At 39.2% G+C, this 124,957-nt stretch overlaps 11 protein-coding genes and 1 long non-coding RNA gene across 18 annotated transcripts in view; 4 read left to right on the plus strand and 8 right to left on the minus strand.

Annotated features, from left to right (window-relative positions):
* LOC145480701 (uncharacterized) overlaps positions 1-42 on the minus strand; it is a 3,732-nt gene extending 3,690 nt beyond the window's left edge. The window contains exon 1 of the long non-coding RNA XR_014048533.1: positions 1-42. This exon is cut by the window's left edge and continues 521 nt beyond it. This is a non-coding gene — a long non-coding RNA (uncharacterized LOC145480701).
* LOC145480727 (uncharacterized) overlaps positions 1-31,307 on the minus strand; it is a 317,856-nt gene extending 286,549 nt beyond the window's left edge. Inside the window, exon 1 of the mRNA XM_081459043.1 lies at positions 29,366-31,307. Within this exon, the coding sequence (XP_081315169.1) occupies positions 29,777-30,523 (747 nt within the window). The 5' untranslated portion in view covers positions 30,524-31,307 and the 3' untranslated portion in view covers positions 29,366-29,776. The remainder of the gene's footprint in view (positions 1-29,365) is intronic.
* LOC145480697 (calponin-1-like) lies at positions 3,562-9,826 on the plus strand. The gene is made up of 6 exons (XM_081459003.1): positions 3,562-3,830; positions 5,862-6,010; positions 6,648-6,732; positions 7,065-7,163; positions 8,104-8,136; positions 8,543-9,826. The coding sequence occupies exons 1-6, from the start codon at positions 3,777-3,779 to the stop codon at positions 8,741-8,743; spliced, it is 621 nt and encodes a 206-aa protein (XP_081315129.1). The 5' UTR covers positions 3,562-3,776; the 3' UTR covers positions 8,744-9,826.
* LOC145480702 (protein OSCP1-like) lies at positions 10,297-22,335 on the plus strand. The gene is made up of 13 exons (XM_081459007.1): positions 10,297-10,466; positions 13,201-13,355; positions 13,812-13,847; positions 14,940-15,071; positions 15,540-15,620; positions 15,977-16,080; positions 16,635-16,763; positions 17,103-17,223; positions 18,153-18,240; positions 18,454-18,496; positions 20,444-20,507; positions 21,098-21,161; positions 21,972-22,335. Exons 1-13 carry the CDS (start codon positions 10,355-10,357, stop codon positions 22,013-22,015), a joined length of 1,173 nt encoding a protein of 390 aa, XP_081315133.1. The 5' UTR covers positions 10,297-10,354; the 3' UTR covers positions 22,016-22,335.
* LOC145480703 (globin-2-like) lies at positions 22,440-27,837 on the minus strand. Its single transcript, XM_081459008.1, has 3 exons — positions 27,598-27,837; positions 24,379-24,595; positions 22,440-23,201 (listed from the first exon to the last, which is right to left on the minus strand). The coding sequence occupies exons 1-3, from the start codon at positions 27,765-27,767 to the stop codon at positions 23,058-23,060; spliced, it is 531 nt and encodes a 176-aa protein (XP_081315134.1). The 5' UTR covers positions 27,768-27,837; the 3' UTR covers positions 22,440-23,057.
* LOC145480728 (cytoglobin-2-like) lies at positions 28,191-34,296 on the minus strand. The gene is made up of 3 exons (XM_081459044.1): positions 34,127-34,296; positions 32,467-32,683; positions 28,191-29,048 (listed from the first exon to the last, which is right to left on the minus strand). Exons 1-3 carry the CDS (start codon positions 34,294-34,296, stop codon positions 28,905-28,907), a joined length of 531 nt encoding a protein of 176 aa, XP_081315170.1. The 3' UTR covers positions 28,191-28,904.
* A 2,871-nt stretch (positions 34,297-37,167) lies between these two features.
* On the minus strand, positions 37,168-54,418 carry LOC145480705 (uncharacterized). 4 transcript variants are annotated; one of them, XM_081459010.1, is made up of 5 exons: positions 54,350-54,384; positions 50,606-52,421; positions 42,403-43,537; positions 42,190-42,244; positions 37,168-41,278 (listed from the first exon to the last, which is right to left on the minus strand). In XM_081459010.1, exons 3-5 carry the CDS (start codon positions 43,486-43,488, stop codon positions 38,586-38,588), a joined length of 3,834 nt encoding a protein of 1,277 aa, XP_081315136.1. In that variant the 5' UTR covers positions 43,489-43,537; positions 50,606-52,421; positions 54,350-54,384; the 3' UTR covers positions 37,168-38,585. The 4 variants fall into 4 exon arrangements, with proteins under 4 accessions (XP_081315136.1, XP_081315138.1, XP_081315137.1 ...); XM_081459012.1 differs by lacking the exon at positions 50,606-52,421 and having other exon boundaries at positions 54,350-54,418; XM_081459011.1 differs by lacking the exon at positions 54,350-54,384 and having other exon boundaries at positions 52,233-53,286.
* A 90-nt stretch (positions 54,419-54,508) lies between these two features.
* Positions 54,509-70,027, plus strand: LOC145480721 (uncharacterized). 2 transcript variants are annotated; one of them, XM_081459034.1, is made up of 9 exons: positions 54,509-55,258; positions 56,886-57,107; positions 63,168-63,337; positions 64,059-64,220; positions 64,992-65,145; positions 66,199-66,301; positions 66,766-66,844; positions 67,623-67,821; positions 68,707-70,027. In XM_081459034.1, exons 2-9 carry the CDS (start codon positions 56,930-56,932, stop codon positions 68,820-68,822), a joined length of 1,161 nt encoding a protein of 386 aa, XP_081315160.1. In that variant the 5' UTR covers positions 54,509-55,258; positions 56,886-56,929; the 3' UTR covers positions 68,823-70,027. The 2 variants fall into 2 exon arrangements, with proteins under 2 accessions (XP_081315160.1, XP_081315161.1); XM_081459035.1 differs by lacking the exons at positions 54,509-55,258; positions 56,886-57,107 and adding an exon at positions 59,765-60,454 and having other exon boundaries at positions 60,979-63,337.
* Positions 70,028-70,348: 321 nt separating this feature from the next.
* On the minus strand, positions 70,349-84,065 carry LOC145480713 (U3 small nucleolar RNA-associated protein 14 homolog A-like). The gene is made up of 15 exons (XM_081459025.1): positions 83,893-84,065; positions 83,702-83,783; positions 82,442-82,518; positions 81,704-81,774; positions 80,915-80,997; positions 78,930-78,992; positions 78,546-78,623; positions 78,330-78,407; positions 76,509-76,634; positions 75,762-75,856; positions 74,677-74,791; positions 74,323-74,400; positions 73,763-73,991; positions 72,216-73,057; positions 70,349-71,310 (listed from the first exon to the last, which is right to left on the minus strand). The coding sequence occupies exons 1-15, from the start codon at positions 84,063-84,065 to the stop codon at positions 71,065-71,067; spliced, it is 2,436 nt and encodes an 811-aa protein (XP_081315151.1). The 3' UTR covers positions 70,349-71,064.
* LOC145480715 (uncharacterized) lies at positions 84,064-106,900 on the plus strand. Of its 3 annotated transcripts, XR_014048536.1 has the most exons (13): positions 84,064-84,510; positions 85,057-85,358; positions 85,694-85,789; positions 86,625-86,821; positions 87,458-87,539; positions 87,854-87,983; positions 88,852-88,902; positions 89,364-89,717; positions 99,728-99,767; positions 100,253-100,310; positions 100,901-100,948; positions 103,622-103,684; positions 104,798-106,900. XR_014048536.1 is itself a non-coding variant. In XM_081459029.1 (9 exons), the coding sequence occupies exons 1-9, from the start codon at positions 84,064-84,066 to the stop codon at positions 91,317-91,319; spliced, it is 1,782 nt and encodes a 593-aa protein (XP_081315155.1). In that variant the 3' UTR covers positions 91,320-92,280. The 3 variants fall into 3 exon arrangements, 1 of the variants encoding a protein (XP_081315155.1); XR_014048535.1 differs by lacking the exon at positions 100,901-100,948; XM_081459029.1 differs by lacking the exons at positions 99,728-99,767; positions 100,253-100,310; positions 100,901-100,948; positions 103,622-103,684; positions 104,798-106,900 and adding an exon at positions 91,197-92,280.
* Positions 106,901-107,005: 105 nt separating this feature from the next.
* LOC145480723 (uncharacterized) lies at positions 107,006-109,124 on the minus strand. The gene has a single exon (XM_081459038.1). The coding sequence runs from the start codon at positions 108,946-108,948 to the stop codon at positions 108,091-108,093; it is 858 nt and encodes a 285-aa protein (XP_081315164.1). The 5' UTR covers positions 108,949-109,124; the 3' UTR covers positions 107,006-108,090.
* Positions 109,125-110,217: 1,093 nt separating this feature from the next.
* Positions 110,218-113,273, minus strand: LOC145480722 (uncharacterized). The gene is made up of 2 exons (XM_081459037.1): positions 111,631-113,273; positions 110,218-110,298 (listed from the first exon to the last, which is right to left on the minus strand). The coding sequence occupies exon 1, from the start codon at positions 112,786-112,788 to the stop codon at positions 111,922-111,924; it is 867 nt and encodes a 288-aa protein (XP_081315163.1). The 5' UTR covers positions 112,789-113,273; the 3' UTR covers positions 110,218-110,298; positions 111,631-111,921.
* Positions 113,274-124,957: the final 11,684 nt, after the last annotated feature.

Below are 124,957 nucleotides of genomic sequence, written 5' to 3' on the forward strand. Positions count from 1 at the left end.
CGCTTTTACTTTAACAGTTTCTTTTATTATAGATTCTGTCTTAACCAGCCAGTCTGTCACATTCTTTCTTAATAATTTCTTGTTTGTTGGTATTTACGTCTTCAAGCCACAAAAGTGACAAGCAGGTAACTGTATCGCCTGGTATTATTATTTCACGGCGGTATTCTAATGAACAGTGGTCGTACCACAGGCGGCCCAGACGTTGAATACGATTAATACGTGACATTATGCTGTTGGCGATTGCGTTACAATTTTCGACGTTTATAAGACAATGTATGAGAATGCTTCGAAAATTACTCTAAATGCTACGTGTAGAAAATAATTTGAATAAAATGGCTTACCCTGTGTTTGCATTGCGTTATTTTGATGTCTCTGGGTTCCTGGAGGTGGTTTAGAGCCATTTAGGCGAGTTTTACTTTCTGGCGGTTTGCTTCCCCTAAAGAGAAACGAAAGGCGGACGACCCATTGGCCCGACGGCCCGCACTCAAAGCTCCGTAAATTCCACAAAAATGGTCTAATCTCGTCAAAATTGCCTCACGGCAGCCATCGATAACTCTTCTTCCCATTCGCTTTCTCCCAAGGTTCCAAAGTTTATCTTAACTGCCCGAGAATCGCTGGTTTTCAAGCTCTTGCTTTCCATTTCTGCTCCGTCTCGATCCGTAACCGATTATCTTGGGCACAGAATTTGAATTTCTAGCTTAACGACCTCGCCATCGTGACAAAGTCGCCTCCAACCGTCGAGAGGCACGGGGCATTGGTCAGTTACTCGTTGCCACCTCTCGCTGCAGTTAACAGTGCTTTTAGGCGCTAAATTCAGCTGAACATTGTTTGCTCCTTGTATTTTTGCAGTTAACAGTGCTTTTAGGCGCTAATTTCAGTTAACACCGCGGCACGGTACAATTTGCATGATGAAAAAATGCCCCGTGCCTCTCGACGGTCGGAGGCGACTTTGTCACGATGGCGAGGTCGTTAAGCTAGAATTTCAAATCCCGTGCCCAAGACAATTGGTTACGGATCGAGACGGAGCAGAAATGGAAAGCAAGAGCTTGAAAACCAGCGATTCTCGGGCAGTTAAGATAAACTTTGGAACCTTGGGAGAAAGCGAATGGGAAGAAGAGTTATCGATGGCTGCCGTGAGGCAATTTTGACGAGATTAGACCATTTTTGTGGAATTTACGGAGCTTTGAGTGCGGGCCGTCGGGCCAATGGGTCGTCCGCCTTTCGTTTCTCTTTAGGGGAAGCAAACCGCCAGAAAGTAAAACTCGGCTAAATGGCTCTAAACCACCTCCAGGAACCCAGAGACATCAAAATAACGCAATGCAAACACAAGGTAAGCCATTTTATTCAAATTATTTTCTATACGTAGCATTTAGAGTAATTTTCGAAGCATTCTCATACATTGTCTTATAAACGTCGAAAATTGTAACGCAATCGCCAACAGCATAATGTCACGTATTAATCGTATTCAACGTCTGGGCCGCCTGTGGTCGTAGGCGGCAAAATTTAACTGAAGTCAAAATTTTCACCTATAGTCAATCATAACTCGAAATGAACCAATCATAAAGGGGAAAATAAAGAAGACCCGATCACGGGAAAACTGGTAATCGATGCGACACGCGGGAAAACTTGCAATTAGTGCTAAGAACGGGAAAACATGCAACTAGCGCTAAGAGCGGGAAAACAGGCAACAGGCGAAAGCTATAAAGTCACTACTGCTGTAAGCTCTGCTCTTGATTAATTGAAAACAAGTATGTTTGCGCTGGTGGATTAGAGCACAGGTCTTGGATAACACCACTCTGATTGCTTAGGGAAGGTACGTGGCGACACAAAAATCCATCCACTACAAAGTTACCGTTACGAAAGGTCTCCTCCAAAACCTTGCCATAGCCGCCTGGCTGTTAACCGTGTTGACGCAGATTACAGCTTTTACCATGGCAGTGGTTGGGGTGGACCGCGAGATTTTGCAAATCAGGCACACTGGAGAAACTACCGTGGGACTCAGTTGTTCAATAGCTATTGTTTGCTTCTACATCATGGTGTACCGTTGAAGTGTGCAAACGTCAAATGAACGAAATCAGCCAAGTCAAAGCTGTGATAAAAACAAAACTTGAATCTAAGGTTGCCAAGACGACTCAGACTTTGCTAACAGCTTAGTTTGAACCAAATCACATGGAAATGTCAGCGATTTTCAGGCAAAGTGTAAACTGCTTGTAAAATAAGTTATCATAATTTATGCCTTAGGCTTGGTACATGAAAAGTTCGACGTCGATCCAAATAACATCTGTCGAAAGAATTTAAACGTCGATCGATGTACTTAATTGGGGCTATTAGGTTCGGCTCATCGTGAAAAGTTCGACGTTTGCACCGGGCCTTAAACTCTGTAATAAGCCCGGCGATGTTGTACTGGTACACTAACAGAGACCGCCAATTACGAAAGGCTGTGCCTTCGTCCATCTAAAGTGCAATGATCCATGTGCAGTTGTATGTTACGTAAGGCGAGGAAAACTAACTGCTGAGTTGGGGGGCGGGGGCAACTGATACCTCCGGGCACTAGACAGGCAACTCTTTTCCAACTTGACAAGCAAGGCCTACTCCAAAGCATCATTTAATACCTGAGTACAGGGTCGAGACCTTGTACCCGGGCACGGGCACTGTGCCCCAATTCTGGTGTGAATACTTGGAAAAAAAAGGTGTGTTCACATTAGTTTCCAGCCAGAATTCTACTCTGGTACCGTGCTTGGTCACCAAGTATGAAAATAACCTGCCTGTCAACCCCCACATCGTGCTCTTTTGACGCTGCTTGTGAATTTACGTACAGCAATAGTGTCTGGAACTGTTCAAACAGCAAGAGATCAAATAGACTGTTCACAGCCTCTCAATTTTCAACGCACTCGAAAGAAAAAGCGAGCGAAGCGAGCGCGAAGCACGAGGAGGGGGGGGTGGGGGCAGGGAGGCTTCCGTTTTGAGTTGGCATCCATTTTTCTCGCGATTCTATCCACGCGTTCAACGATCGAATAAAAATACGATAAAATAGAAGGCTGTAAACAGTTTAAAGAGCAAAGATTGGCAGTTATTCAGTGAGATAAAGTTAAGAATTTGATATAAACCAGTTAAAACTTGTCAAAAACCAGTATTTAAAATTATTCGTCGCTGGTCGTGGGCGGCGGCTGTTCAAACGATCGATCGTAAAAGCTAGCGAGCAGAGTTTCCCTCTCGTCTCTCACCGAGCAGACAGAGAAGGGAATCTCTGTCTCTCAGGATATTGGGCTTCAGGTTTCGCGAAAAAAAAGAGGGGGGTTCGTACTGCTATTATATACTATGAAGTTAATTGAAGATCAGACATTTCTGTCATTAAAAATATAGATCACTCAAGAGTTCTATTCACATTTCCTTCATTTCCATATAAGGTTGAAAACTATTATGGCCGACAATCAATTTCTCGGGGCATATTTACGCAGATAGCCTACCTGAAATAGATTACCGAAGGACACCACAGCAAAAATATCACTACAGTTTGCTTTGAAAACGAACGTTGGCAACTATTTTTGAACAATCTAGTCGCTGCTTGTCCGTAGGAACGAGTAATAAAAGACAGATTCGTACCTTTAATTTTGCGCCAGCTGGAGCGAAACGAATGAATTTATCTATTTACGTTTTGCGCAATTTCCATTCTTGGCATTTCTGTCTCCCGCGCCCGACTGTCAAGAACTGTACAGTCAGCAAGTGAAACAACTGTTCATCACAGAAGTCGCACTGCTTCAACTACATTGGCAAACATGGCGGAAAGCAAAGGAAGAGCTTATGGCATGTCTGCAGATGTCCAACGAAGGGTAAAACTGAAACTCTATTCCACACTTATTTGTTTTGATCGGTTTTGTAAGCGAGATTGAACTCACAAGGGGTTATTGAATGGTTTACAATTTGCCGTTCTAGAGAAGATAATCGAGGCGAAAATTCTTCGCCGCGTAGCCTGGAAAGCTTTCTGATTCACTGGTTTGCAAGATCAAAGGCACCCCTCTTTTTGAAAATGCTACAAAAAAAAATGCCATTTTAAAAAAATTATTGCTGGTTGGTGCAAATCAGTAATGGTTTTGAAGATACCTTGCTTTTGCGGATATGTACCTTCGAACTTAAAGGGGATTTAAAAAGGTCGTTTCACCCTTCCAACAACGAAGTCTGCAAATTTGGTATCGTGCACGCGAAGTAAACAACTTTGCAACCACAGAAAGCCCCTGTCTCCGTTATCTTTTAATTTGAGGTGTGTTTGTTAGTTAAAGTGACTTAATGGATTTCAATTTCAATTTGTTTTACTTGTTTGCTTCTACAGTCACGAAATTTTTAAACCAAGTCTTTCTCAGCAAAAATTGTTTTTCTTCAGTTTTGATCTAGCTTTTAATTGCCGGTTACCCGAACAGGGTCCATCAGCAAACACGCGCATTAATTAAATTTTTAATCAAGCTTTGTTAACGAAGAGAAGTGACAGGCTAAGCAAATTATAAAATGTGTTTCTTGGTTAGGTCAGTCATTGATTAGGATTGATACTGGCAAGGAGCTTTGATTAGTTAGTCCCGGTTGGCTTGCCCATGGTTCAATTATTTACAATTTTCATTACATTTAACTCGTACAGAATGATTTCAATGTGGAAGGGGGGGGATCGATAACGTTCAGCCGCGGAAACAGGGGTATGGTGGTGTTGCTGAGATAATCAAACCATTTAAGGTACTTTACTTGGTAACCCTGTTTTAAGGTCAGCTCATATAACACATCGTGTTTGGTTACAACTGCAATAGAGTATGAGTACTGAACATAATGCCACGGACGGTTAAATTGTTATTTTCTTGTCTAAAATAGCATGTTACAACTTTAAATAATTGTACTCATCACTGGCGAAAACGAAATCGAACTTGAATCCCTTTTCACAAGAGCAAAGATAAACGTTTTCGCTGACAGGCGCTTGGTACACACTTACTGCTTTTCCGGCGAAAACCCCCAGACAGCTCAAAATTGATCAAATAAACACCTTCGACAAAGAAGGCAGTCCTCTCCCTCCCTCCTCCTCCCCCCCCCCCCCGACACACGCGCACTCATAAAAGAGATCAAGGACTCCATTGTAAATGTTTCTTTGGAGAAAGATCTATTCAAAGAAACGCTATCACCGCAATTTTGGTGCATTGTCAGACGAAATTTCAGAAATTTCAGAAAGTCAGCTCACAGACTATTTCAATTTGACATCACAACACAGAGTATGCGTGACACCCCCTTGATAACCTCAATGCACTCACACAGTATTGTTTCACAGGAGGTTTAACAGCACTAGCACATTTCGTGAAGATAGACCTTTAAGGTTTTGACTTTCCCAAGTCATGCTCATCATAGAGCTCCAAATTAAACGATTGAAGAGAACTTCTAGACACGAATAAATCTAATATAGCCTAACGCTGGTATTAAATCTTTTGGCTTTGTTTTCGTACTTTTTTCTGTTTGGGTTAATTAACCTACGTCCCATGTTTTGGCAAGATTGTTTAGGATTGTCTAAATGTTTTGATACCACCTACAGAGTGGATTGTATTCCAGTTACGTGCGCTCAGGTGAGGCAGGAACAGATATCAGAAAATTTAATTTGCATTCGGAACAATCTCGTTCCCAGAGCCCACGTGTCTTTTGGTCAGCGCCAAGACACGGAGTTCTGGAATAATCAATTTCCAGACTCCAAGTTTTAGGAGTTCCGGTTTCACGGCGCATGCATGCCTTGGTTTAAAACATGGCAATCTCGTTCCCAGAGCCCACGTGTCTTTTGGTTGGCGCTGACCAAATAGCACTCGTCCCAGGCTCTTACCCACAACAATGTTGTTGATATACAGTTAGATGCCAAGTACGATAAGGGTGTGGAGATGGACGCGAGGAAATGGATCGAGGACGTACTTGGGGAGAAAGTGGCATGGGGATCAGATGACGATGGTCCCGGAAGTGGATTTGCTCACGGATTGAAGAGCGGGGAAGTTCTCTGCAAGTATGTTATAATAATAATAATGATAGTAATAACAATAATAATAATAATAATAATAATGGTTTATCGACAGAGTATCCATACAAAAACTGGTTCTACATCTGTTACTGACTAATAAATTACAAAACCCACTAAAACTAAATCCGACTAACGAATAAATAGAAGAAAAGGCGATTACGTGTAGACACTAAATGTATGTACAAAGTTATACTCTAAAGTTATATTCAGTGTTTGATGGTTGATATGTTTCTAAATGCTTCTTTTTTTTCTCTGAGCATTTCGCGTCGAAGTAATTTTTCATAATTATCTCTTGACACTGACAATACATGACTTAAACTTTTTTCAAGCTTCTAAATCATTTTATCTCGAGAAGCGCTTTCGGATCGAGAAATAATTATTACGTGTTGAGAATGGAGATTTTTTCAAACCAAAAACAAACGGAAGCAAAGTATGTACAATGTCTTCCTCCACCTGCCTGGTCCAAAGCATAATTGATACGCACTGAGGTTTTCAGTTAATTTTGAGCGTCAGTGAAAAACAGTTTATACATGAAATAATCTCTGGGAATAGACAATCCTATGACTAGGATTGTCCTCGATTTTGAAACAGAGCACAAAACAATTTCGTTCTTTGTCTCCAGACTCGCCAACAAGCTGCAGCCTGGAGCCGTCAAGGTGAATGATACATCGAAAGTCTCAAATCCTGCGATGAAAACGAACAAAGAGGTACGAATACAGCGTGTTGTCGCTAAAGAAAATTCGTTCCCAGATCCCTTGACGGAGCGTCAAAAAGTAATGTGTGTGTACGTGGCCGTTCTGGGCACGAGATTGCACTCGGCTAGCCTGCCTGGTTGATTATTATTGAATTTTGTTGTTGTTGTTGTTGTTTCACACCACTCCAGTCAAAGGAAGGTCCTGCTCCGTGGGCATAGGAAACGAGTCACAAACAGGCGTGATAAAATGTTCATTAATTCTGCGTAACGTTTTGTTGGGGAAGAAGGTAAGTTATTTTTTATCCCAATTAGCTAACAGTAACCTCGTGACTTTTTATTTAACAGAAAGAAAACATTGAGAAGTTTTTGAAATTCTGCGAGAGTTATGGCGTGGTTGACCGCTTTTCGACCCCTTATCTGTACCAGAAGCAAAACGTCATGGCGGTAAGGATATATTTATGTTTTCATATAAACTACGTTTTCGCCGCCCCACTTTCCGTTTTAAGGCCATTCCACTGAAATAGAACCTGCACTGAGATTTCTGTGAAACTTTACCTATTGATTGGTTATAGTATAGGAAATTAAATTTTGAAATAAAAATGAGGGGTCCCCATGTTCGTTTAGGAGCAAAAGCACCTTGTTTATACCCAATAAATCCTATGATAACAGCACCATGATTGTAGTTACGATTGCTTGCTAAATTCACGTTTCCGACGATTTTTTTTGTTCTACACTGAGAATTGGTCCATATTTATTTTACACAGAGAAATTTATTACTCAATACAAAACACCATACTCGTTTGCGAGAAAATGACGATTTACCTCTATGGCGAGGTCCAGCCGTAAAGAAAAAGCCGCCATTCTTTAATGCGCGCGCGCTAATCACCCGTGAAATAATACGCAGTAGGGATGTGCAATGCACTACTGGGAATGACCTTAAGCCCAGCTTGAAATATACAAGACACTGAAACGGCACGCACAGAAGAAAGATAGACAGACATACACAGTCAGTCAGTCAGTCTGACAGACAGACAGACAGACAGACATTCATTCAGGCAGGGAACTGACATGCAACTAAAAGACGTATTTTCAAAGGAGTTATACATTTCTATGAGTGATAACGCAAGTGTTACGTACCTCTAATATCTTAACCTCACGCTCCTCGCACCAAGCCCCTCTCTCCTTTTATGGCTCACCGATTTTCGCGGCACGGTCTAACTAACTGAACGCCTGAAGAGGCTTCCACATTATCATTAATTCACAACTAGACTTAACTAGTTACTCATAGATCCAATCAGTGAACCACCCAGACGTAACCGACAGCGCTGGATCGAGCTTTGTATTCTGTACAAGGGCGTTTAAGTGTTTTTTCTTTTCGTTGCAGGTTGTTAACACCCTCTGCCAGTTAGGAAGCACGGTGAGCGTTTATTGTCTGCAACCTCTTCGCAATCAATCATCGCCTCGTTTTTCACCACTTGTAATTTTAAGTTGGGGGGTTTAAATTTAGCGACATAATGGCCGGTAATTGTGCCGAAGTGATGTCTCAAGACAGTAAGTTATTTCACCTTGTTGGTCGATAAACTTCAGACCACTAGACCCTGAAGAGTTTTTACGATCCTTATTTATCGGCTGACAGTGAAACTGATTTTCGTTCATTTGACGGTCGATGAGAACAATCTCCATTATTTGTTTGTCACAAATAAAACTGCTCTATTTGGTATTTGACGCTCCGTATAAGATCGTACATCAATGTGAACCTTCAACTGTTTCCCGTGGCTTCGTTGTAAAATCATTCACCATTTTCTTCTTTGGCCATTTTGCAGGCTCAGAGCAAAGGCTTCTGCGGCCCCACCCTGGGACCAAAGATAGCTGAAAAAAATGAACGAGGCTTCACCGAGGAGGACATAAAGGCGGGCAGGGAAGGTCATATTAGTATGCAGGCTGGTACTAACAAATTAGCCTCACAAGCAGGAGACCATTATGGCCGTCCAAGGCAGACTGCTGGAGACACTGCTTACAACTAACAGACCAGCAACAACAAACCTTGAAATGAAACCAAGAAATTACTCAACACTGATGGATATCAATATCTGTTTTTGATTGGTGGTAGTTATCATAACTAACATCTAGTGACCTATTGATGGTAACAATGAATTTAAAGCACAAGATATACAGACAAAGTATTTTTGTTTAATGTTAACACTGCTGCTCTTAGTTTTCATAGCTAAACATGGTGCAAATGGATGCATTTTGTGTTAAATAAATTTTGTCAGTTTTATCACCATTTGAACTCGACTGTTTCTGAAATTATGAAAAGAACCCCTAAGAGGCACCAAAATCCTGTTTTGTTGGCGTGGTTTGAAATTGGTTTCACCCCTGAGGGATTCCAATTCTAAAACAACTCATAATCTGTTCTGTCATTTTTGTTTCGGCTCGACACCCTAAAGGCACCGCAGAAGCTGCCGGTGTGGACCTTTTAAGGCTGATCACCCTAAGAGGCACCAAAGCTGCTCTTAACTCCTAAAAGGTTCGACGGGAGCACCCCCTTCTTTTCATATTGGAGTAATGAGTTGTTGATGTCTTGAGCTTGTCCACCATGATTTGGAGGCAACCTAACGGTTAAAAGTTCAAGTTTACCATGCAGCAGAAACATGACGCGCTAGGGATATCTAAGATGGCACAGATAATGTAACCCAATTCAGTAGCGTTTGAACGAAGGAGAACGCAAACATAGTGTTGTGTTGGTGTCCTCTGTATATATGCTGGGTGTCCTGCGTGTTTAGCCGCCCCGAAGATTTTTTCAGGGGCTATGACCTCGCTTTCATTATTTCGTCCTCCTCATTTCAAGTACTCACGCGGAAACTTCTCAGTGGAGATGGCCCGTCCATCTGGACCCTTGAGATTGGCAAAAACTTCTCCTTCTTCCAGTGTAGCGCGCCAAGTCAAGTGGACAAGTAAGTTTCTGCGTTTGAACGCAGGCGTTAGCTTTTTTTACAATTATTTACATGCATTGTAGATCAATGACAACTATTACTTTACTCCCTATACGTTCAAATCACTCTGTTTTACTTTTCTGAAATTTCAAAATTTGAGACCTTTAATGGGATCACTCCAAAAGATAGTGTTATCACGCCAAAAACCGCCCTCACACCACTCCATCTCAGCACAAAGAACTTCTGAAAGTTCTACTTATTTTTTACTAGCCAAAAGCCCAAAATGTACTTAAGTTTCACCGTGTGGTTTGTAAGTTCCTTAAGCTTCTTGTTTACTTTAAAAATCGTCGCTCTAAAATTGTTTATTGAGGTGTACATACTTAGGGTAACCGCCTACTGCGGTATGGAAGAAAATTTACTTGAAAAGTTAGTAGAAAATTTACGGCTCGGTCTTTCAGCCCTCTCCAGACTAACGTTTCAATGATATTGTTCAGTGTAAACGAAAAAAAGAAGTGTTTTGGGTCCCCTGAGCGGTATGAGTGTGGTCTACCTAGTCTTCCATCCCTCCCACCCTCCCTCCCACAGTTCTCTTTACCAAGCGGATTAATAACGTTTCAATAATCTATTGATCTTCCCTGGCGAGCAGTTGCTACCAAGCTATCGACGTCTCGTCAGGTTTGTGTTGCTGGATGTTCTGACAGGATGTCTCTGCGAACTTTACCAATTCTATTTCTCAACCTCGGGGGAGAGATGCTTTATATCTTGGATCAAAGATTGAGAGCACAGTCTATTCCCGACGAGAAAGCGAGAAAAGGTAAGCTTCAGTGGAGCGTATGAATTCTCGCCCTGCTCGTAATGGCGTCGTCCTCACTACTAGACTTTACAAACCAATACTCGATCTCTTTTCTGACAGAAGTTTGAATTGTACAATGTGAATCGAGTCTTTTTCATTCTTTAGAGCAACTCAGCTTGGAGTCGCCATTGTTTTTAAACTAAGGATCTCGTATTCTGTTTGCCTTGGGCGACAACCAAATGAAATTTGCGATGTCAGCTTCATCTCTGAGAAGTTGGTTCTTTTAAGATAGCGACAAGGTTGGATGTTTCTCAAATTTTTTTCAGCTGTCGTGGATAGATTTTTTTATGGCTGCTTGTGCTAAAATATTTTGCTTGTGCTGAAATTTTTTGTGTGAAAGCCTCTTTTAATCGTATTTTGTAGGCTAGCTTAATTAGTCAGCGAGAAATTGTTACCAACATCGTAAATAACATTTATTTCCTGCCTTTTCTTATCCTCGAGGCTGGTCCTCTATGAAAGGTGTTTACTTACAACAACATATATGCAAAAACTCCCCGGACTCATGTCAATCGAATCAGGTTAACAGGATGCAATTATGGGAGAAAGTTTTGCCTATAATTTGTCAGTGCCAGGAAAATTGAAGGTAGATAAAAATGGCCGATTCCCAAACAGAGTTATTTGATATTAGCTTTTGCTATTTGCATTGAGGGTTTTTTTTTGCCGATCATTAGATTTAATATTAGAGCGTAAGCAAACAAGAGCAAACTTTTAAAATCACCCGTGCGAGGATTATTAGGTACAAAGAACTTTTACAGTTTATTATTGATATTTTTGCTAACTTTTGGTCTCGAATTTGCCTTCACGTAGTGTTCTAGTGAGAGGCCTGAGCAAGGTCATTTAAATCTTGAAATTAAATGAACAAATCTCTGTAGGACTAGAAATAAATATTATTGAAGATGCCATTTTAATTAGTTTTCTAAGACTGAAGCTATCAAAGCAAAGACTTGAATTTCTCAGTGTTTTTTGGAACATTTAACAGTACTATTTTTAAGGTCCTTCAACCTGGCAGATGTAAATTCTCAATGGGTGCAATTTAGATGGGTAGTAAAAATTGTGGACTAGTGATTAGGGGTAAACAATGCCATTCAGATGTACCAAATTTAATCAGTATGCATTCTCTGTTGGAAACCTTGGCTACACTTTCAGGTTGTTAATTTTCACTAAAAGGCTATTTATTGTAGCTGTCTTTTGTTTGAAAGCCAAAAGTAGCTGCTTTGTCAGTTTTAGTACTGTAGCTCCTCCATGTCTATTCTACCTTACTGTTACGAATTATTATGATTAATAACACCAAGCTTAAATAGAACACAGTTGCAAATGATAGAGAAGCCAACCTAAAACGAATCAAAATGCAGAAGATTTCCAATTTACCTTCTTGACTCTGAAAAAAAGTTTTTTTAAAAAAAGTGACATCTGAACATTGTAGAGTCTAGTAAACATCTTGCGCTCGCATTTAAAACACTTTGAAGTCTCAATCTCACAAATAATAAAGTCAAAACATCTTGGGCTTGCAAAGGAAAAGGCTAGTCTTGTCTTCTCACATGTGAAGCAGCAGTTTCGAGAGTTTTTGTTCATAATGAGATTTTGAGGATTGACAGTGACTCAGACCATGCATGATATGATACCAGAGCAAAAAAATGTTGGCAGCTGGCTGCATAAAACCCCAAAAAGTTCCAAATTGGCAACCCTTTCATGAAAGAAGCGATAAAATTTCATGGTTGTTAGTAAAGCCTTACATGTAACATAGCAACTGATCTGCAAAAGTAATGATGCTCTGGTGGTAACAACTTGGAATATAACTTGATGTTTTGGCCAGACAATATATATATAAACGGTTGGGAATATTTTGTACCAGCTGATATTAATAGATATGTCTTACGCATTAATGAATGCATTACACACTCAAAATTTACCCTTTGCACAAAATTTGCCAAAACATCTGGGACTTTCAGGTTATTTTCATTTGGGTCTTCTTTTCATCTTTGCTGCTTGAGGAATTTGTCCATGATAAAATTTACACATTTACAAAGCAAGGCTTGGTGGTGAAATTTGGTAGGCTGATGTCAACATGTGTACAGTAGGAGCTATTCATGTTGAACTTTTTTTCCTTTTGGTCCCTAGATCACTAATTAAAACAAATTTATATAAACAAAACTAGTCGTGCTTATGCTTAAATTTTATGTGCTGTGTATGTGCATGTCTGTTTACATATTTAACACAATTAGACTATCCCAAAGTAGACGTAAACTAAATAGCAATCTTCCAAAAGTAGTGACTGACGAAAGGTTGCTAAATCTGAAAGTAATCAGAGTGCTTACTTTTGGGTCTTTACGGTGATGAATGTACTGTACTAAGGGCATGTTTCTTTGGGATGACCTGGATCAGGATCAATGATGCAAGATCACTCAGATCATGGTGCATCAAAAGAACTGATGAATCCACTCTGCGCAAGGGATTCATTGGTTCCTTTGATGCACCATGATTGGAATGATCTTTCATCATTGATTCTAATTGGTGCATCAAACGAAGCAGTGAATCTGTGACCAGAGTGGATTCATTGCTTCCTTTGATGCACCATGATCAGATTGATCTTGCATCATTGATCCTGATCTACATCATCCCAGAGAAACCCACTCTAAGTTCATGTATATTAGGCAGATCTTTGTTTTGTACTCTTATGTTTCTTCTTTTCTTTTAGTGATGCACGATATCGTCGGAACAATGTTTAACAAACGGTTCATGGAGGAGCTTTTTAAACCACAGGATACTTATTCCAAGAAAGCTATGAGAACCGTGTTTGACAGACTGGCTCATGCATCAATTATGAGACTGAATTCGGCAAGCATGGACAAGGTGAGAGGATTAGTGCTATGTGCAGTCAATTCTATTTCACAGAGCATTCTTTGTTTAAACTGATACTCAGAGTCTTCTTGTTCAAGTTCAGGTTGTCCCTTACAGTGTGACCCAGGTTTAGAACTACTAGGAGTAGTTTGCCTATAGGCCTGATTTCTGCCAGTCACTCTGAGTCCGGTCTACGTTCTGTTCAGGGGAGGAGCTTGGTATCCTTTCTCTAACACCGGCTGGTAACCAAGCCTAAGTGGCTAGATGGTTGAGCAAAACATTCCAATAACTGACAAATGAACTATTCTCGGAACATCAATTTGACAAAAATTTGACAAAGTGTTTAAATTATTAGAAGTTGAACCATGCACTTTGCTACTGAAGAACTTTGTTTTTAAACATAAAAAGTAAGAATGGCTGGTTGTGGAGTAACCAAAATTGACCATGTTTGTTTATCCCTTTTGGCAGCTCTATGACTTGATGACGATGGCTTTTAAGTATCAGGTAAAACTGCGAGTGTCATTGTTTGAAAACAATATTCTGTAGTTGTATCAGTATTTTTTTATCAGCTAGGGGTTATTCAGAGATCATGTTACGAAAAATTGTCGAAGTCTAGTTCTAGAACAATCTAGAACCCGAAGTCATTCAGCCGTGACCAATTTGTATAAGGACATTCCAGAACATTCTAATCCTTATGTAATTACTCAGATTAGAAACTGTGTCAAACTACTTAATTTAGCTCCTAATAGAAGTTTCTAGAACTTTAAGCCTCATGTATATTGGAGTGAGAGGTTCTGCTGTAAAAGAGATTGATTCAAATTTGAAGACGCTTAGTGCTGTAAATTCCTGAAGTTATCTTACAAAAACAAATTAGTTTGTTACTGTTACCGGCGATCCTGAGTTCTGCCTAGAAACAACCCTGCTCTAAAACGATACTCATAACATTGGGGGCCTGTCCAGGAGAGCAGAGAAATTTGTGACTAGAAAACTGTGTGAATTTATCTTGTTAGTTAAGTTGTTATCATGAGTTTCTGCATGCCATTAAAATGATTTTGTAACCTGGAGAACATGTTTTTGTTGCCTGTTGCTGTGAATTCATTTTTCAGATTTAAGCAGATCATGTAATCTAACAAGTCTCTCCATTATTGCTACTTGTGCAGGGAAAATCACAATTGAACGTGAAAAGTATTAGACAATGACAAGCATTAGTGGCAGATGTTTTGAACATGGATCATAACCATAATGGACATTGTCAGCTTCACAAATGTCTGATACAGCTGTTGATTGAAGATGCTGTCTGTTTTCACTGATCAGCCTAGCTCTCTTTTTTGAAATCCATGATATTAAATCTGTGAATGTGTTCCTGGAAAAATCTATCCCCCTTCCACATAAGGTTTTTCTGTGTGAACTTCCCCACCCCTCTGGAAATTTGAGTTTAGCTTCATTCTTTCCTTTAAAAGAAATGTGCTTTTGAACCCCCCACCCCCTCCCCCTTGGAATTCCTGTCAACCTTCCTCGGGATGGGTATGGATATTTTCTGGAACTGCACAATCCTCATTGTGTCAACTCTTTTACTTTTTTTTTTTTTTTTGTAAGGTTTCTTTGTGCCTCAGACCTTCTGATGTCCTCTTGGTCACATACAATCACATGGATGCAATAAGAAGTTTTGCTTGTGATAATCCTGCCATAAGCAACCAAGTAGAAAATGTTTACAAACTACTGTATGAGGTAATGTAGTCTAATTACACATTCAATCATTATTCAATGTGAATTTTCAGTCTTTACCTTTTTTTGTGGGAGTGGGCAGGAGATTCTGCTATATAATTTCAGAGTGCAAAGAAAACCAATTTTCAGGCTTGTCCTTTGGCCAAGCTGTAAGTATGATGCACTAGCCCAAAAGTCATTCTCACTGGCCCCCCAAAATTTCATCTCTAACAATGCTATTTTTCCAAGAGCTGTCACATCCCACAGTCAGGCAAGTGAAGCACAGAATTCATTAGCTCAGCTGCAAAATCCATGAGCCCTGGGTTATTGGACATACTGAATTTGTAACATGAGAGCTGGAAATTATAACCAGGGCCAGAACTGTTTAATGTTTATTATAACTTTTACACTCTACACATAGAAGTTTGTTGTGTTCGTTTGAGTTGGTGATTGATACAACTGACGTGCTTCTTGATTTTCTTTCATTTTTAGAGTTACGCCAATTTGACGGCAGGACAGTTTCAAATCATACGCCAGACTCTTCTTTCATTCTTCCAGGATATGCATATTAGGGTGGGTGCATATGTGTGTAAATTGAAATATTAAGGACATGTTCACAAACAGAGAAACTGGCCAACTTTTCAGGTCCCAACTGTGATTTGTCTTGTGTGATTTTGCATGTACATGATTCTGTAGGCCCGCTGCTTTTATTTGAAAAGTTATGAGAACATCTTGTCTGTTCATATTTTCTAAATCACCTATCAGAAATAGTGACAGACATTCCAATGACAAATGCCACTATAGTTAATAAAATAAACACCCTCCCTCGGCCACTCTTGACTGTTAATCTTGTGGGTTGATTACCATCTTGTATTCTGATCCTTATTCATGCTGTCTTCACTCTTGTTATTCTTGTTATCTTGTTGTAGGTTTCTATATTTCTAAAAGACAAAGTTCAAAATACCAATGGCAAGTTTGTTTTAGCTGCTGATGGCCCTGTTCCATGGGATACTGAAGTACCTGGATCAATCAGGTGATGAAACAGAATGTGCATTTTACATCACGTCCTTACAAGTCATGAATGAGGGCTGTACGCAGACATTAGTTTAGGTTGAGCACAGCAAAGAAAAGGAAATACCAGGGACTGATATCCCCCCAGTATGGTCTAAAGCAAGCTTGATTATTTAGGCTGGAGATTTTTTACACAACTTTATCAATGAGAATTTCAAAGTGCTTTTAAACTTTTAAAAGGCAAAAAATATCAGATTAGTTTTTAACTATACGTGTAAAACTTTTTGAATAGGTTAATTTAGCCATTGGTCCTCTTTTCTAGTGATGCCACCAATAATCTTATCCTGCAAGAGTATAATTTATTCTTAATGGCCAGTACAGAAATGGTTTATTATAACTTTACCCAAAAGTTGTTACTTATTATCATAAGAATTCATTGACTATTCACAAACAGTGGACTTGCATTTGACTTTTTGATAAGTGCTTCTTCAGCAATTAACCCGTGTGATTCCCATCAGAAATGCAATTTAAATCTATTTCAAAATAAAACTCCCTGATGGTATGATTTTATTACAGATATTTTAATGCCCAGGGTCAGGTTTCGAGAACAAGTCATTTTGTGACAGGATGCCGTTATCAGCTAGCAGACAAGCCAGGATCATTTGAACTTCTTGGCGACCGAGTCATAAAGCTTGGAACCAACATGTATGTTGATAATTTATAGGAAAATTTTTCTTAACCCCTTGAGTGGCTGACCACTGTGTAAATTGGTGTCTAGTTAAAAAACATCAGTGGAACCCTGTTAATCTGGTCACCAACGGGCTGCAAAAATATGGCCGTATTAATGGGGTGGTTGCATTAAAGGGGTTCTTTAAATAAGAAAATGACTGACTGAAATGTTTTTGGGCGAGAATAAAGCAGCCGTAGTAACGAGGTAGCTGCATTAACAGGTTGGCTGTAAGGCGGAGCTCCACTGTATAGTGATGTGAAAGTTCATACATGTATACCCTGAAACTTGCTACTTGATGTGTTCTGTTTAACCAGGTACACTTCCTCTAGAGCAGTGGAAACAGTAACCAGCCCTCCTACAGCTGCTGCTTCTACTACTTCTACCACTGCCATTAAGAAAGGCCCTGGAAGCTCTGTGTCAGTAGCATCAGAGGTGGTAGGTATTTGTATCTTTATAGGTCTTATTGTTATTCATCCTCGAGGTCCCATCATCGTTTTCAACAGGAAGGTAATTGGCTTTCTTAAGAAGGCAAAACCATTTGAATTGAACTTCTTTATAAAAAAAAAAAAAACTTTCCTCCAGATTGTCAAACCATAAAGGCAAAATCAGCCTCACAGCCAGTTAATTTGCCTGGTGCCTTGCTTTAAATGAAATTCCTGCATCCTTGCGTTATTGTACCAGAACTGATTTACATGTAAGAATGAGAATTAAATATGTTGGATTTAGTGAGGTGCGCTAACTTAGCCAGATGTTATGTTTCCCCTTAGTTTCAAAGTTTAAGCAAAGCAAAAAATAGTACAATTTACAAGGACAAAAACATTTACTTACATGGTTTTGCAGACACAGCTCCCCTCTTGCACACACTAACCCTGCCAAAAAGGTTGTTTCATTACAAGTAGTTTTCCTTTGTCCATTGGTCTTGGAAGAAATAACCTGGTTATTAGAGTAGTTTTCAATTGATTGTTATAAAACCATAACCAAGTTATCACTCTAGCTAATCACAGTTGGCACAGACAATTCAATCAGCCAATGAGAACTCAAAGAAGATGCCTGTAGCATGGGAAAATGTGTGAAAGCAAGTCACGATTGGTTTTGGTTTTACTCATGGTCAGATGACAAAGTGCTGCAAGTTTTTTAAACCAATTGTGTTGCATAAAAATGAAAAACCAATGATTATTACTTTTGGACACTTGAGTGAAAAATGCTGTAGAATTTTTCATGTTGTTTCTGTTTTGTTAAATGAATGTGATGACATTCCATCCACTGTTAGCAAATTTGTATCTGCTCTATCCATAGTTTCTTGTTCTGTTGTCATGGAGGTATTTTTTTAATGTTCAGACATTTTACTTGCCATATTTTTCCAGGAAACATCAGATAACCCAAATCCCCTTGCTAAGGCTGAGCTGAACCTCCTAGCTCATCTGGTTGGAGGATCAAATAAGAAACAGGAAAGTAAGTTATTGTGATTGCTTGTGAGAACATGTACACTCCAGATATCATGCATGATTTCTAGGATTAGGAATATAAAGTATATGAAAATTATTATCCCCATATTTTTTCTGTTATTTTAACATTACAGTTGTTTAGTTAATCCTCTTTTTTTCCATCACTGCTTTGTAATTGAAATGAATAATGGAATGTACTTCCTGGTTTTTTTTTCTGTAGATCAGTTTAGATTAAACCTCTTCAGCACGGATGAAGAAGAAGAGTGAGTCTTTTTGCTTATAAATAAACCTTGAAAGAACAGAAAAATTAGAACCTTAGAAATTAGCTATAGTAAATATTTAAACTCATCACAAATAGATGAGCTTGGGAACTGGTGCCTGAAAGGTTAGCGGGGAGCAGAAGCCGCATGCAGAAGGGGAGGTATCCATGGCAACCCTGGAAGTGGGAACCACCCCCAAAGGCAGCCGCTAACTGGCACCATCACACTGATTGAATCAGTGGAAACAACTTACCTGACCCGTACTTACCTAGAGACCAGCAACCAAGAGGGAGGGACGGGAAGGGGCGAGAATCCGCAAAGATTCGCCAAAGTACAAGCAAATGATCCGCAACGATCAGCTGGCAGCACAATACGTGCAATTCAATGTGAAACAACAGCCCTGCAAATCTCCAAAGGGCCGCCCCGCAAGTCACGTACCGTAAAAGGGGAAACCGCTGACTGCATTTGTTTGAGTCTAACTTTGCCTAAATCATATTTAGCCACATTTAATTATTATTTAATGAGTTGCACTTGACAGAAAATGCAAAGATTATTGCAGATGGTGATTACAGGTAGAGTTAGTTGCGGTAAAAATCTGCATGTAAGGTCCTAGTGGTTTAATAATTTGCCCTTTTAATACCCAAAGATATAAAAACCTGTTTAAGCAAGCAAGATCAAGCAGGTTCTCATATGTGGGCTGCAGTTCGATTATGATAAACATTTTAACCTAGGAGAGTGACTTTGAGATTGCAAATTTATATTACAAGAAAATACATGGTTGAATTGTGAAGAAATACTGTATATATAGGGATCAAACCCAAGTTTATTTATTTTTCTGGTTACTTATATAAACATACATAAACTTTATTTGAGTGTCGGAGTATTTAGCTAAAGATAACTAATTGGGGACACTAACATAAATACAAATATAAAATATAAAATACTAATATTATATAAAATATATAGGTAACAACTATATCTCCTTCATTGAATTTAAGGTTACTTTAAACCTTCGCGGGGCTATGTTGGTCGATTTTTTTTTGGTCAAGAAAATTAATGTCCGCGAAGCACAAGTATGCATACTGTGAATGCTAGGGGTTCTGTTCATTGGCTTGTGGCTTTCAAGTTGACACATTCCTCTGTGAAGGTGTGATATGTTTATAAATCTTTCGAAGGTGAAAACTCACACTCGTTTTTCGAGAGAATCCCTTCTCTTTAAATGAATTAATAGGGTATGCAGATTTGACAGTTTTCCATGAAATTTGGTCAGAACATTCACCGATAGATATGGAACAAAAGCGTATCGGCGAATTCCTTTATTTTAAATACTTTCCTCGTGGCGGCCTTTAACGTAACAGGTTACGCAAATTTTTCGATAGTCAAACTTGACAGATCTATAAAAAGATAACCAATAGAAATAAAAGAAAATGCTGACAGGTTTTTGGAGATTGAGGCTTTGTGATTAACCTTGCACAGTTATTTTGCATCAACGATTGCATTTGATACCCGATTAATTCGCTGGAACATCAGTCGGTCATTTTGGAGTTGACGGCCTCTGCCGCCTTTGAAAAGTAAAATCCAAAACAAAACATAAGTTTATCGAATTCTACATTTTATAACCTTTCTGTTGATATATAGTTTGTGGGGGTTTCCTTGAAAACAGCACGTGTACAAATTGTTTTCTGGAGGACTCCCACGAAGGTTTGAAGTAACCTTAAGAACCTAATTAAGAACCTACTTTGCTTAAATTGCCAATAAGTACCGCAAAATACAAGAACCTACTTTGCCAGGCTTCAAGAAATGTAGGTTCTTACATGCTAGTTTTTACTGTAGTTGCTTGGTGCTGACATACATTCTCAAATTGGAGACAACCCCAACACGAAGGCTTATGAGGTCATCGAGGTGAGAACAGAATTTTCTGTTCATCTTACAAATGCTTTTTTCTTACAGGCAAGCAGCCATCCAAACCCGCAAAGAGGCTCCCCACAGAGTTATCAAAATAGATGCCACAAAGGTAACTGTAGCTGAGAAACTTGAAATATATTTACTTATTTTCTTTTACCACGTGATAATATGTCATATTTTGTATTTCACAATATTTTTACAAGGTAACTGTACATATATGGTAAAGAAGCTTTCTTTCAACAGTAACATGTACAAACAAGCAATGAAGAACTCTGATTTAGCTAATGGAAAGTCAAATATTTTTCACTGTAAATGTGATATGTAATCTCTGTTGATAGGCACAGGTGTGCAACACCAGTAGCTTCTATGGTCAAACACTTAACCTGATTATTGCAAGGAAATGTTACAATTAAATTCTCCTAAACTCAACTGAGTAAAATGTATAAGATCAGCTAAGAGAATCCTTTCTTTTTATCTTGAGAATGTGCAAAGGTTAAAATAAGTGTATAGAGCTTTTTCACATGAGGTTACGGCAGTCATATTGGTGTTCCAAAACAATGAAACGGTAGCCATGTTGGTGTAGCAAAACAATCCTGTGGGAGTTCAACTCTTTTCTTATGTAAACACATCCTTTTGTTCCAGTAAATTTGCTTGTGTGCTGGCCATGTAAGTGAAATGCTCTGTTATGTTTTTTTTTAGAAGGAACAAAGACAGGAACTGGCTCATCTTATGAATGAATTTTCAATTGAAGGAACTGGAGACCGTAAGTTCTTAACTTTTGCTCAAACAGTCCATCACTTTTGGCAGCCATCAACCTCGTTCCCAGGGTCTAGCCCTCATTCCTGGAAGGGTGGATTGGGAATGACATTGCATGGTAATTTTGTTGGCTGGGGCAAACAATGTAATCAATGGTTGCCACAAATTTTGAGAGGTCTAGACAGATAAAGTATGGTGTACAAATTCAATTGTACGACTTTTCCTTGCACATTTCGTTTGTATTTTGAAACACTTTTCACAAGTTATTCTTTTTAGCACTGGAAAGTCTCCCAACAATTAATTTATGATACAGTGAAACTCGTTATTTAGTAGCCAGTATGTTCTTTACAGAGTCAGTGGCAATGTTTTGCAAATATTTCAACACAAAAAACCAGATGGTAGTAGTTATGTTCTTTTATTGTTTGTTAAAGGTTTCATTTCTGCAACTATGACAAAGGAACTTGGGTTAAGCTTTTTAGAAATATGCATGCTTTGTGAAATGTTTTTGTTCTGAAAATATTGAAGAACTGCAGCCAGGGTGATTCATAATACAATTAGAAACGTTCTCTGGCTAAAAGTATTTTAAAGATACAAGCTTTCAACTGCCTAGGCTGCAGCTTTCAACAGGTGAAATTGATGAAAGAGGCACTAAAATTTCTAACACTATATTTGTACATTTTAGAATTTTTAGCATTTCTTTCATCATTTCACCCATTGAGGACCACAATTTAAGCAGTCTTAAGCTTGTGTTTTTAAAATATTGATAGCCAGAAAAGTTGTAAATTTTACAACTGTATTTTGTTTATCTTCTTTGTAGGTGAAAAGGGTGATGAGCTCTTAGACTTAATGGACCAGGCTTGAAATATATTTCTTCATAGGCAGAACAAAGAAGTAACATACAATACACTGTTTGTAAATAGTGCCAGGTTTTCCTTTTATTTATTCAACTGATTCAAATGATCTGAAAACACAGCAGAGGATAAAAAGAAATTTTTAGGTCAATTTAATATCTTCAAGTTTTGTCGTAATCTTTGTTTTGGGTTATACTGTACTTCAGTGTGTACTCTTCCAGTTGGTCAAATCATTTTATTTATTGTATTTAATTAAGCCGCACCATAAAGTGAACACTTTTTAATTTCTTGTGGATGAATGTGAAATAAAATAATTAATTTCTTAGCGCCCTCATTCGCATGTATATAGCTGACAATAATTTTTACTACTCTTGCGTACAAAAGTAGACTCTGAAAAGGCTCTCTAGTCAAGGGTGGGGCGAAGAGAAAGCGGGAAGAAAGAGGAGAGGAGAAAGAGGAGGGGATATCCCCCAGCCCCCACATCATTCCCTCCTCAGCCACTTCACTCTCACCCAGTTCCTTCATGACCCTTCCAACCGCAGTCAGACCCCTCCATCCGGAGCCTGTTCACAGGCTAGTAAGGAGTCCTATGAGGAGCTCCTCGATCTTCCAAAGTCATGGTCAATCATAACCATCCTTGCATTGCTCACTGTTTAGACTTCTTAGTGTTTCTCCCCCCAGGGAGTGGAATCCCATATAAAAGGGACAGGTTTTTCACCCCTAAGACGTACCAATTCTAAAACAAAACACTATATCCTGTCAATACCCTAGAAGGTACTGCAAGAGCTGCTGCTGTGGACCTTTTGAGGCTTAACACCCTAATAGATAGCAAAACCGCTTTGGTATGACGAGCACCCCCATCCTTTTTATGTGAAAGTCCCCCGGGGTTTTTCGGGGGAGATGTTTCCATCTTAGAATTTTTGGGGGTTTTGTTCAATGTAAAGCTTAGTTTTTGTACTCGAGAAATCGACTTAATTTATCATAATTTCCTAGCTCCTTAAATTGAAGGACACAACTGGAGAATTAACGGGTGGTTTTACTGCGCACGCGTCTTAATACTTGTCAGTGTAGCCTTTTATCATGATGCCGGCCATGAAGTCGAACAGCAGTACCCAGCTCTCCTCTACCTCTGATTTCCAGCGAGACGTGAGGAGTCCTTTAACGGTGAAAATGAACGCATTTCTTAAATCAGTAAGCTGCGAAAAGGGAAAAAATGAGAATATTAAAAACACTTACATCCGGACAAAACGATGAAATTATTCCTCCGAGCATAACAAGACCGAAGAGGGAAGTTGATCACAGCCCCGCGGGAGCATTCCCATAAAGAAAGGACGGGGGTGCTCGTCAGAAATTTTGAAAAAACCCCTACGAGGTACCAAGATCCTTTTTTGTGGGCGTGGCTTGAAATTTTTTTTACCCTAAGAGGTACCAATTCTGAGACAAAAGTAAAAGTTAGTTGAGTTTCAAATATTTCCTGGCGTATTTTTTCGGCCCCCGCTGTGGACCTTTTGAGGCTGAACACCCTGACAGGTACCAAAACCGCTTTCTTAACCCTTAAAAGGTACGACGAGCACCCCTGTCTTTTTTATGTGGGAGTCCCCCCCCCCCCCATCCCCCTCCCGGGGTCACAGGGTACATACATACATACACTTTATTTAAACACGATAGAAACGTCAGTTACAAGACTGAGATAAGAAAAACAACTATTTACATGTTTGCCGTGTGGGAGTACGAGAAGGACAGTTGGGGATTTATCTCTAATGGCTCTAACGTTAGGCGGAAGGCTATTCCACGAGTGTGCTCCCCTGTAGCAGAAACTACGTTTCAAAAAAATCGGTACGGGGCTTGGGCAGAGCTAATTTGTTTTCAATATTCCTGAGTCCAGAGTCCGTGCTGAAAGGTTTTAATAAGCCTTTCGGGTACTCCGGAGTCTGATCATTCGTAGTTTTAGACTTTATTTTCAATTTTTGCTTTTTCCTTCTGATATAGAGATTATCATAAGAGATGAAACACAACGAAAGTGACTAGATGGTTCCTAAGAGTCAGCAGTCTCGCGTTCTTAAAAAAGATTGGAAATAAAAGTCCCCTCTTGTCGTTTTGTCACTATCTATGGACGCTCTCAACAACTAACGTGTACCAGTCATTTTTATATTACATGATTTAGGCCAACAATTAGCTTGATACGGGCATGGGACAATCAGGAAAAGATCTTTCGGCACCACCATGGTTGACAATTTAATTTAGTGTCGTTTGATATACAATCCCGCCCCAGCTAAATGGACGATGACTTGGGGTGTAGAGGGCTGGGTACGAACCGAGGGAAAATGGGTACGAAACGTCTGGGTACGAAACGTCAGGGTCAAAAATTCTTACGTGAGACTTAGAAGGTTTGAAGTTGAGCCTGGCGTGTCTTTTTCCTATCTCCAACATGTAACTCGCCAAGGTCTCTGGGTCGTCCAGGGAGGACACCACGTTTTCGATGGCAGTCATCACTATTCTGGCGTGACAATTGCTTCTATTTACGTCGGTTACTATAATGCCTCTAAATTCGGTGAAGCGAGGTTTTAAATTAGGATTCATCGAGAGGAATCTATAAAGAAGACGAAACAAATTTCACCGTGCGACTATTCGAACCAGGCCACTTGGAAAAGAGTTAAGCAATGGGAACGTTACTTGAGAACAAAGGAAAGTAATCTTTTCCTTAAATAAACCAACAACCTTGAAGAATATGAACAACAGATCATAACAAAATTGAAAACCCAAGAAAGTGGGAGGTGTTACGAACCTCTCAGGAATCTTTACCATTTGTCGATTGGTTAGTTTCGATCCTAAATTTTATACGCTTTTTAATGGCTTCGATTTAGTTGTCGCAGAACGACTTTTTCAGCTAAATTAATGGTGCGAGATTTATAATTATGATAATTCGCCGTCAAGGACTGAATCTCTTGGAGTGTAAATAACGCAGAGGAGTCGATAGCGTTTATGTTTTCACGTCAAACAGACCGTTACTTGCCTTCAAGAGAAGCTACCAGTCAATTGTTTTCAGTTTACGTTTTGATTGGTTAGTTTTCTTCCCGGTGGGCCGGTTCGAGTCGTCGCATTGTAATTCGAGATTCAATACAATTCTCTTCCCCTGAGCCAGTGATCCTTTCGGCCAGCAAAAAAGTCGTGGGGTTGACAAAAGGGACCCTTAAATGAGGGCGTGAATGAGCTCGCCATTTAAAACCTACCATACTGTGTTGTTTTCCTGGCCTGACTTAAGACAAACTCGCACTCGGACCTTGCCTGGCCCACAGAGCCTAATAACCCCAGTTTCTGGTTTCAGCTCTGTAACATGTGCACCATGTAGCAGATTGGAAAATTTTTACTCTCCCTGGATCCAGTGTTAGTCCATCACGAAATAACTAATTCCCGCAACATTAACTCTTTGCCCTAACTGTCGCCATGACCCATTTATATCCAATGCGAAAGTCGTTATGTATTACACACTTAATTTCTTGTTCCGAGGGGTTTTTTTTTTTGTCATATGGTTGTACTTTTTAGTTGAATCTAACGCGCGCGCCCATCGGTTGATTTATGGTCATGTGTCAGTGGCTAACTGGAATTGTCGCCTGCTCTCCTCAGGGCCTCCGTTTCTTTCGATCACATGGTCGGTATATAGTGAAATTTCTATTAAGCGGACCCCCTATTAAGCGGACACCCTCTATTAAGTGGACACGTGGCCTGGTCCCGAAATTAACGTGGTGTATTTTCCTTTATAACGAACTCCTATTCAGCGGACACCTCTATTAAGCGGACGCGGACACTAAAATAAATTGTATTTGGTTAATTTCTATCGTTAAAAACCGCTATTAAGCGGACACCGGACTGAATTGACAATGTGGCATTGGATTACGTCCTTGAAATAGTTATTAAATGTACCCATATTATCGTTGCTGTATGGAAAGGGCATCATTACAAACAAATTAAAGTTGGCAATGAAAGCTGATGAACTTGAACTCTGGATAGCTTCGTTAACAACCTGGAACTTTATTACAGTACAGAGGAACCGTCGAATGTTAATTGTTAACAAACATTGCGCAATTGTTGTAAGCCTTTATTAAGCGGACACCCTCTAATAAGCGGACACTTGGGAAGGTTCCGAGGGTGTCCGCTAAATTGAGGTTTCACTGTATGAGCAATTATTAAAAACTGGATCATTGTTTAACGCAATTATACCGCTTTCTACAAATATGGTAAGCGTACGCGTAATTTTTGGGGGCCGTTTTTATTTTTATTTCATTTTAGTTTTCAATATTTTGGGGGCGTTTTTAGAAACACAATTTTTCTGCTCAGCCAACTCGGCTCGTTGGCTTTCTATCATCTCATATCCAACGGGCGCTCGTGGAATAATTGTTTAATCTACATGATGCTAACAAAATGTACACTTTAGCTTAGGTTCTAATCAAGTTCACTTTGATCTAAGTTGATCTTTTTGAAACTTCACGTCTGTTGTACACCAACGCACATTGTTTGAGTACGTGTTGCATCTACCAGTAATTGACAATACAAAAACATGTGTTCTATCAACAATTTGACTGATGTTCCTTTTACGGATGTCTTACCTGGCAATTATAGTTGCCATTTTGCATTTCAGGCTACAGAGGTTCAATTCACTTAAGATACTAAAACCTGGTTTTCCATCGGATCGAAACTACTTGTAACAAATTATATCATCTCTTAAAACATCCACATAAGATTATTCTAGCAAATGCTCTTTAATTCGTAGCTAAAAAATGATAGGTTTAAACTACGTGCAGAAAATAAGGTATATGATACTCAGAAATGAATAAACGTCATAAATTTAATTTGTGTAATGTCTTTTTCGCCCGTGGCGCACTTCTTAGGCCGCTTGCACAATACTACGCCGGAGGAATTTGAAAAACGGAGGTTTCACTCTGAAAACACATCAAATGTTTTATATCCACGCGACGCCGGGGAAACTTAAAAACGCAACAATCACTGGTCATCCTGGATTTATATTTGGGTAAAACTCGAAAGGAAAATATCATGATTATTGTAACCTCGTCGTTTTTGAAAAGCTGCGTTTTCAATTTTTCTTTTTTTTTTTTTCGTCCACGTCAAAACGCAAAGCCGGCGTTTTTAAATTCCTCCAGTTTGAAGAGCGTTTTCGAAAAGTTCCGTTTTCGTGACGGATTAGTGTGAACAGAAGACCTAACCGGAGAAATAAAGTTCCGTTTTCATGTGTGCGTTTGAACGACTTGCCGAGTTACAATCAAAATCAATAAAACCAAAATTGTAAAACTGAGGCAAAGTACGGAAAATGAAGATTTTCGGGCAGTGTATAGTTCAGTAAAGCAGTTCCTCTCTGGTAAGGAGGTGAAACCTCCATTTACATTTTTGGTTTATTATTAGCCTTTTTTCACCTCTGTGAGTTTTTTATTTGTACGTCAGAAAAAAAGCTTCTTCGATTTGAAGGTTATTTTGTGAAGTAAAACACTTTCTTGCAGCTCTTTCAAGTTTCAACATGTGCTGGCAATATAGTTAATTATCCTAAATACGAAATGAAAGTCTACAGTAAGAAGTTCTTACCGCATAAAGACATCTACTCCAAATTGTTTCTTGTGCGGTTCGATAATCTCCCAGGTTTCTCGCACCATTCGTATTTGTTCAGCTGTTAAAGGAATTACAGTTTTTTCGATCGCCACAAACGGGTATACAGTCATTGAATTTTGAACGAAGTGCGAATTCGTGCAACCCATTTCGACGCAATACTCAGACACGTAATGAAAAATATTTCAGGTCTTAATTTGCATTTACACTCAAACGAAAAGTTAGCTATTCTCCGGTCAACTTAATTGGAAGCAATTTATTTAGCAACGTGTTCTTTGCCGGTGGAACATGTCAAAACTCAGACTAATCTTGTCAAGTGGAGTTAAATTTGCAAGTTTCTAGATGAAACTGCCAATCAAAATAGACCCTTTTAAGAAATGGCTGCCAATTATAAATTCTTTTGTAAGTATTAAAATTAGCCTGACTAACCTCGTTTTTGAGTTGATAATTCAAAAGAATTTTTACCCCCAAACGAGTTTAGTGAGGCTAATTTAAATGCATACAACAGAATTTTAAATCGGCAGCCATTTATGAAAAGGGTCTATTTGAACACTGCGTTGCGAATTTGCAAAGTTGCGCAGAAAATAACATCTTGTTTGAATGTAGTAGATTCCTGTAATTTTTTTTAAGTTGTTACATACAAAGTAAGGTATTGTAGGATCTACCAGCAACTTTATCATGGTTCTGACTGACAGGATCATAAGTAAATAGATTCCTCCGCTCCCACTCGTAAAAATTCCCCAAAACAGCTGCGATTTCCTAATCAGAATATTCTCTTGATGCTGGTGACGGTTATTTGACATTTCGGTGCGCGCAAAAACTGATCCAGTCACAGGTCTTCAGAGACGTACGTAGTATGAAATTTGCCAGGTCAAATAGAGCTTTAAAACATAAAAAATACATTTGTCGAGGTGCTTAGCACTGCTGTACTAATTGGGGACACTAAAATAAGCAAACAAATATTGTAATTCGTATAGCGTGATCGTCCGAGTGAGTGTAGTTCTGAAAAGAACTGACTGACGTTTCGACCCGTGCGTTTCAACAACCTGAGCGGAAGTCATCTTCAGAGTCAAGTGAATAGTGTTTGCCAGTCGGTGGTGTAATTCGAACAGAAACTTGTTAAAAAAAAAACTCCCATCTGGTGGGAGGTTGGCCATTTTCAAGGCGAGGAGGATTGTATGATGGTAAAGAGATGCCTGTTTCCTCAGGCTAACATGTACAGTGACACTGTAACTTATGATTTGTATATAACTGGAGAATGTTCAGCTATTTGCCCAGAACGTGTCTCAACACTTGGAATTGAAACCTTTCACCATGATGACGGTCATGAAGTCGAAGAGTAGTACCCAGCTCTCCTCCACTTCAGATCTCCAGCAAGAAGTGAGGGATTCTTTAATGGAACAAATAAAAGCTTTTCTTAAATCAGTGAACTGCAAAAAAGGAACAAAGAGGAGTATTTGATTTTTGCTTCGTTCCGAGTTAATCTAGGAAGAATGGGAACACTATCACGATTGGACTCTTGTGTGCGCTTTTTCGAACCTCCAAGGGAAACAAAAACTTGTTTGAAAAATCAAGAAATCAAGAGTAAAAAACGGCCAAAGGCGAAAGGTGAAAGGCGTCTTCAATAATCAAATCGGTTGGTTTGATAGTCTCTTATCTCTCCTATTAAACCTGCTCGTATTAAACTTTGACATATAAGCAGCACAAGTTCAAGTACTAAATACTCAAAGTTTTTTCATGTCTTGACTTAGGGACCGTTCATTTTTTATGAGGGAGGGGGGGCTGGTGGGATTTGGGAAGCACCATTTAAAAATCGCACGACCCCCCCTCAGCTTACCAATTTTTTCATATGGCCCCCCCTTATAGCGGTAATTTTTTGGGATGACCCCCCCCCAAAAAAAAAAAATTGAACAAACAATATTTAGATTTCAACTTTTTTAATATTTCTCTATTATCCCCCTACTTCACGTTATTGTGCTCACTATGAAGACAAAATTAGAATCCCTATACTACAGAGAGCTGTTGTTTAAAAAACAAATCAAAAGAAAGAGAAGTCAATTTCGGATCTCCTAGTTATGGCTCGCCCTGAGCGTGTGGCATTTGGCCTCTCATTGGCATCTTCCTCATCTGAATTGATGAATGCAAGAATGACGTCACTTTAGTCATCTTCTCCCCCAGAGTCAATGGCATCACTGTCATACTCATCATTGTCACTTCCATCCATTTCACTGCTGTCAGTACTTGCCCTGTTGTCATTTTGTGTCAATGTCCTGGCATTTCTCAGTGTTGGTTGGCCAGCTCTGAGAGGACTCTTCTGCTGCAAGCATGAATGTCTTACAATTGCCTTTACTTTCTCACTCTTGCTGCGTTTCAAATGCTGCTTCAGCCCCTGGTGGTTCAAGTACTTGTTTAGTTCTGGAACACGGAGCTTTTTAAGCTTGGTTAGATCTTCGCACAACTCAGTCCAAGGATAATCCTCATGTGATTTATATTTTGCGTCCCTACTTAACTTTGCCTTTTCTCCTGCTCTCTTTTTCCTTTTTAATTCCAGCACTTCAAGATGCTGAAGATAATCCACCACAAACTTTGATTTGACAATAAACTTATCTGCAAACAGAGCAACGCTCTCTGGGTCAGATAAAACCAGCCTGCCACTTCCATGCTCTTTCTTCGCTTGGACCCTTAGCTGCCAGTCATCTGGATCACGCCCTTCTTTTGGGGTCTTCTGGTAGGAGAGGTAGTGGTATTCCGGTAGGCAGGAATGGTCAGGAACTGGTTTAGGGTATCTTTCTATGGGTGGTCCAGTCCATTCACAACAAAGAGAACAAATTTCTCCTTCCTTTTCCTGACAGGACAACTTTAGAAACTCCCTGTAGTTCTCCCCCTCCTCATAGTGCTCATTCATAAACTTCTCAATCTTACGGACGTAACAGTGGCCTGGAACAGAGTCTTTCCTTGCTCCTGCATTGTGATACTGAACCAAGTACAAAGTGTTATGAGAAAACTGGAAATCTGTTGATGTGTTGTGTGAAACACATTGTTACATTTAATTTACAGATGTCTTTATTTGGAAGGTTTTTCCCTCTACTCTAGTGACAGGCATGTTTAAATGTTGCCCTGTGCAGGTAGAACAAAAAGCTATGAGTGTTCTCAAATCTTGCAAATAGTGGATTACTTTTTATAAATTTTAGCATACTTGTTATGGTTTAAATTTATCTATGGTTTAAAATTTCTTAATTTTCAATGTCTCAAGTTCATTGTCATAATTCAGAACAAAGAGAAATGAGAATCCAATTGGTTTGAAAATTTTAGCCAAAACTAAATTTAAACCATAACATACCCATGAAGGGCTTTTCCAATCGGGAAAAGAGTGCATTACTACATGAGCATCATGAAAGAGGCTCATTCCAAAATGCGCAATAATGGCGAAATCAACGAGTCGTTTAAGAAAAGGTTTACAGCTGAACGATCCAGGCAGTTTGACATCTTACAAGCAAAAGAAGCAATCTTTCTAAGTGCGGATGGCTGTTCAGAAAGGGCGAGTGAATTTTCCATGCCAGGGTACCAGTTGAAGCCCAGTGATGGACGAAAACTGAACTTCTCCATCAAAGAGCACAGAGCAATGGTGGAAAAGTTGAATGTCATATTGAAAGATGTAAAGGAACACGATTCCACACTCTTTCAGTCCAATTGGCTGGCTTTGAAGCAGGGCGAAGAATTTGCCCACAGTTTTAATGTAAAACAGATCAAATGTATAGAAGCTAAGTTGACGAAGGTCACGCAGGACATGGAAGCACTAGAAAATAAGAAGAGCAATTATAACAGCATATTCAAGGGCATACTCAAACAGCACATCAACAAAAGGAGAAGGAAAAAAGAAAACCACAGAAAGTCAAATGAAAGAAAGAGGAAGCGGACTGAAAACATCGTCGAACGAGTTTATGGAATCTGTGTTGGAAACCTGCTAGGAAATGATTTTCCAAAATGCCTTGTGTACCCTCCTAGAACGGCCGTCCCGGAAGAGTGTATTAAAGTTGTGGATGTTGCCACGTCGTTATTTAGAAGAGATGGGCCATACATCGCACAGCTCTTGGAAGGGAATTATTTCACCAATGCTGCAAGAAGCAGATTCACCACAAACCTTGAGCAGGAAGTCAGAGATTATGTTTACACCTTCATGTACCCTGAAGAGTACACTCTGACGGAAAGCATTGCTGCTTCTTGCAGCATTGGTGAAAGAGACTCCCATAGCAGCACAAGCGGCAACGAAGAACTCGACGACAGCGAAGATGAAGATGAGTGCCAGTGAAAGTTGCATTCGAAAATAAGTGTTAAATACTTCTTTTCAGTAGCTACAAATGCTTTTTGTCGCCAAACGTTTTTTTAAAGCAGAAGGAGAGTTTGTAATAAATTTGTATCCTGCCTTCTATGTTTATTCTATAGCAATTTTTTTGATATTCAAACATTATGCCATTTTAAAGTTTTACTAAAATATTTCACATGACCCCCCCTTTTTCCCTAATTTTTTTGGGATGGCCCCCCCTCGAAAGCCATTTTTTTTCGCATGGCTCCCCCCCCCCCAAATCCCACCAGCCCCCCCTACCTTATAAAAAATGAACGGTCCCAATACGAAACTCCCTTGGAAAGGTGGGCAATGGCATTTCCAACCACTAAGAACAAAGCTTTATTGGGGCCCTGCCCCAAAACCCCCTATGGGCTCGCACCTTCGTGGCTCGATTATCTTTATCTTTGTTGCGCATTCAACGAAAAATACATGCCGCGCCCTTGGGAGGTTCGAAAATCGAGAGTTTAAGAAATCGAGATTTCACTGCGCTACTAAATTCTTACGTGAGACTTGGAAAGTTTGAACTTGAGTCTGGCGTGTCTTCTTCCCAGCTCCAGCACGTAACTTGCAAAGGTTTCCGGATCGTCGAGAGAGGACACAGAGTTTTCGATGGCAGCCATTAATCTTCTGGGATGATCATTGCTTTTGTTGATATCATCAACTGAGATATTTTTAAAGCTAGTAAAGCTGGACTTTAATTTAGGATTCATCGACAGAAATCTGTAAGGAAAATGAAACAAAAGTAACCAAAGTTCATTTTAATCCAGATTAAGTGAAGGCTAGGTAAAGGTAAAGTTTGCATACGAACCACGTGGCACATCAGGCCAGAGCTTATCCCGGTTTCTGTAGCATGAAACGACTAGGAATATTTCTACTTCCCCCTGGCTGGGATGCTAGTCCATTGCAGGGTTACAACCAGCATTAAATTAAATGTATCCGTCTGTACTCTTATTGATGATAAAAATGAGCCAATCAGCGGGCGAGAAATTAGACAGTTACTGTAAAATTGATTTTTTACAAAGAAAAATACTATTTCTTTCATTTTGAAAGTAATTTCGTATGTCGGGAAATTGATTTGAAATATAGTGACTATTACAAAGAGCTTTGAAAATAAGTGTTTACTGTTAGCTGCTGTGAAACCTTACACAGGTACTTGAATAATATAATTGTAATTAATTCTATCGCATATGACGTTTATTTACAATTACTGCCGAAATGATTTTTTTAATTTTTATCTGAAACCTTTACTTTCTGTCCAGACAAATTACATGTTAACTTGAATTTAACTGAGTGCGCATTGCTTGAACTCTCCCTCCAGTCAAGCCTTTAAAGCAGCTTGCAAGTTAAGATCTTTGCGATAATGAAGTACAGACACAGGGAGAAATTTGGTTCTTTTCACACCTGATCCATGAAAATAACGCTGCATTTTGTTTTTATTATGGATGGATTTGACTAAGCTAGTGAACCTACGAGTGCGGAGTGTAATATATTCGACACCTTTCTTTCCGAACTTTGTTGGGCGTCAGAACTTGGCTGGATGTAAGTCTGAGACAATGATGGTTTTTTTATGCTGATCACGTTTCTGTTTGATAAAGTCACGTCACTGATATTGTTAAGATAATTTGGCGGTTGTAATAAGGGGGTTCGAATGGATCCGCCAGTCTTATAATTCTACTTTTACTGGGAGTTTTGATTGTTATTTGGCAAGTCATCCGTCCTATTATGTAACGTGATAAACTTACTTTTCTATTCTTTCTAACTTTTATCTAAAGATTTGCAATTTCCTAATGTACTGACAAATACAGCTTTCTTCCTTGCTTAGCTAGACCCAACGCTTCTACAAAAATCTTTAAAATGGCAGTTTTGGCCGATGTACAAAAGAAAAAAAGATATATATCTGAATAATTTAGAAATCGATGGTATAATCTTACCATTGGGCATGAATATGTCAGCAAATCGCAAACAAATTCAAACCATAGTCATAAAATGAAGTTAATTTTGACCAATTAAGACGGCTCTTAACCGTTAACCGACGAGTCAAAAGCAAATGAAAAACAAAAAACACGGTTTGGCGTTCAAATAGATCCCTTTAAATTTCGGTTGTTTAGACCACTGCGTCATGGAACGATCTACTCATAATTTCATCTAATAATACGCTTTTACCTTATGAAGACATTGACGCCGATCTCTTTTTTGTGCGGTTCAATAATCTCCCAGGTTTCTTGCACCATTCGTATTTGTTCAGCTGTTAAAGGAATTTCAGTTTTCTCGATCGCCACAAACGGGCATGTAATCATTGAATTTTGAACGCTGTGCGAGCTTGTGCAACCCATTTGAACGTTGAGTTCAAACACTTTGTCAAAAACGTTGGAGGAGTTCCAGTTCGCAATTAAGAGACTGTCAATTTGCAAAGAGGCCTTAATATTATGCACATATCTTCCATCATGATAATTTGATAGCTATTGATTCTTGACGATCTTCAATTGCTCTGCTTTTCGAAAGCGGTAAAGTACTCAGGCACCGCTGAAAGATTACAAACATTTACATACAATCACCTGTCTTTTCCAACTACACTATTTGTTGGCGGAAAATGACAGATATTTCGATTGCAATTACAATGGGAGATTAGCGTTTTCTTGGATTAGACCGGCGAATAAGAAATAATCCCTTAAGGCTATCTTGTTTGTCGATTCATTTACAAGCAAGTTGGTAAGATTTTCAATCCCAGTGGTTTGGGAACAATTCTTTGTACATGTTCTAAAAACGTTGTCTCTTTTCCTTACTTTAAAACAAAGCCAAATTAATGGAAGAAAAACAAGTAAAATTATTCCTTGATGCCAGTCATCAGGCAGTTTTTTGACAGCTTAAATGGGGGATTATAATAAAATTACATTTAAACGAATTCATCATTAAGAGAGGTTTTAACTTACTTTATTCCTAAATTCTCAACCTATTATTACGGGCACTTGTGACTGTTTATGACTTTTCGGCTCTCGCTTCAAACAACCGTCAGAAATATGATAAAAAACCTTTGTCAGTGGAGTCAAGAGGCCTTTTCACTGAATCTTAAATAAGAAGGCATCTTAAGTAAACAGTTTTCCTGATAAACTCGAAAGTCCACTGGTCATGCGTAAATCAACGGAATCTGTATGACTGATTCATCCAGGCAAGTTCGTATTTATATTGCGATACCAAACAACCAGTCCTGCAATATTGTCATATGGCCAGCGGCGTTACTTGCAAACAATCTTAGCACTTATTATGTAATATGACAGACAATCTCGAGTCCAGAGTCTATCAGGCTTGGTCAGCGGTTGGGTTACTGACCGAGCAAGAGACCGTGACTGGGCTCGAGATTGCCATCATTCCCCTTACCCATCCCAGAGGAAAAGTCCATGCGCAAGGGAATTATTTCCTACAAGCTTCTCGATTATCCTACCCCTAAGTCAAGGCCTAACACCGGATGTTAATCGGCTAAAGCCGCGTTTTCACTACGACATAAGCACAAGCGTAAGCATAACAGTAGGGAGGACGCGCATAACACAAGCAGAATTTCTTTCTTCTTCTAGTGCCTGTGATTATGCTTTTGTCAAGTGAGAACGCGCTGCTGTAAGCATAAGCATAAGTGCTTTGTTTTACTGTATCGAGGAGATATGGTACCGTAAATAATGCAATTATCAATTCAGCGCATGCGCACGTGTGTATGCTTGTATACTTATGACGAAACCAAACGATCGCTTAAGCCTAAAAAAAGAAGTACGATTAGGTATTTACCGTGCCCAGACTCGACCAAAATTCCAGAGGGATGTTTATAGTTACGGTTATGCGAGGAGTTTAGTTTTGGCGGGAAAGTTTTGACATCTCTATCGAATTAGGCCCCAAAAACAAACGCTCAATATTTTATTCAAAGCCTCTTTCACTTTGAGTCAAGAAATCCGTGCGTTGATTTCACGGGCAAATGTTTTGCCCGCGCAATGAGAGAGGTTTTCTTTTTCTGAAGTGGATTTTGAATTAAATCTGACGATTCTTGTTTGAAACTCTCACTGAATGCGATTTACACGGCTAAATAAACTTCAGAAGGATTACTTTGGAATATGGCCTACATGGCGATTAAAGTTTTCACCCTTAATTCTCTTTTGTCAACATATTACAAAATTAAACAGAAAATTTATGGCAATCATGGAAGATGATTCAGCAATAACTCGACGTTGGGAATTAAAGACAGTCACTTAGCTGGGGAGAGAGACAGTTCCCGTTCGTTTGCCCCAGCCCTGGTCCATTCTTTTTAAGCAAGAAAAGCCACGATCACATCTTTAGTCCTCTCCCTCTCCTCTTCGTCCTTATCACAACTGGATCCACCTCTGCAAAGGCCTTTGCAAGTGTAAAGTATCTCAGCGTGATTGCACGACCAACGCCCTACGCACCCATCACATACCCCACCCTTTTAAACAAGGAAGAGGGTCAATCAAAGAACACCTTAGCGCAACTGCAGAGTTAGCATTTTTTATTTTGAGTTCGTTCGTTGGAACTGAATGAACCTTTACAGATGGTGTCATTTCTTTTTGTCAAAAGTGGAACTGAAAAAATGGACACTTTTTTGGTGACTAAGAATAGAAGCTCTTCACAGAGTCTTCAAGATTGGCGTTTTCACAGTGTAAAAACGCTTAATACTCTAGTTAATATGAAGAGCCCTTATTCTTTAATCACTTAAAATAATGTACAAAAAAACGCCAAGTGGTCATGGTTCGGTTGTGCACAGTAACTTTTCAGTATAAAATAGAGCTGAACAATATGTCTGCTCAGGCGTGAATTAAAACTTACGACCACGACCCACTGGAGGGCTTATAGACACTGTGAACAGCAACTTACAATATAGTATATTTGAGGATGCTACATAAACTCTACTATCTAAAATAAATGCCTTTCTAAAAATACATACTTTCTTTAGTAAATCTATTTTATAGTCCGCATCAAGACTGTTTAATAATAGATTACGAGCAGTCTCTCCTTTGCTAACGAGACTTAACTGCGAACAGAACAAAAAGTTTAAATACTGTACTAGAACATGTGCTCAGCAATAACGCTCGATTTCAGTCGCATAAACTCTACCATCTAAAATAAATGCCTTTCTAAAATACATGCATTCTTTAGCAAATCTATTTTATAGTCCGCATCAAGACTGTTTAATAATAGAAAAGTTTAAAAAACCTTATCATATTGCAGTATTTTTTTCTGGGTAGTTTCATAACTTAGGGCAATAATTCAGTGTCACCTAACTGCAACGTTTTCAACGTTACGTGATCGATTTTTTCAGAGATTTTTCAACTATAAGACTGGGGTCTAAACGACTTGCATTCAAAACCCAAGCGCTTAACCTTGACAGAAAGTACACACAAATCTAAAATTAAATCGCGGAGTCTATTCCCCGATAAGCTACATAAATCTACAAATATATTTTTTGGAAAACTTACAAAAGTTTCTCCCACAATATAAATTTCTATTTTGCGATTAAATTTCGCAAATTCGCAGCTTCAGGACTAGGTCGTTTAAAGCATAATAGAGCTAATTAACTCACAGATTCACGTGAATTTTGATTAAAAAAAGTATAAATTTGTAGTGAAGTCGAGGGTTCATGTTTTTTATTTTATTTTTGACTCATGAAACATGAGCAGTGAAAACTAAAAAAGTTTACTAAAAAAGAAACTAAAACTTCGAAGGAATTTAACCCTCGCCGAAAGATTGGCGGCAATCGGCTTTCGAACAACTGCGCTCAGAATTGGATAATCATTTTCGCTAATACTGCTTGTCCTTTCAAAGTGATTTTTGAATTTTCTCTCTCATACTGTTCTCAAAGAACAACATTCGTGAGTTTTGAGTTTAATTTTGACGCGCGATACTTGTAACACTATCACATTTTATCCAAATTTCTATTTGACGGACTCGACACAATTATTTTTCTAATCAACCAATGCGATATACTTACATCTCTCATTTTCCTAGTTAGCTACAACCCTAGGCAAACTGACATGAAAAACCCCTAATGTTCCTATGTAGTCTTGGATGTAGCAAGTCAATAAATAACCCATGCTTTTTTTCTTAGAAACATTAGATGAGGAGTGTAAAATATTTTTCATCTGTCCCTCACACGATTTAGTACCTAGAGTTGAATCTCGCGCGGAATGAAAACAATATTTTCAAAGCCGCAAGCATTGTTGAGCACTCACAATGATTGATACAAATGGACTCAATAGAATTCGATATTGGGTGCTAACGAGACTTAACTGCGAACAGAACAAAAAGTTTAAATACTGTACTAGAACATGTGCTCAGCAATAACGCTCGATTTCAGTCGCATTTTGCCGACGTCGTCTTCATACCTTGCACCCTCTCTAAGGGTGAAAGAGAATTGGAAAATGACTCACAATAAAAAAATAATAGGAGTGACAATGGTAATGTTCCCTAAAATATTATTTACGGTTAACTAAATAGCTCCATTTAGCGCGTTGAGCCTGTAGATTGACTAAAATAATAGAGAAAGCATTTTTGAAATGCTTGCTAGCTCCAAATCACGGGTCGTAAGTGACAGCAATCAGGAACAAAACTATCGAAACGGAAACATATCTTAAGTATCACCTTGTTCTTGTTCGTGATTCTGCATGTGAGACGATAAATTTGAGAAGTAGCTGAAACTTTTACTGCAATGTCGGCATTGATAGGGCTTGAGACTCACGCTGGAGTGGAGTCTTAGATGACGATCCAACGTACTCAGCTGGGCAAAGCTCTTGTCGCAGAAGTGGCACTTGTAAGGCCGTTGACCCGTATGAGAGCGCAAATGATTGGTCAGGGTTGACTGTTGGGCGAACGCTTTTCCACAGAACTTACATGGATACGGTCTTTCTTTGGTGTGGGAGAGTTCGTGTTTTCTGAGCGTAGACGGCTGGGAGAACGATTTACCGCAAAACTGGCAGACGTACGGCTTTTGGCCAGTGTGAGTTCTGAGATGGTTTGTTAACGTTGTGCTCTGAGCAAACACCTTTCCGCAGTACATGCAAGCGAATGGTTTATCACCCGTGTGTGTTCGTAGATGTGCCTTTAAGACTCCCGATTGGGCAAATCTGCGGCTGCAAAACTTGCACTGAAAAGGCTTGTCACCTGTGTGTGTCCGGAGGTGATTTTGAAGAGTGGAGAAGTGCGCGAATTTTTTGCTGCAGTATCGGCAAACGAATTTTCTTTCCTTTACGGTAGGTGTCACGTGGTTTGCCCACACTTCTCCTGTGCGCAGAAACAAATCTCGGTTCTCTTGCTCTTTCGCTGGTCTATCTGTTCCATCTGTGGTGGCAGAGGCTTGTACGGCCTGGAATGGTCTGTCGCCGTCATCACTGCCGTGAAGGTCAGCCCCGTCGTCCACGGTGGTGCTGGAGACACATCCGTGGTCATTAGGTAGTGATGATTGTTCTTTCGAGCTGATGCGTGGCGATTTACTCCTCGATGGAAGAGCATGATAGAAATGGCTGTTGCCCCGGTGTTCACCATGAACAGGAACCCCTCGAACATTCCACGAAGACTCGGAATTTCTTTCAAAGTGCGAAGTCGCACTTCCGTCAGTGGGCATACTTCGTTCTGGTGGGCCAGAGTAGCCCGCTAGGATTCGGGGCGAATAACTCTTCTGAGTACTGTCATAACGAGACCCGGTTGCAATGCGGTTTTCTGGAGTTCTCTTCCCTGTGGGAACGTGCTGATACCGTTCAGTTGCAGCATTCCCATCTGGGCTTGAGTCAAAGGGATGCTCCATGACATCTCCATTTGAATATGCAAAGTACTGGTGCGGGGTCCTAGTTTGGTAATATGAATTCATTTGATATTCATGTGGACCGTGATTTGCCCGGCGGTGCCTGTCAACAGGTGAATAAGATGATGGAACTGGGCCTCTTGGGTACACAAAAAATTGTTCACTCCTGTCCACAGTGCGGAATTTATTGGCTCTTTTATCATGAAATAAGGGACGCCATGGTGAGAACGTTTCTGAACGAATTCCATTTCTGCAAAAGTTTGGTCTTGCTGAGTTGCCCTCCAAAACACGATCATTGCGCCTTGTTAACCACTCATGTTGATCTGTGGTCTCATGGACAGGTTCAAATGAGCATCTCTCACTCTCATTACCACAAACTTCAACGTCTTTTCTTCCTTTGCGATGTGCCTCTTTAGACAATGATGCGTCGGGTTGGAAAGGAGAACTTGCATGATGATGGAAATTGTTGTGGCTAAAGGAGACTTCTTGTCGACCGTCAGCATGTTGAATTGGGTGCTGATATTGTTTTCTTGTCAAAGCGGGGTCGTTTGCATTTACCCTTTGAGGACGTGGTTGTCGGCTTTTTCGCTTTCTACTTCCAACAGCAATTTCCCGTTGACGAGCACAAATTTGTGTGGAGCTTTCCTCCCCAGCTTGAGCGTGGAATATCTCAGCGCTTTCTCTAGGACTCTGGCAGCGATCATTTTGGTACAACTGTCTCATACGGGCATGTGGAGAGGTCGACGTCCGATTACGGTGAGGACTCTCCACTGAGTCAGGAATGTCTTGATAAACCTTCCCAACTAGAATTCGTCTCTCCTCGTAGTAGTCGTGAATTTTTAAGGTCGGCCTACTCTCGTTTGGAACTTGTCTGGTGTGCCAGTTGGGAAACGTACCCCCTGATTCATGACCAACGTGTAAGTCCGGTGGACAACGAGTCTTTTGGTGGGAAGCACTCTGTGAGGAACGTACGTGTGGCTCGGTCCACGGGTCGTTGTAAAGATAATGATGTCGCCTCGACGCATGCTGACCTGCTTGGCAATTTAGACAAGGAATTCCTGCAGGAATGGCGCTACTTTTGTGGAACGGTCCTGGTAACACGGCGCTGCGAGTTTGGTTTTCTTCATCACCAACACCAAGCTCGAAAGTTGATGATTCGTCTGCCGTGTGGTTTGGTTGTGTTGGGAAATTGTGGCTATGCAGATTTGCCATGTTTCTCGGACTGGGAGCCGGTGAATCGTACTCAAAATCTTCGTTATTTTGCACACGGCTGGCAGATTTCAGGCTTCTTGGAGAATGCTGTTGGTATGAACTGCGCAGAGAATGACTCACTGGTACCGTTGGCACTTCATCGTTGCGAATGTTGACGCTTGCGTCTTGTTTCTGTCTATTCATGAACTGGGAATCGCTCATCGATGAAGGTTTAAAAGTAGGACTTGCAGTTGAAAGACTGTAGCACTGTACAATAACCGGGGTGCACTCGTCAGTCTGGTTCTCTATCACGGGCGAGCTTTCATTTGGAGAATCTATGAAAACAAATAGTACATCACAGTTCTCAGATGAATGCATAATGAAAGCAAAGCTACAATCAGCGCCAACAATTGAATATATCACAACAAAGCAATCTTAGTGGAAAAGCTATTGTGTACATAACATTTCAGAAGCTAAAAAAATTACGGCAGTTTATATGGCTTTCCAAGCGACAGTATATTTGGATCGAATAATCCGTGCTACAAAAAACAGTTAGTCTTTTTCAAGAGCAAGCGCCATGCACATTAAATGAAAATACCTTCGGTCATCAGAGATATCAGAATGAAGATCATAAAAATTGGAAATCAGCCGGGGCTCGTGCATTGTCGCCTTTGAATGAAATTGAAACCGTCAAAGTGCTCCGAATCCGCCATTTCGATCGTTGGTGTTGATTGACATACAATGCAGTAAAACTTAGGGTATTGCATTGTGTTATGAAAGAAGCAAATTTTAAGAAAGCTTTTCAATACAAACATTGAAGGTTCAAAGACAAATATTGACAATTCAGTTATCCCATTTAGAGGCCAGTGACTTACAAAAAAAAATCTGCTTCCTTGTAACAAAACAGAGGTTGCGACTTAATACGGTTGGGCTAATTTAGTCTACTTGATACTTAAGCTTAAAACTTGGTCAAAAATTTAAAAGTCAGTTAAGGCTCACTGCAAAAATAGCGCTGCCCACGATGCCAGCTAAAACAACAATCATTTTGAACTCTTATCACGGATCAACTAATATTTCTTTTGCGCACAACGAAACATAACACCTCTCTCAATATTGTTAGGTACATAAAAATTATTCTTTAAAGAAAAAGTCCCTCATAACCTAACCTTTGTCCACCATCATCATGAAAATTGATTTAAAAAAACAGACTGCCATGAAGTTTATGAAAAACAAGATGTGCACTTACGGGGAACAGTTTGGTTGTCGCTTTCTGAAGTTGTTTCCAATATAACGTTCCTTTCCTTGAAAAGAAAACAATAAATAATTTTAAATAGTGTAGCCCCGTAAGTAGATAAAAGTTATTGTCGAGATCCTGCCCCGTTATGCTTGGTGGATAAGTAAAGAACAAAAAATAACTCAAAGCACTAGCTTAAATCAGACTTGAATATGTATAACTGACCTCACGACGATGTCCTTGCCCATTTGCAGTTCTTACAACTGGCGAGCTCCATTCGCCCGAGAGACAAAAAGGGTCAGGGCGATTACTTTCTGGTGAACTCATGGAATAAGAAGACGACGAGTTCAGTTTATGATCTTCCAGTTTCTCTTGCATGCTCGGAGAAGGATCCTGACGAGTTCTTTTGTCAATTTGGTAGGGTGAGTCTTTTCCACTTTCAGCTGGTTGACGCAAATGATCTGGTAATCTCTCCGTGTTCTGTAAAATAGTGCGTTTGCTAACACCTGTACAACCCCTTTCTGGATGTCTCTTGTCTAATGTTTGGTTAGAAGGTGAGAGCTGACACATCGCAGAATCGCAACCCTTGTAACTCCAGGTGGGCGGGCACATCTGTTGAGGGCTCTCCTCGTCTTTCCTTTGTACTTTCCTATTTATTTGCACTGCAATATACGGAGCCCGCTTTGTATCGCAAGTGTTTTTCCGAAAACAAGCATGACCATTGAAATATTGTTGGCGATCTTCTGGAAAATATTGGCAGCGATCTGTGCGCGATTGTAATTCTTCGGAATAAGATGGTCGCACTCTTGCCTCACAGCTTTGACACCGAACCGTTATAGGAAGTAAACTCGATCTGTTGCTGTCCTTTCTTGAAAGGTTTTCATTGCATTGCCGAGTTTTTTGAGTCCATTCCTCATTTACTTCCCTGTCTATGTCCACAGAGTTTCGAGAAGCCTGTTGGTTGCCCACGTGTTGCAAACAGTGTGAGACACACAAATCGGGTTTTAATAACGTCTTTTCTGTTTGTTGACACGCTAAAGAACAGCTGTTATGTTGAGCATGCAGCACTGAAGAACCAGGCGGTTGCAGCAATTTTAGAAGAACTGCTCTGCACTGAAATCTCTCGTTTTCCTTCTCCGCGCTGTGATCAGACACAGGTTCGTAAGGTACAGATGGCTGGTTGGGTGAACCCGACGAACAGCAGCCATGTAGCTCATCCCGTTTTGTGGGAATGTTTGGCATGCTTGCGTGATGCCCGTGACTCGACGAATGAGAACTTGAAACACCATTCTGGCAAATTGTATCGTTCATTGCTCCCTCCTTAGTCTATTGTCCATGTTTCTTTTGTTTCCTCCACAGCCTGAAATAAAATTCAAAAAGTTAGTCTGAATAAACAAACCACCATGCAAATTTAGTTTTACTGGTGGGAGGAGTTGGTGATGCAGTGGCGTGTCGAAGTCCAGATCGAGCGGCCTACATTCATGGAGGGCCGTGGGATAATTTGTGTAGTGGTCCTGGATAGGAAGACGCATATCTTCCTATCTGCGTAAGAAATGGTTATAATAGCGACGCAATGTTAGGACCAATCTGCCAGAGGGGGGGGGGGGGGGCTGCGATGGATTAACACCCCATCCAGGGTGAGTAGCAATTCTCTTAGTTATTTCATTTTACATAAATCAAGATACGCTAAGGCGATGTGGGCGCTTTGATCGGAGCTCTGACTTAATTTTTATGTGATCAGTGCGTAATTTTCCCTTATAAAGTCAATCGAGATAAATTGCAAGACGAAAAAATTATCTACTCGGTTATCATCGTCGTCAACAGTCCTTGCCTTGCCATGGGACCATTAATAAGGCTTCTTGGACCCAGCAGTAAAGCGAATCGAAATCAATCACTGAACGAAAGAAATCCCAATACGATTATATATTTGCTTTGTGGCACTTGATTCTGACCTCTTTGGAACGATTGGAGGATACGCTACGATCTACTATAGGTTACAACTACTGAATTTGTTACGTTTCCAGTTTTTAACTCGACAGAGGAACTCCTACTACAGCCAATGTAAATGCTGACTTGACGGAGATCTGCGAATGGTGTTCTAAAGATTCATCATTCATAAATCCTGACAAGACAAAGCTACTTGTTGTCGGCCTACCACAACTTTTAAGTAGCTAGTTACCTTTGATTTTCATTTCTATGCTAGGTCAAACTACTTTTTCTAAGGACCTAAGAATATATCTAGATCAGCGTCTTTCATGATACTCATATTACTAAAACAGCCTCTATTGTTTTAATCAGTTAGTTCAGACAATCACTTTTATTGCTCATAAAAAAGATTTTGTATTCACTAAGCTCTTTTACTATATGTCTAGCTCCGTGAGCGGGTAAGATGAATCAAATCTTGCCCTGTGATTGGCTACCCGAGCGGGCAAGATGGAGCTATCTTGCCCGTTCGGGACTACCCGCCGTGTCCCGCAAGAAAAATTTCCCGGTCTCGCTCCATAAACTCGCAAAAAAAGAACTTGGCCAATATCCAGCCATCTTGACCAAACAGGCTTGGTCAATAACCCATATTTATTGTTCTTTGGTATGGGCCAACATCTTCAAAGCTAACACACATAAGCTTCAATTAGTGCAAAACTTTGTAGCAAGGATTATTCCTAAGACTTAGAAAATATGACCATGTAAGTGTGGGCCTGAAGACACTTGGATGGCTCAGTGTTGAAGATAGATTAGAGATCCATGACGCTGTTATGGTTCATAAATGTCACCTAACAACTTAGCACCTAAATACCTCTGTGATCAGTTTCAAAAGAGATCGGTAGTAAGCACTAGAGTGATGCCATCTGTAGATAATCTTAATATACCATTTTGTCACTTAGCAACTGGTCAACGTCGCTTTGCGTAGCAGGTGTTAAAATTTGGAACGGTCAGAGCAGTGACCTGAGGATTAGCTTGGATGCATTTAAAAGCAGCAGTTTAAGGGAGTTAGCTAATACAGGATCATAATCTCTTGGCTAATGTAAGTTAATTGATTAATTTATTTCTCTTTTTAAATTATTTAAATTTAATCTAACGTAAAGATTTGAAATAATTTGTAACAGTTTATAACATTGGTGCTGAAAAGGCCATTTCAGGGAGCAACAGTGGTATGTATGTAAATATATGTATGACAACAAGGAAAAAACTATTCTTAACTTCCTGCTGATTTTTGGCCGGACGGTTTCTTCTTAATACGCTTGATAACGATTTTTTTTTCTAGCTTTGCTTAGTGAATCAGAGCTTAACCATTATTAACTTGGTGTATAATGATCTGAATAAAATCAGTAATTTCTTATTTGAAGGGAAGAATGATCAAACTCCAATTTCCCCTTCGAGTATGTATGCAATGTCTTGAACACAGGTTGAAAGAATAGAGAAGTTTATCTACTTGAGAATACTTTCTTGATGTACTACCAACTTCTCAAAACTTGCATTATGATAAAATGTGTCAATCAGTGAGGAGAATTAACATATTGAGCTTCCAGTCGAGTTTTGAGTCTTGCTACTATAAAAGTAGCAATAACAAATTTTCACATAGTTAATTGATTTAATTTCTAAGTATGGTTAACGTTTAATTCCTCCATACGATATACAAATTTCAACCAGACGGGTAATTAGAATAAGAAAACTCATGAACAAGAGGGGATACTCGTGATGTACCGCCATATTAAAGCGCACTACACGATTGGCTTAAAAAAAAGTCGCGCCACCTTTTCATCCAATCAGAAGTAAAACGAAAACCAATCTTGATTGGCTAGCACACGTTTTCCCGCGCTTCGCTCCACTCCATGGATTTACTTCAAGTTTTGATTGGTTTACTGGAACGTCTGTGCCCTTTGTGATTGGCTGGAGTCTTTATTTTGGTTTGGCTTTGACGACTGAAGAAAACTGCTCTATTCACGGAACTGATATTATAGAATATGTTTTCTTTTCAAGGGACATTAAAATTTGTTCAAATCCAAACGAATTTAGGAGGAAAGTTGTTCCTAAATTTATGAACAAGAAGGAAATGATACTAGCAGCAGCATTAACTTATTCATGTGATTAAAACTTTGGCTTATTTTATTTGCCACATATAAAAATGTTGATCACGACTGATTGAATCAAGAACCGTTCCATTTGGCGCATAGTAGACCACGTTCGAGATATTGATATTCTAACATGGCTCCGACGCTTTCAGGACACAATTGCAAATTGCAAGTTTCTTTTTTGTCCGTCAATAGCCCTTATGCATGATGAGATCAGACCAGCAAATTTCACCACTTTTAAAATGCAAATTACAAATTTTATCGTGGACAAATTCCCAAAGCAGCAAATATGAAAAGAATACCCTCGAGGAAACAACACGAAGGTACCTGAGGTTTGAGGAAATTTCTCGCTAATGGGGCTTGGTGGTAAATTTTGAGTGTGTGACGTAATCATGCATAAAGAGACTTGGATACAAAGACTAAAACACCACCAAATAGAGAAGTTTGTCCTAAAAGCTTCGGAGTCATGTTAGAATATTGATATATCGAACTTGACCTATTGTGCGATCTCGTAAGGTCGTCAAAAACAAAAGGGACTGGTTCCTGGGAGTGGCCCCTGCCATGAGCCCTTGAAGAGTTTCCAAGATAGGTCTGGTTGACTTTGTTGTCTGGTGTGCAAAACCTTTTACGTTGCCGAGCAACTTTAAGAAATAGAAAACATGTAAAGCGTTTGTAGCTACGCTACTCACTATCTATTCTGTTGTAGATTGTGAGTAGCCCAGCAGTGTGCGCTTGTTAACGAAATGGCGGCCGCTTCTTTGCGCTTTTGGGAAGAGGAGTTAGATAAAGTTTTAAACGACTAATAGATTTATGCCAAGACAATTAGATTATTAGCTCTCAATTTCTATGCGTAATAGTTGCTGCGCCCTCGTCAACAATCACGCGATAGAAATCTCGAGCTCAGAATCAAATTGTTAAATAGATACACGAGTGGAAGTTTAGGAAAACGAGCGGTGATGCTGTGGGAACACGAGCCGACAGCTTTTTCAACGCGAGTATTTTCTTTGGGTTATCTTCTAATGAGTAGATGTTACTATTATCTTTATTATTGCCTTTTGCAATAATGGTCTCAACCTACAACGATGGCGAACAAAAATTGTCAATTTTCCAAGAGAATAAAAGCGCGCTCTTAGCTTTTCGATGTAAGATAGTTGTAGACCAGTTTGTGGTTTTCACCCTTTTCAAAGAAGCGGTGACTGAAACATGGCTTAGAATATACTGAGTGCTTCCGGAATGGATTCTATGCGAAACAATGGTCTTAAATTTGATTTATGATAACAATTCGCACTCTTTATACTTCACCTGGTGACAGAGTTTACCGATCAAATTTGAGCAGGTTGCAAATCTGCCAAAAACAAATTGCAATCAATTTTTTCGGCGACACTTGAACTTCTAGCAAACATTTTGCTCGGAAATAAACACACACACACACACACACAAATTAGAACCCTGTTGAAGTCGTTCAGAGTTTTGATCATCTACAACCCTGGAAAAATGATTTTTCATAGATCAGTCTTAAGATGGGGTTGAATTTTGCCATCCACTTAACGAGGGTAGGTTTTGAATGACGTTTAGAGGAGTGCTTCTACTTCTAAAATATTCAACCAAGCGTAGTAACCTGTACTAAATTTAACCTCTTCTCGGTCGTAAACAAGGAGCAACGACCTCCAGTGACAATTGAGCGTGTAGTGCATGGCTGTATTCCTTATTTTTAGCCATGAATATTTGCTTGTCATGATGAATGGTTAATTCGAGATATTTGACAACGAAAAGCAACAACAAACTAGAGCAACTGTCAACCGGGTGGAATGCATGACTGATGCAACGCCGTGCCAAATATTGGCTTTAAAATTTTTTCGTTCATCTTTGTAATGACTCGGGAATATACCGACCATTGGACGAATTTATTTAACCGGTGCCGAAATCAGGATGCATTTGTTGCCGAAAATTTGCGGCAGCCGTTTCGACGAGGCTGACAAATGCACACTTGTCGTGTGAGTTAAACGCGAGCCTCAGATTCGACAAAGAAGAGAGTAAAAATACAGTTGTTCAACAGTTGTGTGCAGTTTTGGAGCACACGTGTCCACTGACAATTTCTGTACGATAAATAACTTCAGATATTGTAACATCGTGAAGAAGCGTGTGAAACCGTTGTTCTTAATCGAAACTTTGTTTTGAGGCAGAACCGTACTGAAACATTTGTTTCGAAGGGAGCTGAATTGAAACGTATTAGTAACTCGGCGACCTTCACTGCCGGTTTTCACAGTTCGTCCAATGTTCCTATTTAGCGTTAAGAGGTTTCACTCGAGTTTTATGGAATACTGTTGTTATCTATGTCGCCCTTATATTTATTTTCCGGCGATAATATTCTTATCTCGATATTTTCAGTGGATAAATAAAACGAGATATGTTGAAAGATGGCTGCGTGTCAAAACAGAACTGCCGTAGATTTTGATGTTATTACAGCTGGAGAAGTTCCGAGATTCTAGGGCCGGCGAAAGAATGGGACTGTGATTTAATTACTCCTCTCCTCCGACGGATGTCTAGTTCTGTGATTTATTTATCGGTAGAGCAGCTTCATCGGCTCACTGAGATTCTATCAGAGCTCGCTCGCTTTCATCGTCCCCGGCGGAGGGTCTTACGTGGAATGCTGTTAAATCCTGGCAGTTTGTCACCGATCATCAATCAAAGGCTTAAAGTTCTAACGAGTTTTGTCTTTTAGCGGAATCCTGACAATTGTTTTTAGACAATATTTCTTCGCGTTAACAAACGAGTGACAAAAAGGGAGTAAAATATTCTTTATTGTCGATTAGCAAATTTATGCAAAGTCTTCCAGACACTGTCGTTTTTAAGCATTTTCACCAATAAAAGTTGTGCGAAGACGATGAGTTCAAGGGCAAAGAAAAAAATCGCGAATGTTGTTAGAATCTGCAACTTTTACCTAATTCAAAGCAGATTCCGAATCATTGAATGTTTCAGTTTCGGAGGTCCAGTCTTTCTGGAGTCCGAAACACAAAACATCTTTTGACAAATTGATACCTAATTTGCTATTCACTCAGGCTTTCAAAACGTGGCCTTGCCAAAAATACATTCCCTTGTTCAACGTGATTGAGGATGTATAGCGATTTTCCGGCCTCCCCCTCCCCCCAACTACCTACCTTGGTTTGCCTTGAAGAGAACGCCTTGCGTTGAAGACGATAATAAGGCACTCGATTTACCAAGCGAGATAACATTTAGGTTTAACGCCCATAACGACATGTTAGTTAGCAGGCATAGGTCTGAGCACTATGGCTTTTCCGTCTTGCTCAACGAGCCGTGTTTTGTCTTAGGAATATTCAAATGAACTTAGCTGATAGGAGCTTTCATTGGTTATCAGTGGCAAAACAGCCGGGGGTAAAACTGTCACGTGCGGTTGCTACAACAACAACTGAATGGAATTTTACTAAATAACGCCCAACATTTTCAAATTTACCCTCGCTAAACAAACAAAATAAAAATTTTTCGCTCAATAGCTACTTCACCCGTTACAATTTATGAAAAAAAATGACTTTCGAGTCGGGCACCTTGCGCTAAATTGGGGTAGTGCGGTCTGAGCCTTGCCCTCTCAAACAATTACTTTTTTCTATTTGTCCATTTGTTAGACTACTATAACAAAGGATTTTCAGCACGAGAGATCACGAACTGTGGAAATTTTTACGGCTACTCATAAATTACGTTCATAGAAACCAAGAAGAGGTCGGTATTTGGTGGGCTGTATTTACAACTCGCCAGGAGAGCTTTCTTTCGACTGTCTTGCTTTGAATTTGAGTTTCCTGAAATTTAAACAGGTGGTTCAAGGAGACACAAACTTGTGACCATGAAAAGACGGTTCTATTGTCTACGGTCTGCTTTGAATGATTCATGAAAAGTGGCAAATTGCCCAAACAACTCTCCGTCCTTTCTATCATAACGCGAACCATCTAATGTCTTGAAAGGGAAGTTTTTTCTCTTTCGTTTTTTTTCTTTTTCACTTACAGAACATTCATAGACCGCGAGAGCTTGATCAGTTAACCATATCGCCTTGCTAACGGTTGAGTTGTTTCACCGCCACTGGTCTGTCGCAATGAAATGTATTCAAACAAAAAAGTCTCCTTTAATTACTTTTGGAAATACACCCAAATTATTAACACGAGAGCGGTCGAACATACGTAATTATCCCCGTACTCTTAACGGAAAACATAGTGCGTCGAGCATATTGTGTAGAGGATGCCCACATATTACATCTAAGAATCAAAAGTTTGTTTTGTCTTCTTCGCCATAGAGAGAGAGCGCGAGACAACTGCCATATGGTTTAGATACGACAATGTTTTTAAACTAACCTTTCGCAGGGTCTCAATTCGGCGCGTAGAAACCAACATATCAAATAGTACACATTTCCGAGCGTATGGCAACCCAATAACGATATTTGCTGAGGCTGATTAGATTGGGAGAAAAATTCTACGGCCATGTGATTATCGCTCTCGGCTGTCTGTAAAACAAGAATTTATCGCAGAGTGGCTATGAAAGTCAGAGATCTCGGGGATGTTAAAATTAGCTGGTACCAGTTAAAAGCTGCCTGCAGGCAAAAGTTGAAAACCAGCCGATTCTTTGTTTGCCACACGATCTCGCCAGCAAACATTCTTTAACTTTTTATTAATTCCTTTTTCTCCAGTTTCTTGTATTGAAAACGCTGCGTTCAATTTAAACAAGAATGTTTTTTTTTTTGTTTCAGCTGTTGAGTAGTAACAGTCACCGCTGGAAAATACTTTCGCTATGAATTATTACAAATTCGCCACAGGGAGTCTTTCAATTCGCGCAAGAAATGATAGAGAATAAATAACGATTTCTGATCCGTTTGTTAAGATACTCACGAGATCGTGGCCTTCTTTTTGCCCACGAGCCAAACCGAAATAAACGCTAAAGAAGGACTTACAAGTAGAGCGAAATTGCAAACAGTTTAAATTAGATGACGTGGTGCTTCTATCTGAAGTGTTAAGAGAACTATTCTCAGGCTGGTACACAGTCAGGTTATCTCCGCGTTATCCCTTGAGATCTGTGTTTTACCTATTTCAATAGTAGCGTATTGTTGTTTGGATTTTGTAATGTCTGCGTGATCTGCACGAGACAAATTAAAACTTTTAGCCTTGCAGAGCTTTTTTAATTGTTGTCACGCACATGTCATATGCTAATACGCTTAATTAAAATAACAAAGTGTCAATGTTAGTGTCTGGTTTGGCGACGCGGCTGCCTTTTGAGCAGTAAGGGTTTATCCGAACTGACGAACATTGCCGAACAACTTACGACGGGGTTGCCAGACATTGTTGGTGTTCTGATTTTCAGTTTGTTTCGACTGCTTGCAATGCGAGATTTTCAAGCACAAACCTAAAACTAAGTTTACCTTGCTCTTTACATTTAGACAGCCAAAAAGTGTCAGCAACGTAGCATTTTATTGACAAAGGCACGTGGCTACCTGTTCAAAGGGCCAGAATGAGCTCTGTGGTTGCTAGCGTAGAACTGCCAGATTGAAAACAAAACAACTATTTGTGTTTTGGGTATCAGCTGTACAAGACCCAGTAACTCGCTGGTTTGCGGCCACCTTGTTTCAATGGCTTCTTCCTTTCGGTCGGAACGAAAGTTCAGTCGGCCATTTCGTTGTTCAAGAGCCCATTTAAAACGACCACTCCTTTGACTTTGGTGGCTCTACTGTGTTCAGTATCGGGGTGGTTCTATTCAAGGTTTTCTGATAAGAAAATGACTGACTGAGCTATTGCTTAAGCCCAAAGTGAAAGTTGTTGTTCGAGTCAAGGTGGTCTTAAGGCGCGGCTTAATAAACTGGAAAAATGGCTCTCTCTCACCTTTTTGTCTGAATTTTGTTTGCTATGATTTTCCAAGCCTGGATTATTTGATCAGAGTTTGAAGCTATTACCGACAAGGGCTGTTTACCATTTACCCAAAAACTGTGCTCACCGTTTGCAATTCTTCACCGCCATCTTGAAATTATGATCAGGTCGAACTCATCCAAACCGTTGACGAACCGGTTTCTCCAGTGTAAATGGGGAACTACCAAGATATTCTTGATAAATATCTTGGCATCTCATTCACACAGAGCAGCGACGGATGACCTCGTGCGTTCGCAAACTGGTCGATCAGTGAAGCCTGTGGGCACAAAATAAGGTGCACCTTGATTTGAGTCAATCTATTTTCTTTCAGAAACCCGAAGTTTGACAGCTCTTCTGCAATGGCGGAATTTCAGGCATCCCTCACCCTCATCCTCATCGGGTCCATGGGGACTCTTGAGGCCGGGTGGAATTTCAGGCATGGCTAGACTAAATCCGCATTGCTCGGATCGCAGTACAAGAACAGTTTCGGATATTTAAATTTATATACATATAAATTTATATACATATATTTTTACCAAACAGATGGCTGGCTCGCTAGGTCTGAGAAGTGAATTAGAAAAATTATCCATCCAGGCTTGCTTATTCACGACATTTATGTTTTGTTAAAAGCGGAGTAAAAAAAATAATAACTGACCTTGTCCAGTTCTCTTAGTACCCGCCCTGATAAGCGAACGCAAAGCGGCCGGAATTCAAAATGAACAATACTTTCGATCCGGAGTCCGACATGCTAAACATCAGTTACGTAATCACACCAAGCGTTTATTTTTTCTCTTCTTCCTCGCTCGAGCTTTTGCACGGTCATGCTTTCATCCCATGCATTATCAGTTCTTATTCCGGTTTGACTTTTAGGGCCTGGCCGGACAGTTTGCAACCTAGGCAAACGTTGACAAGAGCCTTTGAACAGGATTAAGGGATATGCATTTATCCCACTTTGGGGGTCAAAGAACGCTTCAGCAACGCTGAAGTTCGTAAATAATTCACTTACGAACGCTTAATGGTCAACGGTCACTGCACAAAATAAGACGAGCCTTTTTGTTGCGAATAAAATACTAGCTGTAGATCATTGTGACTGAAATTGACAGGATTACTTTTTGCCCAAGCAGCTGGAGTGGTAACTCGAACCCGCGAATTGTGACAGCAGCCGGGTCCCATTTCTCCTTTGTTTCGTGCAACTTGGCTCGCAACAAATTTCTAGAAAAACTCCTACGAGGTGCGGCACACCGCACCTTCGTCACTGTAGTGATATCACAGTCAAGTTCGACTTCTGCAACGTTCTGCTATAGCAATGTTTGAAGTCGTGGATCTTTTTTTTTTTTTTTTGCTTTGGTACACCAAACGCAATTTCTAGTGAGAAAACCGAAGTTGAAGGCATCTTCCCCGTATAACACACAGTCAGCGACCTCCCTAAAGTTTCAAGTTGTTCCACGTTTGAATTAGAGCGAGAAAAATAAGATCATTTTGGCAAATTTAGAGCTGTAATGGGTAATAAATACAATGACTGCAAGCACTATCCAACTAGGTTGACCTATTCACCACTGACGGCTTTCTCCACTGTCCCAAATCCGAAAATTAAACGTGTTCAGAGTTAATCTAGTCAAATGCTTTACAAGCAAAATTTGCAAAAACATTCCTCTTTACTTTGCAAAGAAAAGAGGAGGGACTACACAGAGACACAAAATAGGCATGGTCTTATTGCTAAAGCCCTTTGTTACGTGATTTCGCCAACTAACTTGATGGAGCAAAATCATGATATGCATTGAATGATAACAAGAGAAACTTATAACTGACGAATCTTCATAACAGTGTCACTGAAGGTGAAGGTATAGACAGGCATTGATCAAAAACGGGACGGTTTAAGTTTAAGGTTTTGCTCTGAACATTGTGTTGTGAGACTCGGCTACTAAAGGAAGCAGCCAAAACGATGCTGTTTTATAATTTTTAAAGGAAGAGGAATCTCAGCTGGGCAGGCAAAGAAGTCAACACCTTCGAGGGAATCAGATGTATTCGGTACATATTGCAACCCAACTCTTTTAGTTTACTCATCAGTAGTCGTAAAAATAAAATAAGATAACAAAATACACAAAAATGTGAAAATACGAAGCTCTAAGAAGCTCTGAATCGTATTTTCATAACTCTGGCTAAAACGACAGTTCATCAAGGTAAGTCGCACAGTCAAATACTTACATGATCGATGAAGTTGTTACATTTGGCCTACTGTGCAACAGAGAGGAAATATTTTCCTATCAGTTTTCTTTTGGAACCATCAAGTTGAATGGAATCTTGGATCTTTGAACGCTATTAATAGGATAAAAAAGTTGTTTTGTTGTTTGTCCTCCAGTGCCGGTCACGCGAAGGGGCACGTGGCTTAGAAGATGATGGATAGCACAAAGTCCGGAAGATTTCAAAAGGGCTTTTCAGCATAACAAAGGAGCTGACTTGATAATCCAGTCCGGTCCTTTCGTAGAAACAGCAATAAGCACGTATCTTAAACAAGAGAATGTCTCTTTGATAAAAAAAAATGTCATGTTATCATGGTGGCTGAAAGGAGAACATTCACTCCGCCCCCGCTGTAATTGTCAGATAACTTTAAAATGCAAAGAAATGGCCTGTCTTACACTTGAACAAAAGAATGACTCCTTGATAGAAAATTACCGTGTTGCTATTTTAGTTAAAAAGAGAACCCTCAAAACATTATCCACCGTAAATATAGGATAAATTAATGTGACGAAACGACCTCTGTCCTGCACTGATAATCTCCAACATCACCGGCTTGATAACAATTTACAAACACAAATAGACAAATTCCTTTTTATTTCGAAAATCATTGTTGTATTATTATTGTTGCTGTTCTTGTTTGCTTCTTTCATGAATTACCGCACCAAAATCGTATAAAGTACTGGCGACATGCGCGTGATTTACTCAAGGCGGATCACCCGCCAGACGTCTGGAACAGCAAGTCCAAGGTTTAAATGGAGTCAGCGGACTGAAATGCGCTTCATATAAGACTAGAAGGAAAATGGCGCCCTGCTGAAATTTTGATTCGGGGATCGAAGGTTGTTGGGATTCTCAGACTGAGACACTTACTCGGATAAGGTAGGAAATTTCCTCGTTTTTGACTTGTCTCTTTTATTTTAGGCCACCTTTGTTTTTTAACGATCAGTAATTTTTGCTTCATGGTGACGCCTTAATGGCTTATAGTTGTTTCAGCACGTGCATGCTTTATTTCTATTCTTCTTGATCAACCCTTATATCTCTACATTTGCGTAAGATCTCTTGGTTTAGTGTTGGTGATGGGATATTCGCAAAAACCGCAACTACACCCACTTAATTGAATAAGTTGATAATGATAAGAACGATCACAAAAAAAGATTATAAATATTTAAGCTTAAATCCAGCCTGCGTGGACAGGGTTCTCATTTCTCAGGCATGTTCAATCCCACTTTGCTCACTTGCAGTTTACAAAATCGGCTCTCTTGTATATCTTTTTTGTGCCTGTGGTCGATCATCACGATAATAAAGTGTTTATGCAAAACAAGTTACCTTCCTGGAACTTCCCGGTTACTGCCGCTAACTGCCAACTACACTTCTGGTTTGCATTTCAAATACTTCTCTCTTCGAATCTCGCATAAAGTAAGCTTACCTTATTGTCTCTTATTTTTGCGGGAACTTAAGCTTAATTTTGCAAAAATGGAATGGGCATATTTCGCGGGATGTAAATTTTACGATTTGTGATGTTAAAAAGGAACTGAATTTCAAAATGAAAATTGTCAAATTACTGATCTTCACAAACAAACAGTTTTATTCAGAATTGGCACAACTAATTTTAATTTTCTATAGCGATAGTTTGCAAAGCATGGTGGTGGGGGGAGGGGGGGGGGGGGTGCAGGGATGGCACAATGGTGAGAACGCCCGCCTCTCACCAATGTGGCCCGGGTTCGATTCCAGCCCAGTGCCATGTGTGGGTGAGTTTGCTGTTGGTTCTCACCTTGCTCCGAGGGTTTTTCTCTGAGTTCTGTGGTTTTCCTCCCTCCTGAAAAACCAACATTTCTAAATTCCAATTCAATCAGGATAGAGGACCCACCCGATGAAAGCCAGCTAGGGCTGATGTGGCTTCCTCTCTAAATATCATAATTTACAGTAACGAAACGAAACTGAAACTTGTTTGACATGTTCCTTTGCAACAAAGCAGAGCTAAACAGAGTACACAACACCATCTATTTGTACTTACAGCTGAAAGACAGTTTTAATTTCTTCAAAGGACCCCACGAGGAAGAGTGGACTCACCCTTTACTATCCCAGCAACTCCTGCCTTCTCCCATCCTATGATTAAATGTTTTTCTCGGGTCTTTAATCTTGTGATTTTTAAATTGTGAAAATTAAGTTTCGTGAAAGTAAGTAACAATAAGGCATACAAAGCATTAGAATCTAGTTTGACATCACTAGCCCCAGACCTCAGGGACTTGTGACCTGGTGACTATTTTTGGGCCATTTTTAATGACGTATGACTTAGACAGCATATAAAAATCTAGGTTTCAACTGAAGCAAATTGGACGGTTTTTTTTTTGCGCCATTTTACTTGAAAAGACTATAAAGATTTTTTTTTTTAGCAAAAACCCAAAATTAATACAGAATGTACCTTGGATCCTGTCCTTTGAATTATAAGGTAATGACAACGCTGATGTAAACTTCATTTTAAATTTGTGGTTTTTTTTTTTATCAGGAGAGCTGTCAAAGGAAGTTTTGATATTAACTGCTGTTTGAGGCATGGTCTTGCCAATGAGTGTGAAGAAATTTGCAGTAGTCTGGTTATGGCTGGTGGTAGTTTTCTTAGCCAGTGGCATTATCATCAATTTTGTTCAGCTCCTCTTGTTGCCACTTTGGATCATAAACAAAGACTTGTTCAGATGGCTTAATTTGAATGTGGTTTACCTGCACTGGTGCCGTAAGTACAAATTTAGGCAGCTAAACCATATTAGTATAAATCTACTAGCGTTCTATCATGAATACCTTTCTATGCTCGTGGTTTCACAAGAAATGTTTACCTTGGTTTTGTTTTAACTTTACTGAATTGAAATTTTTAATCTTGTAAACACAGTAGCAAACCTTGGTAAATGGCGGCAAAATAAAAAGTAAGCCAACCTAGGTTTGTCAATAGTTGAATGCCTCATCAGGTATGGTTTAGCTCGGTAACCGACAGTACCCGAGAAAAAGCAGACGTTGTCGCGATATCTTAGCAACAAGCGTTCATGCGTGCAGCGCATAAAGAAGAGAAAAATAGACAAAGATTCCTCCTAATGTAAGTAGGTTTCAAGTCAAGGGGCAAAAAAAGCTAACTAAACTCATGTTTAGGCAAAGAAATCCCAGGTTGCTGTTTCCCGTTCCCAGGGAGATACAAAATTTCTTTGACCCTGAGTGTTTGTTGTGCTGACTCATGAAATATTTTTCAACACGAGAAGATAAATGTTGTATCTCCAAACAGCCATGTAATGTTCTATTTATTGTATAAACACCAATGAAATACCAAACCAGTTCACTTTTGCTGTGAAAAGCGTAATTATGTAACATAGCAGCTTATGGTGATTTTTTCATGAGTGAAGATAACATGTTATTTTTGCATGTGAATATATGAAATCTCACCTGGTGTGATTTCATTGGTGTTTATATAATAAAGTTGCAATTGCGAGTTATTTATGTCAGGTTTTTGTGTGCAGGCTGTAGCACCTGTTATGTTGGTGAAACGAACAGACATTTCACCACCCACATCTGTGAACATCTTCACTCAGACAAGCATTCCCTTATATTTAAACACGTGAGGGGTTCTGATAATTGTCGCTCCCTTTGTTCAGAAGAATGTTTAAACATTTTTGACTTGGCTTCCACTAGCTTCCAATTAAAATCAAGGAAGCCATGCACATCCTTTGGGAGCAGCCATCTTTAAATTCCCAAGTTAAACATCTTAATATATCCCTTGTTATTTTAGTGTTAGATTTTCACTTTTTCCTGTTTTGCACCTAATACTCCTTAATTATTCTTATTTTCATCACACACTGTTACTTAAAACTATTGCTACAACTACTGTTCACTTTCAATTGCAGGACTTCAATTGTCCCTATATTTCCTATATTTGTTAAGTTTTCCTACAATCCCTATAATTTTACAATAAAAAGGAAAAAAGTTCTTTCCAGACTCATAAACTTAGTGGATGTCATGCCGGGCAGTGAATCGTTAGATTCTTAAAGACACTGTTCTTTTATCATGCCAGAGGTCATGATGTTGCAAAGAAAACTGTGGACATGCTTGAAGAAACAGGCTCACAGTTATCTCTCTCATGCTTGATAAGTTTGCCTTCAGATAGACCAAAATAATGTTAACAAAAAAATTTGGAATGCAGTCAACAAAGTATTCTTAGATGAAGGACTCCCTGGTCTTCTACCATTTATCCACAAATGGTATAAATGTATTTGTAGAAAGTTGCAAGACAAGTTCTTAAAGACATTGAGGGGAAGCACCTGCTGAAGTCAGACAACCTACTGTCAAATTCACAGATAGAAAAGGGTGAAAATGCTTGCTCTGCCCTATGTGGAGACTACAAAGTATCTGAATGACCATTTACCAATAGATCCTAGATCCAAATCCCAGAGATGGAGAGCATGGAGCACAAGCTATTTGAAGACTAGCTGTAATGATACCAACAAAATCAGAAGAAGAAGAGGCACTCTCTAAAAAATAAATGGTAGACCTGCATATCATCAAAGATCAGTCATCTGAAATTTTATGGAGAGCCACACAACGTTTACATTACAGAGAACTTATTCAAGCCACAAGAGGTGTGCAAAGCGTATGGAAAACAAGAGAAGAACTAATATGTAGATTTAGCCAAGTCTAAAATTGGAGCTCCTGAGCTGGGTTGTTCAAAACCAGATTAAGTTAACCCTGGATAAGTGAGAATTTTGATCTGAGTTTTTTTTTTTTACTTTGGCAGTGAGATTTTCTGCTTATATTGTCTGGCCATCTGAGGTTTAATAATTTCAAACTACATGAACATATTCAGTGGAAAAACATTTTCGTACAAGAAAATTTTTTACTTGGGTTAACTTTTGATCCTTGGTTAGCGTTAACCAGCTCAGTTCTGAACAACCCAGGCCTGATTACAGTAATTAAATTTCAAAAATACATGTGGCTTCAATGAGCTCAAAACTTGAGCCTGCAATATGGTCATGTGATACTGGTCAGTGGACACCAGGTGTCAATTGACCATAAAATGGATGTCGAATATCAAAGATAGATGTTGTTAACTAAGACCGTATGTCCTATTAGCTAGAGTATGGCTGCTATGTTGCACAATACTGTCGTTGCCATTGTCTTCGTCATTGTGTATACCCACCCATGAGCAATACCGCTAGCCATTTTTACTATGAGAATTAAAATGATTCACGGGTTTCTATGAGTATGCGCCGGAGCTCCGCTATTAAGGAAAATGGCCATTCAAGATGGAGAGGAACAAGGCTAGGAGATGCAGATAGGGAAAGACAACAGGAAGCACAGAAGCTGGAACAAAGAAGACTAAACTTGTTTGAGATAGGAAAAGAACTGATGAAGTTCAAGATTCGTGCAAGTAATTAAGAACAAGAACTGCAGCTCAAGGGCTTCTTGAAGCTGCAAAAATGAAGATGGAAAATGCAATGGACCAAAGCAAACAGTGTTCAAATAAGAGAACTGAACTAGGCAAGAACAAAAAGAGACTGTTAGAAGGCTGAAGGAAGAACAGGATGTTAAATGCAGTGATGAGTTGTACGTTGAGATTTTAAGTTCACATAAACCTGCACAAATAACAGGATGGATTGATGTTAGAAACTTTCTTGACAGAAATCTCTTAAAAAAGAAGAATAAATATTGTAGTTTTGTGACTTATCTCTTGTAAGTGCTTCAAAATAACCCTATATTGTCCGTATAATTATTTTTGAATCCCTATATTAACCCTATAATTTTAGATAAAAGACCCTTGGTTATATTTAACCCTATATTTTTCCAGGAGGCCACTTGAAGCTCTGCAATTTTTATTGTTGTAAAACTGACAATGGATGATGTTTCATCCAAAACATGTCTTGTTGATATAAGTCATGAATTTCAAACACATCATGTGGTTTTTGAAAGCAACATAATAAAGTTGAATTGTTATGTTTGGATTTATGAAAATAGTGGTAAAGAAAATCTCATGGTCACCCATTCTCCAAAGTACACAATATAAAAATTGTAAGGAATGTCTACTTATTGTTTTTTTCCTCCACTGTCTTATGTTCCTTTTTCTGCTCTTGTCTATTCCTTTTCTTCATTTGGAGTGATTTTGAGGTCTTTAAGAGGCATGACATCAAAGCTTGTGTACGTCATTTCTTTCTATGTCCCGGGGGGGGGGGGGGAAGGCGATACTCCCTTATATGGGCTATATAGGTATGTGCGGCCCCAAAGGGTATGGTTTTTCAGCCATATTGGTCATAAATAGGGTATCAATTTTGGCCATATTGGTGATAATTAGGGTATGGTTTTTGCCCTCAGAAGTCTTGAATTTGGTATGTTTTTAAGAAGAAGCTACTTTTTCATCATTATTGATAAGACCATCAACAAAAGCCCTTCACAAATTGGTTACAGCAATTTAACATTGATCTGAACTAGGGAACTAATTATAAGGCAGGTTTGAAACAGGGTATTGATTTAAGGGTCAGGTCATAAATAGGTAACACATTTTTGGTCAGGTTATAAATAGGGTATGAAAAATCACAGATTTTGGACATAAAGGGGGTAAGGGTTTTGGGTAGCGTGATGCCCATCCTACCCAATTTTTTCTGAGAGTACTCACCCTGGGTCTAAAGTTAGGCATTATTCATTGATACAGTTTTCATAAGGCCAATCATATATATTATTTTATATGCACAAGAAGAAAATAAAGCTCCTTATATTTGTCCCCTTTAGCATTCTCTTCCCTGGAAGGATAGTGGTTTAGGGGGAGGGGTGCTCCATGGATGTTTCGGTAGGGGAAGTGCCACCCAGGTGTTCAGAAATATTTCTATTTCAGACCAAAATAAATCATTTTCATTCATGTATTTAGATGTGGCTCAAAGAATAAACTATCTGCCAAAAAAAGCAACAACTGTCAACAAATGAGCAGATTAATATGCCAGTCAACTTATATTTCTGTCGAGTATTGACTGAGTGGGCATTTCATGTGTCACTCTGCTGATATCTCTTCCTTCCTGCACATGATGCAGATGTTTTACAGCTAGACAATGTTTTTTCAGGCTATGCCTAATGCTTGTTTATCAACTTTTTTCTGCACTCATTTGAAGCTTTGATTAAGCATTTTTTTTGGTGTTACGTGAGCCTAAATTAAGTTCTTTCATAACTTAATAGTCTGTTTCTAACAATATTTTAGATCCATACACACACGCTTAACCTATTCTTGGATGCTTCAAATATTGCATCACTTGGTGATGTTTAGTGAGTCAAGTTTTGTTCATTTGGTTCTCGTTATCCTTACCTATCTAGAGCCTGTTGCTTCACCAGACTCTCTGAGTTACACAGTTTTTGTATGTGCACCAAATACCAAAGAAGTTAAAGTCAGCAGAGTTTTGAACTTTTAACATGATTTAAATTCAAAAATTTATATTTTTCAGTTAAGTACCAGTGATTAAGTCTTATTAAGAACATTTTAGTCTTGATTGCATTTTAAAATGCAGTGACAGTAAAAAAATATTTGATCAACCTAGAATTAAACTCACCAAATCACGTTCATGGAGAACTTGTCTTGGTTTGATCATCAATTTGCTTCTACGAGGAGGAGTTTACTAATTTTATATAGAACATGGGCAGTAATATCCCCTAATATTTTAAGAGGTGTTAGTTGTAATCTACTTTCATTGTTTCCTTATCTTATTTGCATAATTTCCAGCCAGATAATTTGTCTGTGGCATGTGTGTTACCGGTCTTTTCAGTTCATTCAATAGTCTTACCTTGATTGTTCACAATTATTAAATGCTACCATTTTGTGTTTTGAATAAAGCTTAAAATATTTTTTATTTTTAAATTTGTGAAATTATAAACTGGGAAAGTTGATATAATCACTGAATATAGATGTCCACTGCATAATTAAAGCAAGAAGTGTGTTAAGGAATTACTTCAGCAATTGCATTTAGCTGTTTACAGTTTCATACACCATGCTCTGTTTTTCTCTTTTTGATAAAGGAGAATAACAGCTGAAGGGTTTCCCATGCTAACTGAACCTAATTTGTTTTCAGTTTTGCTGCACAACAGTTTCAGATACTAAATATGAATTATTTCATATATACTTCACATCAGTTTCAGATACTGTAATCTTATTTGCATGTTTGCATTATAGAGCATTTTCACTCACATAGCCAGCAGCCATAGAAATTTATTGGAACAAAAAAAGAAAGTGGTTACATAAGAAAAGAGTTCAAATCACACAGGATTGGTTTGGGATAGCAACCTGGCCACCATTTCATTGTTTTGTGACATCAATGTATATCCATACCTCCCCCACAAAAGGGATTTTTGTAAGATCCGCCCCTCTGGAAATGCCGATTTAGCTTCATACATTTCTTTAAATGTGTTGGTCTTACAGAACCCCCCACCCCCATGAAATTCTAATCCCTTCTGTGGGGGAGTATGGATATTTTCTGGAACTGCACAATATAGCTGCAGTGAGATCATGTGAAAACACTCTATGTAAGTGGATGTTTAACTCACACATTCTGCAAGGGTATTTCAAAATTTATAGCATAATGATTTGTTATGTTAACAACTACTTGTTTCACATCTAGAACCACTGAGTATGTAACACTTTCTAGACTTTAGATCCATTATGTCCCAAATGTCTTTAACTGACTGGAATTGTGTTTGTCAACTTTCATGTATATTGAGTGCGTAATAGGTGGCTTTAATTCCCAAGTAAGAAATATTTAACTCTTTCACTGTTTTGTTTTTTCAGAGTTGACTTTCCTTGCAGAATGGTGGTCAGGTATGGATATCAAGCTCTATGGAAAAAAGGAGGACTTTGATAAAATAGGAAAAGAGAGTGCGATCTGTCTGGCGAATCACCGTAGTGATGTTGATTGGCTAATTGGATATACACTTGCTGATCGGGCGGGAGTGTTGGCGGTAAATGTGATCTTTTTATCAACAGTTTCTATGGACATGAAAAAAAATTTAGGACCTTAACAATCTTTTAAACATTTCTTTCTTTATTGATTCAAATTTTAAATAGTTTACAATGCAATGATTACCATTTCAATAAGAAACACTGGGCTGATATGTGTTAAAAAAGTGTCTGGTTGGTTTATTTTTTATAATTAAGGGAAGTCCTATTAATATAATCCTTATAAACAATGCATATCTCCGAGCTTACTCTAATGTGCAGTTCCAGAAAATATCCATACTTCCATCCCCCCCCCCCCCCCAGCCTCCCTCCCCCCAACAGAAGGGATTGGAATTTCCTAGCAGTGGGGGGATTCTGTAAGACCAAAAAATTCAAAAAAATGTATGAAGCTTAATTGGAAATTCCAGAAGGGTGAGGGTGGTGTCTTATAAAAAATCCCTTCTGTGGGGGGTATGGATATTTTCTGGAACTATCCTGACAATAACACAAAATTCTAAACAAGCTATTCAAATGAGGGCTTTTGAAAGAAAGGAGGAAGTCAGAGAAGTTTTTAATTGAGTGTTGTAAAACCAAACCAAACCAAACTAATTACTTACCAATTAGAATATTCAGCCTCAAATCGCAGTAAAACCAAAACCAAAGGAATTGTCTGATTACTTTCAACACTCAATTGAAAACCTTTCTAATAAACAATAATGTTATTGATCTTCTCTGTTGTTGTAGACATGCAAGTGTTACATGAAGGGGTACTTGAAGTTTTTGCCAATAATTGGCTTCTCTTGGTGGTGCACTGAATTTGCCTTCTTGCATCGAGACTGGCAGAAAGATCAGAAAGTTCTGGAAAGGAGTTTAAGCACACTTAAAGATTTCCCATTTCCATTCTGGGTTGGTAGGCCAATAATGCAATGACATGATTTTGTCTTCATTGTTTAATCATTCTGTACAGTTGAAAGTACAATCCATGTTTCTTCTCCAGGAGATGAGGTATTCAGAGTTGGAAATATTAAGCACATTTGTCCACTTGCAAACCCCTGACAAGATCTCTTAATCCCTTCAGGCACTTCCTCAGACCGCCAACTTCAGTTTAGCTGGTCTTATCCAAGTTTGGCAGTCACTCAGTTTTTTCATCTAATTATTTCAGAATTGGATATCATTAATAGATATTTTATTCAAGTTGAAGTAGAGAGTGAATACCTCTTATAATGTTAGCCCTGGTTCATGAATAAATGTGTTTTCTTTGTGGAGGTATTGATCAATGATTTTTTTTTTCACCACCTGGGAAAAAATCCACCTTTAAACATTTTGGATTTATTTTGATTGGTCAACTCAAACAGAACATCAGGGAAAGCTGTAAACAGTTAGTGGAGGTTACACACTACAGCATACATCAACGCAAAAATTTCTAGCTTCTTGGAACACATTTTCAACAACAACTGCCTAAATTAAAATGCTGCTGTCAAGTGCTGTGTGATCAGCAAAGTTATATTCCAATGACAAGAAATCTCAATGCCAAAATTGTAGTTTACAAGCTAGAGAAACAATGAAGAGGTTATCATGTAAACGAGAATGGTTAGACCTTCATCAGCTGATTTTTACAAGACAAACAAGGAGGAGTTCTGTGTCTCTTAAATTAAATAATTTTTTTTAAACTTCTAGATGGCCATTTTTGCAGAAGGAACAAGACTTACAGAGGCCAAAAAACAGGCCAGTGTAGAATATGCTAGAGCACATGGCTTACCTGAGTTGAAACACCATCTACTGCCAAGATCCAAGGGTTTCTCTATGACTGTTCAATATTTTAAAGACAAAGGTAAACTAGAAATCCAAAGGTGTTCATATTCTTTTAAATGATAACTCATTCACTCATGTAGATCTGTTGATTGTGGGAACCTTGGCAGGGAAGAGGTGGGGGGGGGGGGGGAATTTCCCATATAAAAAGGCTGGGGGTCGTCATACCTTTTAGGGGTTAAAAAATCGGGTTTGGTACCTCTTTGGGTGTTCAGCCTAAAAAGGTTGACAGCAGGAACTTTTGCGGTGCCTCTTAGGGTATTGAGTCAAAAAGAGTCAATGTCATTTAATGTGTTATTTGAGAAATGTCACCTCGTAGGGAATCTTAAGCCATGCCCACAAAACAGGATCTTGGCACCTCTTAGGGGTTCTTTTCAAAATTTCTGACCAGTACAGTCCTTTATATGTGGGAGTCCCCCCCCTCCCTCCCCCGGTGGGGAATGCAGTGGCTCCATGGTTCTTAGTAATCCAGAAGAAGAAAAGTTTGAACATAGTCAGGGTCCTTGTTGTGTTCTTGTCCAAGTTGTTCCCTCACAGTTCGACACAGTACCTCTCTTTGCAGAAGTGCAGACCTGAATTTCAGGTGTCTCCTGGAGTCACACACCCTGTCTTTTCAGGAGTGTGTGACTCAAGGAGATGGCTGAAATTCAGGGTAGTTGGCAAACTGGACTACATATGAGTTGGACACATATTCTAATAATTAATGCAATGAAAAAAAACTTGATTTCAGTGACAAATGTATAGAGCTGTACAAAATGAGACAAGCTTACTGGGGACACTATTGTCCACTAGAAAGAAAAACAAGAAGTCTAAGTAAGAGAGGAGAAGAAAAGCCAACACTAACTGTATAATGCAGGTTCCATAATAGTGGCAGCTAGTGTCTGATGTAGACTTGCTAGTTTCTAATAACACCATGAAGAATTTCTTAAAAAAACACTCGTCTTATCCAGAGAGATAAGCAAAGTTGTACTGTTAGTTGAATTATGCGACAGAGACCAGACTTAGTACCAGCAGCTCTGCGAGTCATTCACTTGGCTTGTCCTGTACTGACAGTCTTTGTTTATGTTGTTTTTAGTACCTGCAGTGTACGACATGGAAGTTGCTTTTCCAAAAGACAAGGAACCAAACCTCCGTCGGATGCTCATGGGTGAGGGGAGTGAGGTTCATCTTTGGCTAAGGTAATTCAAAATAGTGGAGCGGTTTTGAATTGAGTGTTGTAATACCGAAACCAAACCAATTACTCACCAATTAGACTACTCGGCCAATCTCAAACGTCAAACCTAGTAGTCTAAAACCAAAACCAAAGTAATAGATGTCCAACAGTAGCAATTTAATGTAGACATAATGATAGATGCGAATGCAGCAATAACACTACTGGAACCAAAGTAATTGCCTGATTACTCTCGACACTCAATTGAAAACTGCTCTTTGATTTAATAATGTTAGTTAGGTTATTATTACTGGTTAAGAAATGTGTTTCATTCAGACCGTTTGTTTTCTGCGCTTATTTTATTGCCATCGCTTATTTTATCGTCATTAAGATTGATTTAGCTATGAAATGCTTGCTAAACGAATGTTGTACTTGTGCACTGAGTTCCATCTGTTCTGCCTTCCTAACTGTTTTCATGATTTTTTCCTACAGGCGAACTCCACTTCAAGATATTCCTTCTGACAGTATCGAGGATACATCCCAATGGTGCAGGGAGGCTTTCCAGGAAAAGGTAAAAAACATTTTTCTCACAATAACGTGGTCAAATATTTCCCCATGCTATATTTTGGAGGGGAGAGGGGCAGTGGGAGGGGGACTGGGGAAAAGTGGTTTCGAGTCGCGCCACCTGAGTTTCACTCGATTTCTAACCATTACTTGTTTTATTACCGTAAATCCATTTTGAAATCATCAGTGCTTCTTGCAATTTGATTGGAAGCCGAGGAAACGTTGAGGTCGAGAGGAAACATCACTCACTGTTTCCTGTGGGGCCAGTCATTAAGTGTTTTGTAATACCTCCCAACTCTAAAGTAGAAAAAAAACTGCGAAGAAATCGTTTGGTTTACGCCGGCTGGCTCACAAATTTACCGCGGTTTCAAGGAGCACGACCTGATCATGTGCGAGTCTAAAGTTCATGATGTCGTTTCCCTAGGGAGTTAGTGAGTTTTGTTCGCCCTAGGGAGTGAGTTTTGACCCACGACACGTGACACGTTCTCCTCCAATCGGATAACGTATTTGAGTCGGGAAGTATAACAATTACCATTATTTACCGCGCTTTCCACCGGCGGTTGCCATTTCCCCGCGCTTTCCACTAATTTCGCGTTTTCCCGCGCTTTCAACCAATCGAATTCTCCCCCCTACACGTTTTCCCGCGCTGTTTGCCTGTCACGTGTACCACTTTGGATTCTGATTGGTGTAGCTGACAGCTCTTTCCTACCTTGGTAATTGACTAAAAGAGTTGCAATGTAGTTCCCCAGTGTTGTTCTGATCCTTTTTTACATCTTTTCTTTCAGGATAAGGCAATGAGCTACTTTTTCGAACACGGTAGATTTCCAGAAGACATATATGAATATCCGAGGAAATCCAGGAATCTCTTGGTTGTTTTATGCTGGAATACTATATTGAGCTTACCACTAGTTTGGTATTTCATTTCTGTCATACTTTCTGGCTCCATTGCATCACTTTTAACTGCTGCTGCTATTGTTCTAGTAGGTACGTTACATAATCAATGTTGATTTATCATATTTCTACCACTGCATAATAATCAGTGTTGAATTAAGCGTATGGAAGTACATTTTGAGCGTCAGGCATTCCTCGTGTGAACAAATCGATTTTTTCCGATGAAAGACTTACTCTCGTATCTTAGTTACCAAACAAACAAAAGACAAAAAAACAAACAGTGGCTTCGTAACAGCACTGAGTAAGTAACAGTTAAACAAAACATAACGCGCGCCAACTAAAAACGTAGCAATCAAAAACAAACCAAAAACGTTACAAACAAGAAAAAGAGCGCCAACGTGTAAAAGACCGCGCCAATCACTAACGAAACAATCAAACGCGAAACAGAACCCATGTACGACACAACGGACAGCGCAAAAATGAACGTGAAAAGAACTTGAACCTGAACTGAGCGATAGGGCTACTAACAGCTTGTGAAGTTAACGTCAAGTTACCGCCTACTGAAGGATATAAAGTTTTTTTGTTTTAAGTCGCTGTAGGCCTTGTCAGGTGTTAAGATCACAGAGACCAGGTGAGACGTTGAACTGAGTGTGAAATAATTAGGCTCTACTATTTATTTTGAAGTCTAAGTTTGAGTACCGGCTATTTTAGACAGGTCCAAAATAGTAGTAAAATAAATCATGGTAGCCCTAAAGGATTCGTGGCTGCGTGGCACATTATAAACAGTTCAAAAGTTAGAAATCAGTAGTAATTGAAAAAGTGCCAAACAAGTCTATTGTGTACCAGACGTTTCGGGCCTAGTCCTTCTTGGATTGAACACCCGAGGAGACTCTGGAAACGAGCTTGTCCATTGTAGCTAAGGGTGTCTGTTAGCTTAGATTTCACTGCACTAACCGATGTTCTTTGTACTCACTGTAGGTTACATCATGATCAAAGTGCTGCTTCACTTCAGTGACTCCAAGAAAGGAAGTAGTTTTGGATTGAAACCCTCAAATGGGCTCGCCAATGGCGGCGCAACCAAAAAACAAACCTAGATCACACTTGGACTGTATAAAGATATTTAACATCTAAATGAACAACAGAGAAATTATCAAAAGTAGGACTATTTTTGAATCTTTGCAATAGTTAGTTACATTTTAGCCTCCAAAATATTGATTTTCTCTTATGTTTTGGTGCGGGTTTTACGAGTGTGTTTGATATTGTATCTACATTCTGAATTCAACAAGGATTTTCAAATTGCCCAGAGAAGAGAAAAAAACTTCACTTCGCAACGGCATTTTAGTAGCGTAACTGTGTAAGCGCAGGACATACTCGAAATTTTTAATTTGACGTCTTTATGTTTAATTGGTGGAAAATGACGTCACTCGTAATTATAATTTCGTTACATCATTTTTAATTTTGAAGTCATTTCTAAGGATAAATTTCCGAGATGAACAATATGACAACTCAAGATTAAAGCACGGAGACGAAAACTACAAGTACCGTATACTTCATCACTTTGTCTTCACATTTGACACACAGTCGAACCTCTCCACAACGGCCATCTTGGGGACGGGGGAAAAATGCTGTTGCAGAGAGGTGGCATTTGTGGGGAGTTAGGGGTGAAATATGACAAATTTTTTGTTGTTTTTTTCGGGAGTGCAATATTTTTGTTTTTCAAAAAAATGTTTATTGTTGCATAGAAATGCGTAACACTGATTACTACGTAGAAAGCTTAATTTAACGGGACAAAGGCATGATAGAGTGCAAAGTGAAAGCCAAGAATTGCAGGTCTCGTCAGCACGGTGTAGCAGCAAAACGTAAAGCAACCGGGCTGGTTGACCGATAGTCTACTAAATGGGTGACATTGGCCAATCCGCAATCCGCATTTGAGTTTCATCTGAGGTCATTACCATTATGTGCGTTAAGTGGATGATCGGTCAACCAGCCGGTTGCTTTACGTTTTGCTGCTACACCGTGCTGACGAGACCCAAGAAGGTCGAAACAGCTGTCAACGGTTGCAATTCTTGGCTTTCATTTTGGATTCTATCATGTTGTAGTCCCGTTAAGCTTTCTACGTAGTAATCAGCCTTGCTTCATTGTTATGTTTCTATTCTTAGCTGATCAGATCATATACAGATCCTACGTATGCCAGCAGTTTTTTCGTTTGCGGTCCCTTGCATCATTGTATTTAATACAACAGGAACAGAGACCAATGGCACGCGGTACGGATCAAGTTTCGTGGCCTTCTACAAAAGAATATTAGGGTTTTGAATTCACCGTTTGTCAGTCGTTGATTAAGTTGATACGCGCTTTAGTGTCCGTTGCCGTTGTGGAGAGGTGGCCGCTGTAGAGAGGTTAAAATAAGATTGTATGTATGGACCGACTGTATTCTTAGTAATAAGATACGGATCCTTTAAACTCATATTTGGTACGTGAAGTTTCTCGCGAGCTATAATGGGATAATAGGTTTTGAATTGAGCGCTCAATGCAGCGCTGAGTATCCGGGTTGAATCAATTGCGAGTAATTTCGCCTTTTCAATTTCCTTACTCTAAAATTTACTTGTCATAAACGAATAAATAAATAAATAAATAAATAAATAAATAGCACCTCTGAATCATAAGTTGGTCGTCACTTAACTTAGTATCTACATTTCAAACGTGGTAAGTCCAACAAGCTACCTTATTTAAAGAAATTTTGGCAACTTCCTTTTGATATTTTAAAAAACGCAGCACTAAATTGTCGTAGCATTGTATATTTGCGAAACCAGATCTCTAAATTTTCTCGCATGACAGCTCCGCCATCTCGCTTGTGAAATCCTGCAAACTACACCATCTATATAGGGTAGATTTCAAATGTTAACAGGAAGCTCAAAACAAAGTATACAAACGTTTGATGTTATATTCAGGGTTTCGGAGTCATGGTTAACTGTGCACATTCACAACTGGGATATCGAGAGAAAAGCGAGGAGAACCAATGGATTACAGTCTACGACATAAGTCCTTGGCACACCTGGATCAGATAGCACGAAAATGCGTTGAGGAGCTATTTTTGGAACAATACCCCGATAATGTTGCAAACGAGCAATGACGACTTCATAACGATAAACAACATTGAAAGGGGAAGGGGACGAACTGATAAATTTCCCTGACAGATATTACAAAAGTGGACAAGCGTGCCAAGACGTTTGTCGGGGATTGTAGCTAGGGATGAAATAGGCTAATAAATTTCCTTTACGTTTGACGATTTTATTGATAATTGGCATCCCAAGTCAGCAGTCAGTAAGACAACGCTTGTCAACTATGAACTTTAATTCCCGAAGACTCTTTCCCCTTCTTGTTGTTTTTCCTATCTTCCGGTTTCCTTCGTTTGACTTCCTTGGTCGCTTTGATGGGTTCTATAATTGTACCAATCAGAGTCTCGACACGTGGTTTTGTCAACTGATTGACAGTTGTGCCTGTGTTCCAGTGTTTTCCCACAGGATTGCGCATGCTCCGTTCAAACTGCACGTGGCTTCCGTATGGGTGTGGGACAGAAGAAACCTGCGTAAAAACAACAAGATTTAACCAATAAATATATAACAATCCAATTTTTTGCTCCAACAGTAAGAAATGACAATTGACATCCCTGCCTCCCATAGGTCATGAAATTTGCGGATTTCAACGGAAACCACCAAATAACTGTGAGAAAAAGAGACGTCAAAAAGTTGTCGAAGTTGGTGATCTTCACTGTAAATTTTGACACAAACAATCTCAGCCAGTCAGGGTTACTTTTTTTCTGGCCAAAAAAAAAATCATTCTAGAGGTTTCTCGATCCATTTCAGACCATGTGATAATACTATTGAGAATTCTTGCTTCCAAATTTTCCAATTGTCGTGTCGCGTTTATATGAATGAATAATTTTTAGATTGACAAAAGAACAATTCCCTAAAGGAAATCGCGTGGTCTGAAATGGGAAAACCACCCAAGCTAAAAAGGTATACTGGTATTCCGCTTTCATTTTAACCAGTGTAGATATACAATTTACTCAGTCCTGGCTGACAGCAATGGACCATATTCGTATTCTCGGTACTGGACTGGAACTAGCTTGCAACTGAGGCTCATGCGGGGGAATCTTATTAAAAAGAGATCAATGTCATTTGCATTTGAAAAAAGTCCCCGCATTAGCCTCACTTGCAAGCTAGTTCCAGTCCAATACCGGGAATACGAATGTGGCCTATTGCTTTATACATTGATCGGCAATGCAATCAAAGCTGGGAGAAGTGTGACCAGCGGGAGCCCTACCATGTATGATCACCCAGTATCAGTCATGTCTGAGAAAACGACACCAATGATCACTGTGTTTCAAAACGTCTTCACGAAAAACAGGCCCACAATGCACATGTGTCTGGGATTTTTTCTTTGTTCATGAAAGGTTTAAGATTTCACAATCTGACACCATTCCTTACCTGATTCTTACTAAAAAGCTTGCTCTTCTCTTCGTTGATAATCACATGTGACAAATTCTTGTCTTTCCGTGGTGGGGCGGGGTCTGCTTTCTTCGTGAAAACTTTTTTCTTTTTCTCCGATGGCTTAATTCCTACTCCTGCCCAGGTCCCCCAGCCTGGAAGACTCAGATCTACATCCTTTGGTTTGGCTGCATCCTCGATGTCACTCTTCTCCTTCACGAATTCTTCCATTACATCATCATTAGCAAATGCTTGTTGAATATCGATTCGTTTCTGTTGAAGTGATTCACTCTCATCACCCCCAACTTCCTGTCCATGATCTTCAATCCTGAAGACTTTCTTTGGATCCACACGAATATCTTTTGAAAGAGCTGTACCATTTTGTTCTGTGTGACTAATTTTCTTTTCACTTTTTTGACTAATGTCCACAGCAGAATTAGTCCATGCACCACTTCCAGATTCATCCAGAATCGTGTTCTCAGTTACGTTTTGAGTTTCAAACTTGTCTTTTGATTTAGAAGTAAGCCTTTTCATGCCCACTTTTTTGCCTTCTTTAGCAGTCTTTCTAGAGTCTTTATTAGTTTTTTCAGTCTTTTTACTTTTCTTTGCAGTCACTTCTAATTCATCCCCTTCCGACTTGTGCTTTTTCTTCTTCCTTTTTCCTTCAATTTCATTCGTTTTCTTTGACTTCTTTGTCACTTTCTCTTTGAGACTGACAGGTTGTAATTCAAATTCTTCCTCACTATCTTCTTCCACATTTTCACCATGTTCTGAATCTTCATCCTTGTTTCCTGCATCCTCTGTTCTGATTGCCTCAAGCCGATGGAGCTTAGTTGAAGAATCTAATAAGACATAAACACCACTTAAACTTACTCCATAATCATGACGACAGGTTATGTAGATGAGGAAAAAGGCCAGTCCTGGTAAAATTACCATCCAAGACTATTATTTCGTACATTTTAAAATGGTCTGAATTTCAGCCATTATCTCTGGTCCTTTACTGCCAGGAAAAATTATGTGAGAACCGCACATACAGTATTCGCACTCCAAAGGTAAAGTCTGCATTCCAGTCAAGTGGCCCATCAGGCCTGAGCTTATCCCAGTTTCTGTAGCGTGAAGTGACTAGGAGTATTTCTAATCCCCTCCACTGGATGGGATGCCATCATTTGTCAGTAGCCATTTACACAGCTGGATTGAGAAAGGGACTGTGAGAGTTAAGTGTCTTGCCCAATAACACAATGCAATATCCACGGCCAGGGATCAAACCTGGACCACTTGATCCAGAGATGAGCGCACTAACACTCTCCCACAAGCACAGTCTCCAAGCTGACAACAAATTTAAGTGCACAGAGAATCAATCAGATTTATTTAATGAATGATTGTTATTCGATTGTAGTACTCCTTCAGTAGGAATTTGAGTCATAAAATTCAGGGACAGTCATGATTAAAATTTGGAATGATAATGGCTCTCACCCTGTATTTCTGTTTACATACCACTTAACTCAGACCACAATTTAACAACGTAAGCACCTAACTGTACAAATTACCATTGTCCAGGCTTGACGAGGTCTCTTGATGAAGCATCCCAACAGTGTCTAACTTCCACGGATTATCCTCGGACATTAAGAGACTTCCATAGGTGTCTGACTTGTCTTCATCATCTTCCAAACCTCCATCTTGTGCAGGTGCCTCCATCTCTTCATCACTTTCTGACTCTGCAGTTTTCTCCGTCAAGGTTCTGCTAATACGCAGTTGTTCCTGCAGTAGTTTCTTGGCCTGAAGATGTGGAACAAACTACTTCTTTACACAAGTTCTATCAAGGGTCAGCATTTTCTCAACTTGCCCCAACATTTTGCCAGAACCCATTTATACTCCTGGATGGGGAGAGACACTGTGAGACCCATGCCCACCCATGCCCTGTTCATAAGGTGCTAGGGGTATGCATTTGCTAGTGGGTACAGGAGCAACGCTTTAAACAAGGACCAGAAAGCCAACCGAAAAAGTGACTGTAAAGAACAAAGTGCATCTACCAGCATCTAGGTAAGAGCAGATGAAAACATCAGGTTTTTGAGAGGAATTATTCGTAAAATACAACTAAACAACTTACATCTGCATTCTTGCCTCCTTTGGCAATCAGGTGTTTTGCCCACTTGGAAGTGTTGCGATGCTTCAGTGACACACGTTCCTAAACAGTACAAAACAAGTGGTTACACAACATACAAAATGAATGTTTTCCACTATTAAGCCTTGTCAATTGGTAGATCTTGGTTGAAAAACATGTAACAAAAGATCAGCTGATAGTAAAATTTAGGAGACTACTTAGAGGAATAATGTTATTTAAAGAATACAATGGGAGATTTGTGACACTCATTACAACTCTCCTTGAGAGGTTTCACTGTTCTATTGCCAGTTGAGAAAAGTTTACATCTGATCAATGATGGAATTAAAGGTAACTTCTCACCATGGCTCGCAGTCTGTCAGCTTTTTCTAAAGCCTCCTCAGCATTTTCATTTGTATCTTCTCCTGCCATCTTTCCTGCAGCACGCTTCTCGGCTTTTCTTTTCACCCGGTGATACCTGGTACAAACACCACAAACTTGTGTAACCATTTTGTCCTCAGTGCAAGAACTAAAGTTTTTATCTCTCAATATCGGTTTTAAGATTTTTATGGTTCATCATAAAAACATCTTATCTTGCAGGAGCTGACACAGTTAGAAGGTTTAGCCCAATTAAACTACAATAATTATCAGTTGAGTAAGGTGCAAAGAAAGTTAGGTGACCAGGTTTTAACATTCAACTTGTGTTGTCACAAGTAACTGGCTCCATTTCCAGTGGCAACTTTTCGGCCTTTGATGTCATTGACAGTAAAGCAAGTGAAATTGCAGGCAATGATATTGTCACCATTGGAAACAAGGAAAGTTGCCCATGGCAACACTGTAATTTTAAGTCCAAAACTCCATCACCAAAGCTCCATCGCTCCTTACTCAACTGATAATCGTAGTACATCTGGGTGGAGATTGAGGCACTGTTAGAGTAAATTGCCTAAGATCACAACACTAAGATCCTGGCCAAGGCTAAAACCTGGACTGCTCAACCTCTTTGCATCATCATAATCATCATCATCAAGATACAACACAAATATTTCTAGTTAATGCAGTCCCATTATCAAATCATTAATTCTCCTTACTTACTGACAAACATTTCCTTTACTTTTTATTGAGAGTTTGGCAGTGCATCAAAATGTTGTAAATTTTCCTTATTCCAAGCTTCTCTATGCTTGATGATGCATTGTGACTTGTGCTTTTGAAAAGTGGGTGCTCAAAATTGGCTAGCTGGGATCAACTCATGCTAACAATTTATAGAGTAACACACACAAAAATTCCTTTTAAAGTGGATGTCCACAGGAGGCCTGTGTGGCCATCTAGCTACATGTAAGAGCTTGTTGACAATGAATCAGAATGTTAAATGCTGATCTGTAAATTTATGTTATGTTGAGATGAGTCCTACACCTTCCATTGCACACCTGGAAGTTTACTTGGAAACATACTTTTTGCTTTTGATTTTCTTCATCCTGCGACATTTTGTTTCGTAATATGACTGGAGTGCTCGCAGCTTCTGAAGTTCATGTCTCCTCTCCTTTGCCTGAAAAAGAGATGAGATGTAACTTGGTAAGAAATGAACCACAAGCAGGCTTCAAGCCAGATGGGTGTCCAGGCATCCTGTGGACGGCCACTTTCTATAGGAAGTTATTTTACTTTTCATGTGCTGCCTTATAAATTACTCATTTGAGCAGGACCTATAGCACATTATGGACGGCCACTTTTCAAATTCTGGCTAAAAGCCTGACCACTAGTCATACTGCTTTACGTGAGGATGTGCAGGTATTCAAACTTTCGGTCCTGAGAGCGCTGAGGTTAAGAGCAAACCACCTCAAATTTCAATTCTAATTGAATGGGTGAAAGAAGAATTACCTAACTAGGAAGGGTTTTGACAGTAAGTTTGGATTTGACCAATTTCATTCTCGTCACCAGAGACCACGCTCCTTTTGGTCAGCACCAAGAATTGCAACCTCTCAGCCAGTCCAACACCAGAAGTCCACGATTCATGGACTCTCCATCAAATGTGACAAATCTGATTGGCTGAGAATACAAAACGAAAATTCTGCGCATGTTCGGGTCTGGCCAGAAGTCACGATTCTTGGTGCTGACCAAAAGGAGTGCGGCCCATGGGGAAGAGACTGGACCAGTTTCTTAAAAGGCATGTGATTCATTTCAGTGTGTTCCAGTACAGGTACCTCCTCTAAGTCCATCGCCAGTAATGCTTTCTCTTCTTCCTCTGTCAGCTCCTTGTTACTCCGCTCAAGAACATGAGCACTTCCTTTCAAGACGGCAGCAACTTCTTCCTCCAGAGGTGTACGGGGCTGAAGTTACGATAATTTGATAGAATACAGTAACAGAAACATATCAGTATTCACCATGCACCCAAACTGTACAATTAACATAGTAGTTTTGTAATAGCTAGTATGAGCTGAAGGTAAAAAAATAAATAATAATTTAAAAACTAACCAATCATCAACCCAAAGCTAAACCATGCTCCTAGCATCAAGCATGGGATAGTACGCAGGACTATCATTAAGTTTTAATAATAATAATCGAATATTTCCTCAGGATAACCCTTCAGTACATAGTACTGTTATCAACGGGGTCCTGCTAAGAATTAAAAAAACTAATAAACAAGAATTATTAAGATATATAAAATAAGATACATATTAAAAACAGTTAAAAATACAATAGAAATTACAAGTCACCTGTAGCCTCATTCTCCACACCCGCAGCAAACTTGTTACTTTGTGGTTGAATTCTATCAATAACAGGCAATTTCACTCACAGCATCGGGGGAAAATCAAGCTGACTCAGCCTAACAGGTGTTACGGGTTACAGCTCTTAATGTCAGCCCTGTAGCATGCATATGTCAAGGTAGAGAATGTCATGATATACTTAGAACACATTGTTGTCACATGAGGCATAAGGGGAGCAACCCTCTGTAAAAGGGGTGGCTGCCCTTATGCCACGTGCAACAACAAAACTGAAACATCCACAAACCTCTCCTAACAATCAGAAGCAGTGACCCTCAACTGTAAGATACACTTAGGAAATAACAGTAGACCATGCTGTCTACATGTAGCTCACTTCATACTGAAAAAAAACCACCAGTCACTTGTTTTGTACCATTTGACCAACCAAAATCCACCAACTTTTTGTAAATTGTTCGGTCAAACCTATTTTTGCTCGGACATATCCCATTTTTGGCAGGACAAACAGTGATTATGTCTTATGAAACAAGTAAATTTTCAAAGCATTCATTGTACATGAGCATCGATCTCAATGCAGGAAAAATGGAACACATGGTACAGCAAAATCAGTATCACATTTGTGTGAAAATTTGCAACGATAGCCGGAAAGTTTATGACTATTATGAATCATTCATTAAAAGTTCTTGGTCTGGTAGTTAAGTATCCGCCTTTTTCCCTCCTTTTTCATGAATGCCAATAATATTGAACCTTTAAATATTTAAAACACGAAACTCTAAAGTTTTTCCTTACCAGCGTAAATGACCAGACAAATTGTCTGGCCACCTAAGGATTTGACAGGACAAAACCTATTTTTGACCGGACATCGTCCGTTGACCAGCCGTTATTTGAAGTCCTGAAATCAGTTACTGGTGTTTAGAGAATACTTTCAAAAGTTGTACAGATAATAAAGATCTGACCATTTGCCAATATCAACAAGCTCAAGTACAAAAAAAAATAAATAAATAAATAAAATAATATGTATGTTAAATTAAGTGGTTAAAAACTGGAACACAGAAGAAAACTCACTCAAAACACTTATGACCTAACATATTCAAGCTTTTGATGAACCACAAAAAATTATGCAGATGCTGGATCTACATTGTATATGATTTACAACTTGAGTTTGTAAATCCAATAGGCAAAATCATCACTTACTTTTCCTAAAGACAAATTACATTAGATTAAGAGAACTTGCACACTAAGCTAACATTAAGATGCAGTTATACATTTATTACACTACAACTTTTTGAAACTACTTATTACCTTGAAATTTAATGCTAAACCTCTCAGTGTTGGCACAGGTGGTTCATATGGTTTAAGTGGAAATGACAAATGTTCAGCCTGAAAACACATATCAAAACAGACAATTACAATCTCTACCAAAGGGAGGAGTTGTTACTAAAATGTACACTTATAATGGCTGACAGAATTCTTGTAAAGAACAGATCTCTGATTTCAAAACAACTGAACGTTTGTTACCTCTCTGTTCTTTTTTACAGTTGGTGTCCACCTCTCAATATCTTTCTTGGTTTCTCCATATGCGATAGTACGTTGAATCTGGAGAAACAACGATTGGAGAATTAGAGTAGCAAAAATATCTTCAACAACATCATACTTTGTAACCTTTTAGGTTTTTTATCTATAATTGTGTTCTTTGACAACACACACATAAATTAAAATAAACTTTTCTATACATCCTTGCAAATATTTCAAGTTCTAGGATGAATTTTGGATTGGCATTGTCATGTTGGTAATTATGCAAAAATAACTCTTTTAATTTTGATTTATGGATTGAAGCACTGAAGTTCACTCTGTTGCATGCTGCATTTGATCAGGGGGTATTAAACAATATATTTGACTTACTTTCTGTGCCTCTGGCTTTGGTAAAGGAACATCAAGAGTCCCTGAATTTCTCTGCATACTGTCCTGAAATATGATGGAATGAAAAAACTAATTAACCATTGTAATAAAAATAGCTGCAGCAGTTATGAACGCTGCAGTATATCGAGGGAGTGCTTTTCCCAGGTACTAACAGCTACTTCAAGTATTTGCACCAGTTATTTTTTGTTACAAAGTCAATCAATACACAGTTTTGTTTCACTAATGTAATCATGATCTAGTCTCTCTGGGGAAATAAATGAACACGTGAAAAACTAAACAGTGCAGCTACATGTATTATAATATGTACCTTTTGACCTTTGAAGCAAGAACAATTTTTGGTGGGCTTTATGTACATGTATCAGATTAGTTGGCAAGTGCACATTTTCCACGACAAAGTGGAAGCAACAGCCTACGCCTGCATTTGTCTAGAGTTCATCCAAGTATTAATTAAATTTAGCCACATATAGTCAGACCATCTTAAGGTTACAGTATACCTTCAGGGGTGTCTCGCGCACAAGCGATGTAGCGCGTGCAGTTTTAGCTGTAGATACCTAAACCCCTATATCAAATTAAAGCTTATGGAGCTGACTATCAAACTATACCAAGAATTTTGAAAGAAAATGAATTGTTGAATTTTTCACGACCACTAAATGCGAGCGCCCGAATCATCTTTCGAAAGCTACAAGTCAAAGCGACTTTCGTTTTTCGCCAATTTAATTTTTTCCTCGGTTTCAGGGCCCAAAGCGCTTAAAAAACGTGTCTGCGTTTTGGCATATTCAATTGCAGTAAAAAGTTACAGAACATTTTCGAAATAGGATTAAAAAAATGTGGAGTGATCGTACAAAAATAACACTCGAAGAAAAAGTATCTCGAAATTAACAATTCCCAGACACACTTTTGTAGTTTATATGTTAAACTAGCCACTGTCCAAATTTAACAGCAATTGAACAAAATCCCTTTGAGTTATAACTCTTTAAAGTGTCTGCTTCAAATAAAAAAATTTATTTGAGAAAACAGCGCTAAGAAAAATTTTATGCTTCGCAAACAAACTCCGCCCACAAACGCCTTCAACTGGGTTCTCAGATAACTAAGCCAATCAGTGCAGGGAAAGTTTACTACCATTAACTTCCTGGTGAAATTTACGTGCGAATCTCTAAAAAACTCTTGTATTTAGCAATGCGCTCAAGGAACCGAAGGCAGAGAGATAATTTTTCTGTAGCTCGGTTTTTCTTGAAGCTGGTCTGGCAAAATGGGGAAGACTAAAAAGGATACGAATGCTAGAGTGGCTGAGCGAAGGAAACAAACAAAAGAAAGCGCAGAGAGCAACTGTGTATGGGCAACTGTGCATGGATAATATTTCAAATGGTCTCATTGAGTCCGACGATTCGTCGATATCAGACTCAGCATCCCTGTTATTGCTGTCAAGTTCCAAAATTTTTACAGAACCTTTCTTTTCGCTGTTTTCGCTTTTGCGAACTGGTCCATGGTTTAAACGTGGTCTATGTTTACTTTTAACTTAATAGAGACACGCCTAATACCAAAAATGCTGGGTTGTCAGAACAACAATGCTGATCAACTGAGTAGTCAATTCGTGACATCCATATAGGTAATTCCCGCGAAAATCGTCTCCGTTGATTGCATACGTGCCAGAGGGCTGTCAATCAAGAGGTAAACTTTTACTTCTGGTGAAAATGTAAAACCGCCATTTCTCCGCCAATATTTAGCCTTTTTCAAATTTTTTTTTCAGAAATTAGAGATTATTCTTCGACCACTATTTTGACCCAAAAATCCAAATTTGAAGAAAATTGCCGACCCGAAGGTATACTGTAACCTTAAGTCAATTGGTATGAGTGCTCATGAGGACTGCTGTCCATTGTTTCCCATTTTACCATTCCAGAGAGCTGATATAAACAAGTTTTTATTGTAAAAAATTGATAAAATATTTAGCACTGAGATTACTTTATTACCAACTTTTTCTTGAGATTGCCATACTCATTGCTTTTGTTCAGAGATCCAATGAGATCATTTAAGTCAACTTGTTGCTCGCTATCTGCAGGAATAAAAATCATGAACCTACTTACCACCTATTGCTTAATTAATGCATTTATTTCATAGATAAGGGCTCAAAAAAAGTACTCTCTGGTAGTCCGAGACAAGTAGGTTTTCCTTCTTGGCAAGTAATGTTTCATAGTCACTTGCCCCCGGGCAAAGGATCAGGCAAGTTGTCTATCAACTAAATCATTAAAAGAGCAAACTGAGACTTGCCCAGGGCAAGCACTATTTGAGAGATACTTGTCCTAAGGGCAAGCTAGAATTCAAGTGTTTTTGCGAGCCCTGAAAGATGATAAATTATCTGAAGTGATTTGCTAAGATACTGATTATTTACTGACTAAGTAAATTTAGCATAATTTTTTATACACTGTATTAACCACTTGTGTCACCAAAGCAAAACATAAAATCTGTCTCAGAGGTGAGCTAGATTGCCTTCTTGGAGTTATTAAACGTTTCTTGCAAGGATCTGGACTGAAAAGGCTGAAGATGATATAAATACAGACAAAAGGTTTTTAAGGATACATGGTCTGCTAATTAACAAATATTTTTATCCAAAGCTATTGAGAGCTAATATATATTTTAATCCCTGGTATCAGGTTAAGGTGACATGGATGGGATTATTTCTGGACAAGAGAGCATTGGGTGAGGTAATTTTTCTCCAAGAACTTCAGTTTATAAACTGGATAGTGTTCATGAAAAAGTACCTTTAACAGCACTTAAATGAAACTCAGACACTGTCTTATTTGGCTCTGATCGTTGGCCTGATGTCCTTTGCCTGTTAAAAAAACATATTTATCATGTCAGCAAAATTGATAACCATACAACTGCAAAATATACAAATATGTGACCTTGTACCACTACAAGAATAAGTTATCAACACAGTTAATCTCAGGAATAAACTAAATGGATACGAACTGGTGCTACAAAGTATATTGGGGCAATTTGGTAAATATAGTGGAGTGACTTAGGGTAGCTTAAATATGACTGCATTTGTAGGCTACCTTCTATCAAACATTTTTGCATTTTGGGTCCACAATCATTGAAGTGAGAGCAAATAACTGATCAAGGAGGGGAGAAGCAACCCACATCCAACATCCACTTCAGAATTTCAAGTAACACTCCTTGCAGTGGTCATGGATATCTTCTGGAACTGCTCAGCTATTGTATTTAGGTTTGCAGGCAAGTGTCTCCCTCTCATCTCTGTTTCCCCTCCTCCTAAATGTTTGCTCTTCCCTAAGTTTTCATATGCCCTATGCAAAAAAACTCTTGTGCTACCAAGGCTAATGCACCAGCATTCCATCCTAGAGCAATAGAAAACTGCTAACCAAACTCGAGTTAATCAGCAGGCCTTTGAACCACAAGATACAAACAGCTTTATTTTTACTAATTAAATTAATGCTAGCACTGTATTTTGATTTAACTTTGACTTCAAGTAAACATACTTCTTCTTTCCACTGGATGACAATGACTTGATTGCCTGTAGGAGATTTTCATGTTTTCCTTCATCTCCACTATCTTTCTGTGTAAAGAGAAGAAAATTTATTTCTGTGGTACCATGAAATGAAACAAAAATAATAAATTCTTCTTGCTTATACTATTTTAGAACAAGTCCAGAACTTGCAACTGATGCAGGGTAGGAGAAAAAATTTGAAATCCAGTTGCCCAGTGGACCAGTTCATTTCAGTTTTCAGTTGCCCCACTGAAATATTACTTGCCCAATAGGCACACAACGTTCATACCTTATCGACTACACCATTTAATGGGTACTGTCTATAGTCAGTGATAGTCGACTATAACAAAATGAGCTTACTGGTACTGAACTTGGTGAAAGATACTGGACAGTGTCACAAATGTCGTGTCAGATACAAAGTATGCTGGGATTTTAAAGAAATCCCTGCTTCCAACTCATATTTTGTCCATCTTGCAGTTTCAAGTTTTGACATTGTTTTTGATTGGAAATTATCTGAAAAGACTACCGAGGCTCGTTTCACTCATCCACTGGTCCTCAGAAACTTCCATTTTCACTTGCTCAAGAGCAAAAAATTATTTACTTGCCTCGGGAAATTGGACCTAGGCTTTCTTCTGCCTTGTAATGGTTATACTTGGCTTTCAATTTCATTGTGCCAATTAGTTGCTCGAGAAAGCCATCCCCTCCTTACCCTCCTTCGGAAATTTCTTGATCACCCTTCAGTTTGATGGAATCTTCCGCCCTTGGCAGGGAATTTGTTAGAAGTTCAAATCGGAAGATTGTAATTGGGGTTAAGTGGAACTGTGTTAGCTCTACAAAGAAGTTGGTACTAAGTGTTTGTTAAGGTTACGTAACATTCACTGGACTTATCACAGCTAAGTGTATCAAATTACATCTTATACGTTTGTTATTTTCACAAGTACTTGGTATATTTCATGTTCTGTCACTATCAGCTTTACTACTTTCGTCTTCATAAGTTATGTCACCAAAACATCGTATTTTGGCACACGTGTCGAAGTCCACAATATGTCTTTATTATGCCATAATTGCGGGTTTGTATGAAATGGAAGTGCAATATACCAAGTTAATCGCGTGGAAAACCAAGCTTAAACAATCCACAAATAACCAATTAAAGACTTCAATCACGGACCGATCAGTTCTAAAAGGGAACTTAAAAGATTAATGTCACACCAAGTCTGCATCTTTAGCACTAATTCGGACAAATTTTTCTAACCTCGTCGTCACTTGCGCTCAGATCGTCTACCTCGTGACCCAAAACTTCCTCGCGTTCTTTGTTTTCCAGCACAGGGGCTATCCTGTTTAGACAAAAAGAAAAGGCAATGTTTATTGAAACCGTAGCCAGTAGAGAAATCGGAATCATCAAAAAAATAAACACTCGATTTGCCCGAGTTTTACATTACGCACTTCAAGGCTATCTTCGCGGCCATTTCGGCAAACTTCACCCTCGTGACCTCGCAAGGCACTCTGGGATACTTGTCAGTTCCACCACGTGGTTTGTTCTTTCGTTCGACGCCATCTTCGTGAGACAGCTGTCTGGCTCTTCGAAGCACCCAGTTTCTCGTCAACTTTTGTAGCATGCCGGCCACTCGTTCTCGCTCTAGGTCGCCTAGGCGAACGTCTAGTTCACCCTACTCAAAAGACAAGACGGTAAAACCGAACTCTCGTGAACTTATCACGATAAAAACCGAGGAGAAAGACTCGGAAACCAGCGCGAAGAAGACCACCGCGTCGGAGTCGTCTAAATCGAATACAGCAAGTTCAAAAGACAGTAAAGCACCAGAAAAACCTCCTCGCAAGCCGTCTGAATCACCGGTTTCAAAAGGTAACAATGCGGGTAACTGGAATTCTCACAAATCCAAGGAACCTAAATCCAAAGAAAGGAAGTTTTCTGGTCGATGCAGACTTTTCGTGGGGAACTTGCTGAACTGTGAAGAAACCGAACTGAGAGAAATGTTTGAAAAGTATGGAGAGGTGGCAGAGGTGTTTGTGAACAAGGACAAAGGATTTGGCTTTGTCAGAATGGTTAGTATATTAGCCATACTTCTGAATATATAATTTTGAAGGCACTTAGAGTATGTATCATAATATATGTAAAATGTGTAATACATACATTATTATGAAAACCATTGTGTAAACAATTCAAATTGACCGTGCATACGTTACTGACCAAGCTTGTTTGGTCAGGACGGTTGGCAACTTGAGTGCAAACACGAAGTGGATAAATACATGAAGGCACAAAGATCAAGATATTTCAATCCTTGTGCTTTCTCAGTGTTTATAATGTACACCTTCTTGTACCAGTAGTGATAACTGGGCTCTACCCAGCATTATTTTAGCCAAGTGTTATTTGCAGTTATATTTCACCACAAAATTTTCATTCATTGTCATTGGCCAAACCAAAAAATAAAGTGAAAAGAGATAAATAGTAAATAAAATTAATAGAAATCAATTGATAAACAAAATTAGAGAATGCTTTACCAGAATGTGAGTGTTCACCTGTACTTAACATTTAGCACAGTTCTACTTTTTTGTGTGGTGAAGAAATGTTAATTTTTTTTTTTTTGCCAGGACACACGTCTCAATGCAGAAACTGCCAAGCAAGCAGTCGATGGTTCATTTCGCATGGGAAGGACAGTGCGGGTACGGTTTGCAACACATGCCGCTGCTCTTAAAGTACTTAATCTTGGACCAGTAGTCACCAATGAACTCTTGCATCAAGCATTTTCACAGTTTGGTGACGTGGAGCGAGCTGTTGTTGTTTGCGATGATAGGGGAAGAACAAAAGGATATGGCATTGTTGAGTTCTCAAGAAAGAACTCTGCTCAACAAGCATTACAACAAATCAATGATGGATTATTTCTCCTTGGAAGGTAATTAAAATGCTTATCTTTTGTCAATTCTACAGAAAATCACGACATTGTTTAACTGTGTTCAAAAGAACATTAACTTTTTTGTTAGTTTCCTTGTGGAGATTGAAATCACCAATACTGTGTGTGATTGCAAAGATTGTTAACCCATTTTCCAATTCAATGTGATTTGGGATCTCGACTCTGTGATGAAATTTGTATAAATTGGAATTACCGTATGAGGTTCATGAAACCTGTGTATAAATTTTGGCTTCTGAGAGTCTGGGTTTTGATTATAAATTGTTTTGAACCTGATATTTGCATTGTGCCTTATGTCTCTGTTTCTTTCCACTTGCAAGGATACCACGTCCTGTGTCTGTTAAACAGTTAGAGCATACGGAAGATGAGGATGGCATCTCAGATGAACATATCAAAAGAAATCCTGCCTTTCAAAAGTAAGAAATTGAGCTGACTTCTAGGGCACAATCATTTAGAATTCATGACCATCTTTGGTAGATAAATTGCATTTTCCCAGAAACATAGGTTTTGTCCTCTACATGGGACAGGGATCTTCAGTGCATTGATTTATATCCTGGCCTATTTGAATTTGATTTTAGCTCTGCAGGAATGTTCAGTATCATTGCTACCCCGATTGACAATCGTCGCCGGAGGCGCCATTTTCTAAGGGGGTCCGGGAACGTACTCTCCCAGAAAATACAGAATGGTGTCTCCTTGATTCTGAACACAGATTTCCAGACACTTTACTCCCACAGTGTTTGTCTTCACCCAGGTGTATTTAAATGAACTGAGGCTGAAATGGGTGACTGCTATGATAGGCCCTTTGATAGACAAGGGGAGGAGTTGTACTACTCTTAGTCACATTATGCTATGCCAACTAGATGAAAGCTCCAACCTGATGTGCTATTAACCTTCAGATGCAGACATGCATCGTAATGTAACTTCAACAGGTCTTAAACTGAAAATCAAGTTTTAGTCAGAGAGATGTCTGTGACTCTTCTTTTGAAATGATGATGTGTATGTTGAACTGCAAAGTCCTGTACTTATGTAGTGTAACTAGTTGTAGTAACAAACGATCTAAAGAGTATTGCATCTTGATGATGATATTGCTGTTTTTGGAATTACCGTATGAAGTTTCTGATGAAGCTAATGAATACCATTTGGCTCCTGAGAGATGCTACTGAATCCTAAATACTTAGCATGTTTTAGGTTTGGGTTTTGGCACTGTAAGTTGACAAAAGATACTGAACAGGGTTAAAATTTGTACTTCAGGGAAAGAGAAGCCCAGCCCCACTTTGTAGCACCAAACACATTTGAGTCAGAATGGGCACAAAGATGGCGTGCATTGGAAGAAATGGAAGTGGCACAGAAGGAAGCGCTGGATAAGCAGTTCAAGGAAGCTCGGGAGAAATTAGAGTCAGAAATGGATCAGGCCATACAGGAACATGAGGCTGTGCTGATGAGACAAGGTTTCTGTGTGACAATTTTTTGCCTTAAAAACTTAAAGAATGTAAAAACCACTTTATAGCATCACATGTAATGATCAAATAGTATCATATTTTTTCACATTTTGGTTTTCTGTTTGCGACTTCCATGATTTGAACAAGACTGTATTCCACAGATGTGATAAGATGTTTCTTGCCCTAAAAATCAGGAACAAGTCTGGTTCTTGATGACTACATAGCATTGCTTCCCTCTGGTCAATATGATTGCATTTTGTATTATTTTTGATCTTTTAATGTGTCTTCTTGACAAATGTGTTGATGTTGTTAGGGAAAGCTAGGTGATGATCACTCTTGGAGTAATATAAAATTGTAGAAAACCCAACTCAGTTTATGATAATAATTGAAAACAACAATATAAATAAACACACACTTCGAAAAAAAAAAATCAGATGTACATTGCATGTTATAACTCCTCAGTGGAATTGGTTAAGGAATAGCTGCATCTCGGTGATGAGTCTTACATTGGAATTACCGTATGAAGTTTCTGAAGAAACTAATGCATAGGTTTTGGCTTCTGAGAGATGTAAACTTCAAGCTGGTACAAGTAACCCATAACAACATTCTCTTTTGTTGCTAACAAAGTGGTTTTATCATTTATAGAAATTCAACGCCGTCAAGATGAATTGCGCAGATTTGAAGAGATACGTCAAAAGGAAGAGATGTTGAGACAACAAGAGATGCGGTAAGGGAGATAGATTCAGCTCTCCTGTCATAAATATTGGATTGACTGGTTTGCATGAAAGTGTGATAAATATTTGTTGTGGTCCAATATCACCTTTGGTACAATTTGGTATTTTCCTTTGTTTCAAATACATTGTAACAGTACAACAATCTTATTGTACACCAGAACGAAGGAAAATAACAGATTTGTACCAAGGGTAAAATTGAGCCACAACATTTACACCAGAGAGGTTTTGATAAGAAAACAATGAAACAAATGGACACTGCTTAAAATCCTTGCCAGTGTTTAATTTTTTGTTGTCCACTGTTTACTAGGAGACAGGAGGAAATGCGTCTCCAGGATGAGCTGCAGCGCAGAGAAGATGAACTTCGCCGTAAGGAGGAGCTATTTAGGCAGCAGCAGCGTGAGCTTCAGAGGCATAGACAAGAAGATATGTACTTGCAGGTCAGCTTCTTTATCTTTTGGGATTTTTGTATACATCCGCCATCACTGGGTTTAATTATATCAGGGTTCTTTGTCATGTGTATTTTACTATTACTGGGTCGAAGAATATCGTCAGTTAAATTGAGGCCTTCATTAAATAGAGGTTCATTAAATTGAAGTTGCACTGTAAACTAAAGATGTCAGCTACTGACTAACATTACTGTGTACCACAGACCTCTGCGATATATAGGTTATTGACCAGGCTTGAGGTCATAATAGCTTGATATTGGCCTTTTTATGGACTGAGATGCAACATACAGCCATCTTGACCAACTAGGCTTGGCCAATAAACCATTTCTGATGTGGCATATGCATGTATTGAATAATAGTATTGAAGAATACTGTTTGTGCATGATGCACCAGGTAATCATGAGCAGGTAGGGCAGCTCTTGAGCAGCTAAATAGTAAAAACAATTCAGGAATTGATTTATCTTGCTTATTTGCAGTGCAAGAAGAAGTTTTCGCATTGCACTGCACATGAGTTTCAGTGGAACCCCACCGTTAATATGGTCATCCTGTTATTATGGCAGTTTTATTCTGGCCTGAAAAAAGTTCTTTCTTATTTACTTTCTCATCTACAGAACCCCTTTTTCATGGCCACACTATTAATACGGCCAGATTTTTGTGGCCCTTTGGTGGCCTGATTAACGGGGTTCCACTGTACTCAAACTAGCATTCTTCAACTTTTTCTCTGAACTAGTGTAGTTGAAATACGTTTTTCTAAGTGCTAAGTCTACTGGTTGAGGTCTGTTACCATGTTAGTGTCCGATTATTATCCAGTAAAATAATTGAAGCATTATCTTTTTCCACCAATTCAATCTGACTTCAGGAATCTTTAAGACGAATGGATACAAACTTTCCAGCAGGAATGCCTTCTAAGGTAGCTTACATGCATCCTTTGCCCCATTGATATTACAATAATTACAGCATACAAGGAAAATACTGTCCATAAATGAGGGACTACTGGATTTTCCTGTCAGGCTTTACGATTTTGTCTGTCGCATGCCCAGTGGGTAACATTTTTGGACTTGAATTTTAGTTTGCAGATGAAGTAGAGCTATCAAGAAAGGCTTTTCTGCTAGCAAACAATGCTCCAACTAGCCCAATGGGCAACCTGGAAACTATATTTTTCTTGGTGCCTTAGTTTCTAAAAGGAATCTGGGGTTATGGTCCTTTTTACCCAAATTATGGTTTAATGATTCACAAAGGATTTCTGAGCACTGCAGACCTGATTTTGAGACAAACTGACCTACAGCCAGTCTATCTGAATGGAAACCATTTCAGTCTCTGTATGACCACACTGTTTTGTAGCCTCTTTAAGAACATTGTGCTTGCCAACAGGGACCTCCAGGTGGAGATTGGGGAATGGGTGCAGGTGGCCCCCCTCCTGGCCGTGGGGGGCCTCCAGGCCGGGGAGGACCACCTGGCCGTGGAGGACCACCTGGTCGTGGAGGACCACCTGGCCGTGGAGGGCCGCCTGGACGTGGAGGGCCACCAGGACGTGGTGGACCATCAGGACGTGGTGGACCATCAGGACGTGGTGGACCAGGTTTTGGTCCTCGTCAGCCAGGCATGATGAACCCTCCTAGAATGGGCCCAGGAATGATGCCTCCTAGAGGCCCACCATCTATGGGAGGCCCACCTCCTGGAGGCCCACGTGGACCTATGGGACCTGGCATGCGACCTAATGGAGGGGTAAGTTTTGGATTTAATATTCGTCAGTAATTGTGGACTGTTTTTTATCTTGATTGAAATGGTAAAACAGCTTCATGGAAAACCAGGAATGCAATCTGCCAACTGGAAGTCTGTCTCAGCAAAGAAGAAATCATTTCTTCTTTTTGTAGTAAATGAGGACAAGTAGCCTCCTGACAAAGTTTAATTCTGAAAATGTAACTTTAAAATGTTTTAGGATCTGCATTGAATAATCTGCAATATAGATTAGGGTAAAAAGTGTTCCGCGTGTGTAGAACAGTTTTCTATGTAGCAGTTGATTGATACTTGTACACTAGATGTTAACAGAAATTTCATTAGAAAAGATCACATATTATCACTTGATAAAAAGAACCAAGGTCAGAAGTGAAACAATAGCTGTTGCTTTTGCCACAGTGCTATTAATACTTTTTGCCACGCTACAAGATGGATGAGACAATCCATTTCATAGATTTGAGTGAGATGTTTTGTCAATTGCCTATTAGATTTCAGAATGTGAAATGCTATTTGCAAAAGACTGTTTATAGTCAGTGGACAGCTTATAAGAGGCTCTTATGTCTTACAAATTGTTCAAAGAAAACAATGCAAAATGCAAGAAATGTGACCTAAATACCACATTGTTATGAATAGTATAGTTAAAGAGCTTTGCAATCATTTGCGTAAGTTTGTATCGCTTAAGAAATTTATGTATGGTAAGGTACACATCTAGAATTGACTTGTTTAATATAGTGTTTTATTAACAAGCTTACCTCTCAGAAGATAGGCTTCAAGCTGGCCAAATGAGCAAGATATGGGCAATAACTGCTTTCAGTTCAAAGAACAGCACAGTGCTTATTCCATTTGTAGGAAAGGCATTCTTGGTAGTAACTTGAAAACTGTCTAGAGCCATTTTAAATTAAGACAGGAACCAAAAGAAGAGAATCTCAAAATCGCCATTATCTTATTGCCTTGTGTCTTCTTTTACACTAATGAGAAAGCTATGCAAGGGGGGATGTTAAAGGCCAAGATTTTTTTGTGCATGTTACATCAAAGCAAAGAAGGGATCTTTTGTCAGTGTTTTGTTTTCGTTCAAAACTTACCTTGTCCATGCATACATCTAGAAACTTTGTTACACGGCTTGTACTCTATCGTCATTTATTTGTTAAGCGTGTTTTAAAAATGACATGAAGAACTAAGACAAATGTGATGCGACTCTGCTTCACAGTGAGTGATGATACTTTCTTTGGATACATGATACAATGTACAAGAAGTTGTGTTCAACATGTCAAATAGCAATACACCTAGAGTAGCACCATAATGTTGCTTTGATTTGTTCTAATGATATGTTTGCTTTCTGTTTTTGCTGCCATCTTCCACCATGGATATCTTTCCTTTTGGATTTTCTCTGTTGTCCATTGGATTCACGGATCATCCCATGAACATTGCAATCAAAATATCATTGAACTTTAATTAATAATCATTCAGAGGCCAAGGTTTGAAAATGACAGAGAACGTGATCGTGACATGGTCGATCGAGATCGACTTGCTGCACGCTCACGTGAGCCACCTTCAAGAGATCATGGAGATTTCAAGAGGCCACGTTACTAGGCACAAACAGTGCACTATTCACACAAACTTTGTTACATTCTGGCGGCATCGATGCTTTGATTGACAAGACCAAAAACATTGAGCCTTTAGTGGGAATAGTGGTACTTTAAGATGACACAATGGAGAGCAGTGGAACATGTTGCCATAAAATATTTTACTTACCAGCACTAACATTTTGTTGATAAACTTGAAAGGATTTGATTTATATTAGATGTACCTTTTGGTCACAAAAGATTGGTCTTTTAACTGGAGAAATTTGCAAATATAATGTTAAGCAAAATAGGACTGCAATGAAACAATTTTTAGCTCATTAACAAATAGCTTGTTAAGTAAGTTTCCATTTATTTGCATGTAAGACATGAAACTGAATTTAAAAGGACTGTTTCAATGTTATTTATCAGCATTAGTTTTGAGGGTTCTCTTAGTGGGGAAATAACTTTTAAAGCTTATTATCCTGTGTGAAGGTTTCAAGTTCTTGAATAAATCTTGTGGCTCTTACAAATCTTATAACATTGCATTTTGTAGATTAACATAGCAATAGTATGGAAGTTCAATATTAGTCAAGCCTGGCGCTACCTCTTTAAGCCGTTGTTTCCACCTGTGTTTGTGCCACATTGACGATGATCATAATTTTTAGACTCTTGGCCAGGATCAAGAAGCCTTGCTAGTGCTTGTTAGTTTCCTAGTTCTTTTGACTGTGCTGCGTATTGGCAGAAGCAAGTTCATTGGCTGATTTCGATCTTCATTGAGAATACTGTTGACTGTTAAGATGTGCTTGCTCATTCAATCTTTGTAGTTTCATGTGTTAATCAAATTCAATTACACATCTCACTATGACAATGGACAAAGGACTCTTCTTGAAAGAATTGTCATGAGGTTTTCATATATGGTTTTTATTCAGTTTACTCTGTAATCAATATGTATATAATTAACTACTATTAAAACTTGACATTTTAATGGATTTGATATGAAATGTTTTTTTTTAAGATTGGTCGACTTAGTAGGACTGGAGAAAAAAGTTTTTTCTCTGACCAGAATCCAAATATTCATCTTTACACAGTTTGACTAACATCTTGGCATAAATGGCAAACAATTTGAAAGAGAGATCTCATTCTTTTATAGGTTGCCTTTTATTTTTGAGGACTTTATCTCTTGTATGGACATTTTAATCTTCTTTGTGCACATCAAGTTTTGTGTTTTTGGAGTATGTTTTATCACAGTGAACCTGATTATATGAATACCAATTTAACCCCTACTTTTTGTTAACCTCACTTACAGTTCCCCTTCAAAGTATTAGCCCACTTTAAATAGTTGCTGGGTAAGCTTGCCATGCAAAGTGTTTTTATTTTTATTTTTTTTATTTTTTTTTCTCTTCGTGGAATCTTTATTTTTCAAACCATGAAATCACCTTTAAATTTCCCACGTAGAGAGCAGTTTATTTCTTTATGTACGTTGAGGGCTCATGCTCCAATCTGGGGGCCACAGATAATTCTGGATATATTCTTTCTTGTTAGAATGTAGTTGCATAGCTGCAGAGTGTTGTTTCCTCTCGGTTGTATTTCCAACCCGAAAATTCAGCAATAAATGAAATTATGGAGGATAATGTAGATGTGGAAAATGCAAAATTCCACAAAGGAACATGAGAAAGTATGGAAAGAATATCTGAAGGCAAAAACGGTATGAAGTCTGAAGGAAACACCAATGTTTTAGGATTGAGTGAAGTGGTCATCCAGTATTCAGTTGGTACCTTCTTTGCAACATTATGTAATAAAGCAGTTATTGGTTGACTATGGCAGATAACACTCATCTTATCATTGATTACACTGAATGTTGAGGTGAGAGAGAGACGCTCACTACTTGATCACTAGAAGACTGATCTATTAGAATGAAATAGTCATTCATAAAGTTTGTAATGTAACATTGTAAATAGGGGAGGTCAATGTTATTTGATTGGATTACATTGTATAACAGTGTTGGGTTTTTAAAGTCAAATAAGCATGTTCAAATGAAAATAGAATATACAAGATACAGACCTGTGTTAAGTTTTCCTTTTCAGAAATAATCTTATTGCAAGACTAGAAGATTCAAGCGGGTTTCTAAAGGGGGCTTTGAATTAGGACAAATTAGGAACACTGTTACAATGCCATGTAACTTTTTAACCCCTTGCATTCAACAGCAAAGTACTGAGTGTATAGGCAGGAGGAAGCTGAAACCATTAATTGTATGCACTGCATAGCATTCCTCTTTAGTGAATCTGAGGGCTGAGGAGGGTTTAGTCTCATATTTTGACTATTTGGGCATGTCACATGGCTGCAGCAGAGCTTGAGCTTCAGCCTGCAGTGTTTCAGCGAGAAAATTTTACTTGAGGGCCTAAGTGGTCCCTGAAGACCTTTTTTAGGGGCCAAAATTTTAGGAAAGGGACCAATAAATTGAAAGCTACAGAGGGAAAAAAATGCATCAGGGTACCAAGGAAAATAAAGCAGTTTATTAGGATCTATGATAAAATTTTAAGTGCTTTTTGAAGTGTTTCTACTCAATAAAGTTTCTTTTGAATTAGATACTAGTATAAAGGATCTGTGCATTACAAGAGAACAATCCTTAGGCATACATGATGTAGTCAATGATCAAGGGTTTGCAATTCATTATAGGGTGATTTCATACATGGTCAGCCATTTGGAAGTTTTCCAAGAATCAAAACTGCAACAAAGCAGAAGGACGGATTGACTTCTTTTCTTATGTTGAATGTTTTAGAAGCAAAGATCTTTCAATGTAATTTTCTAGAAGGACATAATGTGTGACAAAATAGCCGTTATTAATCGTCAACAGAGAGAAATGTAGTCGCCATTATGGCTACTAAACTAGAAGTTTTGGTCGTCAAGGATGAAGTGTTAGTTGTGTCGGTGACCATATTGGTCACAATTTTGAACCCTGGGATGGCTTTTAAATACTATGCCTGTGTTAAGCCTGAAGTCTTGTAAAAGGAAAGGGCCAAATTGGCCTTTTTCTCATTTTTCTGGGGGCCATCTCTGATTGCAGCGTGGGATTCCTGCAATGGCGCGCTCTGGCGGAAACAGTGAGCCTATATGTATACTAATGAAAATCTGAGATTGGGGGATATGTTACAAAAACCTGAGTTTGTGATCATCAGCTCTGACAATCCCGAAATGACCATCCCTTAGATATACACACTTCTTTGAATATCTTTAAAAAGGTGCTTCCAGTATTTGTGCGTTTAAAACTAAACACTAAAATCAGTTTATAGATTCTACAGTACTATTTGGGATGGCTTGTCTCAACAGTTAAGTAAGAAACTGCAGAATTGTACTGCCATGGTTACAACAAAGTCAAGATATGACAAAAACTTTAGGCTTCTTCTCAATTCACTTGGTTTTGACACTGTTATTCAGAAGAGTAAAGCAAAAGGCCTGTATGGTATGCTTGCACCAGGTTATCTTACGATTTCTGCAATGCCAAGAACTGACCATGTGAAATGTAATTCTTCCCTCTATGGAGCTCTTCTCTAGAACAGTCTCCCCAAGGTAGCTAGAGCTGCCAGCTGCTAAGTCTTTGTAAAAAAAAGCATATCAACAAATGGTTTCTTCCTCTGATTCCCACACAGCAAATGTATAAACCAGATAATGGAGTATTTAAATTTTCTTTAAAGACACTTTGTTTGCTGTATGTTTTTGCTAAGTTACTTTTTAAAATACTTGATGAAAAAAAAAAAAAATAGGTTTAAAGGGTTTGGATGTACAGGTAAGAAAATTGTAAAGGGGATGGAGTGGGAGGGGGTTGTTGATGATGCCAATGGAGCACTGTCACATGAAGTGTTGTGAAGTAGCCATTCTGTCAGGAAGAAATTACATGATTTGAGATTGGAGCAATTGGTGTATCACTTTGCACTTATGAATAATCCCGAGCCTCTTTGGGTAAGTGATGGGGCGTTGACCCATACAGCTGCTTTGCCAGATGTTGTCTTGCAAGAACATTAAGGCGTATGTAACAATGTCACAAGGTATCTTGGGTAATGCTGTTTCTCCAATGCTTGAATGAAGCTCATATTGCTTTGATGTGACAGAAGGAGATAGCATTCAACATATGTATTCATGCTTTCTCCTTCCTTCTTACTGAAAAACTGTGGACCTCCACCAAGCAACGACAAACTGTCACTACCCATAATGCCAATTGGCTATGTTATAGGTTTTTGCAGGATGAACTTTGTTGAAACAGCCGTATGTTAAATTGTTTTGAGCGGAGAAAGTTGAAAACAAGATATTTTGGTACTATCCTCATCAGAGTTCTGTGACTACTTTTGTTTCCTTGTTCTTTTCACAAGACACTTCAAGAATGATCAGTGTTTATACATCAGTGTGTTTGGTGAGCCTTTAGCAAAAGATCATTTGAGGAGAAACTGATGCCAACCTTCTGGCACAATTCATGCAGTGCTTTTTGTTTCAGTCCAGTTTTGATCATGTGACATTTTGAACTAGAGAAAAATGACTACAAAGTATCAATCAGCATGAGATATTTGCTCTCGTTATTTGACTTTTATGCCAGTCAAATAAATAAGAATTTCAGTTTAGGAAATGGAAAATGTGACACATGTTTACACACACTACAGTCTGATGTAAACATGAGAGAGACTTTAAAAGAATTTAAAAGTTGCAATATTGTGTCGGCTGTCTGTTCCTAGTGTCCTGCAAACAACTGCAACCAATTGGAGCTATGTGATATCATGAAAGTTTTATAAAGCAGCTTTTAAAAAAAATTGTCGTTTTACTTGTGCTGTGAAAAAAATCTTTTGACAATTGAAAGAGTTTCATGCAATAAGTAAGAATTTTAACCCAGGGAGAAAGCAGCAGATATGTTAATTGTGTTTCACAGAAGTGAAACTGTGTTCCATTGGATGTTACCGCATGGATGAAGGAAGGTATGTGGATGTATAAATTTGTGTATTGCACATAATGTGTACAGGTATATATTTATTTTTGGTAGTTGACAAAAGACTCGGTAATGTCATCCATAAGATTTATAAAGTGATTGGTTTCTTAAAAGAAATTGTTGTGCCCTATTGGCAAGCAGGTAAAACATTAATAGATGATCACTAACTTGCTTAATTGTTTGGGAAAAGCTGATGTTTCTAGAATCAGCTCCTTGTCAAAATAAGATGGAGGATTGTGGGTTTGTGTGCTTTTGAAACAATTTTTTGCAGGCTGTCTCTTCATCACAGCGACCTTGAAAGTCGTAACACTTTGAAGTTAGCACTGTGGGCTCCCTTGGTATCAGTTTATTCTTGCATTCTCTGCTAACATGCCTCCATGTTGCTGATATAATGTGTGCTCTGATTGACTAATTCTAGAGCAATACTCTTGTGCAATGCCCCTGGGTCAATTATGAGCCTGCTAAAATATAGCAAAAATCCATACAGTAAACAACTTATTAACCTCAGTCAGTCGGTCTTTACAGGAAAATCTCAAACCTTGGCTTTGCCATATTGACCTTACTACTGCTTGATCAATACAGCAAGATCTTGGTTTGAGATTTTCCCATAAAGAGCCAACTCTGGGTCAGTAAGTAGTTAAACATGCACGCAACTGACAATCCTCCATTTAGGTACCTTTATCAACTTCAAGTTGATAAAGTAATGATTGTGAAAATTTGAATTTAAAAAAAACTTCAAGTTGATGATCAAGGAGGCAAAAAATTCAAAGGCTGCAGAATTCTGATTTGAAGTAGAGCTCAGTACATTACATTAAATTTTACAGAAGTGTTGTGTCAACAAGATGGCACTGCAATTGTATTAAGGATTTCATCTGATTTGTTATATGGGTGTCATTGTTTACATTTTGTCTCATATGTAACAGTAGTTATTCTCTAAGCGAACTGACAATTAAACAGCCTGTGAAGCTTGTAAATTGACAGGGTTGCCACAGGTCAGGAAATGGTCAGGGCAAAAAATTCTTCCTCGTCAGGGAAAAGTCAGAATTTTATTTGGAGTCAGAAAAATTGACATTTTGAGAACTTTTAGCATGGCTGATTTAATACCATAGAAGGCTGAAAGGAACATGGGGTCACTGTGATCTCAACGATATTTTTCCTTAATGAAGAAAGAAAATTTGTTGAAAACTTGTCAGTCTTAATAAACGAGTGAAAAGGACGGCTGTAGGTTGAGCCTAGTAGCTGCTACCAGATCTGACATTTTGGATTTATTTGGTCACGGAAATTTTGAAAAGTGATGTCTGTGGCAACCATGATTGAGAAATATTTTAAGTCTTTGGGTGTAATATTGATGGAGAGATTGGTTTTCAGGAATTCCATTCTTCGGAAACTTTAGAGATTATAAAATGCCGTACTAAAGTGGAAATGATATAACAGCATTAAATAACTATAGTTTGTGACAAGTGAAAGTTACACAATATTAGCGTTAGGACTGAGCCCTAGTTGCAATTAGTAGAAATTATTATCAGCAACAAGCATGAATTTTTATCAGCAAAGTCGCAAGCCATAAAGCATAAGCAATATTCGTTAAATGCAATTTAACTATTGCTTTAGCAGCAGACAAAAATTTGAAAAAAGTTGCAGATTTCCAAGTTAACTTTCAGTGTCTGATGTCGAAGGCATTTCTGTCCATGCGATGTACATTGCAAACTGAAGGTAAAGTATTGTATGTTCTTAAGATCTGTAAGCTGGTATGTAAGGATACATCTGTGAAGCGCATATTGCAAAAAAAACAAAGAACTCATTCAGCAAAGCTTGACCTGATTTTGTAATAGTATTTTTTTTATCTCAGCTATCTCTTACTTAAAACTTTCCTTTAATACTCCAGGTTTAGTCAACAAAAAATGTTTGATAAAATGGAAAGCTGATAGCTGTTTTAGGAAAAATATATGGAGATCATTGCCCCTTTCCTGCTATTATCATTTATCCTCCTTTTAATATTCCTCTTTAATTTTTAAGAGTACAACTTGTGGAGGCACAGCGGCCTCGTAGTTAGTGCACTCACCTCCAGGTCGAGCAGTCTGGGTTTGAGCCCTGGCTGAGGACATTGTGTTGTGCCCTTGGGCAAGACACTTTACTCTCACAGTGCCTTTCTCCACCCAGGTGTAAAAGTGGGTACCAGCAAACTTAATGCTGGGGGTAATCCCGGAATGGACTAGGAACCCATCCAAGCGGGGTGGGGGTGGGGGGGGGGGGGGGGGGAGAAGAAATACTTGTAGACACTTCATGCCACAGAATGCCACAGAAACTAGAGATAATTTCCAGGCTGATGGGCCCCTTTTCTCGTGTGCAGACTTAATCTTACCTTTTACAACTTAGGAAGAACTGTAAAGTTGTTTTTGAAAACTAATCAGCCAGGTTATCTTAAGTTGTAAAATTTTTTCGTCCTTTCATGAAAAGAATCTTCTACTGCAATTTCAGTAAGGGCATTTTCCGTAACAAGCCAGTTCTTATCGGTCAAAACAAAGGTAGTAAGAATATTACTTGTTGTTGACTTTAGAACTTTGCAAATTCTTGAGTTGTGAACTGCACAGTTCACTTTGGTTGTTTTCTTACTAAGTGCATTGTATTGCGGGGTACATAAGTAACATATTAATTTTGTTATGCCAGTTTATGAAGCATTTTTCCTTCTGAAAAAGTCAGTCTCAACTTGTTTTGTCAATTTAAGTTGCATTTAAGTCGTTAGCTAATTTTGTTTGAAGTGATACCTGTTTCCTGTGGTGAGCTTGTACATACTACAGCATTAGTTACTACCAGTGGAACACAAGGACATGTTTAACACAATTGTTCATGGTGAATTGGTTTTGATAAAATGGAACCCCTGAGTTGTTGCATCTGTATGGAGCCAGGGTGGAAAGAGCTTGGAGCACATGGCTTTAGAACTATGCAGAAGCTATTTGCTTCTATTTTATAGTACTACAGTGTTCTGTGCATGTGAAAATACTAGCAATTGAAATGGATATCATCAAGAAGAAAATACCGATTTAACAAATAAAACCTAGCATTCTAGTTTTGCATTACTTGTTTTTAATCTCCACCATTTATCACAAGTTACTCAGATTATATTACATATGTTTTTCCTCTTTCTAGATCTCTGTTGATATATATATTTTTTATTTTGCTGTTAGTTTCCATTTGATTTGTGGATTCAAAATCTCAGGCCTGGTTCAAAAACCACTTTGCTGTCAACCCAGTTCTGCCGATTTAGTCGACATACTTGTTGACCCTGATTCAAATGGATTTCTTTTGCTGCATTTAGTTTGGTTTTAGTGCAAGAGCAGAATGGTGGTTGAACTTGGCATGAGAAGTGTGGGAGCAACATTGACATCTCATATAATTCTGGCACTCTTCACATTTTGAAATCATCTGTTGCTGTTTTTTTTTTTTTTATTATTTTTTCTTGTCAACAGCTCCGCGTGGTTACCTGTGGAATGTAACAATATATAAGAGGTAAGAAGTTTTGTATTTTTGTTTTTGTCAGCTGTCAATCATTTGTCTTCTGGTGCAAATGCATGGTCGTGCAACCGGGATCTACGTTTGTAAAAGAAAACAGCAGTAGTGTGAACGCTGGATGCAATTTTTCATGATTGGTCGAGTATTCTAGCATTTTTACTCTTTTACTCCCTTGAATGTTTTAAAAACCATCTCTTTTTTTCAAATTCAAATTGAAGTGTCAAGGTCCTGCCAAAAAAAAAACTAGCAACATCTGATCTATTAGCAAACTGTGCTTGTGTGATGATGAATCACAGTCATGTGAGAGTGTTGTTTGTAGCAGAGCCAGAAATGGTTGAACCCACTGTTACAACTTCACTTGATTGATCACAAATTCAGCCTGACTGATGTCTGAAGCACATAGCAAGGTTCATGCTCTTTAGAAGGTAATTATCTGAAGATAATTATTGTATGAAGCGTTAATTTTTGGACTGATTTCACAGCTAGCGGTATCGAGAGATTCCTGCAGATATCTTGAGTTTCTTGTCCATCATCGTGCTGGTATGTGCGGAGTTCAGTATTATAAAACTTATATTTCATGCATTGTTTGCGCTTATGTGCCGAATGTGTCATGAATTTACACCAAAGTAATTGTCTTAGATGCCACTTTTGTCATGGGGGGTACTTCTCACAAGGGAGTACTTATTTTAAGGTGGCTAAAAACAGTTTCAAGCAGTTAGATTTTGATAGGCCATTATAACCACTCTTTATCACTTGATCATGATGCTTCAATCATGGTGTCAAAAAACTGCCCAATCATTGGTGAACACGTTGTTATCATTTTCATGACACCATAGCAACAGTATGACATGCTAAAAACACCCGTAATTACAGCTTTTAAGGCTTATAATTAGAAAACGGCACGGTGAAATTTTTTTGTATTATCAAATTTTAATAAGCATGATAAGAAGGAACTTTTGGCAAGGTTTAAAATAATTCTGTGCATAGGGTTCAGAGCTACCTTAAATTTTCAAAACTTAAGGTTATACCCAGCCCGTTTTATGAAGCTCGATTAGGCATAGAAATTTTCGTAGAGCTCTACGATTTTTTGTAATAAAGAATTTGACTGACAAGGCGAATTCTTTTTTTAGCTGATTTCGTAGGAGAAAGTTGACTGATCTCAACCTTTCAAGCACAAGGTAAGCACGTTGGTTATTTCTTTGGAAACATTCTCTAATTGCTTTTTCAATTCCCATAAGACTCACTGAACTAAGTATCGGAAAAGTGAGTTCAAAGGCTCAGAGAGAATTGTTGATGATTGTTTTTTTTTTATTTAACGTATCCACTGTAAGCTATAAATAATCGAAAATCTCTAACCTTAAAGAAAATAATTACCTTGCTTTTAGAAAAGGGAACTCGTAAATGGACAAACCATAAGTTAACATGCATCATATGGCCTTGAAATCAGCCGAGATTTATGTTAAAGTAAAAAGTTCCTCAAGCCGCGTTTTATATTATTTGCTTAGCAAGCAGAAATTGTCTGTAGTGAATATCATGTTTATGTACTTAAATCGAATAGTAGCTTGTTGAGGAGCTGTATGTAACTGGTATTCACTGTTGACTATTCAATAGGGGAATCGTTGCTTTGCGTAATTGGTCAGAAAGGGAAAATAACTTTGATACCGGCCGGTAGCGCGCAAATCGCGTAAACAGTTTATGATGTTAAAGAGTTTATCTTACGCGTACTTAAATCTTTCTCGACACAACACACCAGACATTCAGTCCTCTAGGTTGACATGCAGACCTAACCTCTTTATTTCATGCTTTGTGAAATCCGGAGATGTTGAAGAGTGAATTTATTTTCAAACTTGGAAGTGTGACAATTTTTGTTCTTGGGGGGGGGGGGGGGCGGAATGGGGCAGAGGTAGAGGAGGGGGGAGAGTGGTTTGGGGCCTTCTTAGGCCAAACACTCCACCCCAGGCTTCCCGCCTGGGACTCTTTCTGCAGGTCACCCGGTAAGTGACAGTGCGTAAATTTGAAGCATTCTCCGTGTCGTTTTTGAATTACAAGCCCCTAAAGCTGTAATTAAGGGTGTTTTTAGTAGGTCGTACTGTTGCTATGGTAACCTATTGTGTCACGAAAATGATAACAACGTGTTCACCAATGATTGGGCAGTATTTTGATACCGTGATTGTAGCATCAAGTGATAAATATTGGTTATAATGTCCCATCAAGATCTAACTGCTGGAAACTGTTTTGAGCCACCTTAATCTGGACACTTACTAAAAAGATGGGCACCTATTGAATCATTACGTTATTTCCATTGTTGTTGTCAGTCCCTTTCTATTGTGTAGAAGTGCTAGCTTACTTCTGAAATCTTTAACTGACCTTTGTTGTGTTGTGCAGTGATGAAAGCTCAGATGTGAGAGTGTTGTTTGTAGTAGAGCCAGAAATGGTTGAACCCACTGTTACAACTTCACTTGATTGATCACAAATTCAGCCTGACTGATGTCTGAAGCACACACTTTGTTTCAAATATTTCAAGTCATTGTACCTATTCAACGTCCCAAAAGATAGTTTATAGCCAATCAAACTTTAATTGAACGTCACCTATCAGTTGAAGGGACACAGTCAGCTTTTTGACCGCGCTGACCTGGACACTAGTTTTCTCACTTAAAAAGAGTTCACCTCAACCTGAAATCAAAGATACGCTTCGAGTACATCTAGAAATCCGCTTTAATCTTCACAGTGTTTTGCTTGATTTTCAATTGTTTACTGAAAAACCTGTTTTTGAGTGTGCTTTTGCTCATCCTATGATATTATTTTATCATATTTGGTTAAAAACAGTATGGATCGAGTCTCTGTGATATGCAAATTAGCTATGAAATGGTATCTAATGCGCATGTGCACCAACTGACTGTGTCCCTTTAAATTCACTTGTAAAACGGTAAACTTGGTTTAAGCTCACGTATCAAACGAAATCAAGCTTACCAATATAAACAGTTTGATAGATCAAGTTTGCTCACGTTTATGTTGATTTATATTCGAGTTACCTTGTGCCTCTGTTTCAAAATGAGTCTTCGTGCAAAACCTTTCATGAAAATGATTTGCTTGAAAATGAACCTGTAGGCGGAACACATTTCCATATGAATGGTTTCGCACTAAGACTCGTATTGACAGAGAGGCAAAAGGCATCTCGGAAATGGCCTATTAAATTGGATTCAAGTCTGGTTAGATTTTATTTAGCTCTTATCAACCGAGTAGGAGGTCTGTATGGGGGAATCTTGACCGAGGTCGTGAGTACAGACCGAACGCAGTGAGGTCTGTACACACGACCGAGGTCAAGATTCTCCCATACAGACCGACTTAGCTCGGTTAATAAGATGTTTATTATATGGCAAACAAGAAAACTTTAATTCGTCTAATGTAACTGGTTTGCTGACATTTTGCCTGCAAGCGGAGATGAGCTTAACTTAAACCTGCCGAAATTTGCTCGTCCTCTTTACTTTTTTTTGTCATCAGGCTTTTTGGCACTTCCATAAATGATTGAGAAGAAAAATAAAAGAAAACGGTGAACATATTTGTATTTGAGTTTGCTACTTTTTCAACGCAAAATGAAACCGGTCTAGATATCGGTCTAGATGGGAAAATCTAGACCGCGGTCAATATCGATTTCAGCCAATCAAATTCGTGAATTCGGTAGTTCCCAGTCCTTGTGAGACAGCGATATAATCAATTAGAATACAAGCAAATTGTGGCAGTTCGGTAGGCTTCCATGCAGTTTCTACTGTTTTGATTCTGTCTATAGAACGTTAGGTTGACGTATCGGTTCTCGAAAACCTGTATGGTTTCCTCTGTTTTGTCTACTATAGGTTCCAAAGGGAGTTGTTTCACACAGCCGCTCACACAAATATCAACTCTGGACCTCAAAGCAGGTTTGTATGCATATGCAAGATTTTTCCTTTACTATTTTTCTCTTTTCTTTGGGACAAAGCAAACCATCTGAATCTCCGAGGGATTGGAACCCATCACTTAAACACAGGGCAGGACAACCCGTTATGAGCATGCCTGGTCATTTACTAAGGGTTCTCAATCTCGTTCCTCAAGTCTTTGTTCCTTAGTGTGCCAGCTTGACGAAACCAACGACGCTCGTTTTCACGATCGACTTGTTACATTTTTCAAGATGAAACACTTCTTGGCACAAAGATATCGCAACTGTTTGTCACCCAGTATTGTTTATCTTTCCCATACAAAACTCAAGCATAAGTGAACGAACTATTTGTGGCCAACGAAATAAAGATGTGTATACTGCGTCCTATGCAGAGCACAACGGCAAAACTACAGACTACTGGGCAGGGTGCCATTTTTTTCTTGGTTGAATAGACAAATAGACCATTTTACAGTTGTCTGCTCGGTGACCTGGCCTTTGTATGGCCGCGAGGCTAGAGTTGACCTTGTTTTGATACAGACCTCACTGCTTTTGTTGTGTAAAACAAGTTCTGATGCTAACTAGGTGCATTTACATGACAAAAGCAGTGAGGTCTGTATCAAAACAAGGTCAACTCTAGCCTCGCTGCCATACAAAGGCCAGGTCACTGAGCAGACAACTGTAAAATGGTCTATTGCTTCAGATGTCTTGCAACGTTTTACAAGAATTGTGACTCTTGAATTGAGGTGGACCAAAATGACTCCTTATTACACAGGTTAGAGCAGTTTGAGTTTCGTAAAACCAAAACCAAAGTAATCACTCTGGCCAATTACAAAAGACGAGAAAACCCAGTGAACAAATCAAAACTCGAAGCAGATACGTATACCCGATGCGAAGCGCGGGAAAATGTTTGCGCGCGAATCACGCTTTGTTATGGCTTTTCTTCTGATTGGATGGCAAAGTGGCGCGAGTTTTTTAAGACAATCGCGCAGCGCAGTAATGAAAAACCGAAGCAAACGCTAATTACTTTCTACATTCAAGTGAAAACTGTTCTCAACAAACATTCATAAACAGGATTACTTCAGTATCGGTAACCAAAGCTCTTCTGTTTTTGTTGTAGACTTTGGCAGTGGTCATGGATTCAGTCGATGCCGATCATGTCGCCATTGTAAATTGTAAATATAAAAATAAAGGACACTCTTCAAAGTCGTGTTGCCAACTTGGTTTATGAACTAGCTTGATTCAAAATTTGGTTCCTAGAAACACTCCATTTCAAGTAGTATTGGTCGGTGTTGAGACGGTCTTGTCGCGTGCCTTCGTGATATTGCGAAGCAGGCGGTCCGCGTTGTGTTATTAGGGAGTGTGCGAAACCACGACGCCGACGACAACGTCGATTAAAAAATGAATTTATATTTTACTACGAATCTCGCGATACTCCTAAGTCATGTACATTTAATCCGGAACACAGCGATAAATTTGAAATAAAAATTAAAAAAATTAGCCGTCGTGGTTCACGTTTTCCAGGCAACGCAAAATTTGGCCATTTCAAGTTGTTGTTTTGCAGAAGGCGGCAAAGAAATGTACCAAGAATTATAACACACATGCACAGCCATTGTCCTGCTCATTAATTCTTTTGTTCAGTGACGTTGCCGTTGAGGTCGTGGTTTCGTAAACTCCCCAGCGTCACGTGAATGACGTACCTACCCCCTCGCTGCACTCGGGCCGCAAATGACACAAATAAACTTAAGTCCTTGGGAGCTTCAGCAATGGCAACGCCGAGGACGACGCCCTTTAAAAAAATGGATTTATATTACCTTCGAACGTCATAACTGTGTAGATCTGCTCAGTACGCCTATCGGTCTAAAAGCTTGCTTAGGCTAAATATGCTATGACATCGTTCAATTTCAAAGGAAGATACAAAAAAATTAGCCACTGCGGTTCACGTTCTCCAAAATTCGTAGAACTTGGTCATTTCACGTTGTTGTTTTGCAGATGGCTAGTAAGAAATGTACCAAGATTCAAAACGCACGCGCCGAACCATTGTTCTACTCATTAAACCTTTGGTTGGTGACGTTCTCGTTGGCGTTTGCTGTGGTTCCCTGTTTTTTTTTTTTCCCTTGCAACAGATGCTATCACCAGGGACTTTGTTTTACACATTTTACCCAGGATCCAAAGACACAATACTCGACAGAGTAACACGAATTTTTAAGTCTGGTTTTCACTAGAAAGTAAGTAAGTAACAACTTACAAAAAGCAAGCGTAAGCACAAACGCAAGCCATACGGATGACCCAATTGAAAACGGAATTTGACGCAAACACAAGCACAAGCCAAATTATCCGAACCTTTCAAACTGTTTAGGCGTGAGGTAATCTGGATCCAGTGTTTTCAGTGGCCAAACGTAACCGCGTGTGGTAAACATCGTTGTGCTTGTGTTATGCCCGAGCGGTATTTCGTTTCCACTTGTTGCAGTGCGAACGTAAGCATAAGCGCAATCACAATAGGAACAATTTTGATCCTTGTGCTTATGCCTGCGTCAAAGCCGTTTTCACGGTGAAATAATTATTGTGTTTGCGCTAGTGCTTGCGTCGCTAGTGAAAACCAGGCCTCAGAGACGAACCAAAAAAAGGGATGATTTTTTTCAAGTAGGGCCGTTTGTGACACGTTTAGGATGACCATTGCTCTCCCCAGTTGATGCGTGACACTTGAGCGAATATAACAATTCAAAAGAAAATAATTGATGAAGTAAAAAATTGCCATATTGTGAAAAATCTCTAACGTTTCGGGCATAGCCTTTCTTCGGTGTGAAAACTGTTAAATGTTGGTTCACTGGTCTGTACATTTGAAGGTAACTTGTGGAAGTTAAGCGCTGTCGCCGTTTATATGAAATTGAAAACATTATTTAGGCCCTCTGGTTGCATGGTGCCGAGACCAGAAATGATTTGTGTTTCTGTTTTACATTAACGCCAGTGCACTTCCTTAATCTTCTCTCAGTGATGTCAGCTACACTGTGCCCGGGAGAGTTAAAGGCGAAAGCTAGAGTTAAAGTAGGGTCATTTGTGACACAGAATGTTAGCTTTTCTGACAGACAACAGCCAAAGCATCGAAACACATTGTCGACGTCCATTTCGAGCAATTGGCCTGTCGCTCTGGCGCGAGTAAAATTTACTGCTGGATGTAATGAGGGAAATTTACATCTGTTTTTTTTTTCTTTTTTTTTTTTTCCTGCTGTTTTCAGATCAATCTTCTCTTTTCTCTTTAACTTCCCTCCGACATGTTAAATTAGACACCAGGTTAGTCTTATTCCCTTCTTCCTTGGAGCGAGATGATCTCCTTGGAAACGAGATTAGCAACAATACGTAGTGGGAAAACTAGATCGTATAATTCAAAGTGGGAAAGCTCCAAGGAAACCATTTGTCAGTCTTCTTTAGAAAGTCCGAAGTGATATAATATCGAAGGAGCAGTTCAGAAAAAGAAAATTCTGCACTATTTCTCTCTGACTCACGAGCAGGTATTTTAAAAGCTCTACGAAAGAACCCGTCAGATGTAAGCCATCTTGAACAGGAAATTAATTGCACTTTAAAAATTTTCAAGTTGTGGAGGGAGTTTATTTTTGGATGCCATTATCTGCCACAGCGGGAAAGCTGTCTTTTCCTGAGTTAAACTCGATCCTAACAACTTGCTACCTGTTTTGTTTGCATTTCGGTAATTCTCGATAATTCGCCGTAGAGGTTGTTTTTATCTCCCCGCCGATTCAAAACCCGCCGACTAATCTTGTTGTGTTGCGTTCAACTTAGGGGAATATCAGCGGCTATTATGCTTGGAATCTTTTTCTTGTGAGTCTTAATTCCCTCGTTTAGTTTATTACTGATTCGACTGATCGCTAAGTTTATTTCACAATTTATTTCTGCAACCCATTACACGTATAGATGTATCACTCAGGATTCGAAATGGAAGGAAAAGAGGCGACGAAAAATAATACTTCGTTCAAACCGGAATTAACGATTTTGTGAATTCATGAATCAGTTGACGATGCAAAAAAAAACCCCTCTGCAATACCCGCACTACTTTATACGTTCAGTCGCATTTTTATTTTGTCAATGGTGTTGAGCTTTACCTATTTAGTACAGCTGAACTTTAACTTCAAATTTTTGTCTCGTTTTACAAACTATTGTTGCTTTTTTTTTGTCCTGCAATATTGTTACCATCTGTTAATCTGCAGTGAAATCTCTCGCCGTTGAGAATTTCTCTCGAAACTGTTTTCCGCGTTCCCTGTGAGGATATAAACTCTCTAATGTTTAAGTTAACTGTATTAAACGGGAACGAAATTCGTTTAAATAACTCGGAGCACCAATTCGTCGAATATATACAATATATATTTGGTTTTCAAGAGCTGGAAACTTGAGAAAGAGATATTATTCAAAGTTTGAAGGCTGAAAAATCGATGCTCTTTTCACGGTCCTGTCAGTCAAGGGATGAATAAATTCATTTTCTCCTTCATCAGTTAAGTCTTCCTCTTCCTCCTCTTTAGAGTCGATATTCGGTGTTTCTTCTTGTTTACCTAAGTCCAGTCTTTGTAAAAACCGATTCACCTTACTCGCTACTTCTTCCAGCTCTCCTTCGTTGGCAGCACTTCCTTTTCGGGGCGACCCGCGGGGACTTGAAGAACTTGGTGACAGACAACCTCGAGGTGATTTGCTCCCGGCTGTGCTTCCTCTTCGAGTTGACGATGAGCTTGCACTGAGTCCTTCTCTAGCTGTATCAACGGCAACAAGGGATCCACCCGCGCTAATAGGTGGCAAAGATTGCCTCCGTGGCTGATTCAGCGGAGGTAGAAGGAATTGTGAAGTTGGACTTAATGGCCGGGTTGGACTCATCAACGATCGTTCTCTCATTCCAATATCCGAGGTCCCTTCGGAAGAAATCCTGCGCCTGTTAGCCGCGGGTGAACGTTTATCGATGTCGGATAGATCACGGGAAGACATTGTGGCCGACAACAAAACTTGCGGTGTGCTGTACCGCCGCGGCAAGCGAGGGCTTAATTTCTTTGCGCCGTCGCTTGGCGATGAGGCATCGGGCAAACACAACCGATTCCTCGTATGGTTTTCCGCCTCTGCGAGCTCTTTTTGAATCTTTTTTTTCTCGCGGTCTATTTCCTTGCCAATTGAGTCCTTGTGGTAGTTTATGGAGTTCAGTTGAATCTTGAGTTTTCTGTCCGCCATTGAGTTCATAAACATGGTTTTGTCCGCGTACTCGGTTCTTTGGTACGCCATTTTGTGTTTTTGCTGTAACAGTGAAGTCAACTCAGCTCAGCTTCAATTTGTGATCGTGCGAAACGTTGCTTTTTGCGGCTGGTTTCGTGCAGAGATGACAATTATGCAAATTCTCTTCAGTTTATGCAAGGAGAATTTTTTTTTTGAGTGCGCACCTGTCCAAAAATAAATTATTTCTACGATAAGACGTGTCATTTAATAGAAACAATTAACAACTCTTCTTGTTCTAGGCTCAGGGCGAATGAAGAATCAAGGGTTTACAAATCTCTTTTCTTTAGAAATGGAGACGTTGAAGTTTAACTGGTTTGAAGAGTACACAAAATAATTTACAGCAAGAAAATTCTCTTTAGTAACCGGGTAATTTGAACGAATATTTAAACAGAAAGGTCCATCGTTTGAGTTGAAAATATCAATAAAAATCTCGACCTGCTGTTTCTATCTCTTCTCGTGATAACAGAGTGGTTTTAATCCTCGGAAGCATTTTGTCAGTTTTGTTTGGTAAGATTTCCATTAACGCAATGAAGCCAAAAGGTCGTTCTGTCAGCGAGTATCTCGTGGATGCATAACAAGTCAAAGAGCGGTAACAATAAAGGCGGCTCGAAAACCCGATCTTGCAATTCTAGTTTATTTACCAGCCAATAAAGAGTTTTGTTTAATGAAATATATACAATATTTGTAGAATTCCGCAAAGCCATTGTCACCTTTTAAAGCGAGTCGTTAATTTGAAAGGATTATATATTTATAGCGCAACAAAAACTGCTTAAGTTGGTTTTGTTATACTTTAGGCGTGAGAGACTATCAGACAGAAGCGTATGACTCGCATTTTTTTCTTTATTAATTGAAATTGTCAAATTATCATCATGAACCCAGATAACCTGATTGACCAAGGTATGGGTCCCCGTGAAGCCGGCCTGAGAGATGATGTTCAATCAATAACTGTAAAACTTGCTTGGTGTGTGATAGGGCGGGAAAGCAACGTAATCACTCTGGCCAATCACAGAGGACACAGACAATCCAGTGAACCAATCAAAACTCGAAGCAAATGCATGGAGCGACGTAAAGCGCGGGAAAACGTGGGCGAGGCGAAAATGGCGCCAGTTTTTCAAGCCAATCGCGTAGTGTAGTAATGCAAGACTGCTCTATCGCTGTATTTAGAGTTTTACCGTGTAGTATAGAGTGTGTTCAGTGTCACGCAATAAAAAATAAAACCAAACACCATTCCGTGGATAAAGTCAAGAAATTGTGATATTATAGACGATAAATAAAGAAGACAGTTCTCCAAGTTTAGGGTGTGTGCGTTGTCCCAAAGTTGAGATATTCGTCGACATGTTCCGCGCAAAATTATAGAGCCTAGTATGAAGCCGCCATGTTGGAGGACCTACTTAGCCTCCAATATGGCGACCGGAAAATAGTGTAAATATCTGGAACTTACTTTGGCTATCTAGTCGACTGATTATCTGAGCCGAACCAAAAAACATTTACACAAGCACTTTTTCCTAATACTTTAACTCCTAAAATGGCTAAAAATCACGAGATAACAGTATATTAAAGGTGAAGAATGATCATCGCAGTAAATTTTCCAATTTGAGCAACTGGAAAGAAGAAGCCTGAAAAAAATCAGGGCTTCAACGGGATTCGAACCCGTGACCTCCGCGATACCGGTGCAATGCTCTACCAACTGAGCTATGAAGCCACACATTGGGAGCGAGGTCAATTAAAATTAAATTAAAATTGACCTCGCTCCCAATGTGTGGCTTCATATAGGTCTCCCGGGTACTGCAACTGGCTTGTCGAGTAATCGAGTGTCGCCCGGTAGGATAACAGTTGTGTAATTTTAAATAAAATGTGTTGTTCCTCGTCAAATTAAAGCTAGAATTCTCGACCTAACTACTAGAAGAGGCCAAAGCAACTTTAGCATTGTCTTTATTTCTTTTAGCTGCGAGAAAAAAGACTATTATCGTGTCATTTCGGTGGAACAGCTCGATTTTGACTGCCGCTCCTTTTGCGAGCGCAGCCACCATATGCAAGGCCAGAATTTGGCCACTTGCAAATTTCAAGGGAACGAGGGAGGGGCTTATTTCCAGGGAGGAGGAGCTGACGATTGAAATTTTTCTATACCTGAGCATTTCTTTGAGACCCAACAGAGAGGTTTAGGACTACAACAATAGTTTCTCCCCTGTTGCTGGGATTTTTTTTTTTTTTTTTTTTTTTTTTACGGTTTTTTTTTTTTAAATTTTATTTATTTTATTATGCTTGCTTGTACTTTACAACACTTCTGCTGTTACTTTACACTAAAACAGTACGATAAAGGCTACATACACTACTTACAAAACAACAGAGCTATTAACACTACTTACAATACAAGACAGCCTCTTCACCCTACTTAACTATAAAGAATCGATTTTGAGAAATTTTACATACGTAACAGCAATACAAGTATTTCCTAAATTAATCTAATTAACCTAATCTTAATCTAATCTTAATCTAATTAATCTTAATTAATCTATAGTAGCAATTAATCTAGAGATATAACACACTTTTCTAATACCTTTTAAAAGCATTAACAGGACAGAAAAATGCGAAGAAGCATCATAAAGGAGAACCAGAAACTTTATTTTCTATTCTTAACTGGTAATTTACTTTTGTAATAAATTCAACCCAGTCAAGATTCCTTTCATTTACCTTGGGGACCGTTCATTTTTTATGAGGGAGGGGGGGCTGGTGGGATTTGGGAAGCACCATTTAAAAATCGCATGACCCCCCCTCAGCTTACCAATTTTTTCACATGGCCCCCCCTTATAGCGGTCATTTTTTGGGATGACCCCCCCCCCAAAAAAAAATTGAACAAACAATATTTAGATTTCAACTCTTTTAATATTTCTCTATTATCCCCCTACTTCACGTTATTGTGCTCACTATGAAGACAATATTTACAATCCCTATACTACAGAGAGCTGTTGTTTAAAAAACAAATCAAAAGAAAGAGAAGTCAATTTCGGATCTCCTAGTTATGGCTCGCCCTGAGCGTGTGGCATTTGGCCTCTCATTGGTATCTTCCTCATCTGAATTGATGAATGCAAGAATGACATCACTTGAGTCATCTTCTCCCCTAGAGTCAATGGCATCACTGTCATACTCATCATTGTCACTTTCATCCGTTTCACTGCTGTCAGCACTTACCCTGTTGTCATTTTGTGTCAATGTCCTGGCATTTCTCAGTGTTGGTTGGCCAGCTCTGAGAGGACTCTTCTGCCGCAAGCATGAATGTCTTACAATTGCCTTTACTTTCTCACTCTTGCTGCTTTTCAAATGCTGCTTCAGCCCGTGGTGGTTCAAGTACTTGTTTTGTTCTGGAACACGTTGCTTTTTAAGCTTGGTTAGATCTTCGCACAACTCAGTCCAAGTATAATCCTCATATGATTTATCTTTTGCGTCCCTACTTAACTTTGCCTTTTCTTCTGCTCTCCTTTTCCTTTTAAATTCCAGCACTTCAAGATGCTGAAGATAATCCACCACAAACTTTGATTTGACAATAAACTTATCTGCAAATAGAGCAACGCTCTCTGGGTGAGATAAAACCAGCCTGCCACCTCCATGCTCTTTCTTCGCTTGGACCCTTGGCTGCCAGTCATCTGGATCACGCCCTTCTTTTGGGGTCTTCTGGTAGGAGAGGTAGTGGTATTCTGGTAGGCAGGAATGGTCAGGAACTGGTTTAGGATATCTTTCTATGGGTGATCCAGTCCATTCACAACAAAAAGAACAAATTTCTCCTACCTTTTCTTGACAGGACAACTTTAGAAACTCTCTGTAGTTCTCCCCCTCCTCATAGTGCTCATTCATAAACTTCTCAATCTTACGGAAGTAACAGTGGCCTGGAACAGAGTCTTTCCTTGCTCCTGCATTGTGATACTGAACCAAGTACGAAGTGTTGTGAAAAAACTGGAAATCTGTTGATGTGTTGTGTGAAACACATTGTTACATTTAATTTACAGATGTCTTTATTTGGAAGGTTTTTACCTCTACTCTAGTGATAGGCATGTATAAATGTTGCCCTGTCCAGGTAAAACAAAAAGCTACGAGTGTTCTCAAATCTTGCAAATAGTGGATTACTTTTTATAAATTTTAGCATACTTGTTCTGGTTTAAATTTATCTATGGTTTAAAATTTCTTAATTTTCAAGGTAAAATGGGGTTGACTAGCCTACACGACTTTTACGGTTCGTGACATTTGTACATTTACCGTTCTCAGTTCGGTCACTCGACCTTTCTTGTCGCTTCACTCGTGTTCATGAAGGGCACTTCATGTTGTGTAATAAGGAAGAATTTTAGTGGAGTTGAGCCGTTAGATCGTGCTATGGCAAATTTTTACAGGTTATAGGTCTGCATGGTTTCCGCTGTTATCAAAATAAAGTCTTTCACTTCACTTCACTTCACATCTGCATGTCGACTCGTTGAGTTTGACACCTCTGTAATTTGCCATGTGTTTATGCATTGTTTAGGCTCATTTCTATTGCAAGATATGCTTTTAAATCTCCATGAATTTGCTTTTGAGGGACAAAATATGAAATTTACCGTGAACATGTTGCTTACTTGCATTCTATATTGTGACGCCGGGCCCGGCTGTGATTAGAACTGTTTGCAAGCACAGTAGGTAGATCGTTATCACGGATATCATATTTGTTCTCCTACGATTTCCTTCGGAGACGCCGTAGCTTTACTTTGAGAAAGCTATACGTTTGTCTAGAGACATTCCTATGTTTCTTGCAGCTATCTGATCGAGCTTGTGTTTCTCTTGCTCGATGTATAGGTTTATTCCTCCTTTTTATTTCCTCCTCTTTTGCAAACTCCGTCTTTAAAATGGGGTTGATGCTATACGTTGAGTGCGTATTTTTGCTTTAAGCTCCTTGACGTTAGTTGAGTGCTGCTATGTCTTGCACGATGTAGAACGGGGCACGTCCATAATAATCATGAAAGAGGCTCATTCCAAAATGCGCAATAATGGCGAAAGCGACGAGTCGTTTAAGAAAAGGTTTACAGCTGAACGATCCAGGCAGTTTGACATCTTACAAGCAAAAGAAGCAATCTTTCTAAGTGCGGATGGCTGTTCAGAAAGGGCGAGTGAGTTTTCCATGCCAGGGTACCAGTTGAAGCCCAGTGATGGAAGAAAACTGAACTTCTCCATCAAAGAACACAGAGCAATGGTGGAAAAGTTGAATGCCACGATTCCACACTCTTTCAGTCCAATGGGCTTGCTTTAAAGCGGGGCGAAGAATTTGCCCACAGTTTTAATGTAAAACAGATCAAATTTATAGAAGCTAAGTTGACGAAGGTCACGCAGGACATGGAAGCACTAGAAAATAAGAAGAGCAATTATAACAGCATATTCAAGGGCATACTCAAACAGCACATCAACAAAAGGAGAAGGAAAAAAGAAAACCGCAGAAAGTCAAATGAAAGAAAGAGGAAGCGGACTGAAAACAACGTCCAACGAGTTTATGGAATTTGTGTTAGAAACCCGCTAGGAAATGATCTTCCACAATGCCTTGTGTACCCTCCTAGAACGGCCGTCCCGGAAGAGTGTATTCAAGTTGAGCATGTTGCCACGTCGTTATTTAGAAGAGATGGGCCATACATCGCACAGCTCTTGGAAGGGAATTATTTCACCAATGCTGCAAGAAGCAGAATCACCACCAACCTTGAGCAGGAAGTCAGAGATTATGTTTACACCTTCATGTACCCTGAAGAGTACACTCTGACGGAAAGCATTGCTGCTTCTTGCAGCATTGGTGAAAGAGACTCCCATAGCAGCACAAGCGGCGACGAAGAACTCGACGACAGCGAAGATGAAGATGACTGCCAGTGAAAGTTGCATTCGAAAATAACAGTGTTAAATACTTCTTTTCAGTAGCTACAAATGCTTTTTGTCGCCAAACGTTTTTTTAAAGCAAATGGAAAGTTTATAATAAATTTGTATCCTGCCTTCTATGTTTATTCTATAGCAATTTTTTTGATATTCAAACATCATGCCATTTTAAATTTTTACTAAAATATTTCACGTGACCCCCCCTTTTTCCCTTATTTTTTTGGGATGGCCCCCCCTCGAAAGCCATTTTTTTTCGCATGGCCCCCCCCCCCAAATCCCACCAGCCCCCCCCTACCTTATAAAAAATGAACGGTCCCTTGTGATAATGTAGATAATAGTTAGCAAATAATAAACAGAAATTCAGTTTCCTGAGATTGTTATTATCCTTCCCACACGGCATACCAAATAATAATTCGTAGTTTGCCGGGGACATAGAGGTGTTATGCATCTCACTGAACCAGTTCAACAGCCGATTGCGAAAAGAAGTTGTTGTACTACAGTTTTGAAATGTATGAAGAACTGAGTCAGGCTCACCACAGTAGAAACATATATTGTTGTCTGTAATTCCATAGAGAGTAAGTTCTTTCATCGTAGCGACAATGCGATGGATAAGCTTAAAGTAAAATTCTCTAAGTTGATTCTCTTTGCAAATAACCTTCAGTCTATCAAAGATCTGGTTCCATGGCAAAACCGTCGGAGCAAAGTCGCGATCCCATTTCGTTGGACCAGTGGCCTGGGGCTTCCGTTTATTGAGAAAAAGCCAATAATAGTCTTTAGATCTAAGTTTCAAGAGGTCGATGGTTAAGACCGAGGATAAAAAGAAATAAGGTGCCGCCGGATAAAAAGTTGACATTAGGCTTAGCACGCTCCTTGACTTTTTTCCGTAAGGCGCTCGGGATTGCAGAGATTACTTGGAAATAACTGAGAAAATTGCAATTAATTCCATAACGCTGTTGGAACTGTTCAAATGGTAGAAAGTTGCCACCAGCGTCGATTACATCATGCAACGTGAAGACACCGTTTTCGACCCAATCGTGGTAAAAAACAGTCCTCCCGTCAATGAGGATCTCTTTATTATTAAAGAGAATCATCTCTTGTTCATCCTTAGAGCTATAAAGACTTTTTAGATCCAGGAAAGAAAACAAGATATCCTTGTAGAAGGATGGTATGTCTGAATCTTTTAGAAATTTCTTATCATAGTTGGAGCGTAAGAGAAAATTAAGACCCCCGTACTTGTTAAAATAAAATTTTGGAATTGCTGACCAGGTATCGCCTTCCTCGTCATTATTTTTGAGGAGACGCTGGATCCAGCCTAAGCGCAAGGACTTAAACATAATTTCAACATTAGTGACCCGCAAACCACCATCGCCATAGTCCTGATATGAGACTTGTCTCTTGATTTTATCTGGTTTGTTTTTCCATAAGAACTGGAAAAGTAGCGATTGGATTACAGATGCGTAATTATTTGGAATGTCAAGCATGGAAGCCGAATAAACAATTTGAGATAATCCTAGGGTTTTCGAAATCAAGCACCGTCCAAACAGAGAGAGTTTACGCGAACGCCAAGCTGCAAGTTTTGTCTTGAGATTATTCACCTTCTTAGCAAAGTTTTTCCGTTCATTGCCAACACTATCATACGAAATAAAGGTCCCCAAGACTTTCACCGGTTCATTGGTCCAGGCTAGACCCGGAGGTCTACCACGGTTAGATCTCCAAGGTCCTAACCACAAGGCTTTTGTTTTAGACTTATTCAAAAGAAGACCTGAGATAGCCCCCAAATCAGCAAGAATATTAAGCGCCTTTCCAACGCTTGTCAAATTTTTACATATAAGGGAGGTGTCATCAGCAAACTGGCTCAGTTTAATTTCCTTCTTAAAAAGCTTGATACCTTGAACAGTATTATCGTATCTTATTTTTGAGGCTAGTATCTCAGCCACCAGAATAAAGAGATATGGCGACAAAGGGCAGCCTTTTCTAAAACCTCTTGACAAGGGTATTTATTGCTGGGAATACCATTGCTTGCCTACACTCATTCTGAGTTTAGAAGGAAGGAAATTTCACGAGCAGGCGCCGCTACGCTCGTCCGATTCCTCCGACTTACATTAGCCGTGTCCAACTACGGACCCGAGCATTCGACAAGCGATAACTAAATGAACTATTCCAGCCAAGTCAGTAGGGGCGTAGCTGGGGGAGGGGGTCCTGTGGTGCCCGTGAGTCCCCCCCCCCCGTTTTGTAAGCCTATTTTAACCAAACAACCTACAACAGGTGGCGAAAACGACATGACAATCTGGTGAGTACCCTCACTTTGACACAGTTTGACATCCCCCTCCCCCTGTGAAAAATCCTGGCTACGCCCCTGGTACTCAGATATTATGAAAAACGCCATTGAAACTATTAGTGCCAAGTTTGTCGTGAACACTCGGTCGCTCATTGGTATTAATTAAATGGAATGCAGCATCAATCAGCAAGGAGAAAAAAGATGAAAGATGATGAAAAAAGATGAGGAAAAAAGATGATGAACCAGTTCAGTGTCGCATGTGATGGTTATTAGAACATTTTATAAAAGAGTTTGGCACTTCTACAGCTCAAACCTGTAGTAAACTACTGTAGATCTTTGTACGGTTTGTGCATCCTTACATACTCTTACTTTAGATATTGGCGAAAACCTATCGATTGTCCTGGAAAGAGCACTTTAAAATTAATAATATGAGGGTCACATCTGGAAAAATAGCGAAAATAGTGTAAGAAATTTAACAGACGTTTTTATCTTGGGAAGGGGCAAAACTGTCCTTAGCATGCAAGCGTGTCTTAAAAGCTTACCGACCTAATAACGCTACTGTAACAACTTTGGGATTTTAATAGATACGAATCTTGAAACTTTGTACTTTTTTTTAATTTTAAGGCCCTCGTTTTAGCATTATAGACAGTCAAGGTGGCCAATATTAAAAGTTAAAAACAACGAGGCCGCGCCTGAAGGGCTCCATTAAAAACACTTGTTGCCTCGTTGTGCATCTCGTGCTCCATGAGAGGACACCTTGCCTGTTTTCTACAGACAAACAATTCACATGTCAAACTCATTTGTCATTTTGACAGGCACTTGAACGGCGCTTGAAACACACTGACAGATCACGAAACTCAAGAAAGAGCATGAACCCCGATAATCCGACCTTATCTATGGAGACGACTTTCAGACGCCCGCAAAGTGCTTCAACGGAAATGGAATCCGGCTCCAATGAGTTTTAGCTTTATTGTTAGCTTTCATTTTCAACCGACCGCCCGGCATGACTTTCAACTAGGACATGACGGAAGACACAACTGAATTTAAAATGTTAATAAAAGTCTTGTGATTAGGATGTGCCGCTATCATGAGGATATTAGTCATTTTGACTAAGCTGATGCTATGCAAGTAGCTTTCGAGCAGGCTACTATGCAAGGTAAGGACCAAAGGTGTTTTGATTCATTTCTAGTCCAAGCTTATCGCTGGATTCTTTCCCACACTTTCCCACGCAGAATTTTATCAATTCTCGCCAACAGCCCTCCAAGTTGGAAATATTGTAGATGAGAAGTGATAAATTCTGGAACGCAAACGTGGAACGTGCCAATGCAACCCGTGCATGTCGTGGGATAGCGGAGCTACGGGAGGGGCCTGGGGGGACCCAGCTTCCCCCACCCCCTCTCCCCGCTTATTTTGGGTAAAAAAAAAGAAATCACAATAGAAAGAAAAGCCGGCAGGGCAAGCAAGACACCCCCCCCCCCCCCCCACCCCGCCGCTTAGCTCAACGTCTGGATCCGCCACTGGTGACGTGATGAAAAACTCAATCGCTTTAGAGGTCATTCATTTTTCATCGAAATTGGAACGAGTTGTGTCGTGTATTGTGAACCCTAAGACACCGGCCACAAATTCGCTTTGTGATGTTGATGGAGAGTCTTATGAATGGCACTCGACTCCTCCTGTCACTCCCTCGTGATGGGTAAAGTACTGCTCGATCATCTTTCAACCGAATGGTTAAATGCTAGGGTTTTGTCTTTTCGTTAAATGCCATTTCCATCTGAAACAGCCTAATAAACAGTACCACGTGAAAGTACTGCTCAATAATATATAATATTATATGGCTTGTGTTTGTAGCCACTATAACGCGCGCTCTGATTGGCTAGCTCTAGGTCATTATCTCCCCCGTAATGCCCACGGGCCGATTACGGGCCTGCAAAGACCAAGCAAAAAAACTATATGATAAATAACTTATTAACCTCGGACGTTTGGTCTTTACTTGAAAATCTCAAACCTCGTCCTTGTCACATTGACGGAACGATATTTCGAGAGGAAGCAACATCAGCCTTAGCTGGTTTTCATGTGGGTTCTCTATCCTGGTCGAATTGGAATTTGGAGATGTTGGTTTTTGTGGAGGGAGGAAAACTGAAGAGCCCGGAGAAAAACCTCGCAAGGCGAGAATCAACGACAAACTCACCTCACATATGGCACCGCCCGGGCCTCATTGGTGGGAGGCGAGCGCTCTTACCACTGCGCCATCCCTGCTCAACAGCCTTCATTTGAATTATCACACACTAGATCTTAAGACTCAACAGTGCCACATGAAAGTACACTGAGGTCAATAACTTTCACGATCATTAGCTGGTTTGAATTAAGTCTTAATTAACCTGTTGCAGCTGGTGTTCTTTTACTTGAGGAGTGGCACAAAAAAAAAAAAGAGAACGGAAGATTCGAAAAGTTGAGAAATAGTCTGTCTTTCTTTTTGATCCCTATTTTTTGCGCTGTTCCCCAACTAACCACACTAAAAAAAAAAAAAAACAGTTACTAACCAAACACCGAATCCCTGGAACAGACTAAATAAATGTTCTAAAGGAAACGCGTGCGTCATAAATTTGAGGAGAAATGAACTTAGTACCCAGATCCTGCGCGTTATCGCGATCAGGCACGGACTGGATCAATGCCCTTCGCCACGCTATAAGAAACATTCTACATCCTCTGTCGTAAGAAGGCGGCTTTCTCAGCTGCGAACATCTGGTTTTCAACTAATAACAAATTTGCGCTTGATATAACCATATAACTAGCTACACAGGACATAAAAAGCAAGTTATTCCGGCCGATATTAATCTTGTTGGTTTTTTAATAATGATTCTGAAATCCATCCCTGAGTACTTAATATTCAGACCTTTGGTTGATGACTTTTATAGTCTTGTCAGTTGTCTGGTGAAAATGTGTTTCCTGTTTCAAGGAGAAATTAGACTTTGATCACTATTGCGAATTAATTAAACAGACAAACATAAATATAATTCTGTCATTCGTCTCAAAGCAAGTTTAGGTAATACACAATATCTGTATAAAGATCACGAACAATTGACGGGGAGAGTGAAGACTCTACTTGTCCGTATATTTCAAACAAAAACCAAAATGTGAATAGCCTACCACTTGCAATTCAGGTCACTTCATAAACGGCAAAGTTTAAACTAATCTTTGTTTAATCAGACTACGGCAATATTAAACTGAAAGAAAGCATGTGCTCTCAGCGCTCTGCGTCCCGTGACTGACAGTAATATCCCGAGACATTTTAGCTTGACTTTTGGCATTGCCACCAACGTGGAACAGACGCTGGTATTGATCAAAACACTCTTTATCGCTCTCTGCGGGACTATAAACACCACGGATTGCTAATTCCCGTTTGTTTTCTTTGGGCCGATAATTCGACGAAAATGAAATTTGCCTGACCTAAAGCTTAAAATCAACTGTGTAATTAAAGCAACGAAAGCAAAGAAAGCGGTATCCCATTCCTGACTGAAACTCGGTCTGAAGTGAAAGCATTAACGATGCGCTCCTCAAAACACACATGTTTTTCTCGGATGCACTGTACGAACGCGCGCGGCAGCGCCCCGCATGTTGGAAAATTGTACTCCAAAAAAGAAAAAAAACGCGTCATTTTGGCAACTCAAAACATGCACACAGAGAGCTATTTTTGGCTTTAATCGCTTTAATCAAGTATGCGAAGGCCTTTTGCACCTTTCGGTCGGCGACAAGTCCTTACAAACTCCGTCAAAATATCAAACAAGTGAACACAAGCTCGGCCTTGTGCAAGTCGTGACCACCACGACGAGCAGAGGCCAATGTATAATTGGAATAACAATAGGAACTGATAACAAATATTTACATTCTTTGTGAAGTTAACCTGGTAGCCGCGTCTTTCAGTTTATTCGTTTTAGAACGGCTGGCCGTTTGTAGTTATTTTTAGTGTAATACGTGGCAAAGATTGTTTGAAAAACGCGAGTAAAACAACGCTTGTTTATTCTGACAAAACGATTTGTCAGACTATTAGCGGTTTGTGAATGTCACCCGTAGCATTGCAAGAAGTTCCTTGTTAAACATTCATGACAAACGCAATTTAAAATTATAATTATGAGTATTTTTTCTTCACGGCCTTGATGTCAAAATTCCTGAAACGGAAATTAAAGTGGGAACCTAGAAAGATCACTTTAACAAAGATAACAAGCGTTGTAAATCTATCACTGGTTCACTGATCGAGTACACTGTATCGAGTCAAGTCTTCTTCCACTTGAGGCTCTTGTTCGCGCTCATCAGGGAAGCATCAATTTTGTACGCCTTTAATATTTTAGGGCTGATGGCGAGAAGTTCCGATAAACGAAACCACTGTGGTTCTTTTCGGGTTATCGCTGCCCTGCTTCCGGGATTCACTACGTTTTGGCAGCTTACGGTGCATGTGTATCGAAAATGGCCGGGAAATCGGCCAACGAAAGAAAATTGTGACAAACATGGAAACATACCCAAGTTTTAAAAGTTTTTTGTTAAAATTTATGTTAAAATATTAATCAGGTATGTTTATGTTTCGAATAGAAACTTCAAAGGAGTTGTTCTTTGTGCGATATTCAGACTTTTCAAGGGGCTCCCTTTGTAACAGATGAGTGAATGTGGAATTTGGATCGTTAAAATTTTTTTTGGTTCCGTTGTTTCACTTCACTCGCTGCACAACAGATCACTGAGGATGTATTAAAATTCTTTGCTGTCGCCAGTTTCAGAGAGTCGCTTCTTTCGAGATTTGTGAAATTCAACCGTTATTTTCGGAGGTTCTCTTCTCAGTTTTCAAGGATGGTTCCTTTCGAAACTTATACGATGTGAACTTTGTTGTCGGACCGGACAGTTAAATTACCATCACCACAACATGGCATGAATTCTATTGTGACATCCCACTACATCAAGCCAAAGCAGTTTAGCATTTCCCAGTCACCTGCTTATTCTCTCAATAGAAATGTTCTAAATATCAGTCCTATCGCAGCGACAATATTTTCGGGTAAAGCCCCACTTAAGATAACTGATGCTCGACGATTCCTCGTGAACAGAAGCTAGCCATGCGGTACTTTGACTATTTTTAGCTCTCCTTGATTAGTACATCTTCTGTTATTTTTGATACCACCCGTTAAAGTAAACTACATATTTGGCCATTTCCTGATCTTAAATCACGTATAATCTTGGGGAAACGTGTTTTACCGAACAACGTAAACGGAAAGTGTCGCCGTATATATTATAATCGCCGAACCAAAAGCGCGCTCAGTAGCTAGTAACTATTTTAAAAGAGAAACGTAACAGGGCTATTCGTGTATAAATACTTCGGTAACCAACATTTTTTCGAACGATAATTTATAGCCCTAGGTGTTGTTATAACCCGGCTAACTGCTTTTGGTTGTTATTCGAAAGGCTTGATATTTTCAAAATTGGATTTTTTCCAACCAACCAGAGGAAGCCTTGGGACAAGGGAAGCGATTAAAGCGCTGAACTTTGCCTTTTCTCGCTATAGATAGTCCACATGAAAATCGCGCCAGAAAAAATAACATTTCAAAATAGAAAAAAACCAAAGGTTTCTTTCGTGAACTGAAGGATTTAATGCATCGCGGATTGTTTTTCAACTTGTTGCTGCCGGTATCGTTTGCTTCGTGCTGTTTTCAGTTTCCGAAATCTACAGTTCAAAATAGAAACGGACCCGTTGCTATGGCAAGTTCTCTGTTCTTGAGCTATGTTTGAAAAGTGAAAGTTAAAAACAGTGTTTAAATACGTTTTGTACCACGCATCATTTTTCGAGAAAATAACCCACTGATGCAACTAAGAAATCGTCAGAACAGTTTCTTTTTACAGAAAGATAAAGAAAATCATGAAGATTCTATCGACCGATCTCTCCCCCTTTATTTCAGACAAATTCAGCCATTTTTAGAAAATATTTAATTATCGTTACATCATTTATTTGGTAAGTGATGGCAAAAACTTTGGTCAGTTAAGAAGCTAAGTTAAACTCGTCTTTTCGGAAAGCCTTGCTGACAACACTTTAAAAAAAAAAACTGGCTTAAAGAAGCTTTTAAATCAAAATTAACATTATCAACGCGAAATGACTAGAACTAAAAGGTTGTCATTCACTGAAAATAGAAAACATCGTTAGGATATTTTAAACAGGAATTTCACAGACTCAAAAATGAGCCACAGCACACTAAAAACCCAATGTTTTCATCTGGCGATAACGTCCACAATCTAAACATTGCGAAGCGTTTCTAGTCTTGAATCCTCTGTCCATTTTAAAATAATTTAAAAATTTCAAACTGAAACACTGCACGAAAAGAAGAGTTCGGGCCACTCTCAGTTCCATGGCGGAAGAGTTTCCCCACAAGCCGTCCGCGAGACTCGCAGATGACGCTCCAAAGCTTTCCTTGAGAATTTTCTGGGTTGGGTTCACTGCAGCTGCCAGAAACACTATGAAAATATATTCAAGAACAACGAGAGAAAGATTTTCTCCGAACGTCGAAGAAGCCCATTGCATTTAGGCGCGGATCGGAGCTATATCTTGAATACACAGTTTGATCGCTCCAAGGAATTGTCATGTCCGTCGCCGCACCGTTGTTTTGTGGAAGATGCGATCCATACACGTTATAATAAGCCCGTTCATATTGTCTTTTGAACATCGCGGCGTCCTCGTTACCTCGAGCGTATTCATTTAGGACAGCAGGAGTTAAAACGATAGAGCTTCTTCTCTGTCTCGGCACGGGCTCAGAGTTGCTCCTTGAGCGACCACATTGAAGTGAAGACTCATTCATTTCTGAATGACTGCAGACCATTTCCTCGCGAGGGAATATATTATTGCGAACCTCGTTCGGGCAGATATAAGATAATCCTTTAGACGTGTTGTGGAAGTGAAGTCTTATGTATCGATGGATACTTCTCTCCGGATTTTATAGTTAAAGCCAGTTATCTCAAGCTTCGTGTCCGCACTTCTCCAACAGGCAAACTCGTGCTTACAGCTTGAATCACTGAAGACAAACTCCCTCGGTCTTAAGAACAGCTCGCTTTGTGCCCCGTTGCTTTTGTTGTCAAGCTAAATTTAGATATTCAAATGGGCTAGACACGGCTTTCGGTATATTGTTTGCTTTTCATGAAAAGGTCAGGTAAAAATAGAACAACTCCGCCTCCAAAGTAAATTTGAAACTTTCGCCGCAATTTATTGCTAAACCGCAACCGCCTCCCAAGCCTCGCAAGTGTCCGAGATAAAGATTTTCGCTTTCCGATAAGAAACAAATTAAAACTTTGTGGCTTCAAGCGAAACGCAAAACACAAAGCAGGCGTTTATTTATTCATTTTGACTGCGTTTCTGAATTCAGCCACGTTTTCTTCATTATTCATTTCCCAAGACTAAATGAAGCATAAATTAACACGCAAGATCTATTTTTAGTTCTCAGCCAACCCCGAGAACAAAGGAGGGATTCGTTGCCTTAGCGATTTCGAATTAACTCGATTGCCGTATAACACCTACTTATCCCATATTTGTACAGCAAAAAACTTGGATTAGCTTTTAAACTAAAAATTACATAGTGGCCCACATACAAGGATTTATTTCGAAGGCTTAATGTAATATCGCGTGCTAAAAATATACGTCGAATGTCGGTAAAAAAATAACAACATTGCCAGCTTTTGATCGTGATAAGTCAGCTGCCTCAAGCCAAATTCAGCTGGTGTTACTAAGAGCTTATTAGCACTGAACCAAAAAATTACAACAATATTTACCTTCGTCTACATGATTGGCCACTAGGCTTTGGGCAAGCTTGCATTTCTTCACATTTCAGATCTGTTATTTTTTTAAATATA

Source organism: Orbicella franksi, chromosome 3, assembly GCF_964199315.1.
Source record: "Orbicella franksi chromosome 3, jaOrbFran1.1, whole genome shotgun sequence".
Lineage (NCBI taxonomy): Eukaryota > Metazoa > Cnidaria > Anthozoa > Scleractinia > Merulinidae > Orbicella > Orbicella franksi.

Excerpts from the sequence above, each read along its gene's own strand:
- LOC145480697 (XM_081459003.1), top strand. The coding sequence starts at position 3,777 with ATGGCGGAAAGCAAAGGAAGAGCTTATGGCATGTCTGCAGATGTCCAA. Across the intron at positions 6,733-7,064 it reads CGATGAAAACGAACAAAGAG|AAAGAAAACATTGAGAAGTT; the intron begins GTACGAATACAG and ends TTTATTTAACAG. Across the intron at positions 7,164-8,103 it reads AGAAGCAAAACGTCATGGCG|GTTGTTAACACCCTCTGCCA; the intron begins GTAAGGATATAT and ends TTTTCGTTGCAG.
- LOC145480702 (XM_081459007.1), top strand. The coding sequence starts at position 10,355 with ATGTCTCTGCGAACTTTACCAATTCTATTTCTCAACCTCGGGGGAGAG. Across the intron at positions 13,848-14,939 it reads CGATGGCTTTTAAGTATCAG|GTTTCTTTGTGCCTCAGACC; the intron begins GTAAAACTGCGA and ends TTTTTTTGTAAG. Across the intron at positions 16,081-16,634 it reads GAAGTACCTGGATCAATCAG|ATATTTTAATGCCCAGGGTC; the intron begins GTGATGAAACAG and ends ATTTTATTACAG.
- LOC145480703 (XM_081459008.1), bottom strand. The coding sequence starts at position 27,767 with ATGGGTTGCACGAATTCGCACTTCGTTCAAAATTCAATGACTGTATAC. Across the intron at positions 24,596-27,597 it reads GGAGTAGATGTCTTTATGCG|ATTCCTCTCGATGAATCCTA; the intron begins GTAAGAACTTCT and ends TCTTCTTTATAG. Across the intron at positions 23,202-24,378 it reads TCAAACCTTCTAAGTCTCAC|CTTACTGATTTAAGAAATGC; the intron begins GTAAGAATTTTT and ends CCCTTTTCGCAG.
- LOC145480728 (XM_081459044.1), bottom strand. The coding sequence starts at position 34,296 with ATGGGTTGCACAAGCTCGCACAGCGTTCAAAATTCAATGATTACATGC. Across the intron at positions 32,684-34,126 it reads GGCGTCAATGTCTTCATAAG|ATTTCTGTCGATGAATCCTA; the intron begins GTAAAAGCGTAT and ends TTTTCCTTACAG. Across the intron at positions 29,049-32,466 it reads TCAAACTTTCCAAGTCTCAC|TTCACTGATTTAAGAAAAGC; the intron begins GTAAGAATTTAG and ends CCTTTTTTGCAG.
- LOC145480705 (XM_081459012.1), bottom strand. The coding sequence starts at position 43,488 with ATGAACGATACAATTTGCCAGAATGGTGTTTCAAGTTCTCATTCGTCG. Across the intron at positions 42,245-42,402 it reads GGCAAGGACATCGTCGTGAG|GAAAGGAACGTTATATTGGA; the intron begins GTCAGTTATACA and ends TTTCTTTTCAAG. Across the intron at positions 41,279-42,189 it reads CGACAACCAAACTGTTCCCC|ATTCTCCAAATGAAAGCTCG; the intron begins GTAAGTGCACAT and ends TTGTTTTCATAG.
- LOC145480721 (XM_081459034.1), top strand. The coding sequence starts at position 56,930 with ATGGTCTTGCCAATGAGTGTGAAGAAATTTGCAGTAGTCTGGTTATGG. Across the intron at positions 66,302-66,765 it reads GAGGTTCATCTTTGGCTAAG|GCGAACTCCACTTCAAGATA; the intron begins GTAATTCAAAAT and ends TTTTTCCTACAG. Across the intron at positions 66,845-67,622 it reads GGGAGGCTTTCCAGGAAAAG|GATAAGGCAATGAGCTACTT; the intron begins GTAAAAAACATT and ends CTTTTCTTTCAG.
- LOC145480715 (XM_081459029.1), top strand. The coding sequence starts at position 84,064 with ATGCCGGCCACTCGTTCTCGCTCTAGGTCGCCTAGGCGAACGTCTAGT. Across the intron at positions 84,511-85,056 it reads GATTTGGCTTTGTCAGAATG|GACACACGTCTCAATGCAGA; the intron begins GTTAGTATATTA and ends TTTTTTTGCCAG. Across the intron at positions 88,903-89,363 it reads CAGCAGGAATGCCTTCTAAG|GGACCTCCAGGTGGAGATTG; the intron begins GTAGCTTACATG and ends GCTTGCCAACAG.
- LOC145480713 (XM_081459025.1), bottom strand. The coding sequence starts at position 84,065 with ATGCTACAAAAGTTGACGAGAAACTGGGTGCTTCGAAGAGCCAGACAG. Across the intron at positions 78,993-80,914 it reads GCAATCTCAAGAAAAAGTTG|GACAGTATGCAGAGAAATTC; the intron begins GTAATAAAGTAA and ends ATCATATTTCAG. Across the intron at positions 78,624-78,929 it reads CAAAGCCAGAGGCACAGAAA|ATTCAACGTACTATCGCATA; the intron begins GTAAGTCAAATA and ends TTGTTTCTCCAG.
- LOC145480723 (XM_081459038.1), bottom strand. The coding sequence starts at position 108,948 with ATGGCGTACCAAAGAACCGAGTACGCGGACAAAACCATGTTTATGAAC.
- LOC145480722 (XM_081459037.1), bottom strand. The coding sequence starts at position 112,788 with ATGAATGAGCACTATGAGGAGGGGGAGAACTACAGAGAGTTTCTAAAG.